General features: G+C 38.1%; 2 protein-coding genes and 1 pseudogene across 4 annotated transcripts; 2 read left to right on the forward strand and 1 right to left on the reverse strand.

Moving 5' to 3' along the window:
- Window positions 1-564: 564 nt before the first annotated feature.
- Window positions 565-103,327, forward strand: LOC134211579 (myotubularin-related protein 8). 3 transcript variants are annotated; one of them, XM_062688584.1, is made up of 10 exons: window positions 565-916; window positions 42,126-42,242; window positions 90,966-91,547; window positions 91,688-91,820; window positions 94,614-94,710; window positions 94,775-94,910; window positions 94,973-95,476; window positions 98,855-99,043; window positions 99,119-99,259; window positions 99,352-103,327. In XM_062688584.1, exons 1-10 carry the CDS (start codon window positions 893-895, stop codon window positions 99,493-99,495), a joined length of 2,067 nt encoding a protein of 688 aa, XP_062544568.1. In that variant the 5' UTR covers window positions 565-892; the 3' UTR covers window positions 99,496-103,327. The 3 variants fall into 3 exon arrangements, with proteins under 3 accessions (XP_062544568.1, XP_062544566.1, XP_062544567.1); XM_062688582.1 differs by lacking the exon at window positions 565-916 and adding an exon at window positions 25,669-26,199; XM_062688583.1 differs by lacking the exon at window positions 565-916 and adding an exon at window positions 25,670-26,199 and having other exon boundaries at window positions 99,355-103,327.
- On the reverse strand, window positions 80,841-82,139 carry LOC134215565 (uncharacterized; annotated as a pseudogene).
- Window positions 103,328-140,220: 36,893 nt separating the features above from the next.
- Window positions 140,221-141,108, forward strand: LOC134215835 (uncharacterized). Its single transcript, XM_062694941.1, has 2 exons — window positions 140,221-140,299; window positions 140,366-141,108. Exons 1-2 carry the CDS (start codon window positions 140,270-140,272, stop codon window positions 140,849-140,851), a joined length of 516 nt encoding a protein of 171 aa, XP_062550925.1. The 5' UTR covers window positions 140,221-140,269; the 3' UTR covers window positions 140,852-141,108.
- Window positions 141,109-144,179: the final 3,071 nt, after the last annotated feature.

The raw sequence follows: 144,179 nt of genomic DNA on the forward strand, positions 1-144,179 counted from the left end.
CTTGTGTCGTTCCCCTTGTGATTTAAGTCATTCTCTAACCCGGCTATGAGGAACTTGATATTCTCGGGATCGTCTCGTTTACTTCGGAACAACTCTGCACTCTGATCTCGTCCTTTTTATTTACTGCATCGGAGAAAATGATAAATATGAGTTGCATAGATAAATTACTATTATAATGCATACAAACCATTAATCCAGGATGTATAATATTATTTATTTGTTTGAGTTCTTTCTCGAATTATTTATCTTTATCCCAAATCACAAATCGGCGTGTCGGAGGAATTTTAAGCAACGAAAAAAAATAGTGTTCACAACACGATCACAACAGGCAATATGGCAGCCAGCAATAATTTTTTTTTTCTATTGCACCATGCTTAGTTTAACTATGCGTATAGTAAAAATAACTGCATTAGTACCGCAGTTTTGAATACCGTGCAGTTATTTCAATAACAAATACAATCAATCTAACAATAAAATGCAATAGTATTTTCAAGCACAGATGCATAGTTAAAAATACTGCAACATAATTTTCAGTGTAGAGGACCGATAGTTGTCAGCGAAGTTGAGTGAACATAAATTATCGTTTGACAGCACGACGCTTGCTCAGGTGAAAATAATTTTCGTTCGTGTTTGCGTCGATGTTTTCGTTGCATCGTGAAGAATAGATTCTTGTTTCATTAAAATATATATTGTTTAGGCCAATTTAAGAAGCTATTTAAATATTAGCCAAAGTGAATTAAGCAAAACAGTGATTGTCATCGTGATTCTTTCTCCAGTATTGAACAGTGAGGGAAAGTGTTTCCTAAACATCTATCAGAATTTGTAAAGGCTTATTACAGCTGTCTGCCCCTCCTTGTGTTATCAGTGCAAGCGATCGATATAAATATCAATCATGGAACATATAACTACCCCGAAGGTAAGTGGCGGTTCTAATTGAAATCATATCAAAATCCAATGGCATTAGTTCATTATTATTATATAGATGCAATCATAACTTTTTTCATGATAACTAAAGTATGTGATGCGGTTACTGTGCATTGTAAACACTTTTGATCGTTGTTTACCATATGTTCAGGCAGAATAGTTTTTATCATATAGAGAACAATTGTGTATCAATTGAATATCTTATTCCTTTCAATTTTAAAATCCTAATACAACTAAGTTTTTGTGCATTTAGCATATTTTGGGCTTAAGCACTAGAAAAAAAAACAGATTTATCTGCCAAATAATGATGATGTCTTCCTCATATAAAAAACCCGGAATAATCCTACTGTCAAATTTTGACCCAACATAGATATAAAAAAATATTTTTAGATTATATTCCAATATTCAGAGCGAAAAAAAAATTTCCACGGTGATTGAGTGTGCAAAATTAATTGCCTAACAAAAAGCGGATTTTATGAATTAAGTGACAATAAAACAAATGAAAACGCTTGTAAGTCAATGTTTCTTTCAATTGTACCTACCCGACTAGAAGGTCATATCAAAATTATATCAACATATGATATTATGTTACATAAAATTTCTATAGCAATATTTGATATAAACTTGGTGCACGATGTCTCATCACAAAAATAACATAATTTGTTATAAATTTTAGAGCAAACATAACTAATTTATTATAGAATCTGATACAAAGTAATTGTAATTTTTATTGGGTACGACAACTTTTTAGTTTACACTGTACATAGTCAAGGAAGTCTATACATGGACAATACATTGAAGCTAAACAAATATTAACTAAATTTGTGAAGTGGTTATACTACTCTTCTCGAAGCATTTTTGAATGCGTATACAAAGTATATTGTTGGCCATTATTAGAGGTCTTGATAGATCTTCATATTGTGGATAACAATCAGAAATTTTTCCCTGTCATAAGACGAGTATAGTACAATCTCTCTTCAACTTCGACGAAGTCGAGTGAAGTACGAGACACTGAAGACGACCTTACAGTTGAGGTTGAAATACGTATATGTAAAAGTAATACGAGGTGGTGCAATTAAATGGAATTGTACTATACTCAGAGCGTTAATGAATAAAGCTTCCAGTGAATGATTAAATTTGTTAAGATTAAATCATTCAACTTTATGATTAAATATTTTAACGGGTCGGCCAGTCGCGTTTCCGGTTAATAAATGGGCGGCTTATGCGCCCCTCCTGGTAGGAGACCGCCCAACAAGTTATCGTTGCCCGGCTTGAGACCTCCACTTTTCTTAGAAAGAAAGCTGACTGGCTAATCCGAATACGTCCGTCGTACTTCTCGTTTCCGAGCGGACACAACTGATCCCAAGAGATCTCTTAGATATATTTTTCCGATTTCCGGCCTGGAAACAAAATCATTCAGGCGGGGGTTTTCCTCATCGGACCAACCCAAAAAAGTTACCCGTTTCACCCCGTCCAAGACTAGAAAGCGGTCCAAAAGTCAAATCGGGCTGACTACCCAGTAAATACAACAACAAAAACCTAAATTCGAACACGAAGCGACATAAATTCTTTAAAGGACAGTAACTAAATACATTCAAATTACACGGATTTGGACCAGTCTAACGTCTCAACTCTGGGTTAAAGACACTATATACAAAGACGCGAAATCTGATCCCTGAGCAAATAATTCGACAGGCAACACTGAATGCGCAACACTGCTCATATTGCATAAAGTTTTCAAATTGGTGTAAGTGATTTTCTTAATTTCAAAAAAATGATTAGTAACGCTTATACCCACGCAAATCAGATAGCAAATACAATATAAACAAGTTGAGAGTCATTTTCTACCATTTGTAGGGGTTTATTAGGCTACATTGATCCAAAAATATTCCAACCATAATTTAAACATGTTTATTTGCGGAAGTTAAATTAGCCCTTACCAAATGTTCTGCGTGATTTTTTGGAATGACAGGTCTTCTGCTCGATTGGAATAGCACTGACAGTAAATTTGGAATTCCAATTGGAACATTTCCCGTCTTTGTTTATAGTGTCTTTACTCTGGGTTTTTATTTCGGCTCCGATTAATTGGGTCCTAAAGCCCTACCTCGTTTATGGTTGCAAACGATAGTGCATCGGTCAAGAATACTTATACCGTTGTAATAAAAATTCTGGTAAAATTCTAAATCAGTAAAAATAATATGTTTGTGTTTAAGACATTTTGAGGCAAATTTTGGGCTGTGCAACATTTCAGAACGAATGAACCATCAGCCCAAAACGTCAGCCCCATATATTAAGAGTCTGTCTCAATTGGATAATTAAACTGAAATTAAACTTAAAAGTGACATTTCAATAATTATCAAATAACCCTGCTCGCAGAGCAAGATTACTTTTGACAGATATCGAATCATTTTCCATCGATGTCCTATTGGAATTGCTGGGTAGCACTAGCCATTCTTATAACGGGGTGATTTTTTAATTTTCGAACTGTCACTTTTAAGTTTAATTCTCCAAATGAGACAGACCCTAACTGTCAAAGGTTGAGTCAAGTGCCCTGCGGTGTTTTGCTAGTGCGTTTGAATCCGTACGTCAAACAAGACCGAAAATGTCGAGGAAGCATTTTTCATCTATTTTTCAATTTCAAATTAAACAATGTTCTTTTCGATTTTTGAGTCTAAAGAAAAACTGACACGTTTAGAATGATTACCGTCATCGTTCCCTGAAAGAAAATCGAATATCGATTCTTCATTTTAGGACCCAATTCATACATGGAACACTCAATAAACATTTACATGGATTTTAATGCATTTATTTCATCTCCCTGCATTCGCCTAGGTCTAGCATTCCCACTGTTTCCCTCTAACTTCTATCTACGTGTGCGTGCAATCTAAACTTCTCTACTCTTTACGTGTGTACACTCTCTTTACATATCTTCTGCTTTCCCGTTCTCTTCACCGGCGGTATCTCCGGCTACGCGATTCTTCTCCTCTATCTGACTCCGACAACTTCTCCTGCGAGCTCACTCTCGCTTCACACGGGAGCCGTCCTCAATGGGCTACTGACGTACTCACAAAAACAAATTGTTGTGCCTCTAATCGAGTCACATGGCCATGGACGACACAAACAATTACGCATGCATATTACTCACGTTTTTTCGACTAGCTAGTCATGGAGGAGGACCTACGGATGGGGCCGGAGCTGCTTTGCGCACTACTCCGGGCCAGAAACTCTCGCCGACGGACGGCGTATTGCGTCGATGTGGTACGGTCACTCACTTCCTTCGGTGCGCGGGCTTACGCATGGGCGCGGTACAAGCGTCCGTCCTGGCGCGCAAAGCAAAGTGTTGAGGCGCCGTCGGCACTTGCTTGACGATGACGACGACGACAACGGCGATCTGCTGCTATGCGGTTGGATGTTGGAATTTGATTGATGTGGTTTCGGTGGTTTGGCTTCGCCTGCCAAAGGTGCGAAAATGACGGTACGCAACCTTCTCCGGCCAAGTGTACCCCGGGAACATTTGTAGCCGATGCGTGGGGTCAAAAACGGTCGTAATGGATTGGTGTAGTGTGTCGGCTTCGCCAATTTAATGCTGCCACGGACCTAATTGTACACACGCACGATGTTTGAGAATTATCTAATATTTTAAAAATGTCACAATTTACCTCACAATATACAATCAACTGACTGAATTGAGCTAACTAATTTATGCTCGACTAGAGGGAAACAAAGAACGTATATTAGCTAACAACCTACTAAAAAAACTATGTCACTTTTACCTTACAAAACACACTACGGCACGGAACAAAATTGACCGCTTTTGCCTCTTCCACGGAACGGAACAAAGTGAACGATTCTGAGTTGGGAAAATCCTCAGATACCGCGAAATTTTTAGACATTGTCTCCAGAGTTCGCGAAATTCAACGAAGTTGAAATTTGCGAACCCGAGCATCAAAAGAATTTATCCACGAAATCCCCCAAAATCGTGCATCTCATTCCCACAGACGATTCAAATTAGCCAGTAAGCTTGCTCGCTAAGAATCGTGCCAAGCGTGGAATGCCGGACAAGCCAAAGGTCAAAGCAACTTCAAAAGACCGGCGTGCTGGTCGTTGGCCGCAAGCCACGCGCTACTTTTGGCGTCATGATGCGCTATATGCTGGCTAAACCCCATGTGTTTCTTTGGTAGCTGACTGTAGGGAACTCAATTCAATTCTTAGCGTGGGTAACTCAATGGCGTACTTCTTCTAGACTATTCTTGCGGTGATCCAGGACAAAGATTTATTTCAAAAGACGCAACTTTACATGCAAAGTTTTATAATTTAAATAAATAACAAAATAAATATATTTGCAAAGATAAACTAAACATTAAAATAAATAAATAAATAAATATGGCGTACTTGCTACAATATTATGAATAATGATTTATTCGTTTTTGTCAATGATTAATGATTATGATTAACGATTAAATTAATTTTTGACAATGATTAACGATTATGATTAACGAATAAAACGTTTGGAGTGTGATTAACGATTGCCAATCATGAATAAATGTTGACACAATATGCGTGTATGATTAATGATTATGAATAATCAAATTGAATAATTTGCATAGTGATCAAAAAGCAAGTAACCTTTATTCCAAATAGGGTTATTAAAAGCTATAAAAATTATATGATTATGATTAAATATTAATGAATAAAAGCGGTGTATGCAATGATTAAAATTGATGATTAATGAATAAACTCAAAATATTTATGAATATGATTAGTGATTAATGATTAAATGTAAAATTCTATGATTAAAGATTAGTGATTAATGATTAAGCCGTATTTTTTGTATGATTATGATTAATGAATAATGATTAAAACACCCATTATTCATTAATCATGATTAAATCTATGATTAATCACTAATGCTCTGACTCGTCTTATGACAGGGAAAACATTCCGCTAAAAAGAGCTAGATAATTTTCTCCAGAAATTTTTGTTTTTGTCTGAACGAGATTATTTTTTAAGAGCATCGTTAACGGACTTGGTAGTCATATGGCTACTGCTTCTGCCTCATACGCAGGAGATCGTGGGTTCAATCCCAGGTCCGTTCCATTCTACTACTTTGCACCTTTCTCTGTATTTGCCAAAGCAGGCACCTAATGATATGTACAAGAAGAAACTTATGCATCGCATTAGTCACATACATTCCAAAACTTATACTTTTCATTAACTTATGAATGTTATTAGCTTTTTGATATGGGATCATTCATGTGGTGCCATAATGAAGAGTATAAGTATTTTCGAATGGTTTTTTGTTATAACATATAAGGTTATTTTTTTACGTGTAGCAATCGCTAGAACTGGAAATGGACTTCCATACCGTTTCCATTTCTATACTATACCTTCAACTTGACTATTCTAGTGGAAACTGCTAGAATTGGAAATGAACGAAAAAGCTCGTTTCTTACATCCAATAAGAAATTCTATCCTCTGCTTTCTCTTGTCTGTCACATTAGCAGCTCGTTAACCAAGACGAACCTCTGCTCCTCGATTCTAACCCAAAAATTCCAACAAATTCCACAGGAACTCGTGTCAAATGCAGAGGTATGTTCGGCTTGCAGTTGGCGAGTGATTGCATCATCATTTCCTTCCCCTTCCCTACATTGACTTGCATTCTGACGTGGCGGGCGCTATTGTGACCTAACAAATGAGATCACCAGTACTTGTATATTGAAGATGAGAGCTAGCCCCAAGTAAATTTCTAAATATAAGGGCCCGTGCACATACTACGTAAGTACTTATGGAGGGAGGGGGGTTTCGTTTTCTTACGCACCATATAAATAAAAAATCATTTGTATGAAAACAAACTTACATGGGGAAGGGGGATCGAAAAACCTAGAAAAAATGCTCACGTAATATGTGGACGACCCCTATGTTATAAATGTCACATTGTGGTAAAATTGTGTTCAGTTTCTGTTATACTCTTCTATTCGGGTATGCGCCGCCGAAAATTTACTAAGCAGCCGATTTTTATTTTCCACGCCGGTGGCTAACTTCAATTCGCTTTGCATTTCCGAAATTAATTCAGTATTTGACTTGAAATTTGCTTGGAAATTCAACAAGATTTATTTTTAAGTTACTTATACTTCTACTTCTGCAATTTCTTCTAGGAATTTTAATTTCTCATAAAATCTTTAAGGAATTCCTTTGGATATTTCCACAAAAAAATCCTTCGCGAATTCTTACCCAAAGAGGAATATGAGCAGTTCCAGGATGAATTTCTTGAGAACACCTTGAGGAATTTTTGAGGAAATATTAAAACGAATAAAAATAGAGAAAGTGAAAGTTTGTTTCTTGTCCGGTCGTGTTTCTCCAGTAAGCGGATCGGCCGGTCGTCAAGATTTGGTTTTGCTTTGTGCGGGTGAGTAAATGAATCAGAAAGTGAAAGTTTGTTCCTTGTCCAGTCGTGTTTTTCCAGTAAGCGGATTGGCCGGTCGTCGAAATTTGGTTTTGCTTTGTGCGAAAGGCAAAACGATCGGCCGGTCGTCGTCGTCGTAATTTTGTTCTGCTTTGCGCGGGTGAGTGAATAAATGAGAAAGTGAAAGTTTCAGACAGCGAGAGTGTTATTTCCCATCCCATAGATCGCATCACTTACCGAAGTGAATCCAGATATATTATCCTTTGTAACTAAAACGATATCCTATCCCAAGACAATCGTGGAGATGCAGAGGTATACTCGGTCTCTAGTAGCAACGAGAGTCAGACTAACAATCCTTCCCTTCCTATATGACCGTAAGGACGTGGCCGGCGTCGTTATTGACTTTAGATATTTGAGCTCCCTAAACGTGTACATTGAGAATGGGTAGCTAGTCCCAAGCCCCATTTATTGTGTTCTCTGTACAATTTCGCAAGTTCTAGTCAATCACGGAGTAGCAACTATGGCGACGTGCCCTTAATGAGGAAGTCGACAGGAATCTGACCGGGAGATTTTTTCAGGGAGAGAAGGCGGAGCACTGAGTCCCTAGCCCAACATGTGCGACATCTGGATTTGGTTCTAAACTGTAAACAACAGTGTTAATTCTCTACCACCTTTTTGTTATGGCGAGGCAATTTTTATGCACACTTTTGTTTTCGATATTATATCGAAATTAAACACTCAATCTTGCAGCAATATAACGATATGGTATGCTTGAGATACCTGCTTGATTATAGGGACTCGAAAAAGATTTTTTCTTAAGTAACTAACCGAATTTAAAAATGTTCGCATTAACGATTGCGCCCTAACACCGGTTCTAAGCTTCGATGCAGAGTACACGAGCTTTGTTCGCCAGTGACAGGCGTATGAGGCCCTTGGATTTTATACGTTGACCCTATGAGCAGTGAGACAAAAAACTCGACCTAAAGGCTGGTTTACAGTTCGGAAAACGTGTTCGCGGGATTTGATACGGGATTTTGCTCCGGGTTTTGTCAGGGAAAATTTTCCGTCGATAAGTCTCCACTGTCAAAACGTTTTCCGTGATTGGGTGATTGAGTGATTGCGTGAGAGTGAATAAGTGAGTGAGCCAGAGTTAGTGAATGTGAGTGAGTGAGTGAGATTGAGCGAGTTAGTGAGAATCTGTGTGTATGAGTGAGATTGAGTGAGTGAATGAGATAGTGAATGAGTGAGAGAATGTGAGTGAGAATGAGTTAGAGCGAGTCTTACTATGCACTATTTCTCAATTATCACTGCTCACTTTTCACTTCTCACTTCTTAGTACTAATTTCTCACTTTAATCTTCTTACTTCTCATTCTCAATTCCCACTTTTAAAAACTGATATATCAGCAAAAATGGCGTTTGTTAGCTGATTTTCTGCAAAATATTTGCTGATTTTCAGCAATTTTGACAGAAATCTCGGCAAAAACTATGTTTGCTAGGGCACAGCTGTGCGAATCTCGGTAAAAGTTCAACATTTTGCTGAGATCCCGATAAAAATAATTGTGTGTAGCAAATAAAGAATGGAATAAAATAAAAGTCCTCCTGAAATTTTTTCAAAATTTTTTTCTGGAGCTTTTTTTCATAAATTTTATTTCACTACAGAATCTCTCCCTAATTTTTTTTTCAAGAAATCACACTGAAAACACTCGAAATATTTTTATTCGTTTTAATATTTGAGCATGAGCATTATGACCGCACAATTCGTATGAGCCCCTGGGTTTGCCTACATGGAAGAAATAAACTACCCAATAGTGAGTTTAACGCACCCAACCTTGAACATCCGTACGGAAAGCCAAAATTGAGTAAGTAGGGTCGAAGTAGTTTGCCTTTACTTCCATGTTAAAAAAATACCCAACGGAAAATTTATTTACCCAAATGTAAGTTTAATTCACTCAATTTCGACTTCAGGTAATAAAACTCAAAATTGGCTTCCCGTATTGAACTGGCGACGTTGGATTGTTTGGCTCTTTTGTTTTTGACAACTGAAGAAAGAGTGGATGAAAGGGAAGAGAAAAAATAACTCAAAAATAAGTTTAAAAAAACTTAACGCTGGGTACTTTTTTCCTTCCGTGTATACTGCGATGAAAAATATGTCAGCGCTTGCTTGCAGATTTCGTCTCCGCTCTTTCGTAATATGTAGCCGACCAGCCTCCATTTACACGCTATAGGGCACTGCACTGACTGCTTTGTATCTTTCTCGCTGCAAAGAAATTAGAAAACAACAAGGCCAGTAAACGTCAAAATTTATGAGGAACGAAAGAGAAAGGGATGTTTCCGTGCAGTACCCTACACGCTCATTTTTTTCTACTTAATAGTGAGTAGTTTTATATTGCCGTCTCTTTTTTCCCACAGAAGTTTTACTCACTTTTTATCAAAAGTGGAACCACTCAAAATTTGAGTAGGATGTAAAAAATTGAGCTGGAGAATCAAATAAGCTCTACAAACACGTGTTAATATCTACAACTTGAAGCAGGTGAAAAATATTACTTTTATAAATGATGTTTTTACTCATGTAATAGGAACTTGGTCATATTTGAACGTGATGCAATAGACCAGTGCATGATGACGTAGGTTGACAGTTCACAGAGCTTTTTCTTCGGGACTTAGCCTCCGGCGCAGCTTCCGATAAAATTGTTTCGTCATTTTATTCGCATGTAGATGTCCTTGCAAAGAATAACACTAAAATATTCGGATCACAGTAATTTTAAACTAAAAATATGAATTTTAATTTTCCCTTCGTCGATTTTTCTTCTAACACCTTGTAAACAAGCTCTGTGAACTGTCAAAATAAGTGAGGTTAAGTTAGAGTTTGCATTGGTCTATAGCTGGGAGCTGCGGATAGAGGCGAAACGAGTGTCTAAAAATCTCCAAAGTAAACTGTCAAAAAGTATCCATCGCATTGAGAGAGGTTTTGAGCATATTGAGCGGAGTCGAGAGAGTACACGTATAAATCAACTCATACTAATTATAGATTATTTCGAACATATTTCAATTTTTTGGTGTTATTTTGAATTTATCGACGGATTTAACATAAGTAAACGGTATGAAATAATTAAACATTCGGCACTTTAATTTATACAATGCAGTAAATTGACGAAACCTTTGCTATTGATTTTATAGGGATAAACACTTTGATAATTCAATGTGAGAAAATCGTAACGTGTACATTGAACACTGAGAGGAAATTTACTGGTTTCAAGCAAAATATCTTGAAAATTTGATTCGATCGAGTCCGCAGCTCCCAGGTCTATAGTGTCCAGTAGTCGGGGACACTTTTCTGAACCGTGAAAATTTTCATCCAAAATTCATCATCGAAATACAACTCGAAAAACGAGTTCAAATGATCAAATATAGTTTGTATGAATCAGAGTCTATTATATAGAGTTGCGCAAAGAGGATCTTCTTACACTTATTCTGAATAATCTTCTTGTTATTGTGTTTGAAACTTTCATTTTTGTTCAACCCTTAAAGTGACTTCACGGGAATGTTCACTGCTAAAGCTTTTTAATTCGATAACCAAGTCACCCACAGAGTGCAAACACGTGAGTTTCTTGTTGCTACTTTATTGGGGGGCGTGTATTGAAGTTTTTGAAGCTGTTTCTAGAACAAATCTAATACATTTCAATTCATGCGTTTTAATTCGCCATAAAAACCATTAGGCGATAACAATACTTCCGTCTTACCAACAAGCATTTGTTTACTTTGCTCGATAGGTAGACGGTTTGACAGTTCAATAGGTAGATTTGGCTTCACTCTTTGCGTAACTCTATATATAATAGACTCTGGTATGAATCATTAATGATCGTATTTTGTGTATATGGTTTACAAGTAAACATAATCTGGATAATTAGAGAGTTCTTCGTTAAATGGCTTATGTGTCCGGCACTGGGGGACCTCCCCCTATATTGTATATTCATTGAAGAAAAATGTTATGCCATGCAATATAGTGAAAGAATACAACGTTCATCATCGAGTTTATCGAGAAGTTTATTGATTAATCTTAAATTTAATCCCAATCATTTCAATTGTATGGTGCTAAATACCATCTACATCTTTATCAGCGAAGAAAAATGCAGCACGCTTAATTAAAAATACTCGTGACTATAATTGTTATTACATAACGATGATAGTAGTGCACCCAAGTGCATCCATGCAACCCAAAGTGCAGCATTATCGTCATCTCGGGTTCTCGACCTTGACCTCGCTTCGGATGATTTGCTCATTTCAGTTCGGGAATACTCGACCGACGACGTATTTATGTAATTTATTTACCGATTTCTCTGTTGGCACTTGGCTGACATCCACAGCTAAGAAATGAGTTTTCCACACATTCTCTCTTGTCAGCGGTTGCAAGCACCGTCATCGTTGTTGCCAAGCATAATTGATGCGAGAGGAAAGCTTGAGAATATGTTTCCGGCTTTGGGCTGCCTCAGTGGAATGTAGGGCTATGTTTAATCTAATCGAATCAACATTAAGGATAGGTAGTAGAACTTTTTTGAATTCTCATGCACATACCAAGGTTAAAATTTAGCAAAGAAGCTCTTTTTAAAACTTTCACTAATAGTACTGTTGCGGCACCAGACAACACCATACGAACAGTGGGTGAAAAGTGCGGTGGATGAAGTTTGGTAGGTGAATTCAGCGCACTTCTCTTGGACTGCTGTCAACATTGATAAACGAAATTAATCAAAACAAAACATAATCGTTAGATGGTGAATGGTGATAAATTGATATTATTGTAGTTTAAAGTATGTTATTCGAGAAACGGAGAATCCTAAATTAATTAGTAGTGAAAAGTAAGTTGCAGACTAATGTGAACAGAGAGAAGTGTTAATTGAATATATATTTTACAGTAATTGAGCTAATACAGTTAGAGGCCAGAGTAGAAAGTGTCGGATAGCGGGAAAAGTAGTGAAAAACTATTCATGTAAGAAATTATTAACAAGTTTATATTTGAACTATAGATAATATAAATTATTTCAGTTTTGAGCTGCAATACCAAAAGCTGCTACAAAAACGTAGTTTTCTCGAGATCCGAACAAGTACAGTGTTGATATTCTTACTTATCTATTTTACGTTTTTCGTATAGTGCATGTGATTATCTTGCACAATAAATTGCAGCATTTTCGCCCAATTTTCACATCTGTTGATGAAAACCTGCAGCCGTTGAGTGTTCTCCACTCATACACACCATGTTTCGCTAGCGCATAACAGCACAGATTTCACGTTAGAGTTGAAAATTCGCATTTTAATGCGTTCACTTATCTGCCTGTTTTTCCAGATATTTCTTAAACTCGCTAAGGCATGGCCCTTGCTTTCTTGATCTGTGCACCTATGTCGATCTTGGTACCGCCGTCTGACGCCATTTGGCTACCAAGATATTGGAAGCTTTCAACATTCTCCACTAATTGCCCGGCTACTGTGAAACAGAAAGGGGTTACCGTGTTTGTATCCAACAAGTTGGTTTTGTTGACGTTGATGACTAAACCTTCCGAAAAGGAGCGCTCGTTGAGCTTACTCTGCATATCAGAGCGCCGTTGAGCGAGGAGTGCAACGTCATCAGCCAATTCGAAGTCGTTCAGGTGATCCATGATTATTGATTATATGCTGCCATAGCAGCCCGTGGTTTGGTTCACGGTCAATCGTACCTTACAGAATCTTGTCGATTACGATGAGGAACAGTAACGGTGATAGAATACATCCTTGCCTCACACCAGCTACGACCTGGATAGGGTCGGACAAGACCCCATTGTGCAGCACTTTACACGAGAAGGCCTCGTACTGTGCCTCGATCAGATCGATGATTTTCTCAGGAACCCCCTTCGCGTCTTAGGGCGTCCTATATATTCTCGTGATTGAGACGGTCGAAAGCTTTTTCATAGTCAATGAATACCAAGTAAAGGGACTCTTGGAATTCGGTGACAAGCTCCAGAACAATACGGTGCATGAAAATATAGTTCACACAAGAGCTTCCGGCGCGAATCCGGCCTGCTGCCACCGGAGTGTCGCATCGACCTTCTCCTGAATCTGGGCTAGGATAGCTTTGCATAGAACTTTGAAAACAGTACATAGCAACATAATGCCTCGCCAGTTATCGCATACAGTCAGGTCACCCTTTTTGATCACCTTCACTAAGATACCTTGTAGTCAATTGGGAAAGTTGCGGTGTCCCAGATATTACGAAATAACGATGCAGTAGTTGAGCGGATGTCATGGAGTCAGCTTTGAGCATCTTGGCTGATATGCGATCGACCTTTTGACCTTTCGGTCTTTATTCGATTTCATGCTTTGGATGGCTGTTTGAATCTCTAGCAGTGATGGAGCTTCGGTATTGACGCGTGTTATATGTAGGATCCTAGGCAGATCATGTCGAGGTGGTGGTGGCCTGGCTGGCACTTGAAAAAGTTGTTCGAAGAGCTCGAACCAGCGTTTCAGCTGGTCATTTGAGTCGGTCAGGTCTCATTTGCGATCCATTGTTTTCTCTGGGAGAGCAGTTCGCCCAGATTATTCTCGCTGGTGACGGTTAAGGCATTCTAGATGGCGGTCCACTGGTCTTCCACGCTGCCACCTTCCGGAATATCTGCAGCACGCGGCTCCAGTTCTTCAACGAAGGCCCGTTTCACCGTGGCATCTTCCAGTCGGCGTGTGTTGAACCGTCGTCCAACTCTTTCCTCTTTCCGACGAATCCGCACAATGCGCAGGCGTATTTCGCCGATGAGAAGGTGATGACCAGACGCGATATCGGCACTACGTTTATTCCGTACATCAAGAAGGCTCCGTTTCCATTTTCGGCTGATGCAGATGTGGTCGAATTTGATTTTCTGTAAAGCCGTCACGGGAAACCCACGTGACCTTGTGACCCTTTCGATGAGGGAAGAGCGATCTCCCGATCACCATGTCATTATTACCACCGAACAGCTCTCCGTTTTCGCTCATTTCTCAGAGACCATGGCGTCCCATAATGCGCTCATGGTTCGAACAAAACAAATCTGACAATTATTGTATACAATCTGGGCATATACAATTCTGTAAGCTTTTTATAGAAATATTGTATTAAAATAATACAAATCTGTATTATTTCAATGCAAAAATTGTATTAAAATCTTCCGAAATTGTATATGCCCAATTATTATACAGTTTCTGTAATGTTCTTATTCAGAACTGTATTAAAATCTGCCATCCGCTGGTTGGGTGTAGAGGAAATTCCTGGAGAAGCTCCCAAAATAATTTCTAGTGAATTTTGTAGAGGAATTCCTGTAGGAAATTCTAAAATAGTTAAAAAAAAAATCCGTGTTAATTCTTATAAAAAATCTGATTGAATTTATGAAAAGATTAAAAGAAACTGAATAAATTTTCGAAACTAATTCGTGAAGTAATTTTAAGAATATTTTAAAGAATGTAAAATGGTATTTTTGAAAGAATTCTTAAATAAATCTCCGAAGAAGTTTCCTGAATATATTTTCAAGCAATTCCTGAAGGAATTTAGGTAGGAACTCGAAATAGAATTTGCTAAGAAATTCCTAAATTTCTACAGCAATTCCTTCGGAAATTCCTTCAGGAACTCCGGCAATTCCCGGAGGGATTTCTTCAAAACATCATCCCGAAATGAATCCAGTAATTCCTTCGAAAATTCTTCCAGGAATTCTTTCGGAATTTCCCTTAGACATTAGTTCAATACTTTTTCATATTCTTTCGTATTCTTTCTTTAATTTTTTTCAATAAAATCCTAAGACCTCCTGACCCCCTTCGGCAACTCCTTGAGCAACACTTTTAGAAATCATCCCAGGAATTTCTCAAAAAATTCTAGAATAAAAGTGATGAGTGTTTTCGAGAAACTCTTGAAAATGTAGTCTAATGCGTTAATTGTTTGTGAACGGCAGGTAAGACTCGTCTCGTAAGTTATCCCAGTACTTTAGCAACTGCAGTAGAGCAGGGCATGATTAGCCTCCACCACCTGAAACTACCAGTGACGTCCCTACGCCTGGGTAGTGGACGTCCACACGTCCCAAACTAGCTCACCTTGGGGTTTTACTTCTCAGGGCCGGCTATGGGCCTGCTAGGAGGACACATAAAACAAATCGAAGCGGACGTAACAATGAAAAAATAGGGTCAACGAACTTACATGCGGAAGGACAGTTTTGCATAATTGAAAGAGTAGAGGTACATTTTACTTATTTATTATTTTTCATGTTAGTGTTAGGGTGAAGTTAGTAACCGGTGCGGCCGATCGATGCAGTTGGGGCCCATAGTTGATAGGCGAGAGGGAGAGTTTTTCGGAACATACCTAAGCTGGGCTTGCAGTCGCTGTAGACCTTGACGAGAACCAGGTCTGGGCATGTACAGCTGCGCAGATGGGTACCCCGCCGGCTTCCGGAGGTGGACGGCGATCAATTTTAGATGTCCTTGGGCAAAGATTACCGCATCCGAGTTGTAGGCCGGATGCCCGAACGACGAATCCAGGTCGGGGTGACTCGTAACACCGAAGGTGGCGTGGGTTGAACACGATGAGGGGGCTATGTACTTGACTAGTTCCCGTACTTGAAATGCTTCCTGCCAGCTTCCCAGAGAGGCCGGGTATCGAGGTCGGGTGGCAGCGGTCCTTGAGCACCGATTTCGCCTTAAAGCGGTCCTGTTGAAATTCTGATTCCCGATGGCACCCTGCACAGCAGTAGTGGGTGCGGGTTCGAACGCACACGGGTGCCGAGGAAGGATAAATCTTGAACGGACTTCTGGCCGCTTCCGCGAGGGGCAGGGGATCGAAAACGGGGCTAGCTGTCCCTGGGCACAGAGTTTAATGCGACCACGCTGGATTCCCGATGGCGACCAATGGAGCAAGAGTAAATGCGGGGTCGCTCACACACACACACACGGGTGCCGAGGAACGGCAGATCGACCAAAAATGCCACAATTGCTACCAGGCCTCTCGGCGAGCGCGGTTTGCTACCGCTTTCCGACTTTGGACACCGGCTACACCTTTTCCTCCAAATTTTCTAACACCGTTCTTCTGGTCTTTCACCATGCGTTGTTCACTTCTCCTTTTTTTTCCAGCTGCTCTTCGTAGATACGTCTGCTATCTTCCGAGTTATCACACTTTCTCCCCGAATTTTCTCCACTCCTTCTTCACCTTTTGCCATCTCGTTTTTCGCCCCGGATTTGGTGTTGCCAGCGAACCATTCGCCTTACCATCAGGGATGTACGTCATGTAGCGTTAGTATTTTTGCCTTTCTCGTATACTAAGTATACGTAAAGGCTATAATTTCACTCCAAAACCAAACTTTTGATAGAAGGCTCGGAGACCCATAGTGTTATATACCAATCGACTCAGCTCGACGAATTGAGGTGATGTCTGTTTGTGTGTATGTGTGTATGTGTACAAATTTTGTAGACACACTTTTTGGAACTTAGCATTACCCGATTTACTCGCAACAAGTTGCATTCGACGGGGAATGCGGTCCCATTGTTTGCTATTGAAAATTGGCCTGATCGGACATTGCATTTCGGAATTATTGAAAAATCATTGTTTTTTCCCAAGGGTCCCCCCTTGGAAAAAAAAATTTCAAAATCGAAAAAAAAATTTTTTTTCAAGGATGGTGGCATTAATGCAAAAACATGTATAATGATAGAAAATATGCGATCTACTCCCCTAAAGTGCTTTTTTGACCTTTCCAATGTGATTTTTTCAGTAGAGTAGAGTGGGGCAAGAGTGCGCGTGGGGTAAGAGTACGTTTTCGATTTTTTGAAGTAATAAAAAAAGATAAACTAGCAACACTGCATCAGTTTGACAGGTATTCTGGCCAACTATTATCATGTGTAATTGTAAACGATTTGAATAAACAACAAGGGAGATATGGAGTTAGATAGCTTTTTGGTCATTTTGCTAAAAATAATTGGGTTTCCGCAACTAGTATTTCATTACCATATATACGTTCAATCAGGTGAACATTATACCATTTCGATAACCTATTGTATAGAGTACTTTATGGTAAAGAACACCAATCCGGTTGGTTTTCTAAGAAGTCAAAACCATTACTTGAATAATTTTTGGGACTGTGGGGTAAAAGTACGCAGGAACCGGTGGGGCAAGAGTACGCATATGAATCTTCAAGTTATGATGTCAAACCCGTATCTCCGGCCGAAATAAGACTTCTTCCAAAGCGTAAAAATCCACAACTAAGAAAAAAGGGACATAATTCGAAATTATCACAAGTTTTTAGGATAAGTTGAAGCAATTCGGTGTTAGAAAGGACTTAGCGAACAAAGCACTGAAGTGAAATAATGAAATTGTATTAGGACTTGTTGTACACCTAAACATAGTACAAAAACACAGATTGATCTAAATGATAATTTCATTTAATCAAAAGAAACATTCATAAATTACGCAACGTTAAGCTGGGAGGGGTTGCGAGATGTGTGACGATCCATATAATTTTTAGAGGATTCATACAAATAGTGTAAGATAGGGGGTGATGAAAGAGCCAAATTTTACGTTACGTGATTGGTGGACTTTCTTTAAGGAAAATGCCTTTGTATATGCCACGCGAAACCTGATCTATATTTTTACCTCTGTAGTTTTTGTATATATAAAAAACAATGGTTTTTCGTATGAAAGTGCACATTTTAGGACCCTCCCCTTTAAGAGTTACGTAATCTTTTAACATTCCCTAATATATGCTTATAAAACATCAATTAAATGTTAGTAACTCTTATTTGTGTTAATATATACTTAAAGCACATGATTGGATAAATACGTACTCTTACCCCACCCGATGCGCACTTTTACCCCACCGGTGGGGTAAGAGTGCGTTTTTCACTTGTCTTGCAATAAGGGTTCTACTAAAACGAATTTCAATAATTTCAATATTTTTTCCACTGGGTAACATAAAGGAAGAGTATATAAATCATCGACACTGATTTGATATCCAGAAGCTTGTTTCATAAGGGCCACATGATCGATTGAAAACTAAGTGCGTACTCTTGCCCCACTCTACTCTACATTTTACGATGCACGAGAAAGGCATCATCGCCGCTAGGTGGATTAATCTGGGTTTTTTTATTACACATTTATTTCTGGTTCCCCATTTATTTCTTTTTATGGGGGGGGGGGTGGAATAGCTGGGTGTACTACATGCGAAGTTTCACAATTTTGTTTCTAATAGTATTAGTAATCAGGTTAACAAGACCACGACCGCGTAAGTGAGTTGGCTTGATTGTTATCGAGTACGGTAACACACCCTATAAGACCGCATCCAACCACTCACCATAGTCCTACAACCCAACACCAGAAAGCCAGAAGTACTTTCGTTAAGTAGCCATTAAGGGGTGGCGTAATTGGGTCGATACTATGAGACGAGGTCACTGACTTGAAAAAGAAGGTCATGACCCTGGGATGCGGTCACTATTCCAAAGTATTTTGAAGCGAACGGATATTACAAAGTTACAATGTTACCAAAGTTGGAAGTTGAAGAGTAGAGAGAAAGTACTTGGGACAAGAGAAGGCGTTGAGGACAACCCCACGGTCTTCACGTTGAAAACCCCAGCAAGAACCGCCGTAATTCCATGGTTCCGTAGTCGACCCAATCCAACATTGTTTCCGCTGATAGTCGATCGCCCTTCTTATTGGTCGAGTAGTAACGAAGCAAGAAGCGAGGAAGATCTGCAAGCCACCCGGTGACACCACCGGAAGGAGAAGGAAGGAAGGAAGAAGAGTAAGGAAAAAGTGGTGCAGTGCTGCGAGGAAGGCCAGGGCTCTAAAGACAGGTTAACTAGCTGGGATTTCTTTGAAAAATCATCCGGAAATAACTTCGGAAATAAATCTAAAAATCATTTTTAAATTCGTCCTCAATGTTTCTTCGAAAAAAAAAATGAATTTTAAGAATTACTTCAGAATCTACCTAATGAGTTCCTTCGGAATTCAAAACTTCTTCCTGGAATTCTTTAGGAAATTTCTAGAAATATATTCACAAATTCCTTTTAAATATTATCCGAAAAAACTTCCCGAAACTCCTTTAGAAAGATCTACGGAAAATATTTTGGTAATTCTTTCGGATATTCCTTCAAAAATTCCTTTGGAGATTCGTTCTGGAATTCATTTACAAATTCCTTCGAAATTTTAAATTATTAAGGTTTTGAAAGTTCGCTTAGGAATTTCTTCGGAAGTAGCTTTAGACTTATTTTTTAGGAATTCATTTAAGAGTTCCTTTAGGAATTCCACCGAAAATCTCTATGGAGATTCTTTTGCAAATACCTTAGGAAATTTCTGTTAGCGTCGAACTTAATTTCTAAACTACAAAAAGACAATAATAAAAATTTACAAAATTAAGAATTTTCTAAAAAGTCTTCCAGAAATTCGTTAAGAACTTTCTCCAGCAAGTATTTCAGATCTTTCTGCAGGAAGTTACTTTGCATATTCCTCAGTTTTTTTAGCAACTCTTTCAGAAATTTATTCGGAAATTCCTCTTCGGATTCTTCTTCAGAATTTCCAGAATTTCTTTAAACATTTCTCAGGAAATACCTTTAGAATGAAAAATATATTAAGCTCGTTTAGTGGAATGTATTAAACCGTCTAAGACGAATTAAGTACTGTCCATTTAATTCCACCAGTTAATTTTTGTTATCTTTGCAGATACGTATTTCGACCACAACTGTGTGGTCGTCTTGTATCTTTATGACTCGACTTGAAGAAAACAATCGCAACTTACACTATTTATACTACGCTAGGTACCTAATCTAATCTTATTTGCCTACTTTATTTATCTATACAGTAAATTACTTTATTGTGTAAAGTAATTTACTGTATAGGTAAATAAAGTAGGCAAATAAGATTAGATTAGGTACCTAGCGTAGTATAAATAGTGTAAGTTGCGATTGTTTTCTTCAAGTCGAGTCAAGTACAAGACACTGAAGACGACCACACAGTTGTGGTCGAAATACGTATCTGCAAAGATAACGAAAATTAACTGGTGGAATTAAATGGACAGTACTTAATTCGTCTTAGACGACCTTTAGAATGTTTTTTCGGTAATACCAGCAGATAATGCTTCGGAGAATTCTTTTGATTTTTTAGGCATTACTTTGGGAAATAGTTTGGAAATGCCGCTTGGAATTTCTTGGCATATCCCTTTAGGAAATCTTTTTCGTTGAAAATTCCATCAAAAATTCCTTCAAACATTTTGTTGAAAATTCCTTCAAGGAAGTATTAAAATTTCTGGAAGAATACATCCAACGAAATATCGGATAGAATTCATTAATTTTGTATGATTTAGAAGAAAAGAAAAAATTATCAAAGGAATTTCCGATGAAAAAAATCATAAAATTCTCCAGACTTTTATTCAGGAACTTCTCTAGAAATTCCATCGGAAATTTCGAATAAAATTGATAAAAATTACCGTGATATCAGCTTTTTTTTCAGAATAATGTTGGCGTATATAATTAAATATTTATGAAAATATTCAATTTGGCGAGTCACGTGCCCCATCGTGCCCTAGTTTAAATCCACTAAAGATCGCGGATACTCAATAAATAAAACAAACGGTGCAACGAAAAGCAAGCCTTGTGTTTCCAGTGCCTCTTAGCCTCTTATTTCCTGTACTTTATATAGAAATAAAATGACGAATACAATTCTTCGGGTCATTTTTCTTAGCAACGAACAAGTTTGTAGGAATTGTTCACAAGAAAAGCTGTTTCACACTGCTAGCTGAGCATTATATAAAAAAAAATCGCCCGTAAAGTACATGATAGTACAACATTTATGTAGTGTAAAATAAGGATGATTACTCATGCTTCGATATAACATACAATTCGATATAACGTACAAACTTGAAATCGATATGTACGTTATATCGAAGTTTACCTGTATTATGCAGCAGTTTGGAGCTCGGTCTACAAAAATAACTCTGAAAGATTAGAATCTGTGCAGCGCCGCTTCTTTCGTTTCCCGCTTCGGAAGCTTCCTTGGAGGAATCCATTCCAGTTGCTGAGCTACGAGATCAAATGTCGTTTTTATATTATTACTTTATCATTGGGGCTACTTTAAACCTGTTGATGGATAACAATAAAAAATAAATAAATATGTGGCTTTTAAGTCGATGAATAGTTAATGTGTGTGCGGGTTGTATTTGCAATATTTGTCGTGCCGCGAACATCTGGTCCGTGGTAGAGCGTTCGCCCATGAATCCCGCATGGTACTGCCCCATGAACTATCTTGTTATTGAGGCAGCCGACTGCATAAAATTTAGGAGAGTACCTTGTAGGTGGCGTTCAGCAATGTGATGGCAAATTTTGAATTCTTCCCCTCAAATAATAACATAAATAGCATAGCATAGCATATCTGACCGCACACTATCCTGGGTTGGCTGTCGATAGGGACGTTAGATGCGCCAGAAAAACAGCCTGGGGCTTGGCATGTTTTTCATTCAACGATCCCTTTGTTCAACACCTGGCCAGGTCCTTACGATCAGTGGGGATTTGGGTGGGAAGTGTTGATTAGATACCTACTTAAGAAGATGCGGAGAACTCGCGCGACCTTCATAGGTATCTGGAGTTGGAATTTGGATGGTTTATTAAGGGGTGCTTTTCTTGGCGAAAAAGCGTGATTATATTTTTATTGGTATTGATATTGTAAAAGGTGATGTTTTGTTCTTAAATGTAATATGAATGAATAGATTTTGGCAAAACAATTCCATTGATTTTGCATTCTGCAGCATATAACTGAAATAATAAATTGCAGTAATATTAGAGTGTGATGTAATGTTATGCGTCTTCAGAATCTACGTCAGCACCTAATGTTTCTGAAAGTGAAGATAATTGTCATTTGGTTAGGTAAATCAAGGTAAATTATGAAAAGAAGATTGTTTATAAATGTTTATGCGAGATTATTTAAAATATATGGAGCTCCATGGTAATTTGAGAAAATGTATGGGAATATTAAGAATAAGTGTATAAAAAACGTAGAAATTTATGAAAATCAAAGGAGAGCAAATTGATCCTTGGTGTGAAACAAACTTCACCAGCAACACTTGTTTCAGCTGAAAAGGAAATATAAATATTTAGATTAGGATTACAATATTTGAAAAATAGTTCACAGTGTCCCTGACCGAAGGACCTCAGCTTCAAGAAATCAGCGTCACTAGATCACCGTGTGTCAAAAATTATAAAAATACAAATGGTAAAAATTATTTAAATAAATATGTTTCTTCTATTGTAATGGAAATGTTACCTTTCCTTTGTATCTTGTCAGTTCCTCCCGTTTTTCTAAAGTTTGATCATCGAACGTATTAAAATTTTGTCAGATAATAACGTCTTAGGCAAATGATGCCCTCTCGATCTTCCCGTATTTTTTAGTAAATTTTTAATTAATATTTTAATGAGAATGGGGAAAATCAGATATTAGAAAATGTGACAATATGAAGGGATCAAAATATGTATATATGAAAATATGAGAATATGAAAATATTAAGAAAAATAAATATGAACATTTGATAATATAAATAATAATGAATATGATAGTAAATAGAAATATCAAAATATGACAATATGGATATATGAAAATATAATTCATGAATATATGGAAATATGTTATATAACTGAAATATGAAAATAAACATCGAAACAAGCAAAATTATGAGAATATAACACATGAAAGCATAAGAATAAAAAAGTGTGAAATATGAAAATAACTTCACACTTTCACACTATTATATTCACATGCTATAAAAATGAAAATATGAGAAAACGAAAGTTTGAAAATATAATTGTATATGAAAAAATTAATATATGAAAATAAAAATATATCAATATAAAGATATATGAGAATATAAATAAATGAAAACATAAACATATAAAAATATGAACGCACGAAGAAACGAAAATGTGAAAACAAGATAAAATGGAAATATAAAAATTTGAACATAGGAAAATATGAATAAATGATAAAATGAGAACGTTTTAGTATGAATACATATTTGAAAAATATATAAATACAAATATGAAAATATATCAGTCAGCAGTGTATGGCAGCATAAAAATACAACATAATGAAATTATGAAAGCATAAACATAAAAAAATATATGGAGATAAAAAAATAGCAAAATTTGAAAATATGGGTGTATAAAAATATGACATTATGAATTTAATTAAATATAGAGCATATAAATATGGAAAAGTGAGGAAATAATTATTCGAAAATAAGAAATTATTCAAATTCCAAATTAATGAAAAAATGAAAGTGGAGTAAAACTCATGTTTCTTTTGAAATTACTGTCCAGATTGCTATCAGAAATCAAGGTAGGTGTAGTCCTTGATTTCAATCTAGGACAAAAATTACAAAAGCGTGAGGATTACTATTCCGTACTACGCCCATCTGTACCGCAACTAGGGGAGGGAAAGGAAATGTTGATGTGATACTTAAAGAGAGGCTCTTCCCTCAGCACCCTCATAAGTACCACGGAGTTGGATATTGGGAAGGTATTCGTTTGGTCGGGATTTGCCTGTAGCTGGCAATGTGACCGTGGTAGATCTTACCCCGTAACACACCACGTAAAGTCGTCTACCCAGCGTTACGGGTATCCCCTCAAATAATAACATAAATCCACATAAAATCGAGGAAGTGGTAACAGAGAAAGAAAATAATATTTGTTCACCAAAGAATTCTCAGTTAACCCTTGCGACATCATCGATGCGTCACTTCGTCAATATCATACCAATCGATGCCATTTGCTTTGAAAATTTCAAAAGTAGTTGCTATTCCAAATTGACATTTTTTTTTATTTTTTATATATATTTTACATTGTCGGTTAAATTCGGTGGGGAAACATAACGTTATTCGTTGAAATTATCATTTAACAGTCTTACTCAATTTGCCCTCCTTGGGCTCCATAATAGGGAATTGGTTCCCTATAGTCGACACTCCATTTGATTTTCATATTCCGTTTCGAGATGTTCTTCTCTATATTCGATTTATTTTCAAAATTAAAAAAAAAACCTGATTAATCCACCTAGCGGTGTTGGTGCCTTTCACGTGCAAAAAAACTAAAAAATATGAGTGAATGTTTTTTAGTGTGTTTTGCACATAGAAAATAGTATTTTGGCCATAACTTTTGATCCCATAGTCCAATTTGGTCAATTTTCAATAGCAAACAATGGGACAGAATTCTCAGTCGAGTGGAACTTGTTACGAGTAATGCGGTCAATGCTAAGTTCCAAAAAGTGTGTCTACAAAATTTTGTACATACATACACACAAACAGACATCACCTCAATTCGTCGAGCTTAGTCGATTGGTATATAACACTATGGGTGTCCGAGACCCCTATCAAAAGTTTGGTTTTGGAGTGATCATATAGCCTTTACGTATACTTAGTATACTGCCCCTATTCGCATAAGCGTGCCATGTCCGTTTTCTTCAACTTGAGCAACATGCCGTTGAATTTTTCAAACTCGTTTTACATGGAGAAAAACAAAAAAATCAATAAATTGGTAAAACCTTCAATCTTTCTGAAAATTTGGCATAATATTCTTCATCTGAATACATTGCTATGAAACTATTGGATGGACCATAATTATATCTATTTTATATATAAAAATGTATCAAAATTTGGAATGTGACTGTTATGCGAATAAATAGCAAAATGGGACAAAACAAGTGAGTTTTGATTTTCAAATTTCTTGAACAAAGCCTATTATTTTATCAGTTTTTCTTAAAGATGAAGTCATTTTAAGCTTATATGTGGCAGAAAATCAAAATCGTCAAAAATCGACATGGGACTCTTATGCAAATCGAGTATACGAGAAAGACAAAACATGTTATATTTTTCATTCTATGGCATTTCCAATACATGTAATTAAAAAAATAGAACGTAAGTTAGGTTTTCCCGATAGAATTTTGTTGGTCTTTTGTTTATGACATTTTTTAATGAAATCACATTCAAGTCACGAGGATTGCTTACGAGCGCATATTAGTCGTATTTCCTCTACCATGGCAATGACGTCAAGATCGAAATATTTTTCATCAACCCCTATCGACCCTAGCATTGACTGTATACAAACAAGAATATCTTCAGAATACACAACTCCGCAACTGAAGTATGTATAACTACAACGCCGAAGAGCTTTTCTCTCTGTTATGCTGCAGCTCCTCTCCATATTTGAAATGGGAGATTTTCTTTCACATCTGCTGCTAGTAAAGCCAGAGAGGAAAACGCGCGGAAATCACAAGGACCTGCCATGTCTGTTCTGTGATTGGGGTGCGAGAAAAAGCTTTCAGTTCGAGTTTTCCGCCCGCATCGGTAAGACTAGTTTTCGGTTGGTCGTTCATTGAGGGTCAAATTGCATGCCTGTGCTTTGTGTTAGTGTATTTTTCTCATACATAAGAGATACCAGCTTTAAAAGGATATCTGAAGTGAGGTGGGATGGGTATGTTTTGAGTATGTACGCAAGAAAATTATAGTGCTGTTTACAAATTACCATCGATTTTTCGCATAGCGTAAAGTCTGCTCAATACTCTTCTGCACATTACAAATGAAGACAATGATTAGATGTAAGGCGCCGAAAAAAGTGCTACGTTTATAATTGTCCAATTTGATTTTGTTCTTCAACGGAAGCCGAATTCGACATGGCTGAACCATTATCGCCCTCCCAATCGACGTTTAAGCAAAACTTTGATCTCGTGACTCCTGAATTTGATGAAGATCCTAAAGTGTTATGGGGCGTTCCCGTGCCGCCGTTCGTCTCCGATAAAGTGGTCTCGTGGGTGGAAGAAAACTTTCCTGGTACGCCACAGCAGCGCATCGAGTTTCAAGGGCTAAATGTGTTGAGAAAGGTAAGTTCGAGACCTGGGGGAAATCAGCTGACTCGCACAGCATTTGGCTATTTCGAAATCAATTTATGGTCTTCTTGGAACAAGGGTAGAATGGGACGATTCGAGATGGAAATAGATGTGAATGTTAAATGGATGAAAATATTTTTACTTTGCAAAATTTAGTGCCGTGCTCCAATCAAGGTGGTAAGGAAAGCCTTTTTGTTTACCAATCACTAGTTTAAAAATGGCTCAAATACCCACATTGGATTAAAAACATTACACATTAAACAATTAATAGAATTTTTCAGCATAATACTCTTTTCCTAGCTCTACATTCCTACTGGAACTTGGTCTGCTTTTCAGCTTATTGGCATTTCCATAGTAATTAATTGAAGACTTTCTTTACTATATGCTATTGCATTTGTATTTTGTTTGATTAGCATAATGGATACAAAAAATGAAATGAAATTTTTGTCCAGAGCATCTGGGCATCAAATAGAACCGAATAAGAGGCCCTTAAAAAAATTTTAAAAAGTGTTTTTTGAGCCACACTAATGCTCCAGCATAACTTCTGAACCCATTATTGTATTGCTTAGTTATCGATCAATTCAATCCTTTATCGAAATCATGGTTTGCCCAGTGAAAAGCAATGATTAATGTGTTACCTTCTGGATGGTGAATGTGATCCCTTCTTTAAAAATAGACGTTTGCCCGGAATAAGACATCGGTGGATGTTTTTCCTTCCTTAGAAATAGACGTTTGCCCGGAGTATGGCGATTATGGGTTTGCTCCCTTCTTCGAAATCAGTCAATGTTTTCAAATGAAATCTGCCTTCTTTTGATCAAATGATAAAGTATCGATAAGAAAACACAATTATCCTGTTGACCAGTTGGTTTATTCATTTTCCGATTGTAAAAAAAATGCGAATCAAACTGGCAATTCCGAGCAAGGTCGGGTGCATAAAGCTAGTAACCAAATAAAACATTTGTGAAAGGATTTACTTCATCAATTTTTGTTCGGCAAACATTTGTCAATATCTGTTCAACACTTTAGGACAATAATATCAACAGTTATCTGTAAAAAAATACTATTTTTACAGAATACATTAAAATTGCACATAAAATGCACGTTGATGCTTATTTGACCACAAAATCCCTTAACCCTCTATAAGGCAGTGGCAACTATATTGCCACCAACAAATAATATGTTCTTCTATTTATTAACAAGAGCTCTACTTATTATTTCACATGTAGTGACTTTATTTGCTTCCTAGTAACACCCCAGATGAATTTGAGCCATAAAAAAATTGAAATGTCAATTTGAGAACAGTTTTTTTACGAACAGATCGTAAGTTTCGAGTGGAAGAAGGATTTTCAGTTATAATTCGTTAAAAAACGACAAAGATATATTTTTTCCCGTTGGTATCAATTATTTTGAATCTCCTGTGTTAGATTACTACGTGATTAGCGTGAAAAAAGCTTTGCTTTTCTGTGTATTTGGTTTTTGGATTTTTGACGAAATTGTGTTTTTTTCCCAAGGGTCCCCCCTTGGGAGAAAAAACGCGAATTTTTTTTTTAGATTCGTCTGCCTTATAAAGGGTTAAATTTCCAATTTTTACCAGCAAAATATATTTAGTGCCCTTCTGTGGATCCACAGTGAAGAGATAAACACAATTCTTCAACAATGTCTTAAAGATAAAATGTATGGGACATTGGGGAAAAACGAGCTCAATAACTACATACAGAAGCGTTCCACGTCCATGACACAGCACTTCCTGGATTCCTTGCAAAATTTCCTTTCGAATAAGTTCTTGATCCTTCTGTAAGTAGTTCGTGAAGTTGACGAGTAGTACAAAGTGATGCAATTTAAGTATGGACAGAACACGCTTTGACTTACTGTTCATTAAGTTCTTTCAAAGTTCTTCTTCTTATTAGCATTACATCCCTCACTGGGACATTGCCGCCTCGCAGCTTAGGCATTTCAATACCAAACGAATAATAATTTGTGATGCGTTTGGTATTGTAATAACAGAGTATGTTATGCCTGAAGTATTGTGCATATAAATTTTTGGTATTATTTTTTGGTATTTTACCTCTTATGCAAGGCTAGTTCATAACAGAGTAAGGTATCAATAACAGAATGAGGTATTATTATGGTAATTCCACCTGCTCGGTAACTAACCAATCACAAGTTAGTCATGCTTGTCGACTGCTGCTGCAGGCAATCTGAGTGGTTGCAGTCGAAACTGCGCTCCACTTCTCCACCGCTTGGCACATCCTCTGGTTAAGGGTATCCGGGGTTGTGTCCCGACCGGAAACGTTTAGCATTGCTCTTCTTCCCAAGCAGCACACTTGTCACATATCAGCAGGGTGACCACTCTAGTCGACAAAATAAATTCCCGGGTTTTTCCCGGTTTTCCCGGTAGGCTTTTAAAAATTTTCCCGGAAATTTTGAAAAGTGCATGAGAGGGTTTTTATTATGTACAACAATGTATTTTATTTGAACAAAGAGAATAGTTTCTTGGTATATAAAATGTACAACATTATGTTTAAGTATCAATTCAGTTATTTGATAATAAGCATTGAATTCTAACATTCTAACAGACTCATGACTCGCTGTAAAAGACTTCAAGTTCTAACTGCTGTTTTGTCCGAAAAGCTTTTGAGATATTGATTGCACTCTAGAAGCTATTTGGCAGGAAAATAATGAAAAGCGCACATATCGACGGTTTCGTCGTTTTACTGGCGCAACTCAAAATACTTCGTTTTTGACATATTGATTGCAAAGCACAGAAAACCAGGGGACCGAAGAGAAGGCTAATACGCCTACCCACCGTTTGTTCAATACGGCGTTCAATCTTTTAGTTTTAATTTCGTTGATTTCATGATAACAAAGCTTCGAAAGTATCGCCGGGTTTTTTTTTTCGACATAAGAAAGCCATACAAATACAAAAGGCTCGATATACCTCAACTAATTGCAAGTTTTCGCCAGGAAAAGTTAATTGCCGATAATTAGCACTAACTGCGTACGAACCAATCACCCAAAATAAGCAGGTTAATTCGGGAATACCACCCATAATCTGGGTTCCAAAAACGATGTTGGGTAGTGCCATTGTACCGCGGATGACAAGCGTTTCACCCTCCTGCAGAAAACAGTATAAAGTAACACTTGACAAAGACTCAGGTCGAAATTCACAATGCTTATTTTAAAATCTGACGATTTTTCGAAAAATTTGTATACCTTTATAGATTTTGTCAGTTTTTTTTACATTGAAAAAAATTTATTGAAATTTTTTAACGTTGTTTCTGAACATTTTCAGATTTCGAGTTGTGCCTGTATTGCACGAAACCGTTGATATAGGGAAAAAATATTTAAAAGATTACAAAATGGTTCATTGATGAGCCATTAAAAAATTTACCTAAAGAATGTTCATATGTCTAATGTTTTCTCTAATTTCTCGCATTGAAACTAACGATCTAACAGTCTTTTGCTGTAAAAGGCAAGATAAGACTTTATTTTCAGTAAACCTATCTTCTTAAAAGGGTCCTCTACTGTTCTGTACTCGGTAGATCTTATATTTTTGCAGTACCTTTGGTAAATCTTTCGAAGGCGTACCTTCTTAACTGAACTGTCCATTATTTAATTTCAAAAAGATTATGAAATAGAGGTAGAGGTTGAACAGTTTAGTGTGTCAAAAATGCATCAAATTGCAGTATTAAACGACAAGCAACCATAAACTGGTACCTAAAAATCTGCGTAAATTGCAAAAATTAAAGCTCCCAAAGAATTCCAAAAATTCAAATAGATTTCATAAAAGTTCCTGAAAATATGGAAAGTAAAGAAAATTATTTAAAACTCGTAAGACTTTTTTGAACAAACACTTGAAAACCAAGCAGGAATTTGAAAATAAAAGCCATAGAACTTTATTAAATATTGATTGAAGATCTAGCATTATTATAAAGTCATTATTAAAATCCAAAGAGGCTAAATGTTGGTGAAAACTTATAAGAAAGTACCTAATTAAAGGAATTAGTATGAAATTATACTACTAAAAATTCAATAAAATTAATATTTACTTAATCAAAGCATTGCTTCGGGACTGATTTGCGATTCTGTTCTGTAAAATGCAAAAAAAAATCCGTTTTATGATAGAGGAAAGCTTATTCTGTTGGATACATATCGTTATTTTCTCAGAAAATGCTCGCTTCAGAATGAAAATACTACAGTGTAATGCGGCTCTGGCGTGCATTTTTTTAGACAGATTGATATGACATTTTCAATGTTCAAATAACCCTCTATTAGTTGCACCTAATTAATTAAGAATATATGAACTGTGTTGAACTTAATCCTAGAATTAAAAAAAATACATTAATAAAGTTCAAAAAAAAATTAGGAATATATAATCGTTTAGATGGTACAAAATCGAAGAGCAGAACTGTTTGAACAAATGTAGTTACGCCCAAATCGCAAATCAGTCCTGGTTTGTAGATGCTTTTTTCGAGTAATTCTCATAATTCATTTCAAATATACAGCCTCGAATTCAAGTGTTTTAAAGTTATAATCAGATCTGCTATATTATAAAATTAACATATACTTTTGGATTATAAATTTTATATAAATTTGAAAAAAAATCCCGGTGGCTTCATCAAATTCCCGGGCTTTTCCCGGCTTTTTCCCGGTGATTTCAAATTCCCGGGTTTTTCCCGGTTTTCCCGGATTCCCGGGTGAGTGGCCACCCTGCACACTTAATATTTTTTACCGGGATCTCAGCAAAATGGTAAACTTTTACCGAGGTTCGCCCCAGCAAACATGTTTTTTGCCGAGATATCTGTCAAAATTGCTGAAAGTCGGCAAATAATTTGCCGAAAATCAGCTAACAAACATCATTTTTGCCGGAATATCAGTTTTTTATTTTGCTGGCGCACGGCTGTGCGGATTTTTGCCGAGCTGCAGAAATAAAAACTGAGTGTGTGCATATCAGTCACTGTGACTTATATGCGACCAAATCCAGTCACATTGGAGTTGCTGCAACCAAATCGATCTGAACTGTGTTACTAGGGTTTCGACGTCGAAACGAGAACATACGAACAGTATGTGCTCTGTACCTTCATCAACACCTGGGCAGTCAGGGCAGACGGGGCTCTCCGCGTGCCCAAACCTGTGGAGGTACTGCCGGAAGCAGCCATGGCTTGACAGGAATTGTGTCAGATGGAAGTGAACTTCCCCATGGGGTCTCCCCACCCAGCGCGATATGTTAGGTATCAGCCGGTGGGTCCCCAGTTAACACCCTGATGAGTTCGCAGCATTGGCGTAACTACAGGGGGGCTAGGGGGGGCTATAGCCCCACCTAGGATCCAAATAGCCCCTCCTAGAATTTTGGCTACTTTGCATGAGTATTGCACATATCTAGCTGTCTGAGCTTAAATACAGATAATGAATATTATTCATCTTCCCTCTTTTCAAATCTGTTGAATCTGTTTATCAGGTTTTTGGATTTCAAATAATTCAGGACCACTTTGCGATTTACAAATTCCGCAAAAAACATTTTTTTTTTTTGCGAAAACCACAGAGTTTGAATCCAAAGGAGAATGAAAAAATCTTTCATGTTTTTCATGTCTGTATACTCTCTAGATAGGTAGCATACCGTAAGAGATGTTTTTTTGGAATCTGTTACGATAATAATTAACTGATTCGGGGGCTATACCTCATGATAAAGACCATATCAAAATTTTATCAACATATGTTATTATGTTTTAAATTTCTTCAACAAAATGTGTTAGAAATTTGATGCCGGATGTTGTTAAAATACCTAAATTTATATAAAAAATAACACTACTTTAAACAAAAAGTTTTCAAATTATGTTACAATTTTGTCATAAAGATAACATATTCTGTTAGAAATTTAGAATCAGATACATAATATATTGTTTACTGCGTAGTTGGAAATTTTTACAGGTCATAATAGGTCTCAGGATTGTGATCATCATCAGAATTTTGTGTATTTGTATGAACATGATTATTTTTCAAGAACATGAAGCTAAGCCTTATAGCCAATTTGGCAATCTTTTCAAATTATATCAACGTATGATGATTTATTTGGCTTGGAGACTTCAGCATGTTTAGGTGACCGAAAAATTCCAAACAAATTTTGATTTTATCAATGAAATTTCTCAGCAAATGAGCAATATTTTAAAATTTTCAAGTTTTCTTGAAGTTTTGTGGAAAACAATTGTGATCTCACGCTTTCTAAAATAGACCTATAAGGCGCAGGATCAAAAATGTGATACAACCTTTCATATGCATGTATCGAATTCACCATTTCCGATTTATCTGGTAAAGTGTTTTAGGTAGGGATTTCGGAATGCTGCTATTTCTTGAAAATTTTAAATTTTCAGTAAACAAGCTAGGCTTCTTTATTTTCGACAAAGTTTTGACAAATCCCTCGGATTTTAAAGAGAGGTAATTAAAATTTAAATGAGAAAGAACTTGGAATGCTGTTGGATGGATTATAAAAATCCACAGACTCATTTTGCTTTGCTAAGGCTCCTATGATTTTCTCACGACATTTCTGAGACATAGGCTGACATAGGCTGAGTGTCGTGGACCATAATTTATATTGTTCAAGTCTTCAATGGATGTGTTATATGTAAATAGGTCAATGTTAGTTTGGTCGGCCAACTTGCGAACAATATATATTACAATGTACCCCGCTGATCCGTCAAATGTATGGCCGGACTATCGGGGTTTCTCTCCTTAATCCGACTGACAAATCCATACAAATGAACCAAAACAAAATCACAGCACAAATTTGAAAACTGACAGCATAATGGGTTTAAATGGGTGTTGATACTTTTTAATCCGGAAAATTCCGAATTAGCGAGATCCGGACTAACGAGTCGTTGGACTAGCGAGGTCCGGATAAGCGGGGGGATACTGTAGTTGTTTTGAGCATTGAGCGAAAATGATTACTTAATTGTTTTGAGTGGAAAAGTTGAAAAATTAAAAAAAAGTTAGCCCCCCCTTAGAATTTTTCATTAGTTACGCCAATGGTTCGCAGGCTCCTCGTCTTCTCGGATGACCAGCCCGACTGGCATCATGTTCGCAATCACGCAGGCTGCATCGTGTAATATCGTGCTTTAGGCAGATATCACTCTGAGACACATCAAGCAGTGCGTGCTCTCCAGCGTCCGCAGGTAACTGGTGACCTCCAGCAAATATACTATATTAACAATATGATTCACTCTCACGAAATTTTGGCGACACCACATGTGGCGCCAACTCGCGTCCGAAAGGATCGATACACACGTAAATTGAACTACCCAAAATATGACGATCGTTTTACACACACTTCAAAATGTCATCAGGAAAAAAATAGGGATGCATGATGTTTTTTTTTGCAAACTTAATCGATTATGTTTAATCGAATGCAAACGGAAAATCAAATGTTGTAGCAGAAGTGTGGTAGGCATATCTTTGTGGAAATGTATAATAAATTTGATATAGCTCGTTGAACTGTATCCGGCGGGACCATGCCGGTGCACCTACTCGCTCTCTGTTTCGCACACCATGTTTCTGTTTGCTCATTTGACTGCAACACTTTTATCAAATGTACTATTGTCGCGCTAATCTTTTCCTAGAATGCTGCGGCGGTCTTACACTCGCAGGCTCGGAAGCAGGAAGCCGCAGTACTCTATTTTATCTCGAGATGCATAATATATTAACAATATGATTCACTCTCACGAAATTCTGGCGACCTCACATGTGGCGCCACGATACACGATACACGTTATAATTAAACTACCCAACATATGACGATCGTTATACACACACACTTACGGAGCCAAATTTATTGAATTCAACATTTGGCTAGCAAACATTACCGCTAGGCAATGGTTAAACTCACTGGTGTTTTTTAACAGCAAGGAAGTGACCCTGATCAATTTACTTATGTTTTGTTACACTTTTTGAATTTAAATGTAAATTAACAAAATTCGTAGAGATTTAGAGATTTATAGATGGAATTCCGACATTCAAGACTTATGGATTTTTGAAAACGTAACGATTTTTATCACATTTTCAAGGATGATGTGATCAAAATATTTTACCTACTTGTGAAATGAGCATTAGGGTGGTTCAAAAAATTGATTTTGATCCACAGTGCTCATCTGATTCTTTACCATGTTCTGAGTTTCCCCTGAAAGTTTGAGCTCATTTGGATTAAAACTGATTTAGCACAAGCCGTTTCAAGTTTGCATGCAAATTAGTATGGAGAAAATTATTTTTTCGTTGTACTGTTAATGAAGTTTCCCCATCAAGCGCAGGTTAAAAGAAAACCTACAAAGCTAAAAGGAATACTCAACAGCTTTCACTCAGTGTAAACCGCATCTCAATTAATCGTTCCAATAATTTATGATTAGACAATGTTTTCACCACGTAAAACACTTTGTTGGTAGTTGATTTGCATTATAAATATATTAGGGAGAAATATCAATATATTCAAGGGAGATTATATATTGCTGTTACAATTATTTTAAATTGATATTTGAAAACCATCCCTAGAGCGGAATAAAACTTGTAATGTTGCTTGGGATATCACCGCACGACTAAGGAAGGCTTTTATATTACTATGGTAGATTATTGTTTAGCATGATCAATCGTTTTAAATAATTTTATGACACCAGTTAAACTTATTCATTCGCATAACAAGTTTCAGGTGGCAGGTGTTTAGAAAGAATTGGGTATATATGAAAAAACCCAGAATAATCCACCTAGCGTTGGTGATGCCTTTCTCGCATTTAGTTAAGACACCAACCTTACATGGTTTTTTTTTTTTTTTTTTTTTTTACAAGGGAGAATGCATTTACACACTAACCCAGTACACGTGCATTGTAGTTGCCAAACTACCACACGGAAGTGTACTGGAGTGTCGGACTCGACCATACCGGTAATACCGACTAAACTCCCTTGGGCTCCACTATCGTTTCCCCCAGGAACTACCTCGCAGTACTACTTCTGGGGGGACGGCAGTACTAAGCGTACTCACTCATTATCGCTCACACAGGCACTCGTCCCACGCGAGACTGACTTGGGTGCTCGCACCCCATTCACTCCATTTGAGTCTTACTTGGATGCTCTCCCGGACGCTCCCGCTGCCATGCCTCGAGGTGTCAATAGCGGTAACTGCCTGGGCCTGCAGATATTGCGCTACGACACTCTGCCTCAGCACGCGCAGATCAATCACACCACTGCCGAAGCAGACCATACGCTACGCTGCCGAAGCAGGGACACTCCCCATGCACCACATGTGCAATAACTGTATGTGTGTGGGTACAACCCCCTGCTTCTCTGCCGCCGAAGCAGCTTCTCCAAAGACCATTCGCTCCATGTGACCCTTTTTCGGGTGCTCACTCTAACACTCCACTGCAATGCCTCGAGGTGTCGATGGGATACCTCGACTCCTGCCTCAGCATGTGCAGTCCATACTCAGACTTCTGCTGCGCTTTGAGGTGACAATAGCGGCGGAGACACGCTATGACACTCCTGCCTCAGCACAACCAGATCACTCACTCCCTGCCGAAGCAGCTCACGCGCTACCCTACCGAAGTAGGTACACCGCACAACTTATGCGAACGCTCCACTGCCAGGCCTCGAGGTGTCGATAGCGGTATGGGGACTAATCAACGATACTACGCTACGACACTCTTACCTTAGCATGTGCAGTCCATACTCAGACTTCTGCTGCGCTTCGAGGTGGCCATAGCGGCGGCGACTCGCTATGACACTCCTGCCTCAGCACAACAGATCACTCACTCCCTGCCGAAGCAGCTCACGCACTATCCTACCGAAGTAGGGACACTCCACATGCCAGTTGGCACTCCCTCCCTGGGCTTGTGCTTTTGAAGCGGCACACAGTCGCTTTGATAGAGTCCGCTTACGGGCACTTGTGGTTTTTTGGGAGGGATTTTAGCAGAGCCCACTGCTAAATCCCACCACGCCCTAGGCAATTCTCCCTGACTCACAGACAGCTGGGGAGGGGTCGTCAAGCCCTTGGACATGGTCCATGCTGTCCCTGCTGCCCCAGGTATGGGGTTTATATGGTCCGATGTACCATTTTCTTCTTAACTTTTAAACGCAATGACCGATCGTTATAAAATTCAATAGTGATCAACAAGGTTTTGTCCCCTGTCGAATGAAACTTGTTGCGAGAAAATCGGTTAAGGATTACTATACGAAAAGTTGTCTAATGTTTTTTATAGCTTTTGTGCACACACATACAGACACACATACACACATACATACACACGGACAGACAGACATGTGCTCAGCTCGTCGAGCTGAGTCGATTGGTATATAATACTATGGGTCTCAAAGGCTTCTATAAAAAGTTCGTTTTCGGAGTGAAATGATAGCCTTTCGGTACAACTTAGTTGTACGAGAAAGGCAAAAAGATATCGAACCAGTGCATAATCTCCATCCAAGCGTTTCTCAGCTATTTTCAGAGGATTTCATACATTTATCGAGTTTGGCTTCGTTATGCTCTTTGACGCTTGAGCTTCAATAAACAAGTTATTTAGACTATAACTTGGTAATAATCGATTCCTCCTTAATTTTTTATATGATGATTGGAAGAAAAAAATCGAGGAAACTCATTTAGTAGTGACGTGGTAAATAATTGACTGTTTTACAACTAAAAGGTTCCGTTTAAGGGAGAAAAAAAAGTTGTTTGGAACCCTCGGTAGATTTTTTTCAAATAGTCACGAAATGAAAGCCTAAAGGGTCCAACCAGCCCGGTGGCATCCCTATCTCACACAATAGGTTTGTTTTGCAGCCAACATTACGCGACCGTATCCCACTGACAGTTCTGTATCCTAATGAGAATCAGATGTGATGCTTGTAAACAAAACACATACTATCATGAATTTTACACTGAGATGTTGGCTGCAAAAACATGGCGGCGTGCCACCCACCTGGGTCCAACACAATGGACACGTTTGCGTGCGTTTTGACAGTTTTCCCATGTGTTTAGCCCATAAGAGCTATATTTTCACGTAGTGAAAGTATTAGCGATGCTCATTTTTTTTGTCACACACCGCGTTGAATTATCTTGATTTTATAAAATCAATGATGATTTCTTTTCAAAATAACTCGCATGCATAATCCCATTTTTGAGAATTCCCAAATTGTTATCAATTTGTGAATATGATTTGACAGAGAGAAACGTACTTTTGTGAACAAACTGCCCGATATGAGAGTCTGATATAAATACAATTCGAACATAATTACGTTTGTGGTACAATCTCTATAAAAAAATGAGTTTGCATTTCCTTTGAGGCAATATAACTCACGAACGGGTTGACCGATTTGTACGGGTTTCTCATTAATCGATTCGTCTTGAGGACTGCTGTGTTATAAAATATCACTAAATTTTGAGGAGAAAGTTGAGAAATTGTGAAAATACAATTTTGATGCGAGTTGTAAGGAAACCCAATACGATCGCGCTAAAAATGATCCAGAGTGCGGCGCTGAATGAACTCAACAATTGACAGTAAGAATGCAAAATATAGTTGACTCTGTAAATCTCGATGTTCTATATCTCGATATCTCTCCCTATGTCGATGGTTTCCTCGATCCCTTCAATCTACATACATTTTGGCTTTCTACATCTCGATAACTTTCCTATCTTGAAATCTTTCTATCCCGATGTGTAGTAATCAACCCCGTGGCAAGAGATGCTTCTCAGCGTAGCGAACATCTTCATGAATATGTTCAGCATACCTTTTGAAAAGTTCTTCTTCCGAATCGTGCGTTTACAAGCAACTAGATTTTATTTAAAATATTGTTGATTACACATTTTCAATTTGTTCAAAAATAATACCAGCTATTATGGGCATGTAAATATAATCCTAAGACATCTTTCTGCACACCATTTATTTCATTTCAATTTCACTAATGAATGTTGTTCGATTTGCATCCCCGGACCATTTCAACTGTGAAGCTCACCACAGTATAAACAATAATAATATCTTTTGTTTGATTCGGAGCGGGAGAACAAGTTACGAAATATGATTTCTTGTAGCGTTTGATTTCACCTATCGATTCACTCCAATTCGTAAGTTTATTATATTTTATCATCAAAAAACATAATTCCCATGCTCAAAGATGTAAATCTTGTAAATTATTTCGAAAACAATTTTCAGATTTTACCAAAACAAATAGTAAACAAAACACATGATGTTTATTTTCGTACAATAACAACGGACGGTAATGAGCTACCGTCCGTGGACATGGTGGCTATTGTCAAACCCCTTGTGATAGTATAGGACGCCAGGGGGGTGGTAGTAATAGTATTTTGTTCTGGATTCACTCTCCCTATGTCGATATGTTCAAATTTTTAGGCTACTAGACCATATTTGGACGATAACAATACAGATCAACAATCAGCAATGATATTTGTTTTGTTGTCGTTTTTCATAGCAACAAGCTGTTTTGGATCTAGTACCCATTTAAATTTTCCTTCCATTCTTTGATCTCTCCCTATCTCGATGGTCCCTTCAATATCGAGATGTGGAGAGCGACTGTAGTATAATCCCTAGCAAGGTCGAGTACGTTCAACTAGTTTTTTCTTGCGAAAGTATCGAAAATAATCCCAAATCCCAAAAAATATCTGATATTGGATACGAAATCGAGAAAGCACAATAAAATAGGCGTAATTAAGTTTAGGAGAAATATCTCACCGTAATGCTACGTTTTGAAAGGGCAAGTGAATTGAACAGCTTAGTTTAATGCAATATACTTGCCAAGCGTTGAACATTACTGTCCGTTCAAGTGAGTTGAGCGAAGGTGTTTGGACGCGTTTAATCCAAGCGACTTGTTCAATTCACTTTCCATGTCTAAATGTAACCAAATAATCATACCCATTATGATAAGCGTAACATAACAAAACGCAATCGGATGAGTGTCATCTTCATGGCTTTCCACTCAAGATACATATTCATTCAATCAATGGTGGGCAGCAAAAAGTTTTCAATTCATAATAAGTTGAAACGCAGGTGTTAAGTTCCAGTAGGAATTTAGGACACCGAAGAGGAAGAAGAATGATGCATTGGAATAGTATCGATAATATTCAGAAAGAATTAATCAAATTTCTTGCTGAAGAAAATGATAGAAATGTTTACAGTGGAACAATCATTTTAATGTTTGCGGAACGGCTTTCACAGTTTGAACGATTGAAGCAAAGGTGTAGTTTGTCTGCTTTGCACTGCTTCATCGAAATATTTACAGTAGTGTTTGCATTTAACAAAGTCGATAATCGATTTATTGAAAAATGTATGGACATCCCCACACTGTAAAATGTCATCGAACAACTGTATGACTACTCACCGGATGATGGCAGGAGGGTTTTCCAGCACAAGCTAGAAAAAAACAAGTTTAGATTCCTCTTTGCTCGCTAGATGATGTTGTTACCACCGGCAAATTGTTCGCCATTTCGTTGTATGGAAAAACTCGAAGTGAACCATATTGTTAATATAATATATTTGCCTCCAGAGCTCTCGCCCAGGACGGACCGTCGTACCTAAGAATAGTTACGGCAACACCTGCCAGTAACCTACGTCTACAGGCACACACCTTGGAACTGTTGACATCATGCTCGATAATGCCACAACAGCAGTCGAAGCACTCTTGCACTCATAGTCAACATGGCTGGCGAAGGTCAGCTTGTTGCTTCAAACTCCGCTTTGGTTGGATCGCGACTTCACTCATGTGAATCACTGCATGATGAACCGACTTGCGGCTGTTGACGATAACCACCTCCGTCTTATGTTGAGCAAGCTCCAGGCCTCTAGCGCTCATCCAATCCTCCACCGTGCTGATCGCGTGTGCTGCGGTCAGTTCTACCTCGGGAATTGACTCTCCGTAGATCTGCAAGGTTACGTCATTGGCGAAGCCGATGATCTTAACACCAGGAGGGAACTTTAGCTTCAGAACCTCGTCATACATACACAGATTGAAAAAAATACTAAAAAATACGCTAAAAATCATGCGCATAAGTGGGACGCCATTATTAACGTAATTCTACACATGATATAGCCTAAATGTATACACTATTTGACGTGAATCGTCAATTTTGCATACAAGTTGTTAGCAATATTGTTAGGAAGGGGACCATTTCAGCGTAGAATAGCCTAAATTTCCGCATGTCAAGTTTTACGCGCTGTTTATTTTTCATCAAAAACACGCTCTCTTACTGCTCTTAATGGCCTTGTTAAAGGCCAGTTTTGCAGCTCGAAACACTTCACGGTGGTCGCTCTTTCATCCTCGGTGCGGGCACGTTGCATCCTTCGTCTAGCCTTGAGGCTGGTTGATCGAAGAGCTGCAATCTCGGGACTCCACCAGTATACCGAGCGTCTGCCATTTCTCGGCACGGGGGCGTCGCACGCACTTGTTAAGACAGCTATCAAACGCATCCCCGCTTAGACCTTCAGTTGGCTTCCAGTCCCAGGGCCGAGGGGAAAACTTCGCTGTCGAAGTCATTGGTTCTCCACCCACGGACTTGACAGGGATCCCCGGACCTCGGATGTTACACTCCATAGTTGATCTTAAAGCGAATTGCTAGATGATCACTATAGGCGTAACCCTCGTTCACCTTCCAGTCCAAGTCTGGTGCCGAGTGCAATATTGAATAATGAATTCGAAAGTACATCACCCTGCTTCAATCCATCTAAGGTCGCAAACGAGATTGACACTTCGTCTGCAATCCAAAAACTTGATTTCTATAGCCATCTAGCGTTGCACGTATCAGTCTATTCAGTTTCGCCGGAGAACCATGTTCGGACATTATCTGCCACAGCTCATTTCTTTTCACTGAATCGTACGCTGCTTTGAAATCATTGAACAGATGGTGTATTTGCAAGTTGTACTCCCGGAATTTATCAAGGACTGTCTGCAGGCTAAACATCTGATCCATCGCTGGTCGGCTCTCATGAAAACATGCTTGATGCTCATCAACGAAGGATTTCTCAAGCGGTGTCAGTCTGTTAAACAGAATACGCAACATAATGTTATATGTCGAGTTCAGAAGGGCGATCCCCCAGTGATTCAGCAACGTGTTAAAACAGTCCTCGTGGTAATATGTAGTTTGTTAATCCCAGGAACCGGCCAATTTCCTCCTGGATTTCCTGGAGATCCGGAGCTGGAAACGTATATCCTGCGCGCGTGCTCTCAGGCGCGTCACCATACCGCCATTGTTGTCACATTGCCGTTCAGGTGCTCTTTGTAATGCTTCCGCCACCTCGTTTGTAAGAAGGTTCCCGTTTATGTCCCTACACATTTTATTTTATTTTAGAACTCTGTATAATATCTTGACATGTACGGATTCTGCAGGGTTTAATGCAGGCTTTTTATATTGATGTTGTATTAAACCAATACAGAATTATAAAATTTAAACACAATAATTGTATTAAAAGTTTTCGAATTTTTATATGCCATAATTTAATAACATTTTACAAGGCTAATAATTGTAGGGGAACTGTTCCGTTTCCCATCTCAATGAACATATATTCATCTCATCGCGAAACAAAGAAATACGACACTAATTTCGCGCTTCTTTTTGCTAGAATGCGTGCTCACTGCTAAAAAATCACAAAAATAAAAAACAAATCAAATGTCCAGAAGCAGTAACCCTACCTAAATCTGTCATTCATTAATTGAGTGTTTCTCACAAATTTATTTTGTTAGATATCGAACAAGTGCACCCATTCCTCAAACAATATAATATGAACTACGGCCTTTGACGTGTGGCTCGAACAGCCTTTGGCGCGTGCCTGCTATATTACTGAGATGTTTGAATGGGACATTTTTTACTTAGATGCATATTATCGATACGGTGCTTGCGAAAAGGGTTTGATGGATATATTTATAACAATCATACCTTTGCCTTCCCGTTGCAGATTGAAAATGTGCGGATGATAGACCGGTATAACAGCAAAAATCCAACGGTTGGGGTGCTTTACCTCACCGCAACACACCTTATTTTCGTGGATCCGGATGTTAATAAGGAAACGTGGGTAAGTACAAAAATAGATTATATTAGATAAAGTTGCTTTGTTGTAATGTGGATGAATTTCAGACATAGTAGTTAATAACCACTCCGAGTGGCACCATACCGGGAAAAAAGGAAATTAACTTTGAATGAACATAATTAGTTGTTTTAGTTTATAAATTGCAGCATAACAGTAACAGTTGCTCGCAATATTTCTCAAAACCAACAGGTACTTTGTTTCTACACAGCATATACGTAGTATTGAAAATTCAACGACGTGTAAAATTGCAGCTAACCCCGAGATCAACCAAATGTGGCTGAATTTTACAAGCAGAATTCAATTCATTTCGATGTAAAAGAACAGTAAAATCGATTGAATGCTACGTTTATTTGCATGTTTCAAATATATGCATTAAAATACATTTGAAAAATCACAACAAATTTTTATCTGTGTACGATGCTGCGTGCTTGAATTATAATTTTCCTAAATTATTAGTGTCTTGGAAAAACTAAAAATTTACGCTGGAACTTTTTGGGAAAACTAGTGACCTAGATTTTTTTTTATAAACTTGTGTTTTACTCATTTATCCATAAAACCTGGCAAAACATGTTATGATAAACTGTATCTTCCATTGTGTATATGAAAATGTTCTAATACAGCACAAACATAACGTTTAATTAGCTTTAATTAGGATTTGATTTCGTCTTTGATTTAGTATTAAGTATGACACTGCTGTGCCGACAAAGAGAAAAGCACTTTCTTATCGTTCGATGTTGATCTTAATAAATATAGCTTTATTGGAAAAAACACACTCTTCCTTCTATAATGTCCAGAAAAAAAGGATTCATAGCTCAATAAATATAACGATAAAGGCACAATCCTTTGAATGCAATCCCCCAGATACTGTCTATGGCTGATACAGCTGTCTATGGCTGTGGATACTGAATAATGTATCTAACATCGTCGCTTTTATCATCGTTGGGCATATGTCCGTAGCGCACTCCAATCCACTCAATGGATTACGATACAAAATGGTGGGGATGAAGGAATATGTAAATAACTTGACCACCTCGAATAACGAATTATGTATCATTGGGTAATGGGTATCGAATGTGCCTGATCTTCTGAATCGGTGCTTTCACTTTTGAAGTAGTAATGCAAAGGAAATTAAATGGTTAGCTCGGTTGTTTTTAATGCATTTCAATATTCATCCCTTCCTTCAATGTATGCGTACATAAAATTGTTGAAATTTTTTCTCTAAAGTTCATTTATTTGAAAATAATCTCAAAATACGCCTATTAGATGTGACAAAATTGAGCGTACAGCGAATTTTACTTTATCAAATTTCTTATTATAAACACGATTAATGTATTTTAATATTGTTTTTTAATGATTATATTTATAATAATAAACATCCGCTACTTAAACATTCAATGTTTTGAAATTAAAGCATGTTTTGGTCAAAATGGCGAACAAGTGAGAGGTAAGAACATTCCTATTTAACAATTCAATGCCTGTGGGCAAAATAAATACTTTAATTTGTATCTTTCACCGGCATCGTATCTTATATATGATAGATATTCGAAATCGAGCGAGACATACGATTAATTTGGGAAAACTCAGTCGGTAAATGATGAAAACAGATGTAAACATACAGAGAAAACGACAAATGTTGGGAATGACATAATTCAAATTTAGTATGTCTTTAACTTAAATTTGTTTTAAAGCTCGATTATTGTCTCAGGTCTATCATTAAGAGCAATATTATTGAATCCAATCATTCACAGTCAAATTATAAAAGTACAAGGTGCATCTTAAGGTACCGAACATAAAAACAGCTTTTCAACCCCGTAAAGCGCTTCTGATTGAATATTGAAAAGATAGCCTAAAATCGTAATTTCATAATTAAGTTTGGTTTAAACTCCATGATCTGTTACCATAAGGGATACAATTGGATGATTTTCATGCGGCGAGTAAAAATAAACTTTTTTAAGAGTTCGGCAGCTTATTTAATGATATCTTGGTGAATTTAAATGATTCGACCAAATTTGTTCCTACGGTGACTGAGTCTTCAAATATAAAATGACATCTTATAATGAATCCATGCGCTGCTCTTTTAGTAATATTATTATTAATGAGTGTCCTGAGCTTATAAGCTACCTATACATCGACTTTTAAATAAAGTTATACTTAATTTGAAATATGCCGTTCCCAACATTTGTCGTTTTCTTTGTATGTTTACATCTGTTTTCATCATTTACCGACTGAATTTTCCCAAATTTATCGTATGTCTCGCTCGATTTCGATTATCTATCATATATGAGACACGATGCCGGTGAAATCCATATCTTAAAGCATCTATTTTGCCCAGCAGCATTGAATTGTTAAATAGCATTGTTTATACATCTCACTTGTTCGCCATTTTGATTAAAACATGGTTTAATTTCAAAACACTGAATGTTTAAGTAGCGGATGTTTATTATTATAAATATAATCATGAAAAAACAATATTAAAATACATTAATCGTGTTTATAATAAGAAATTTTATAGAAAAACATTAGCTGTACGCTCAATTTTGTCACATCCAATAGGCGTATTTTGAGATTATTTCTAAATATACTTTAATAATGAATAAACTTTAAATGAACTTTAGAGAAAAAATTTCAACCATTTTATGTACGTATACATTGAAGGAAGGGATGAATATTGAAATGCAATAAAAACAACCGAGCCAACAATTAAATTTCCTTTGGAATTTTCGAATATATTCATCTAATCCATGCTGTACGCTCAATTTTTAGAGTGACTGTAGGCCGCTGTCATCATTGAAAAGTAGTATGAAAAAAAATGTGCCCGGGACATCCTGGCTACGATTTGGCGATGGGCTAAACAATAGCATGACAGTAGCCTGGAATTTCTAATTGGATGTAGGAAACGAGCTCTATAGTTCATTTCCAATTCTAACAGATTACTGTTAGAATACTCAAGATGAAGGTATAGGAATAGTAATGGAAACGGTGTGGAAGTCCATTTCCAGTTCTAGCGATTGCTAGAAAGATACAAAGTAGAAGAATGGAACGGACCTGGGATCGAACCCATGACCTCCTGCGTATGAGGCAGAAGCAGTAGCCATATGACTATCAAGCCCGCTTATGAGGCTGTGAACTCAAATTGTGGGTAAAAACGGAAATTACAATGAAATTCGATGGATTGATTTCAACACCACCGTGTTACGCTGATCGACAAACAGTGTTCTGCAAATGGAGAACGGAGCTATAGCGCTACCGTGGGGCATCGAAATCCGTACACTTAAGCACCTTAGTATATGAAAAAATCATTAGAAAATAGAAATTGAATGTAAATTAAACGTTTTTTATTGACACAGGAGCATAAAGGCTTCTATTTTTTAAGTGTTTATCATTTACTCATTAAAAACTACGAAAAACATGAAAAAATAATGAATGAAATCTACTACTCCTGACTCGAAATCCGTCCACCGTGGACGGATTTCGAATCAAAGGATCAAAATCCGTACAACTATTTTTTTAATTAAATATTTAAATTGAAGCAATCTGATTGACTAAACTACCACTGTAAATAGTTCGATACGGACCTTGAGAAGCGATCCCTTCGTTTTGTATTCCGCTCATCTTATGTAATGATTCGCAATTAGCAATTAAAACACAGTTACTTTTGGTGCAATTATGCCCTGTCCGAAAACAAAATGGCGGCAAAAACTCCGCGTTTGGTGGGTGGCGATTTGTTTTTGATTTTTCTTGTTTTAATTTCAAAGCCTTCTTTCCATTTCTATGTCCTAATAGCTTACTGCCAAGTATCTGGACAGGGTAAGATAAATTATTTCTACATTAATTACCTTTAACCCCCTTTAACTTATTTATACCTCATGAAGTGGACGGATTTCGGTCCCGCACGGTAGTTGCAGTAACTTAAACTAATTGATTGGAATATTGTTATCATTTAGTCTAAGTTACTGAAACTATAGCTATAACTCCGTTACTAGTGGAATTCAAACAACGAACCATTAGGTAGAGTTGTAGAAAAACCTTCGCACTAGAAGTCCACCAAACAACATATTTTGAAACTCAGCTTCTGGAATGTGTTATTGACAAACTACTAAATGATCGAACGCAAATTACTGAATGATCGTTAACATCCTTGTTGTTACATTATCTATCTTTGAATGTTGTTCGAGTTGGTGGCCACGATCTGGTGTTTCGACTATTAAGATTTTAGGGACTAACCGGCCATCCAAACAAACAACCAAAACCATTCAGGTCACATATCAATGGTCACGAAATCAATGGTAATAGGTTTTCTGATATTTATATTAGTCACACCCAGGTACGATCCGGATCTGTTTGAAGTACGTGGTCAGATGGTTGATCTCCCTAGAAGTGATTTGTTTTTTTAGATGAAAAGTTCTGTGTTACCTTTTTCTTTTTGTTAACCGTTTTAAAAGGTGATGATGGCCCAAGAAGCTCAGACATGTTGAAGATGTATTTTTCTGTTGTTTTTAGTCTTCTTTTCTACTGGAACGTGGTATGTTTTTAACTTTTTGTTCATACATGTCTGAATACATTGGTGTATGTCTCATGTCGCAAGCAATATTTACCACATGAGCGGACGCGTCGTGCACTGAGTTGCTTACGTGCATTTTAAACCCTTACGCCCTTACGCTCTTGAGTTAATATTTTAAGAATAGTGTTGATGTCCTGATGTAAAATAAAACACAAAAACCGAATATAATAATAATTTAATTAATGATTTTGTGACGCTCGCTTTCAAATCGACTTCTATAAAAAAACATTCTTCATGCCTGCCGTATCCTAACGGAACTATCAATTCTATACTTTCGCCTCTAATTCTATCATGAACATGTACGTCTAAGTTTGGAAGATGATATTAGCATTTCCATATCATCGAATATAATATGTCCTTAATAACGAGATTTTAGCCCTAAACAGGTTCATCTCGATTAACATAACTGGGAAATCAATAAATTTCCAATGTTTCACACAGAAGCCCCCTGTTTGCCTTTTTTGATAGACCCTTATTCTTGCAATGGTTGCTGAAGTTTATTTTCCTGATGCTATCCATGATATTTTCGACTGCCGGTGACCAACGCTCTAGGCTGTGTAAACCTCGGTGGTGAAATTCCATAAGCCTTAATATCGGCTAAATTGACGCATGGTTACGGCGCCTCCTTTAAGGTCACTCCTGATGGAATCCAAGTTTCAAAGTGCTCGCGTTTTCGGGGGCACACCACTCGATACTGATGGGGTGCACAGCTGTCGTTTTTGTTGATTTAGCTTTGCTGCGTCGCAGCATGCGTGAAATAATAAAAATGACAGCTTTGCTTCCGTATCGAGTGGTGTGCCCCCGAAAACGCGAGCACTTTCAAACTTGGATTCCATCAGGAGTGATCTTAAGTGTTGCAATTAACTAACATTTGTTTTCAACTGGGATATTAGTAGAAATTCATGAACTAAGCATTGTGCCGTGTGGATCTCGGTTGAAAAAATAAAAAAATATTGCAGATCTACTGATCGTAAGGAAAATAAATTAAAATACTAAAAATCATCAAATAAAAAAAAGCACGAGTCTTTCTGCTCTCCAAAGCCAAAAATATGTATAAGAATCAAGATCAAACTAGTATCGAAAAGCATTTTTGCGGCTCCGTAACGCTTCACGACAAATGAGCTTTTCAAATAAACAATTGAAGCAAACAAAACGCCCTACATGGCATTCGCAAAGAGTCTGAAAGTCCGTGAAAGGGTAGAAGGAAGCCGTGTTCGAGAGCAAACTGTTCGCTACGTTTACTCATATGAGTACATGGTGATATCAAGTGCGAAGAGAGAGGTTTAAAAAAGCCTCACAATCTATTCGAAAATGAGCTCAAATTTCTCGTGAGCTATTTATGGATGACCCCTACGAGTTCTACGAAACACCAAAATTTGCTAATTTCCCACCACTTTGTAACATTTTTTGCATAGGAACTCATTTTTAGTATGGACAGTTATCAAATGAAACACCCCAATTTTGTTACGTTATTCACGTACAAACCCTAATATACTAAAAAGATTTTTTTTCTCTATATCTGGGCATACAACGAAAGCCGGCTTTTATCCCTCATTTCAGAAAATTTGGTGTCGCAATGGGTTATTTTAGTGTGCCGACAACCGACCACCTTTTTCGAAACGGCATAAAATCAACGCCTAAAAAAAATGTAATCATTTTTTTCCAATAGATGAAATTAATAAAACAAATCTCTCCACTAGTTATTAACTTATGCCTATATGCTTCCTTTGGTATGCAAATATCACCACGTTGTGCAATTGGACGAAAATTATGGGCCAAAAACAAAAGGGTGCCGACAATCGACCACTTCTCCCTACATATTCACATCTGAGATTTAAGAACATTGAACAATTAACATAAGAACAAATAACCCTAATTGAACTATTTTTTCACATATTTAATCTATGTCAACAAACTTTTGTTCTGGCATTTTTCTCAAAAACGATTCCTTACTATTAAATTCATTGAAACAAGTCGTGGACGGGAGAAGATTAACCTTCTGTCTGTGCTCAAAAATACTTACGTTGTCTGTGCTCTGGGGTCAAATTGACCCCAAATTGAAATTGCCATAACTTTTTTATTGTTTGACCGATTTTGGATTTTTGGGGCTATTTCAATAGATAACCTAATCATCTTTCAGGTCGTAACCAAAGATTTACTATAGGAGGGCGGGTACATCGCGGGAGGGGTTTTAGTGAACAAGGATTCAAAACAGTGATTTTTCATGATTGTTTTACTTATATCCGAAAATCTTACTCATTTTGAACTGCACCTTTTTTAAAAAAGTTATGCAGGAAGGCGTGTGCTTCGGCATGAGGCGTTGATAAGTTAAGAACTTGGCCGCCAGGTAGTGATAAATTTGAATTCATTATTTTAGACTACTCAAGATATTCCGATATATAGAAATCTCCTCAGTGTAAATATTCTTATCGTACAAATTTAAAATTTGTTAAAATGGCGTCTTGATCAAAGGTCGTCTAGTGGGAATGGACTGTCTAGTGACGGAAGTAATAATTGGGAATTTTACAAATAGGCGGCAAATTGGCTAATCTTTGGTTACGCATGTAGACCCAAAGGCCTTAGTTCCAGGGTTTTCTTGAATGACCTAAACCATATTCTGTGAACACATTCTATTATTTGCAGCATCGCTGGATCAGGTTGAATGCAACGAAAACTTTTGATGAACTCTACCACAACATTCATGATTGCCAAAAATGCTACAAACGAAAATACATCAGATCTCTGGCAACAAAATATTCAAATATAACAGCTCATTAGCGCCGCATCTTGGATGAAGTGCTCATTATATTGAGCACTGCTTTGTAGTCCTGGACATCCTGACCAATGTTGCTGAATACAACTTGGTTGTAGGTATGAGGATCTCAAGCTAAAGCAATATTTCAAATATGCAAGAATATTGCAAGTACACTAGCGCCGCCTATTTATAAATTTTCTAATTATTTATTCCGTCACATGACAGTCCATTCTACCACCAGACGAACTTTGTTAAAGACGTCATCTTTACACATTTCAAATTTGTGCGATAAGAATATTTACACTGAGGAGAATTCCATATATCGGAAATACTTGAGTAGTCTAAAAATAACGAATTCAAATATACCGACACCTAGCGACCAAGTTCTAAACTAATCAATGCCTCATGTCGAAGGACACGCCTTGCTGCATAACCTTTTGAAAAAGTGCAGTTCAAAATGGTAGGATTTTCAGATATAAGTAAAATAAGCATGAAAAATCACTGTTTTTGTACCCTTTTTACGAAAAATCGTCCCCGCGATGTACCCGCCTACCTATAGTCAATGTTTGGTAACGACCTGAAAGATGATTAAATTATCTTCGAAACAGCCCCAAAATCCAGTAAATGCAAAGGAAATTAAATGGTTAGCTCGGTTGTTTTTAATGCATTTCAATATTCATCCTTCCTTCAATGTATGCGTACATAAATTGTTGAAATTTTTTCTAAAGTTCATTTATTTGAAAATAATCTCAAAATACGTCATTAGATGTGACAAAATTGAGCGTACAGCGAATTTTACTTTATCAAATTTCTTATTATAAACATGATTAATGTTTATTATTGTTTTAATGATTATATTTATAATAATAAACATCCGCTATTAAACATTCAATGTTTTGAAATTAAAGCATGTTTTGGTCAAAATGGCGAACAAGTGAGAGGTAGAATACTGTTATTTAACAATTCAATGCCTGTGGGCAAAATAAATACTTTAATTTGTATCTTTCACCGGCATCGTATCTTATATATGATAGATATTCGAAATCGAGCGAGACATACGATTAATTTGAAAACTCAGTCAGTAAATGATGAAAACAGATGTAAACATACAGAGAAAACGACAAACGTTAGGAATGACATAATTCAAATTTAGTATGTCTTAACTTAAATTTGTTTTAAAGCTCGATTATTGTCTCAGGTCTATCATTAAGAGCAATATTATTGAATCCAATCATTACAGTCAAATTATAAAAGTATAAGAATTAAGGTACCGAACATAAAAACAGCTTTTCAATCCGTAGAGCGCTTCTGATTTAATATTGAATAGATAGCCTAAAATCGTAATTTCATAATTAAGTTGGATTAAACTCCATGATCTGTTACCATAAGGGATACAATTGGATAATTTCCATGCGGAGTAAAAATAAACTTTTTAAGAGTTCGGCAGCTTATTTAATGATATCTTGGTGAATTTAAATGATTCAACCAAATTATTCCTACGGTGACTGAGTCTTCGAATATAAAATGACATCTTATAATGAATCCGTGCGTCTTTTTAGTAATATTATTAATGAGTGTCCTGAGCTTATAAGCTACCTATACATCGACTTTTAAATAAAGTTATACTTAATTTGAAATATGCCGTTCCCAACATTTGTCGTTTTGTATGTTTACAACTGTTTTCATCATTTACCGACTGAATTTTCCCAAATTTATCGTATGTTCTGCTCGATTTCGATTATTTATCATATAGAGACACGATGCGGTGAAATCCATATCTAAAGCATCTATTTTGCCCAGCATACAGAATTGTTAAATAGCATATATATCTCATTTCGCCATTTTAATTAAAACATGGTTTAATTTCAAAACACTGAAGTTTAAGTAGCGGATGTTTATTATTATAAATATCATCATGAAAAACAATATTAAAATACATTAATCGTGTTTATAATAAGAAATTAGAAAAACATTAGCTGTACGCTCAATTTTTCACATCCAATAGGCGTATTTTGAGATTATTTCAAATACTTTAATAATGAATAAACTTTAAATGAATTTAAGAAAAATTTCAACCAGCATATGTACTACATGAAGGAAGGGATGAATATTGAAATGCAATAAAACAACGAGCCAACAATTAAATTTCCTTTGAATTTTCGAATATATTCATCTAATCCATGCTGTACGCTCAATTTTAGAGTGACTGTAGGCCGCTGTCATCATTGAAAAGTAAAAGAAAAAAAATGCCGGACATCTCGGCTGATTTTCGATGTAAACAATAGCATGACAGTATGAATTTCTAATTGATGAAGAGCTCTATAGTTCATTTCCAATTCTAACAGATTACGTTAGAATACTCAAGATGAAGGTATAGGAATAGTAATGGAAACGGTGGAAGTCTTCCAGTTCTAGCGATTGCTAGAAAGATGCAAAGTAGAAGAATGGAACGGACCTGGATGAACCCAGACCTCCTGCGTATGAGGCAGAAGCAGAGCCATATGACTATCAAGCCGCTTATGAGGCTGTGAACTCAAATTGTGGTAAAACGGAAATTACAATGAAATTCGATGGATTGATTTCAACACCACCGTGTTACGCTGATCGACAAACAGTGTTCTGCAAATGGAGAAGAGGTAGCGCGCTACCGTGATCGAACATCACACTTAAGCAACTTAGTATATGAAAAATCATTAGAAAATAGAAATTGAATGTAAACGTTTTTTATTGACACAGGAGCATAAAGTTCTATTTTGGAAATGTTTATCATTTACTCATTAAAACTACGAAAAACATGAAAAATTATGAATGAAATCTACTACTCCTGACTCGAAATCCGTCCACCGTGGAGATTTCGAATCGGATCAAAATCCGTCAACTATTTTTTAATTAAATATTTAAATTGAAGCAATCTGATTGACAAACACTATGTAAATAGTTCGATACGGACCTTGAGAAGCGATCCTTCTGTTTTGTATTCCGCTCATCTTATGTAATGATTCGCATAGCAATTAAAACACAGTCTTTTGGTATTATGCCCTGCCCGAAAAAAATGGCGTCAAAAACTCCGCGTTTGGTGGTGGCGAATTGTTTTGATTTTCTTGTTTTAATTTCAAGCCTTCTTTCCATTTCTATGTCCTAATAGCTTACTGCCAAGTATCTGGACAGGGTAAGATAAATTATTTCTACATTAATTACCTTTAACCCCTTTAACTTATTTATACCTCATGAAGTGGACGGATTTGGTCCCGCATGTAGTTGCAGTAACTTAAACTAATTGATTGGAATATTGTTATCATTTAGACTAAGTTACTGAAACTATAGCTATAACCTGTTACTAGTGGTATACACAACGAACCATTAGGTAGAGTTGTAGAAAACCACACGAAGTCCACCAAACAACATATTTTGAAACTCAGCTTCTGGAATGTGTTATTGACAAACTACTAAATGATCGAACGCAAAACATGAATGATCGTTAACATCCTTGTTGTTACATTATCTATCTTTGAATGTTGTTCGAGTTGGTGGCACGATCTGGTGTTTCGACTATTAAGATTTTAGGGACAACCGGCCATCCAAACAAATAACCAAAATCAGTCAGGTCACATATCAATGGTCACGAAATCAATGGTGATAGGTTTTGATATTTAAATTAGTCACACCAGGTACAACTGGATCTGTTTGAAGCTGGGTCAGATGGTTGATCTCCCTAAGTGATTTGTTTTTTTTTAGATGAAAAGTTCTGTGTTGCCCTTTTTCTATGTTATCTGTTTTAAAAAGTGATGATGGCCCAAGAAGCTCAGACATGTTGAAGATGATTTTTCTGTTGTTTTTAGTCTTCTTGTCTACTGGAACGTGGTATGTTTAACTTTTGTTCATACATGTCTGAATACATTGGTGTATGTCTCATGTCGCAAGCAATATTTACACATGAGTGGACGCGTCGTGCACTGAGTTGCTTACGTGCATTTTAAACCCTTACACCCTTACGCTCTTGTGCTAATATTTAAGAATAGTGTTGATGTCCTGATGTAAAATAAAACAAAACCGAATATAAATTTAATTAATGATTTTGTGACGCTCGCTTTCAAATCGACTTATAAAAAACATTCTTCATGCTCGCGTATCCCAACGGAACTATCAATTTTTACTTTCGCCTCTAATTCTCATCATGAACATGTACGTCTAAGTTTGGAAGATGATATTAGCATTTCCATATCATCGAATATAATATGCCCTTAATAACGAGATTTTAGCCCTAAACAGGTTCATCTCGATTAACATAACTGGAAATCAATAAATTTCAATGTTTCCACAGAAGCCCCTGTTTGCCTTTTCGATAGACCCTTATTCTTGCAATGAAGTTCTTCTATATCCATGATATTTTCGATCGCCGGTGACCAACGCTCTAGGCTGTGTAAACCTCGGTGGTGAAATTCCAGCGTTAATATCGGCTAAATTGACGCATGGTTACGGCGCCTTCCTTAGAACATTCGATGGAATTCAGCAGCAGAGCGACACCACTCGATGCGAGGGGCATGTCGTTTTGTTGATTTAGCTTTGCTGCGTCGCAGCATGCGTGAAATAATAAAGATGACAGCTTTGCTTCCATATCGAGTGGTGTGCTCGAAAACGCGAGCATTTCAAACTTGATTCCATCAGAGGATCTTATGTTGCAATTAACTAACATTTGTTTTCATAACGAATTATGTATCATTGGGTAATGGACTAATGGGTATCGGATGTGCCTGATCTTCACTGAATCGGTGTGCTTTCACTTTTGAAGTAGTAATGCGTAAACCCCAGATAAGCGTAAAAATAGTATGGAAAATGTTTCAGTAAAAAGTAATATTTAATCACTGCCTTTCAGAAAGATATCTTTAGGAAATGTAAGGTACACAGATAAAAATATGTTGTGATTTTAAATGTATTTTCATGCACATATTTGGAGCATGCAAATAAACGTAACATTCAATCAATCTCACTATTCTTTTAAATCGAAATAAATTTAAACGGTGCTTGCTTGTAAAATTCAATCAAATTTAATTGAATATCGAATGTTAATTCGTTTGATGGGGTAACCTGCAGTTTTACACGTCGTTGAATTTTCAAAATTATTTGCTGTGTATGCACACAGTGTGTGCGATTAAAACGAAAATATGGGTTGTTGAACTCAATAATCTGTATCTAAAAGATTTTATTGTTATAGGGGAACTGTGCCGTTTACCATCTAATCTATCATCTCATCGCAAAACAAAGAAATACAGCACCAATCTCGTCGCTTCTATTTGCTAACATGCATGCTCACTGGGGAAAAAACACAAAAATAAGCAACAAACCAAATTCGTTTTAATTGCTTTGTTTTTGATGGGATGGAAATAGGAGCTATGGAATGAAGTGCCGAACCGTTCCACTACCTTATATTGATTTACTTGATAGAGAAATGTCGGCATATGATCCATTTTCTTCGTTCTATCTCCGGAACATGGTGGGTTGCTCACTCGGAAGATCTTATCGAACTGTAGGGAAGACTGGGGAAACTTGATCCCCTTTTCTGATTTTCGATGTATCTCAGCTAAAAATAAATAAACATACGCGATTTCCACACAGACTCTCTAAGAAATATAGTATTTGACCTTACTGATGTATGACAGTCCTTAAATTATTGTTGTTATTTAAACACAATTGATTTTTTAGAGTGCTGTCCAAAATCAACTTTAAAAATATTCGGGGGAAATTAATCCCTCTCCAAGAACTTGCTTTGATAATTAGAAAGGTGCTCTCAGATTTTTAAAATGTTTTTCCTTCAAAATACGCGGCATTTTCGAATTGCTGTGCGTATACATGAAAGATTTGTGTTATTGAATTCGACAGCAAATGCAATTTTGAAATTTGGGGAGACTTGATCCCCTTTCTATGATATCTACGCAATAAATATTTTTTCCTGCCAACCTTTTAGCAAATCTTTCAAATCTACAAAAAAATTAGAAGCCTGAGAAAAGATTTATATTTTTTTTAATTATATCGCCAAATTTTTGTATGGGTGACTAATGGGGGATCAAGTGTCCCCATATTGAGGCAATAATTTCAAATCCAAATATCCTTAAACTTTGATGGAATGTTGACATTTTCATCAATACAAATTATTAAGCATATGTATGGCTTTGTGCTGTGAAAAAACGAATACATTTGGTCATTGTTATGAAAAGTTGTTCAAATCTTGCGTGGCCAATGAAAAAATCTTCAGGAAGGTCAAAACGCACACCGCCCTGCAGAATAAATAAGGTTGTCAATACAAAAAATAACTCACCATATAAAGGTCATTTGTCTAGAGGATCTATACTAAAAAATACGCTAGAACAAAACTACTTTAGTTCTCGATAAAACAGGGGGTGATCAAGTCTCCCCGGGGATCAAGTCTCCCCAACTTCCCCTATACACTGCTAAAAAAGTTTACACACAAAAGACTTTGAAGTATGCTCTTTTGACTATAAAGTATTCAATTATGACTTCAAAGTACGCTCTTTCGTGGGAGAATGGAACTACACCCAAAAAGGAATAAATATTATGCACAATTATGACTATCTTTTATTCACAAATGAATAACATTTATACATAAAAACAGGGAAAGTGTGTAAAACTTATTCTCTATATGCGTCAAATTTTACTCCTTTTGTGGGTAGTCCCATTCTCCAGGAAAAGAGTGTATTTCTGCCCAAAAGAGCATACTTTCAGCTGTGCGTGTAGAACGATTATTCTCTTGTTTTCAAAGTACGTCTTTTTTCTGCTTCCTCTTGGCAGCTGAGTGCCACCTCAAATTGGATCGAATTCAATATCGTTGTTTGCGTATTGCTCTTGGTTGCATACGCTTCAACGCATAACAGGAGTCTGGAAGTGCTTGCAGGAGTTACCCATTTAAAGCACCGTTACTGGGAGCTCTCATTTAGCGCCCTATCCTCACCAGCAAAATATGTTCCGGTCGATGACGACAGCGACAATCTTCTTGTAACTAAAATATTTTTGGGGCCCTCCTTAGCCGTGCGGTAAGACGCGCGGCTACAAAGCAAGACCATGCTGAGGGTGGCTGGGTTCGATTCCCGGTGCCGGTCTAGGCAATTTTCGGATTGGAAATTGTCTCGACTTCCCAGGGCATAAAAGTATCATCGTGTTAGCCTCATGATATACGAATGCAAAAATGGTAACTTGGCTTAGAAACCTCGCAGTTAATAACTGTGGAAGTGCTTAATTAACACTAAGCTGCGAGGCGGCTCTGTCCCAGTGTGGGGATGTAATGCCAATAAGAAGAGAAAATATTTTTTGTCTATGTCTGCGTTTTCTATACCGAGGTACACGCCAGAGTCACAGGAAAGCGCGCGTAGTAAAAATACACTGGAGTGCACGTTGTGCGCGCTGATCCTCCGCGAGGACTGCAATAAGCGTTTTATAGATAGTCAGTCAGTCCGCTTCGCGGAGTCCAAAGTAGGTACGATTTCATCGCCTTCACCAAACGCATCAGTTTATCCGGAAATCGGTGTCCGTACATAAGGCTACCATAGCTGATCTCGATCGATTGTAGCATATGCGGCTTTGAAGTTGAGTGTGGGCATGTTGTAATCGCGGCATTCCTGCAATACCTGGCGGTCGGCGAACACCTGGTCCGTGGTATGTGATTGCATGGTAGTTGCAACAACTCAGCTTATCGCCTTTTTTGTAAGTGGGACATACAACACCTTCCATTCACACCTGTGGCAGAACCTCCCAAATCTTAGCACCAGCCAGTGCCTCACAAACGTATTCAAACAGCTCTCCTGGGGCCTGTAGCATAATCGAAATTTTACTAATAATATTAGTAGAGTAGCTTGTAACTTGAATTTTTCCGTTGCATAAAGAATCTACAAGTATCAATTTACAAGTCTAATATTACAAGTAAAGCGCACTAATAATATTAGCAGAATTTACAAGTAACTGTTGCATAAAGAAAATACAAGCACAAATTATTATAATAGCGCTGGCTTGTAGTTTCTTTTACAAGTATGAATGGTGTTTTAATTTAATTTACAAGTAACTTTTATTTTATTATTTCAGCTGTGCAAAGTAAATATATATCGTTTTATTGTTTCAACGGCCTAACAGAGAAAGCAACTATTATTCAAAGTGCTTCAAATTACCATATAGTGAAATACTTCTTCTTCTTCTTATTGGCATTACATCCCCACACTGGGACAGATCCGCCTCGCAGCTTAGTTTCATTAAGCACTTCCACAGTTATTAACTGCGAGGTTTCTAAGCCAGGTTACCATTTTTGCATTCGTATATCATGAGGTTAGCACGATGATACTTTTATGCCCAGGGAAGTCGAGACAATTTCCAATCCGAAAATTGCCTAGACCGGCACCGGGAATCGAACCCAGCCACCCTCAGCATGGTCTTGCTTTGTAGCCGCGCTCTTACCGCGTCTTACCGCACGGCTAAGGAGGGCCCTCAATATACTATGCATTAGTAAAAAATATCTCGATCCAATACAAAACTGAGAATTATGTAATTTTTTAAATAACTCTGGAGAAAGCAGAAATACCTTAAGTGCTGACATCAAATATTCAAATGGTGTGGACGCTAAACTTTGGCCCAATAACATAATTTTGCGTAAATTTACTCTTCTAACACTATGTAGTTTACCTTAAACCACGTAAGAACATATTACTCAAAACAAAGTTTAGTAGCTTTAGTTTACCTAAAGTTGACTTTATTCAACTCAAATGTGGGTTGTTGTACTGAACAATCTCGGGTGGAACCATGCATCCTATTTTTGACAATATCATGGAAAATAAAATTAAAACTGTTTAAACTTTTAATAAAATTTGCTGCGATTTTATCATCAGTAAGTATTTTTAACTTAAACTTTGAGATGATTTATCTGTCAAGAAATCGCCTAAATTTCATTATTTAAATTAAAAACTAAATTCAAACTCGCATAAGTTCCGCAATACACGTAAATTGAAACCCACTTCAAAAACAAGCGTCAAATTAGTTTAGCGAAATTAGATTTTTCATGGAAGATACGTGAACCTGACAGACTTGTCATTTCAACCTTACTAATAGTACAAGTACTAATATTATTAGTTGGCGAGTCACTTTTATGCAACACAAATTACAAGTACTTGTAATTTTTTGACTTGTAACTTGTAACTTGTAGTTAATATTATTAGTCTGATTATGCTACAGGGCCCTGGTAGCTGAGCAAACCCAAACTCCGGGCCTTCTTCCAAAAGTTGTTTTTTGGAGTAATCCTATAGCCCTTCTGTAGAACTTTGTTGTACGAGAAAGGCAAAAATAGTGTACGTCCATATATTGTCATTAGACGAGTTAGTAATATTGCATTTAAAGGCGTCTTTTGACAAGTAAAAACAGGCTCTAAAACAATTTTCTAGCCGATCGGCTACCATTTGGATCGGTTTCACTTATATCAAATTCTCATGGGCTATGAGGTGATTTGATAACAAAGAATGTTGAGAGAGACCAAATTTGAGCAAGATTTGTGCAACCTCTTCTAATAAAAGAACAACACCTGCCTTTGCCCCTACACATTCACATTTTACAACCTGTGTCAATTATCCGTCTTTTGTTTGCGATGCTTTAAAAACGAACAAAGGCGTAGTCTCTTAGGCACGTACAATTTCACCCGGGCGCGAGGGAGTTGTCAGTCTCGCTCAAAAAAGCATTGCTATTTGGGGTTGAAGCTTGGGGATTACAATGGTTAAGGGCTGTTAAGGGTAGGGGAGAACAGTGCATAAAGCACCCACGGGGGGAAATGGCATAACTCATAAAATCACTCATGTAATCTTTGGCAGGACATTTATGAACGTAAATATATTACCATTGCAATTCAATATTAGTTATTCATTATTAAGCTTATTTTTTTTTTATGTAACCCGTTGGCAGTCTCTCGACTCAAACTCTACTCCGGGTCCATCCCTGTTATTCCCCACGGTAATAAAATTTGCTTCTATGAGCCTCTATTTTAGATCAATAACAGACGTTCCTAAGCCACGTTGCTCAAATGGTCACTGTTTTAGGCCTGATCCAAATAGTTTCATTAAATAGTCCCCTTCAATAACATGATCACCGTTTTCACCATTATAACTATCACTCATCACTCCAACTTAACACTAGGTCTATTCCCTGTTGATCCGGTGATTAAATTTGCCTCTACGAGCCTCTATTTTTGATCATTAACAGACGTTTCTAAGGTACGTTGCTCAAATGGTCACTGTTAAGGCCTGATTCAAATAGTTTTCTACAAAATAATCCCGGTAGCATCACTTATTATCGTTTTCACCACCATCACTATCATAATTACTATTGTCCCTGTCATCACAAATATCTTATTTACAGTCATGAACACATACACAATGAATCAAAACAGTGCTGTTATATATAATATAAGAACCGACACTTCTACTAGCTTTCATTGGACATGTACCGAATATTTTACATTATTTCTAGTATAATTATAAAATAATTCCCACTTCTAGCACCTCAACTCAATATTGCATTTCATTCTTCATACTCACTGCGAACATGTTCCCATCCCAAATCAACTCTATCTTTTACCTAGCTTCTTCTGTCACTATGTCTACACCAACAATACCAACTTGTGTATTAACCTTTTCACTAAAACTTGCATAACCACACAACATCACCATTTTTATATCAACAACCATTTTTTCACAATTTCATCGAGATCAGCAATTATCACTACTATCCCTACTACAATGTTAACGCAAAAAAACTAGTCAATCATTTTTTTCTAAATTTGCAGTTTCCATCAAACAAATGAAGCTCAAAAAATAATAAGCTTAAAATCTATCGCGAGAGTCAGAGAAAACTCGAATAGAAGTGCATTTTGAAACAATAATAACGCACTAGATTTTGATAAATATGACTCGTTTAAAATTTATTTTGGAATCTATTTAGTCTATTTACCAGGCCACACTTCAGAACCGTGCGCCCAGCAATTATCAAAAATTCTCAACTTAACAACACCGAATACTGTTGCTATGGGCCTGTTGGTCTTCAAAAGCTTCGAAATCGCCTCCAAATAAAATTCAACAGGTAATAATTTTACAGACATTTCTTGAGCTTCGAATTTTTGATAGGGTTAGGAAGTCTTATGGTAGATCTTTATGCCTATGGATCTACTGTTAATCTAGTCATAATTATGTCGAATGTTTCGCACTGTGTCATTATTACTCTGTCTGTCTTAGTTATCTTATGTTTCCTACGTTATTCAGTTCAATTCTATACTCATTGTAGATTATGTTACGTTTTGATGTCAGTTCATTGTCTCTATTGCTAAAGGTCATCCCTCTCAGGCGAGTATCCTAGTTCAAGCGTATAAGTAAGTACCGCTTAAGAGTTGAGCAAACGTGAAAAAATGCAGAATGTCTTGATGATATTTTCTACTGGTTAATTCCTACCTAGCTATGTTTAAGCGTGGCTACAACTTATCATCATCAGGAAACGCCTCTGAAAAGTATTGCCGCAGAGAAGAGATCTCACATCATTATCACTGATGAAAAAGACCTCTGCCAGTCTGCACCACCATTCAAGGTTCCAAGATACGATGTCCGTTGATTCACATGCACATGCGTAAAATCAGTGCATCAATGCCAGATTATATGTGACGCGGCACTAAAAAAAAATAGTCAACATGTGATACCACCACGACAGGATATGTCTGTTGCCATATCAGTGCTAATGGCGTAAGCCCACCTATCGCGGCAAGATAACATATCCGAGGGGAGGGAGAAATAATATAAGAAAAATGCTTGAGAATATCTTTTCAAGACCAAAGTCTCAAAACTACCCATACGCTGCTGCAAACAAAGACCCAAACGACGACCCGACGAATCTAACAGCTCTCCCATGCAAACCAACACTATCAACACGCACGCGAGGGTCTCTGCTGTTGACAGTGCTGGTCCGCGCGAGAGCGCCAGCAGACTCCCGAAATCGACACTCGAGCTCGAGTCCCCGCCCACAAAGACAAGTCACTGTTCAAACGAATGTTGCCTTAATTGACTCCCCCATCACGGGCACAGATTCTTTCCGAAGGATATTCAATATAAGTTCCACCGGGAAGCCAAGCACCAGAGATTGAGGAAAATCAGATAATCCAGCATCAGGCGTCTCGCGTCTGTTATTTAAGCAGAGAAGATGTTATAGGTGATATTCTCAATACGGCCGTTCAGAATGGTTCAGCGGATGTAAATTATGGATCATTATTAGGTCTTGTAATTTTAAACAAAACATTCTGAATACACGCGATAAACTATGAATATTATTATATCGGAGTTTTTAATTAGGATCGCGAATCAAGTAAAAATACCGATAAATATAAGTTTGTAATTACTACCGACATTGTATTTGTGATCAAAACTGACATTGTGTTTTTAGTTAAAACTCAAGTATACTAAATACGTAACGGAATAAAGTAGTGTTATTAAAAAAAATATAATAATTTACATTATAAATTCTGATTAATATCAAGATACTGATCCAACATCACATCTTCAAGGGCTCCTCACAAGCTACACATTTCATTCAGGCACTTTAGAACGTCCATGTAGTAACTTGTTCACACTTGAAATCTGCCTCGACCAAGTTGGCAGAACGCGCCCTTACCCTTTCTGAACCAAAGGGCAGGGAGTTATTCATTATTAAGCTTATTAAGCATTAATAGAAAAAACATTCAGTTTCACTTCAATTTGAAGATTTGCGATTCTTTCACTTCACCCGTAAGGGGTGATGCAAAAATGATGTCCGAAGTTTGGGGAGTGGGATCCGAGATTTTGTGACAGTTTATACGCTATGTATCTAAAAAAGCGTGACAGAGGGGGGGGGAGCGTGGGTTGAACAAGTAGTGAACATCATATTTGAATGGCTAAGATTGTCGTTCAATCCGTGAAGACAAAACAAATAACCCTGTGTTCGCCATTATTTTACTTACAATTGAGACAATTTAAACCACCATTTGGGCGTTTTTCCCCAAGCCCATTTATTGTTGTTGTTTATTGTTTATTCATATTTATTTCAACTGACATGCTATTGTCCTATTAAAAAAAATACATAATATCATATAGTACATGAATATCGGCATGAACATTACAATAATTAACAAAAACGAACAGATATTAAAGGAAGTATTTTTAAACATATTTTAAACGCGTTAGAAAGTCATAAAATCTTTATTTTTTTTTAAAATAGGAGATCTTTGTAATATGTAGCTATTTTTTGTTAATTTCACATCTACACGTTGGAATGGTTCAAAAAAGCTTGAAGGTTGCATTGCATTTTGGATTGTTCTCCCTTACAATAAAAGGATACCATGTTTTCATTTTTTTAATGTGGGCCTCGTGGCCGTGCGGTTAGCGACATCAATCGTCTGTGGGTTCGATTTCCGCCCGGTAGGGAGGAAACTTTCCGTGATCGGAAAAATCTCCACTGTTCCACTTGGTGTTATATGTCTTGTCCGTTGACCTGTGGTCGAAGACGGTATCCCTGCCTTTATGTCAATAAACACTACGAGCTTCGGTAATTTCGAATGAAGTGAGATGAAACAGAGATAATAGAAACCATATTTTAAATAAAACATTGATTCGCAATGCTTTGTATCTATTAACCTTACGGATCCTGTACACCTCCGGTGGTGCAAAGGGCCGACTTGAAAGATCTCCATCCTGAGCGTTGCCCGGCTATCGCTTTAACCTGTTGCCAGGTTAGATTACGGTCGACTTCTTTTATTTCTTTATTGAGGCTTCGCCGCCATGAGCCTCTGGGTCTGCCTCTGCTGCGATGTCCCGCTGGGTTCCAGTCTAATGCTTGTTTACAGATTTCGTTTCCGCCCCTACGTAGAGTGTGGCCGACCCAGCCCCACTTCCGATCCCGAATTTCTGTTGCTATCGGCCTCTGGTGACAACGACGATGGAGCTCATTGTTTGAGATCCAGTTGTGAGGCCACCAGGCCCGAATTATATACCGCAGGCATCTGTTAATGAACACCTGCAGCCGTTGAGTGTTCTCCACTGATACACACCATGTTTCGCTAGCGTATAACAGCACAGATTTCACGTTAGAGTTGAAAATTCGTATTTTGGTGCGTTCACTTATCTGCCTGTTTTTCCAGATATTTCTTAAACTCGCAAAGGCAGCCCTTGCTTTCTTGATCCGTGCGCCTATGTCGATCTTGGTACCGCCGTCCGACGCCATTTGGCTACCAAGATATTGGAAGCTTTCAACATTCTCCACTGGTTGCCCGGCTACTGTGAAACTGGAAGGAGTCGCCGTGTTTACATCCAACGATTTGGTTTTGTTGACGTTGATGACTAAACCTGCCGAAGAGGAGCGCTCGGCAAGGTCGTTGAGCTTACTCTGCATATCAGAGCGCCGTTGCGCGAGGAGTGCAACGTCATCAGCCAATTCGAAGTCGTTTAGATGCTCCATGGTTATAGGCTGCCATAACAGCCCGCGGTTTGGTTCACGGTCAATCGCACCTACCAGAATCGATTACGATGAGGAACAGTAACGGTGATAGGATACATCCTTGCCTCACACCAGCTACGACCCGGATAGGGTCGGACAGGACCCCATTGTGCAGCACTCTACACGAAAAGGCCTCGTACTTAGAGGTGTGCGCCGCCGCGCCACGCCGCCGCCGCCGACAATTTTTGACACGCCGCCGCCGCCAACATTTTTGCATCGGCGCGCCGCCGTTTAATATTTTCCACGCCGCTGATCTATAATTTTTCACGCTGATTTAAATTTGGAGAAATCCCCAAAATTTTCTGTGGGAACTCCAAAGATTCAGAAGAAGTTCCGTATAACTTACTGATAGATCTCTACAACATCACGTTGAAACTCCAGACAATTCAGATATCAATGATTTTCATGAAAATTCCATACAATTTCATGATAAATGTACACATAAATTGATATGAAACGATTTCCGTTGTCCTTTTACGAACACAATATCACAAGTCAGTCAAAAAGTCGCTTGGTGCGGTTTGGCTGAATTCCGACCATTTGAAAACATATTATAAATCAATTTGATGTCAAAATCAAAATATGTTTTCTATATACGCTCATTATGTTTGCAGACTTTGCTAAGGTATCTAGCATAAGGTTATTTGGCCGAGAAGGCCATTCGGTTGAACAGTATTTTGACCGAAAAAACAGTTAGCCGAATATGATCTTTGATCGAAATAGTGGTTTGGTCGAAAGGGCCATTTGTCCGAAACGGATATTCGGTCGAAAGTGTCGTTCGGCTGAATTGGTCATTTTGGATATTTTCAAAACATTAACGGGAAAATTTTTTTTACCTCTAAAATTTTATGAACTTCCCCAGAAAATTCTTCAAGTTTTTCCAGAATATTTATTTGGAAACTAGTCGACCTGGCAGACGTTGTCCTGCATAGTAGGCGCAAATGCCCATGCGAAATTCCCATACGAATCTTTGTGTTAGTTTCTCACAATTTACTCAACCTTATTCGTGATTTTCTAATGAGGAAATATCATATAAACCAGTCGGGAACGATAAGCATCATACCTGCTGAAGGAATGAAGAGAATCCATCGATCCGCTTTCAAGTTATGCGGATACGACCACAGACCACCTCATTTTAGTTATATAGAAATAGATTAAGGTACCCCGGGGCAAGTGAAAATACGGGGTAAGTGGGTACTATGGCTGCCGATTAATCGGTGAACATTTTTAATGGTAACAATGTTCTAGAAAGATGAAGCAGAATTATCAACGAATTCGCCTGACACAACAAAATTTGGAATCAAAACCATTTGCGGCACCATACTAATGTTATTATTTAATAATGACTTTCAACTACCGGCAAAATCCATCACTTTTATTTTAATTCAATGGATTTCCAACAAAATAGTCGTTCCTGAATTCATCATTGATGTGGAAAGTGAATATTTTGAGCAATTGAATAATTGTGTGACATCAAAAACGATTTAAAAGTTTTGATTAAAGGCAAAATCTGCAATTTTCACTTTCCCTCGATTTTTAACATACATGGGGCAAGTGGGACATATTTGAACAACATTTTTGATAGAGCCATTTTACCTGTTTTTAGATTGTTGTCTAGTGAAAAATAATTTCGACACTCATATATCATATGGATCTGAATCAAATGCAGTTGATATCGTTGGTTTAGTTGTTAAGAAGTAGTGTACAGTTGATTTACCAAATGTGTATTATACTTTCTGAAAATTATCTCCCTCGTGGAAAAGAGCAATGGTAATAACTATGCAAAATTTTCCGTTTACAGTGCAAACAATCTACTTATTCTACAATAGATCAACAGGTTTTGTCTTGTGTTTTGTTATTTTTAAACTTCGCATCAGATTAACAGATTTTAAGATAAATTAGGTGCTTAAGACATAAATTGGCCATTTCGTTCTATTACAAATTTACAACACCGCCTGAATAAAAACGTTCCTTTTGAGGTTCTAATTTATGTAATAATTTGTATTAAGCAGAGAAACAATCATTCGAAAAGTGAACAAAGATTTGCTTATCTCTTCCATCTAACACATTCGGTAAGAAAGTAAGCTAATTTAAAGTCAGACAACAGACAATTAAACGGTAAACCGGCTGTTGTCTTGATTTAACATCTGCTAACATTGTAATCCCTTTCTTTTGCCAAAAACAAAAGTCTGACAAGCAATGAACCTCCATCCAGGATCTGAAATACTACAACTCAGAAATTACATGAGCATTATACCTACATTTTTCAAATTAGTTTCGTTCGACAGTATAGAGCAGAATAGGTCCCACTTGCCCCGTTTGAAGGGGTAAGTGGGTCCCACAGGTAAAAGCGGGCTTGGTAGTCATATGGCTACTGCTTCTGCCTCATACGCAGGAGGTCGTGGGTTAAATCCCAGGTCCGTTCCATTCTCCTACTTTGTATCTTTCTCTTTATTCCTCATGTTCTAGCAATCGCTAGAACTGGAAATGGACTTCCATACCGTTTCCATTACTATTCCTATACCTCCAACTTGAGTATTCTATCAGTAATCTGCTAGAATTGGAAATGAACTATAGAGCTCGTTTCCTACATTCAATTAGAAATTCCATCAGTTACCTTCTCCTATCTATCACATTGGCAGCTCGTTAACCAAGACGGACCCCTGCCTCTCCAACCTAACCTATAAATTCCAACAAATTCCGCATGAACTCGTGGCAAGTGCAGAGGTATATTCGGCTTGCAGTGGGCGAGTGATTGCATCATCATTTCCTCCCCCTTCCCTACATTGACTTGCATTCTAACGTGGCAGGCGCCAGTATGACCTAACAAATGAGATCACCAGTACTTGTACATTGAAGATGTGTGCTAGTCCCAACAAACATCTGTTGGTTCCCTGTGCAAGAACAGCTGATCTGGTCATAATGGAGTAGCAACTACGAGCAGTCAATCAAGCTCAAGCTCAGCTCAAGTAAGTGGGTCCCACAGGTAAATTTATTTATGTCACTACCGATATTTTTGAAACTGAATAAATGGCTTACAACACGTCTACACTTCAACAACGGAAGCATATAATGATGTATCCGTTGTTAATGTCCTGAAATACCCTGTTTTCTAAGTATGCTTTAGCGATTCTGCTGAACTAGCGTTTTTTTAGGTCCCACTTGCCCCGGGGTACCTTATTTTCAGATTTTCCACAGGAATTACAATTTTCGATATCTCTTTGGAACTACCAAGAGGAGCTCCTTGGATTTACCAAGTAAAATTGTTTGGAATTTACATGAGAATCTCTTTAGAGTTTTCACGGGAAGCTGTTCCAAATTTCTACAGGAAAATATTCTGAATATACACGGATAGTTCCTATTGAGTTTCTGTGAAGTATTCTTTGAATGCTTGAGACGGCTAGTTTTTTATCCTTTATTAGAGTGATTTTTTGCAGGGATAAGTTCATCACTAGACTACTAGTTTGGCATAGTCAACTTTAAAACAACGGAAAAATGCTCGGAATTTTTAAGGTTATTTTTTTATTTCTGCAAAAAACTTTCGATAAGATATTCTTGGGAAATTCCATTGACCGAAAGCGACAAGCGGGCAAACTGGTAATTTGGCCGAAAAAGCCGTTTGCCCTAACAGGTCGTTTGGCCGAAACGATTGTTGGTCGAAAATGCCGTTTAGCAGAAAAGGATTTTTATAGAATGAGCCATTACTGGCTCGATACTGGTCGATACTGGCTTTTAGACCAAAAGACATCCAGCCAAGTACCATTTAGCAAACTAAACGTTTATCGTATGCTGTTATCAGGTAGAAACTGCTTTGACCGAAAATGTAGTTTGACCGAAAACGACGTACAGCGAAAAAAAAACATTTGGCCGGGCTTGTAAAAAGTTGTTCGCTCTAACAGGTAATTTGGCTAAAAATGCCGTTCGGCCGAAAAAGCCATTTGACCGAATAGATCATTTAACCAAACACGTCTTTCGGTAAGAATTCCCAGATAACAAGAATGCTTGCATAATAGAATTGTTTTTCTGTTATGCGATGCCTTTACGCACAAATTCATTTGTATACTAGTCGCGAAAACGCTTTTTACGTACAAAAGTGGAGGCGATATATGTATATTTCTTATCCGACGTTGCACGGTAATGTATGCGATGTGCACGATTTTTAAGCGAGTTTGTTTGTTATACATTGCGATATAGTTTGTGATAATAAGCTCTGTTTGACAGACTAGGCAACTCGATTTTATTTGAGTTTGTTTCCAGGAATATGCGATGTCAACAAATGAAACTGGAATAAACTCGTAAAATAGCCTACTGTGCAGGAAAATTTATAAATAAACAGATGATCTTTGCACTACAATGCGATTTTGATTAAATTTGGATCGGTAAACGATTTTAAACGTGCATTCTTATGCGATGTGGGGTCGTCTGGGTTGTCAATTGGCAGAAAGAGCCATTTGGCCCAAAAATGTCCTTTCTGCAACCTCCTTTGAAAAGTGTCGTATCATTTTGTTATCATTTTGCCAAAATGGCATTTAGCCGATTAGGTAATTTGACAGAAAATGCCGCTTGGACGTGTGGGGTTGTTTTGCAGAAAGGACATTTCCGGGCCAAATGACCATTCCTATCAAACGGATGTCAGATGCAATAGAAGTGCAACTGATTGTGCAGTGCTATGCAGCTATCATCGACTTTGAAATCGTTTTGAAGTTCAGCTGTTCGATAACTGCAAAACTGGTGTAACTATCGGATTGCAGTTAAAAGCAGTGTAGTCAAATGACCTCCAGTTATCGAACGTCTACTGTACAAAGAAGTTCCTGAAGAAATAGAAAAAAAAAATGCGAACTATTTTCCGTTGAAATCTAAAGATTTTTCCCTTAAACGTTCCGGAGATCCTTTCGTGAATATTCCAGAGAATTTTCCTTGAAAGCTTCTTAAAGTCTCCCATGAAAATTCTTAAGAATTTACTGTTTTATCGTTGGCCATGCCAAAATAGCCGTCATTATTATTCTAGACTGAGAAAGTCAATATTAAAACACACATTCTACCAGCCGCACTCTTCTACAATGATGAAAAATTGTCTGTGTAAAGTTCGAAGAATGCTCAACAGGAACTTTCCTTGAATTTCCGAAAATTTTCCTGTAGAAGTTAAGAACATTTTTTCGTGGAAATTCTGAAGTTTCTCATGTAAAATGCGACGAATTTTATGCTGAAATTCCAAACAGTTTTATTTGGAAATTCTAAGCAACTTCTCTTGGTAATTCCAAAGATTTCTCGAAACTTCAAAAAAAAATTCCCGCGGAAAATTCGAAAACAATTTCCAAATTTAGGAAAAAATTATAAAACTTTTTCTTTAAAATTGAAAGTCTTGAAAGTACCCCGAAAAAATGCAAAAAAAAAACTTTAAGAAACGTAATAAAAAAATCGCCACGCCGATTCACGCCGCCGCCGCCGCCGGTTAAAAAGGCTTTCGGCGTGACGCCGAAAACGCCGCCGCCGCCGACCAAAATTCTGACAAACGCCGCCGCCGACGAATATCGGACCGGCGCACACCTCTACTCGTACTGTGCTTCGATGAGGCCGATGATTTTCTCAGGAACTCCCTTGCGTCTCAGGGCGCCCCACATATTCTCGTGATTGAGACGGTCGAAAGCTTTTTCGTAGTCAATGAATACCAAGTAAAGGGACTCTTGGAATTCGTTGACCTGCTCCAGAATGATGCGGAGCGTGACAATATGGTCCACACAGGATCTTCCGGCACGGAATCCGGCTTGCTGCCGCCGGAGAGTCGCATCGATCTTCTCCTGAATCCGGGCTAGGATAATTTTGCACAGAACTTTGAGAACGGTACACAGCAACATAATGCCTCGCCAGTTATCGCATACAGTCAGGTCACCCTTTTTGGGCACCTTTACTAAGATACCTTGCATCAAGTCCACCGGGAAAGTTGCGGTGTCCCAGATATTATGAAATAAACGATGCAGTAATTGAGCGGATGTCATGGGGTCAGCTTTGAGCATCTCGGCTGATATGCGGTCGACCCCTGGGGCTTTATTCGATTTCATGCTTTGGATGGCTGTTTGAATCTCTAGCAGTGATGGAGCTTCGGTATTGACGCGTGTTATACGTCGGATCCTAGGCAGATCATGCCGAGGTGGTGATGGCCTGGCTGGCACTTGAAAAAAGTTGTTCGAAGTGCTCAAACCAGCGTTTCAGCTGGTCAGTTGGGTCGGTCAATAACTGATCATTCGCGTCTTTCACAGGCATCGTTGCATTCATCTTCGCCCGCTTAAGCGTCGTGAGATATCGTAAAGGAGGCGAATGTCCCCGGTTGCAGCGGCTCTCTCTCCTTCGTCGGCCAGAGAGTCTGCCCACGCTCGCTTGTCCCGTCGACATGAGCGTTTTACTTCCTTCTCAAGAGCCGCGTATCGTTGGCGGGCTAGAACTTTGGCTCCTCTGGTTTTTGATCGCTCTATCGCGGCTTTGGCTTCTCTTCGCTCCTCTATCTTCCTCCAGGTCTCCTCGGTGATCCATTGTTTTCTCTGGGTGCGTAGTTCGCCCAGATTGTTCTCGCTGGTGGCGATGAAGGCATTCTTGATGGCGGTCCATTGGTCTTCCACGCTGCCACCTTCAGGAATATCTGCAGCACGCGTCTCCAGTTCTTCAACGAAGGACCGTTTCACCGTGGCATCTTCCAGTCGGCGTGTGTTGAATCGTCGTCCAACTCTTTCCTCCTGCCGACGAATCCGCGCAATGCGCAGGCGTATTTCGCCGATGAGGAGGTGATGATCAGACGCGATATCGGCACTACGTTTATTCCTTACATCAAGAAGGCTCCGTTTCCATTTTCGGCTGATGCAGATGTGGTCGATTTGATTTTCTGTAAAGCCGTCACGGGAGACCCACGTGACCTTGTGAACCGGTCGATGAGGGAAGAGCGATCCCCCGATCACCATGTCATTATTACCACAAAATTCTGCGAACAGCTCTCCGTTTTCGCTCATTTCTCCGAGACCATGGCGTCCCATAATGCGCTCATGGTTCGAGTTGTCGGATCCGATCTTCGCATTGAAGTCGCCCAAACAGATCTTGATATCACCGTTCGAAATTCTATCTACGACGGCATTGAGTTGACTGTAAAAGTTCTCTTTGTCTTGCAGATCGGCAGCATCGGTTGGCGCATAACATTGGATTATAGTAAGGTTTCGGACCCGTGTTCTAAATCTGGCAACGATTATCCTTTCACTTATAGGTTCCCACTTCATAAGCGCAGAGTGTGCCTGAGCGCTTAGTAGGAAGCCAACTCCGCGTTGCCGGGGAGCGTGTTCACCTCGTAAACCAGAGTATAGCAGAACTTGTCCCGACGGCGTTCTGTGTTCTCCAAAGTTTGGCCAACGGACTTCATCCAGTCCCAGGATCTCAAGCTTCATGCGGCGTGCCTCATTGGCAAGTTGTGCCAATTTACCCTGCTGGGCTAGGGTTAAAACGTTCCATGTTCCTATTCGTGTCCGTTGTTTCGCGCTAAGAGTCGTCGCCGTAAAATCAGTCCGTATTCTTTCATTATCGGATTCTCGAACAAATTGATGTTTCGGGAACAGTAGGTTGTTGGCCCAAGGTTCCCTATCCACCGGGATGGGGCTGCCTTCTTAGGTATAGCTTCCGGGGAATAGCATTTCATACTCAGCCGCTGGATGCCAGAACAGACGCTGTTGGAGCCGCACCTCCTTGGTGGACAGACGCTCGATCAGTCGGGTCAAATTTGTTTAAAGTCCTACCCAACACCAGGACTAGGCTAGTGCGCTTTGAGCGGCACACGGTCGCTTTCTATTAACCACCTGTATGAATTTTCATTTCATTTTTATTATATAGATAGATAGCTATGTACTGTATATAAGCGCAGCCGTTCTGAACTGCTCTTTGTTAACCTTTGTGTTTCCAATCCCTTTTTCGCAGCAAAATTTCGATGATGTTTTGCCGTAACTAGTTTTAGAGGGTCGATAGGATGGATATATCGGCTCAATGGTTCCGAATTTATACGAAATCCCAGTATGTCTGTCGGGTTACCATTTAAGACATTTTGGACAAAAATATCGTGGAAAAAACTTATTTGCAATGCCTCTGAACGAATTGAGAAGCATGCTAGCCAATTTTGGGCACACTGGAACCGGTTCTGGGACTCTAGCTGAGGACATAACATATCAGAGTTGCTTAACCTTCTCCCGTCCACGACTTGTTTCAATGAATTTAATAGTAAGGAATCGTTTTTGAGAAAAATGCCAGAACAAAAGTTTGTTGACATAGATTAAATATGTGAAAAACGAAAAAATAGTTCAATTAGGGTTATTTGTTCTTATGTTAATTGTTCAATGTTCTTAAATCTCAGATGTGAATATGTAGGGAAAGGTGGTCGATGGTCGGCATCCTTTTGTTTTTGGTCCATAATTTTCGTCCAATTGCACAATGTGGTGATATTTGCATACCAAAGGAAGCATATAGGCACAAGTTAATAACTAGTGGAGAGATTTGTTTTATTAATTTCATCTATTGGAAAAAAATTATTACATTTTTTTAGGCGTTGATTTTATGCCGTTTCGAAAAAGGTGGTCGGTTGTCGGCACACTAAAATAACCCACTCAAAATGAAAAACAAAGAAATACAGCACCAATTTCGTTGCTTCTTTTTGCTAACATGCGTGCTTATGCTGAAAAATTCACAGAAACAAGTCAATGAGCAGTAACCCTACTAAAATAGAGGAGGTACTCTAATACGTCAACGAAAAATTATTTAAAATTTTGATTCCAAACTCCGAGTCTACGAAAAGTTTAATAATATGATTTCTCATAAAATAAAAAACAAATAATAAGATAATGTTCATTTAAATATTCCTCTGGAAATTATTTTTTGCGGACCTTTTTGAAACATTTACATGTAAAACAGCGCAATGTTCTAATCTAAAATGAATATTAACACTTTTGCTGATTGTGCCTCTTCAATTGCTAATGCCTTCTGCGAATAAATGAAAGTAATTATTTTAATCAAATTTTTAATTTTCATCAGTGTAGTTGATTGTACACGGCAGGCACTGCTTCTTTTATACACAAAGAAAATCTTGCGGTGGACCCGAAGGCTCGTGACATACCGTTTTCAGATGTTCGTGTTAGGAATGCACGGGATTGGTAACATATGAAATTTTTGCTGGCTTTGACAAGAATTGAAATTTTCAATAGCTTATCGTTAATAATCTTAGGTTGCAATGAAATAGGCAAATTGCTGGAGAGTGTCCGAGTCGTTTTATATATAAATCTTCAAAATCCATCGAAAGATAAAGGCGCTAGCAACGTTAGAAATCTTCCCTTCCAGCGTAACGCACTCGATTTCTAAAAATCTAAATGACACCCAGTATAGTAAAGAAAGACGTAAGTCCTACGTCAAAACTATGGAGTGAAGCCGTTATGGCTGGAAAGATCAAGATTTATTGTGTCAATAGCAATGAAATTTATAACATTTAAGTATGTACACATTTTATAAAGATTTCAAAAATTGTTAGTTTTGCTAACAACTTGGCTAATAGCCTGAAATTAGGCAATAAACTGATGATTTCCCTTGATAATCACCTGGGTGCCGACAACCAAAATAAGTAACCCTTTTGAAAAATGAAAATAATAGTTAAATTGTGACCGCTACGGTGGCATTCAATATTGAATCATAAAATATAGTAAATTTGCTTTGTAAATACGTAATGCGCTCACCATTTCGACCGTATTGCTTCGGTTAATAGCACTAAGCAAATGACAAAAAAAAAACTTTCGAGTATGTTTTCACTTGACAAAAAAGTGTTTTCTCTGTAAAACGAAACAAAAGCTTCTATATGCTTCGGAAATGACACAACAAGATCGTGCTAACATAGCACACGTATGGCAAATGTCAAAATGACCAAATCTCGCTTAACTTTTCAAAAGGACGTAAGTAACACTTTTTTCATGAATTAATTTGAATAGCGCAATCAACAGAACAACATGAAAGCTTTTGATTGCAGTACCACTCAAATTAATTCATGAAAAATGTTACTTAGGTCCTTTTGAAAAGTTAAGCGAGAAATCTGTTTTTGTCAAATGTTACTACGGGGTGCCGACAACCGACTACCCTCCCCTACATTATGTGGAAGATTAAGATTGATTTGAGATTCATCACCTCAGAGCGATAGAAAACAATGCGAACTTGCATTCTGAGGTGATAAACTGCAAAGAAATCCTTTGCTTGTCACTTTTATTCAACGAAGAGAATTCTCTCTTGCCCTTTTACCAGATAGTGGCTTAATTTATTCTCTCCACGTAAAGAAAAATAATAACAAATTTAATTAAAAACTTTCAGCAAGAAATAACTCTCGAACAACATTCAAAAGCTATACAGATGAAGATCCTTTTTTATTCGATTTAAGTCATTTTCCAGCGTGCTATCGAATACCCATAATGCCAAAAAAATCTCGATATTCTTGTACCTTCTCAAACATACTCGAACGATAAGTCGTTTTCGTGATCGAATCAAGAAGCCTAATACCACCATAGGCCAGGCTGCAGGTGTGTGCCGCTTCAGAAACCGTCGCACAGTGGTACGGATTGAAAAAAAGACGGTAAAAAGTACAAATATGGTTTAAAATGAGAATAACTGGGTTTATCATACTTGCTGTGATGCAATTTTATCGTTTTCAACTACATTCATAACGATTTTTTTTATGTTTATTAAAGACTCTTTAAATATTATTCGAGTCTTGGTTGTTCAATTCACAGAGTTTGAGTAACTTAGGATCTAGATAATGTATATTTCATTCACTGGTCTCATCCGGTCCGCTGTCAGAACATCCATCCTATTATGATAAGATTTGACGCCTTGGGGACTGGTACCTAGTTCTCGATTACGGTGGCCAGCCGATCGTCAATGTGCTTAACGCTGTCTTCCTTTGATTAGAAGTATCCTATTTTCAGTGAGGTGGTTACTGGTAAAACTGGTGGAACTTGATGAACTGAATTTTTCAACACTTCTACTGTTTTATATTAGGTTTTCCGTTGGGTAGTTGTGTGTCATATTTCATCTATCAGCACGATTTCTTTGAGGAACGAAAGCACTTTTTTTGCTTGGCGGCTGTCGTTGGCCAATGCCTCTCTCATGTTTGGTTGGAGTCCATTTTTTTCCCGAGCATCATCATATCCTGGACAGTTGACTATAATGTGTTTGACAGTAAGAATTTGTTTACATTTTGTGCAATTGGGTGGATCTGTTTTTTCTAGTAGATAGGCATGCGTTAATTGCGTATGGCCAATTCGTAGTCTGGTTAGTATAACGTCCTCTCTGCGATTTCCTGTTGCCTCTCTAAATGGTGTAGTGGTATTTTTGCATTCTCTTAATTTGTTATTTCTGGTTGATTCCCATTCCAATTGCCATTTGTTAATCATATTTCTTTTAATGATGGTTTTAATTTCCTTGTGATCAACTATTTTTTGCATAATGGTGTTAAGCTCGAGGGCTCGTTTGGCTTCAGTATCGGCCTTTTCATTCCCAGGAATGCCGATGTGGCTTGGGATCCAACAGAAGGTAATGGATGTTCCCTTATCGGATATGTCATTGTACAGTGTGGTTATTTCATCTTTGAAGGAAGATTTTATCTTTCTCTTTTCGATAGTTGTTATCACACTCAGAGAGTCGGTGCATATAATAAAAGCACCTACTCTATCTTGGTTTGATATCCACTTCAGAGCTTCAATTACCGCCATGGTTTCGACGCTGTAGATGCTAATTAAGTTATGGGTTCTTTTACGTATTACGTTTCCTTCCACAATTACACTAAAGCCGGTTCTGGAGTCTGTTTTGGATCCGTCAGTGTATAAAACTGTATGGAATCTGTATTTAGTACGCATTCGTTGAGCAAATAGTTGTCTTAAATCCAGATGATTGTTTCCGGTCTGGCTCGCGTGTAGAACTGTATTATCGACAAGTATTTGTTTTCTTTTCCATGGTGGAGTAGATAGTATGTAGAAAGGTTTACTTGCTGGGATGTTAGTTGCTAGTTCTTCAATGATTCGGCTACTTCTAGTTTTTATGGTGTTTGGTTCAGTAGTTGGTCCTTGATTCCAAAGTTCCCCTGAACTGTTGCTGCTGAGTTCTTCTGTTTCGCTGTTTGATGGTTGACGAGCATTGTTGGCTACCTTTGCTGCAAATATCGCTAGTTTTTGGTTCAAAAGAAATCTGATGTTTGGGATGCCTGCTTCGGCCTGGTATGGAATGCTCCTATGATAATTCGTAGAGCGCTGTTGTGCAAACTTTCGAACCGTTTGATTACCGTGTTGCTAATTGAAGATATGATCGGGGCTGCATATAGTTTTTTTTTCAAGTACGGTTGCTTTATAGATTTTTATCAGGGATTGGCGGTCTCCACCCCATGATCTGGATGCGATGGATCTTATAAACTGGACTCTCTGGGAGCATACTGCTCTTGTTTCCTCGATATGTGTTTTGTAGGTGAGGTGTTGATCTAATGTTACTCCTAGGCATTTGTGGCATGATTTTTCTGGTATAGGGACATTGTTCAATATAAGTCTTTGACTTGTTTGTTTTCTAGATCTCGGGTGTTTGAACGCTATAGTTACACATTTTTCGGTAGAGATTTTGAAGCCGGTGCGTTGTTCCCATGATTCAACCGATTTAAGCGCTGATTGTAATTTTTTGTGAGATTTTTCCTGTTACCATCGGAGGCGAAAAGAACTACATCGTCGGCAAAGAGGAGTGCATTAACTTCGGCAGGAAGCTCTGCGCATATGGTGTCGATTGCAATTAGGAATAGCGTAACACTTATCACTGATCCTTGACATAGGCCATTTTCCATTATTGTTTCCTGTGACAGAGTATTGTTGGCTTTAACTTTGAAGGTCCTTCGTTCCAGGATTTTTTGGATGTATTTAACAAGATTGCCTCCTATTTTCCACTCACAGATTTTGTTTAGTACCAGCCTACGCCAAGTGGTGTCGTAAGCCTTTCTAATGTCGAGAAAGATTGCTTGTGTAAAGATCTTTTTGTGCATAGCTTCTCTAACTGCGGTGTCAAAGTGTGCTAGATAGTCCGATGTAGATTTCCCTTTACGGAATGCAAATTGGTGGTCGTTAAGTAGCCTACGTTCTTCAATTAGGTGCATTAGACGGTTATTCACCATTCTCTCGAGGATCTTACCAAGGCAACTATTTAGGTAGATTGGTCTGTAGTTTCCTGGACAACTTCTTTCTCCTTTTCCCTTGTATATAGGAACCACTATGGATTTGGCCCAGCTTTCTGGGTATACGGAGCCTTCCCACAATCGGTTATATGTGTTAAGGAGCAGATGTTTGTACTCTATTGGCAGTTTGGTGATCATGGCATAGTGGATGCCATCTGGGCCTGGAGAAGATCCTTTAAGTCCTTCCATTGCTTCTTCAAGCTCGTTTCGGGAAAATACTGAGTTATATCCGGCTTCTTCTTCCTGGTTTATAAGTATCGGGGATTGTTCGATGTTATTTTTATATGCCAGAAATGCTGGAGAGTATTCCCTATCACTGGATATTTGTCCGAAGTGTGCAGCAAGACTATCAGCAACAGTCTTCCCAAACGAACATCAAACACGCTAAGTACAGCTGTTCGTATACTCCATCTGTACCCTTGCTTCGTGTTTGTACGCATACGCACGAAAAGTATACTTGTACCCGAACTTGCGTTCGAGTTTCATTTTGTACATATGTACTGTACATCTGTACAGCACACATGTAAAATCTGGCTGTAAAATTGGCTGTTGAATAGAATTCCAGAAGCTTCTCGAACAAAACAAATGTAGACAGTGAACAAAATCATAGATGTGCGGATACAAGAATATTTGGGTTCTCAATATTTGCATGAGGATTGCTACTGTAGAACGCTCAGTGAAGTGTTCATGCAAAAATTAAGTTTATATCTATCAAGTGTCGCCCTCTTCACTTTGGGTAAATTCATGCCTTGAAAATGCCCCCTCTCCCTAAATATGGTATTTGTTGCGAACTTATCAAACTGCGATTATTTGTATATCTCAAAAGCAAAACAGATGGCTATTTTTTGTCAACATTTTGACAACCATTAAATTCTTGACCGAAAACACCGTCAAAAATCGGTCATCATGTTGTCCTATTTTGTTGCACTTTCTTGGTTATGGCATGTGCAGATTACGAATATAGTCATCTTTCTTCTTCTATATTTAAAATGAGTTTTCATTTCCTTTGAGGCAATAAAACTCACGAACGAATGGACCGATTGGCAAAATTTTCTCACTACTAGATTCGTTTTGGGATCATCTGTGTTTGTATATAATAAGAGTTGATTAATTAGAGGGGGAAGATGAAAAATTGTCAAAATGCAACGGTTTCAAAAGTTCCGAAGAAAACCATCAAACTTGAACTGAAACCGATCTAGAGTACGGCGCTGCAATCAATTAAATGATTGACAGTTATGGATGTTTCCCGAGCAAGATCGGGCAAGTTCGACTAGGTTCATATAATTTTAAAAGGAAATGAGGTGTGTGACCTTTGATATCAACCTATACTCTTTATTGAGTAATAGAGCGCTATTACGTGCCTAATATGTTATGTATGGTAGTTTCTAACACGATGCCGGTTTTTGACAATATAATGCGATGCATCCATGAGGGGTGTTCATGAATTACGTGACGCTATAGAGGGTGGAAGGGCTTAGCGTCAAGCGTTATGACTCAGACAAAATATTTAAATTATCCATACGCAATGTGCTACAAAGGAGGGCCTGCATGCGCCCGATTTTTTGTTACGTAATTTGTGAGCGGCACCATACGGCAACGAGAAATGCTCTCTTCCGATAGACAATAGACAATTTAGTTTTATTACGAAAACTTTAGCGGAGAATCGAGAAATTGTTCCGCTGATCTATGAGTATACATAGTATTTATAATTATGCGCTTTCTATTCCTTCTCTATGGAATGTACACGCTCAAAAAAAATGTTGTATAGTGGGATGTGAATCGAGGTCAAATTTATCAACATCTTCTGTTCTCTTTATTATTCTTACGTAATGTTGAAAACCCATATCAATTGGTCATTAACGCCATGAAAAAGTTTTGCTCCATTAGAAAAATATTCGAATAAAAAACCTTTCAGATCCACCCATCACTGCGCATCTTCATATCAGCGTGTACAGTTTCCGAATTCCATTTTGTCCTTTCTCTTCGTCTCTTACTCGATCGACTCACGGACCGCTCGGACCTGAAAGCAAGTTTGTACATGTGTTTTGTACTTAAGTACAAGTTTGCTTAGGCAGGTACTGGGTATCGCGTTGTACTCGAGTACGGCAATAATTCACGTTCAGTGTTCAACACGAGTTGATGAAAATGTACTTGAGTTGAACTTCATACATGTTCGTGGGAAGACTGATCAGCAATTCCTTTGTTGTTAGTTGTTTTTTCATTATTGAATTTGATTTCTCGGATACGTGGGCTTTTAAATTTTCCTTGAATTTTGCTGAAGTTTTTCCACATCTCCTTGACAGGCGTGTGGACGTTGAATTTTTGGGCAAAGTCTTCCCAAGATTTCTTCTTGGCTTTTACGATGGTCTCTTGTGCTTTGATATTTGCATCTCGGAATTCTTGGGTATGTTGTGGATGTAGAGTTCCCTTTTGTTTCTTTGCAAGCTTCTAAGAGCCTTTCTTCTTGCTTTAATGGCTGCTGCAACTTCTTTATTCCACCATGGCACCTGTTTACCTGTGATGGTTCCTTTTGTTTTTGGGATCGATTGCTCAGCAGCTCTGTTTATCTGCCTTGTTATTTCTTCGACTTGGTCAACAACGTTATCTATGTAGATAAGTGATTTCAATCGTATTTTGGTATTTTTCCCAATCTGCTTCATCAATTTTCCACTTAGGGAGACGTTGTGTTTCCTGTAGTATTTGCGGCATCAATATAATTAGGGGTATGTGGTCACTTCCATAGGAGTCATCTGAGACGGTAAGTTCCAGAGTACCAGCTAGTACATCTGAACAACAACATATATCGATGCAGGATCCAATTGCTGTAGCACTATTCACATATGTGTTTTCACCATTGTTGAGCACTACAAGGTTTTCTTCGTCAATGATTGACTCTATAATTTTTCCTCGGCAACTGATTTCGTCTGAACCCCATAGTGGGTGATGTGCATTAAAATCACCCATCACTATCATAGGTTTAGGAATTTGAGCGAGTAATTCAGAAATATCATCCTTTTGGATTTGGGTTCCGGGAGGGAGGTATACGTTTAGTATGTTAGCATTTATTGGTGCACCTACTTTTACGGCTACTGCTTCCAAATTTGTATTTAGGTCAATACTCTTGCTGTCTATGTCCTCTTTTACTGCCGTTATCACTCCACCAGCTGATCTGGCTCCACCAGGTCTTTGACGGTGGTATATTTTATACTTACTGATGTTAGCTTGCTGTTCTTTTTGGCACATTGTTTCCTGTAGACATACTACCAATGGGTTGATGGAAGCCATTAATAGTTTTAAGTCGGTTCTTCTTTTCCTTAATCCTCTGACATTCCATGAGACCGCAAAATTTTCGTTGTTTGCTGGACTGTTATTATTTTGTGCTATTTTTATATTATTTGGGATTGTTTTGACTACTTGTTCATCTTGGGTATGGTGTTGTGGTCTCGTTTAAGCTGTTAAATATTCTTACTACATATTGTCGTCGTGGTGGGTAGATCCTATGGATTGTTCTGAATCCGATTCAACAAACTCCATCTGTTCACATGGTTGCATTGATGTGTTTCCTTTTTTCTTCCTAGGTGGTGAGAGCAAGGTGTTATCCAGACTCCTTGTGTGTTTGGGGGCTGTTTTTTGTTGGTATGATTTCAATAGGTTTTCGAGCTTGTTGCAATCTTCTTTGAGTTTTTCCGCCTCTTTTTCTGCAATTTTTCTTCTATATTTTTCTTCCTTGTATGCTTTGTGAACTGAGTCTAACGTCTCCTGCATTTCCTCAATTTTTGTTTGCATTTCCGTCACTTTTTTTTCATTTTCCTGGCAACATTTGATCAATTCTTCTTTGTATTGCATGAGCTTTGTCTCGAATTGTACTTCCATTTTAGCTTTCAAGGTGTCAGCATACATTTTCTTCTCTTCATTTAGCTCGTTGATTTTAGCTACGTAGGCTTTGTTTTCATTAGTAAGTTTTTAACATCTTCTTCAACTGATGATATCACTGTATCTGAGTCAGCTGTTTTGCTCTCTGATTCAACAATGTTTCTGGCTTCCCAAAACGAAATGTTTCTGTCCACTTTCACTTTTGTAATAGATTTTTCTTTTTGCAGAACTGGGCACTATTTGGAAAATGCACCATGCATACCACCACAATTAATACATTTTGCTACGTTGCCACATTCATCATGGTAGACTTCACTGCACCTACTGCACTTTTTTATCTTTGACCGGGCAGCTAATGCTAGTATGTCCAAACTTGAGACACTTGAAACACCTTAGCGGGTTAGGGTACCAAGGTCTTGTCTGCAAGAGGAGGTAACCCAATTTGAATTCTTTAGGTGGCCTGGTTCCTTTCACGGTTATCACGAAAATGCCGGTAGGAATTTTATTGTCCTCCGCGCCCTTCGTAATTTGCTTTACATTTAACACGCCTTGATCTAACAACATGTCTCGAATTGCGTCGTCCGTATCGTTTTTCACATCTCGGCAGAACACTACCACTTTGCAGGAGTTCAATGATTTATGTTCATAAATCTTCACCGTAATTCCGTCCACTAGTTTTTCAATTTTAGCCAGGTTTTTGGCCTGACTTTCATTCCTCACTGTTACAAATATTTTTCCTTCTCTCGTTTTTTTAGCCGCAATTATTGTCCCACAGTGGCTCTGGATTGTTTTCTCCACTAATACTGGGGACACTCCATGGAAGCTTTTCCCCTCCTCCATCCTTTCCATTACCATAATTTTTTCCCCGGCTACACCGCCGGGGTTTTCCCCCATACGCACAGAGGGACGAATCCTTAGAAAGAGGGTCAAAAGGTCATTTTTTAAAATGATGTATTCTATTTTTTAAATATTTTTCTCGCTTTATACAGGTTATAAAAGATTGTAAATTACTTTGGTTTAGTCAATTTGACGATATTGTGCCCATTGGGGCACCTTTGAAGTTGGCATGAAAACTGTTTTTAACACCATTGATAATATATAAATATGAAGTATGATATCTTTGCAATATTTTTCAAATTTGTTATTCAATCATTTCAAACTCAATACATCTTAAAAGATAACATAATCAACTATCAATTGCATACATTGTATCACAAATTTATGAAATATTCACCCTTAGCTTATGAGTTGAATTTGGGCTTATTTCGAAATTTACTTATTTCGTGGTGTTTTCATCTGGTCAGAAAACAATTTACCCATCATTACCCAGCGCTGAAAATCGCATGGCTACTACTTTACATTATATATTTTCAAACTAAACCAAATTTAGGGCCCGCCAGGGCCCGCAGGTTTTTTCCGAGGCATTTGAAAATGACGTAAAATACATGAAAATTTATGTATGTGTACTGAATGCTACAATCACAACAACGTTATGAATTGTAGTTAAAAATTATGAAATTTCATCACAGTAAGTATAATAAACCCATTTGTTCTCATTTTAAGCCATATTTGTACTTTTGACCGTCTTTTTTTTAATCCGTCCCACTGTGATACGGGGGAAATTAGAACTGTTCATCAAATAAGCTCTGCTCGTTGGTTGGTTTTTAATTTGCACTCTTGGTAGACACTTGGCGTTGCTTATTCGCGTTACCGATTTAGTGAGTAATCACTTTTACCCGAAAGACCAAGGGCGTAATTGGACACCTCTCAATGAATTAACTGCGATCGACCGATTGCGCCGATGCGACTTAACTCGACCGTAGTCAAACACGTAATGTCATAACAATTGTTGTGATTGTAGCATTAAGTACAGATACATACATTTTCATGTATTTTATGTTATTTTCAAATGCCTCGTAAAAAACCTGCGGGCCCTGGCGGGCCCTAAATTTGGTTTAGTTTGAAAATATATAATGTAATCTAGTAGCCATGTGATTTTCAGCGCTGGGTAATGATGGATAAAATGTTTTTTGCAATTCCTGATCATAAAACCTGGTTTACAGTTGTTATTTGAGTGATAAAACGGCCTACTTTTCCATACCAACAGAATGGGTGCTTTAATGACCATTATGCAACTCAAATGGGTTGCATAATATTCATTATAGCACTCATTTGGGTGCTATAATGAAAAACCTACATTGGGACAGTAGTTACATGACAACATTTAGCTGAATTAGTTTGGGTGAGTGTTTAAATAGTGTACTCTAAGCGTCTCGTAATAAATGAAATGATTTGTTGGACATAACATCACAATTTTCCAAAGGCAATTGCATCCATCGCTCCATAGCTTTTCAAGCTATGCAATTTGGCAAGATAAGATGGAATCTTATTGTTCTCTGCCGCAACATAATTTATTGGCATGAATGATCATGTGGAGTAAATTCGATTGTACAATTTTGGTAAAGATTTATCATATTAAAGCCCATTTTTCGTCATTGCAAAAAATAGCGTGTGCAACTCGTTGCAAAACTCGATTTTTTCAGCACTCGTAGTATTTATCCAACTCGGCAAGCCTCGTTGGATAAACGTACAACTCGTGCTGAAAAAATCATCTTTTTGCAACTAGTTGCACAAACTACTATTCTGACCACATGAAAACACCACGAAATGAGTAAATTTCGAAATAAGCCCAAATTCAACTCCATAAGCCAAGGGTGAACATTTCATGAATTTGTGATACAATGTATGCAATTGATAGTTGATTATGTTATCTTTGAAGATGTATTGAGTTTGAAATGATTCAATAACAAATTAGAAAAATATTGCAAAGATATCATACTTCATATTTATATATTATCAATGGTGTAAAAAACAGTTTTCATGCCAACTTCAAAGGTACCCCAATGGGCACAATATCGTCAAATTGACTCAACCAAACTCATACTCAACTCATACGATGATAAAGTGGTGACCGGAGTAGTTCAGTTCTGCCGTGCAGTGATTAAAATAAATTAATTGAGTGTGAAAGTGATATAGTGCCGCAGGAAAAAGCTTTTCTTTGCGCGCCCATTAGTGCAGTGTAACGAAATAATCAAAAGACAAGTTTCGTCTGCTGGTTATTTTCGTTCAATTTTGGTTTTTACAGCCCCAGCCGCTGCTGGCGGCAGGTAACATTTTGATCGTTTTTATTGTTTCTTTGTGTTTAGTGCTGTCTGCATGGTACCGTTTGTTTGCTGCGTAAGGCACAAGCGAGATGGTTGAGTGTAGTGAGTGTGGTATGGGGGTTCTGCCCAGTGATTTACCAATGAGTTGTTCTGGTTGTGGTTGCGCTAAAGTGTACCACTACAAGTGCACGTCCATATCCAAATCATTGGCAAAGCTGGTCACAGAGAACGTGAATGTTGTTTTCAAGTGTGATCATTGTTTGTCAAGCCAGTGTTGTGGCGAGCAGAATGTTTTGCTCTCGAATGTCCATAACCTCGAAGAGGAGATGAAGAAAATATCTTCGCTTTCTGATTCGATCAGTGGCATTTCGAGATCACATTACTGCTCAGATGAACATCGCGTTGAAAGACGGATGGATCAATTGGGGAAAAGGGTACAAAACGCCCTCGATGATGCAATTGGTGGATTTCAGGATTTAATTGGAAATGAGTTGGATAATATGAAAGGTTCATTTTCAATTTAATGCGAACAATAAATTAGCTGCAATTAATGTTATGCAAGGTTCATCAAGCTCGACTTCGGAGTCGACAAAAAATCCCAGAGGCAAGAAGCGTAAAGTTCAGGAATATGCCGACGAGGCATCTGATGATGTAGTTGAAGAAAAAATTAGTTTCGCGGAGGTTTTGAAGAAAAACACTGGGAATAAAAACAAAAATAGTAAGATCAGAAAAGAAAGTACAACCAATAATGAAGTAAAGGTTGCTCGTAAGACTCGCCCTGTCATAGTGATTAAGCCGAAAGAGTCCAATCAGGATAGCGATGTTACTCGCAGCTTTTTGAATTCTAAACTGGATCCTAAAACACACAAAATCAGTAACTTTAGGAACGAGAAAGACGGCTCTATAATTGCTGAGTGTGCAACAGGCTACAATATTGAAGTTGTGAAAAATGACATTCAAAGCAAGTTGGGAGAAAGCTATATGCTGTTGTTCCATCATCGGTGCCTAGATTGAAAGTGATGGGTATGAGTGATAAATTTTCTTCGGATGACTTCATCCAGATCTTGAAAGATCAGAATAAAGACATCGCTATTAATGATGTCAAGGTCGTTAGGATGTATGAAAATCCACGTTTCAAGTACAACAAGTACAACGTGATAATTGAAGTCGATAAAGAAACTCACAGTTGTTTGTTGACCGCGAAAAAGGTAAATATAAGGTTTGATCGGTGCCTTGTAGTTCCGGAAATTAGTATCTTGAGATGTTTTCAATGTGGAGAATTTGGGCACATGAGCACGGATTGCAAAAATAGCACTGCGTGCTCCAAGTGCAGCGAAAGTCACAAAACGTCCGATTGCACGTCAACTGTATTGAAATGTATTAATTGTGTAAAAATAAATAAAGAACGTAAAACTAACTTGGACGTTAACCATGGTGCATTTAGTACTGATTGTAAAGTTTTCAAACGGTTATTTGATCGAAAAAAGAGCAGCCTACGTTTCAATGAATAGCAACCAAGTTCCAGTAGTAATGTGAACCAATTCGATAGTTTGTACTTGAATATTGCTGGGTTATCCACAAACTACGTTGCTTTACGTAAGATTGTGGAAGATAAACGTCCATTTATAGTATTCTTATCTGAAACGCATATTGTTGACATGGAAGCTTTTGATCAGTATAGTATTCCGGGATACAGTGTGGCTGCTTGCTTATCACATTCGAGACACACTGGCGGTGTTGCTATTTATGTCAAAGAATCAGTTCAGTTTAAGCTTCAATTAAATGAAGTCTGTGACGGAAACTGGTTTTTGGGCATTACAGTTGTTCGTGGCATGAAGACTGGTAATTATGCTGTTATATACCATTCTCCCAGTTCAAGTGACCAGCGTTTTATTGAAATTTTAGAGAACTGGTTGGAGATGTTCATTGACCCTAGTAAATTAAATATACTCGCTGGTGATTTTAATATCAATTGGTGTGACATCCATGATTCGAATCATTTGAAACGATTAGCAGATTTTTTCAATTTAAAGCAAAAAGTTGTTGAACATACGCGTATTTCCCGGCACAGTAGGACATTAATTGACCATGTTTATTCTAATTTTGATTCTATTAGTGTAGAAAAAAATTGTGAATTGAAAATAACCGATCATGAAACACTAGTGATTAACGTTGATGACAATAGTAGTAATTATAGTAATGTAATAAAATTGAAGTGCTGGAGGAAATATTCGAAACAAGCTGTTTCGGGCCTTGTCGAAAGAAGCGTGGATTTTCATTCAAATACCGGTTCTTTAGATCAGAAATCAGCTGTTCTTACTGATGTTTTAAAAACCTGTACCAATCAATTAGTTAAACACAAGTATGTATCTTTAAATAACTCGAACAGCTGGTACAATTTAAATCTATTGCGTCTGAGGCGTAAAAGAGATAAATTGTACAAAAAGTTTTGTAGAAGTAATAGTGATAATCATTGGAATAGGTATCAGGTGGCGCGGAACAAATATTCTCAAACTTTGAAAAGCACACGTTGCGAATACATTCAGAGGAAAATTGATCAACATCAAATCAACAGCAAAGAGTTATGGAAAATTTTAAAATCTTTAATGAAACCTAGTTCTTGTAAACCGCGGTCCATAACCTTTAATGGCACATTAGAGCAATCAGAAGACGTAATTGCAGATAGTTTTAATAAATATTTCGTAGAAAGTGTTTCATCAATTAACCAATCTATCGCATTAGTTGATGAACCCGACGAAATAAAGCAGCCGATTAATGTTAATTGCAGATTTGAAGGCTTTCACCCAATAACAATGGAAGAACTTAGGGAAATTTGTTTTAATATGGGAAAAACGGCTGGAGTAGATAATGTAAACGCAAATGTTATACAAGATTGCTTTGAAGTCATCGGACACAACTTGCTGGACCTTATTAATGAATCATTGCAAACTGGGCACGTGCCACAAGTTTGGAAGGAATCTCTTGTGATTCCTATACAAAAAGTTGCTGGAACGATTAAAGCCGAAGAGTTTCGTCCCATCAACATGTTGCACACATTAGAGAAAATTTTAGAACTAGTTGTTAAAGGCCAGCTATTAACTTATTTGAATACTAATAGCTTGCTGATACCGGAGCAATCGGGATATCGAGAAGGTCATTCTTGTGAAACCGCATTGAATTTGGTATTGGCAAAATGGAAAGAACAAATGGAGCGTAAAGATACGATTGTTGCTGTGTTTTTGGATCTGAAACGCGCTTTTGAGACAATTTCTCGGCCCTTGTTGTTGAAAACAATCAAGCGCTTTGGAATTTCGGGTTCTGCATACAAATGGTTTGAAAGCTATTTGGCTGACAGAACTCAACGGACTGCCTTTAATGATTTTGTTTCGAGTCTCGTGGAGAACACTCTCGGCGTGCCACAGGGAAGTGTATTAGGGCCCATTTTATTTATTATGTACATCAATGACATGCGGCGAGTTTTACGATTTTGTGACATAAATCTTTTTGCTGATGATACCGTTATATTCATTGCAGCTAAGAATTTAGATGACGCCGTCCAACACTTGAATGAAGATTTACGTTCTCTAAGTAGATGGTTGAAATACAAACAGTTGAAATTAAATATTAGTAAAACCAAGTTCATGGTAATTTCACGGAATCGATTAAATGCAGACGTCTCTGTTGTAATGGATGATGATACAATTGATCGCGTGCGGGAAATTAAATATCTTGGCGTGATTATTGATGACAAGCTAAAATTTGGTACCCATATTGACAATGTCATCAAGAAAATTGCCAAGAAGTACGGAATATTATGCCGATTGAAAAAAGATTTAACGATTGCTAGTAAAATATATTTGTATAAATCAATCATCTCCCCTCATCTCGACTTTTGCCTTTCCATCCTTTTTCTGGCTAGTGAAACACAAATATCGAGATTACAGCGTTTGCAAAATAAAATAATGCGTTTGATTTTTGAGATGCAATAGGTTCACTTCCTCAACATTTTGGTTGCACGCCTTGCAGATGCTGTCGGAGAAGCAAAGAATTGTATATTTAACTATGGTGTTCATTTTAAAGTAATTAATGGTTTGCTGCCTCGATATTTGTGTGATCGAATTGAAAGAGGAAGTGACATACATAGGTATAATACAAGACACGCGGATGAAGTAAGAACGCCTTTCTTTTTACATGGTGCTTCACAAAATTCATTGTTTTTCAAGGGTATAAATGTATTCAATTCGATGCCTACACAGATCAAACGTGCAGCAACACTAACACAGTTTAAGAGACAATGTATTTCACACATCAAAGCTGCTTTTTGAACGGCTGCTCGACAAGTTTTTATAATTGACTAACTTTAAATCTTGATGAAGTTGTGACCAACGGATGTTTAGCTGAAATCTGAATTATTTCTTATTTATTGAGGCATTAATTGACTACAACGATCGCCTCGATGATGATGATGGATTTTATATTGTTGACGTAATTTTAAATTGAATCTTTTTTTGTGTAGTCTACAAAAGTTTGAGCCTCGCGCGCGCAATACAGATATAAGTTTATAATTTATTCCAATCATTGACATTTTTGAGCTGTTTGCGTGATGGATGAAAGTGAATTTTGAATGTCTAGTAATGTGTGGAAATAGATGATTGGCCTTGGCTACCTGGTAGATTGTCTTTGTACGCGATAGAAGACGAGCTTTTGATATCGACGGAGAGGTATCACAAGTTTAGGCGTTTTGTTGTCGAAAATCAAAATAAATGCTGAAAGATACTTCCTAGATGTAAAATGCGGTTTTGTTGATAAGACGTAAAGCGGTTCCTGGCAAAGCTTTTGAAATCTGTGCGAGAGGTATCACAAGTTTTGCATTTCTGTAGACCTCGAGGTATCACTACCGGTGTTTGCTAAGTGATGAATCAAATCTGCAGTTCATTTTTTTTTAATTTAGTTTTTTGCTGTATAGCGATGGACAGTATTAGAATTTATATCTGTAAAATAATCGGATCGTTTTTTTTGTTATTGGCAAATCTGATTAAATTGATCTTAATTAATTATCTAAAAGATAACTCGTCTTGCTCAAACCTTTGTAGGGGTATGTGGCGGGACCATCATCATCATCATCATCATCAAAGTAATTTACAATGTTTTATTACCTGTATAATGCGAGAAAAATATTTAAAAAATAGAATACATCATTTTGAAAAATGATCTTTTGACCCTCTTTCTAAGGATTCGTCCCTCTGTGCGTCGGCGGCGGAATTTGTCGTGATTTTGTTTGGCGGCGTGATTCGGCGTGCATTTGATTGTCGGGAATGTTTTAAAAAGATTTTTCCAAAATTTTATTTTCTGCAATTCGTTGGAAGGTGTAAAATATCTTTTTTTTCCCCGGGAAAATACTTCCTTGGTATAATTCTTCGGAATTTCTCTGGGAGATTTTTCAGAAGTTCCTTGGCAAAATCTTGTAATTTCTTCGACGTACTCTTCGGGATTTTATCGGGTAATTCTTCGGAGTTTCCTCGAAATATTCTCCGGAAGTTGCTTAGAAACTACCAAAAATAAAAAAAAAGACAGGAACACCGTATTCAACCATAGGTCGTACAGACTGAACACTTAACACCTAGTATGGGATAACGGACAGGACACAACACCCAATGGACGAGTTGAGAATTTTGACGTAGAATTAGGTCCTCCGGTAAGATAGAGGGGTCATTCTAAAGTTTCAGATCTGGGACCGTCACGAAAAGAGGTCAGGAAGTACGAGCCAATAACTCAGCCGTTTTACAACGGATTTTAGTTGATCACGACCTTAAGCGTTAATAAAACTATGAGTTAGCCCCATGAAAAAAATCACGAAAAATCAAAGAAAATTCAGATAGTATTTAAAAACCTGTGAAAAATCAGGTTGATCGGGAAATTAAAGAATACAATGTTTCCTGCTTGCCGGAGCGTCTAGACAATTGACGTCGCTAACCGCACGGCCACTAAGCCACAATCTTCGGAATTCATTCGTCAAATTCTTTAGAATTTCCATAACAAATTCTTTTGTAAAAAATTCTTTAAACTCGGTAAACTCTTCGGGAACTCTTGGAAATTTTCTCGGCAAAGGCTACCCTAAAATTTTTTTCGGCTAATTCTTCAGAATTTACTCAGCATTTTTTCGTCAAAATTTATTTATTGCTTTTTGCCTTTCTCGTACAACAAAGTTGTACCGAAAGGCTATCATTTCACTCCGAAAGCGAACAAAAATACACACGACATTTACATTTAACTCTCTCTCGCTATGTGAGCGCCATAAACATAAGCGCCAAAACCATAAACAATGAAAGGAATTTCAGATGAATTAGAAAATTAGAAATTGACGGATGAAATTAGTTACAAAAAGATGAAAAATTCTAGCGCGATGCATTCAACTAATACTTCTAAAAGTCTACATAGGTCAAAGTACATAAATACTAATTCATAATCATTGAAAGAAGAATAGTGTCATCATCGCCGGGTGATTTATTTATTTTCTTCTATGCATTAAGCATATTGTTTTTCTCCATCGTTTTAGATTTTGTACATGCACATTGGCGGTGTTGAGAAGCTGCCGCTGAGCACAACTGGCTCGCCACTGCTGATACGATGCAAGACCTTTTTGTCTATCACGTTTGTCATTCCTAAGGAACGTGAGTGTCACGATGTGTACACAACGCTGATGAAACTTTACCAACCGGTGAACATCAAGAATCTCTACTGCTTCCAATACACATCCCATGCCAAAGAGTTGCCAAAGACAGTTGGGTGGGACTATTTCAAACTGGAAAATGAATTCAAACGTATGCGGGCCCCCAACGACCACTGGAGCCTATGTACGTTGAACCAGAACTACGAGCTGTGCGACACCTACCCTCAACGGCTGTACGTGCCTGCCGATGCGAGCACTGCAATGCTGCTCGGCAGTTCTCGTTTCCGGTCTAAGGGGCGCCTTCCGGCGTTGACCTACTTACACACCAACAGGGCATCGATTTGCCGCTGCAGTCAGCCGCTGTCCGGTTTCAGTGCCCGTTGCTTGGAGGACGAACAAATGTTGGAAGCGATAAGGAAAACCAATCCCAACTGTGGCTTCATGTACGTGGTGGACACTAGACCAAGGGTAAGTTTGTTTCCACATTATTTCTGGTTTGTTCGTAGCTTCGCTAGCAATCGCGCGAAGTTGGAGGTTTAATCAAATACATTCATTATCATGTCGGTTTGATATTTGTTTGACACTTTTCCCTTTTCTGAATCATTTAGATTAATGCTATGGCGAATCGTGCAGCCGGGAAGGGATATGAAAATGAAGCGAACTACGAGAATATCAAGTTCCAGTTTCTCGGCATTGAAAACATTCACACAATGCGAACCAGCCTGCAAAAAGTCATCGAGTGTATGTATTCCTACTGGTTTGCAATATAATATATGTCCCATAAAATAACTGCAACATTTCAACTAGTTATTCAGAGTATTAAGTTCTCCAAGGCCAGAATCACTAACACTAAATGTAGAATATATAAAATAAAAATAGGTGGGATAAACCAGTTGCAGCAAAAACATCACAACTATTGCGTTGAAGAACTCAATACCTTTCCGGAGAGGAGCCAGCCTTGAACTGAAAGTCACCTCAATAAAGATTTAAAAAAACCTTACTTTAAAAATAGATTCTAAAATTCCTATCGACTATTAAATGCTCGATTTGATTCTATAAAACTGACCATTCGTTCAAATCCAGTTAGGGTAACGGTACCAATAGTGGAGGTATTAGTAGATCCACAAAAGAAAATATTTTTTTTAAATTGATAATTACGGGAAATTTACAACTTTAATATTTTAGCCAATAGATAAACTAATAAATTTGCTAACAAAAATGAGATTGATGTCATTTAACATCAACAACTACCAAATATTGCTTGCACCACTAATGGGTACACTGTTCCTTTAGCGGCGGTAAAAAATAATTTGGGTTCCCATAGTGGTACTATCCATTGATTTTTTATGAGACTCGCCTCTATTGGGACAGTTGCACCACTATAGGTGCGAAAGGAGTCAATTTTTTTAAGAAAAATCATTGTTTTCAATAGTTTTTCAAGCGAAATCTTAGGATAAGTTGCATTTGACAGGATATTTAAAGCACGATACATCAACTGATACCATTGTAAAGTACCTCCACTATTGGTGCTACCTCCACTAAGCGTACAGTTACCCTATTCAGTCTGCTAAACTACAATAATATAGTTTTCAAACTTTCTTTTTTGAAGATGACCGTGAGAGCTTTTGTTCAGCTTAGTTAATTCCTTTGTCTTGCTAGAAGTAGATACACTCAAGTTTTCTTTCAAAACAAATTCAATTCGATACCTAGGTTTTTGACTGACCTATTCATATGGGACAAATCTAGACCAATATTTGAAAAGGGCGTAACAGCCAAAATTTATTTCTTATGATTCTTTATCTGCATATAAAGCTATATATAAGCCCTTTTCAAATGTTGGTCTAGAAATATGCGATTACAGGTAGCTTACTATAAAATCTAGTATTTATGCATACAGGAGTTAGACAAAAAGCTTGAGATAGGCAAAATGTTGTCGAAGTTCAAATCTGCATAACTAAGCGTAGAATAATCCGATTTTGATGAAACTGGGACCTTCGGACGCGGAAACTCTTCAAGTATACTATCCACATGCAAAACATTAGATTGGCCTTTGGCCACCGGAGATGTTCCGGGTTTTCCGAGGACATGTTAAAAATGCATTTTTTCATCTGCTTGTCATTTTATCTGACGTTTACTGCCACCGTTTTTTATACTCTCCATGGAAACTAGAACTAATATGCTGATCAATGCTGGCTGCAGACCGAAAATCCGTTAGGTATACGCAAATGACCATTTTCGTAAAATCGGTACAGGATTGGCCATACAACGTGAACAAATGTCACTTTCGCAGAACACCCGGAACCTGTTACAAATTGGTAAACAGTAAACGTAAACATAAAATGACAAGCAGTGGAAAAAATGCATCTTGAACATACTTTCGGAAAACGCGGAACATCTGCGGTGGCCAAGGACCAATCTTAGGATTTGCAGGGGGACAGTATACTAGAAAAGCGTCCGGTTTCGGTGATTTTTTTTTTATCAAAATCGGATTATTGTACGCAAAGTTATGATGATTTGAATTTCGACGTAATATTACCTATCTCAACCTTTTTGTCTAACCCCTGTACTGCCGTGAATCGCATATTTGTCCCATATGAATAGGAAACCCAGCAAAGATGGGACAGATATTTGCGATGCACGGCAGTGTAAGAGGCCGTACACTTATTATATGAACCGGTGCCAGCGAAAGTGGTACATAAACCATTTTTGTCAATTTTGAGTTTTTTACACCAACGGCTTCTATTTGCAAAGATCTAGCAAGGACATAACGAAAAAGTGATTTTTGGCAACTAAATCTGGAGATATGCATATTTTATTTTCTGGTATATATCACAATGGCCATTTCGTTGCCCGAAAAAGTGGTACATGTACAGTTCCACCCACTAAAATCAGCTTATTTAAAAGAAAATTCAGCAACATGACTGTTTTCACAACAGATTTCAATTCTATTTTGAATTTCAAGATAGTTTACTGCCGTTTATAATGATTTCAAAAATGTACATGTACCACTTTTACTGTCAACGTTTTTCGGTTTCTGTTTCCTTTTGTTCCCATTAATAGTGGTACATGTGCAATTTGTTCTAATAAACTTGAAATTTGTCATAAAATTCGCTTATTTTTCACTACTATCTTTAGGCAAATCAGTCATAACATGTTGGTACAACTTAGTTGCAAAAAATTGCAAATATGAATTTATTATTCGATGTTTTTTAGAAAATGCGTCTCCTGAAAAATTTACTCAATGTAACATGTACCACTTTCGCTGGCACCGGTTCATATAAGGGCTTATGAAGGGGTCTATCTTACGCTTCATATACATTAAAAAATGTATTAAAATCTAACATGGGGAGGAGTAACAAAACCCAGAAAATAAAACCCTTACGTAATTAGTGTATGGCCACTAGATATGTTTGCTGCTTTTATTTAAATAATCATTCATTTTGTCAACCAAACATTTATGGGACATATTATGGGAATTTCAAGAAACTGCCATTACTACTGTTGTATAAAAACGAATCTTATTGCTTGTTCAAGGTTGCGAACAGAAGTCACCAACAATGAATAGTTTTTTGAGCGCGCTCGAATCTTCCGGTTGGCTCAAACACATACGATCAATATTGGACACATCTAGGTATGTTATTTCATTGCACAGATGTATTATAGTGGAGACTCAAACGAATAACTTTTCATTCCAGCTTTATTGCCAATGCTGTCGACAAAGGGATTTCCGTTGTTGTACATTGTTCCGATGGCTGGGATCGCACGGCACAAGTTTGCTCGTTGGCAGCGCTTATGTTGGATCCATATTACCGCACTATCAAAGGATTTCAAGTAATATTCCCTCTTTTAAGGTTTTAGCTTTGATTTGACAGTTTCATTCTATAACAATTCAGGCACTTATCGAGAAAGACTGGTTAGCATTTGGACACAAGTTTAGTGATCGGTGCGGACATATACAAAACGATCCAAAAGAGGTGTCTCCCGTTTTCACCCAACTATTGGATTGCGCTTGGCAGTTGATGCAACAACGCAACGATGCGTTTGAGTTCAACGAGCGCTTTTTGCTCGTATTGCATGACCATGTTATGTCCTGTCAATTCGGCACGTTTGTCGGAAACTGCGAAAAGGATCGCCTGGATCTTCGACTGTCGGAGAAAACGTTTTCCCTGTGGGGCTACATGTCTAATCATTTGAATGAGTATATTAACCCACTTTACCGACCGGAAATGGACGAAACCATTCGGCCAAATTTGGCTCCACAATGTATAAAGTTCTGGCGTGGGATGTACAGCCGATTCGAGAGTGGAATCCATCCACGGGAACCTCTGGAGGATATGCTGATTGCCAGTAAGGACCATTCAACATCACTGGATGATCATGTACAGTTATTAACAAAGGTAAGTTGATTCTTCAATTCTGAACCTATCGTTTATGTTTGGCCTTTTTACTCAAATGAACTGCTACTAGGTTCTGCAGCGTCTGAATGTAAACACAATCTGGTGACAGATTAGTAGTACTTTTTGTTGGACTCAGGGGCGGCCAACCAGTCACGAACTCGAAGCTTGTTGGAGTCAGTAGAAAGTTCATTCGACGAATTTATTCATGACGTCGTGCTGTAGAATCTATTTTTTATCTTCCATTTATTTGGAAGGCTCATGTGCCGTGAAGCGTTACGGAGCAGAAATCAAGTTTAACAAAACATTTCTTGATTCTTATAGGCATAGTGTTAGTTTTTGGGAACCGAAAAACTCGCGGTTTGGTCGAGGTTAGAGAATACAATAATACAGTAGGAAAGGAAAGGATTTTAGGGTACTTAAGTAATTACGGGCTGCAAAATGGTGGGTTGACAGCAAGGAAGGAGCGCCCGACAGAGCTCTGGTCCCCACAAGTCCCTATCTCACGCTTCCACGGGTCGTCCGATGACAAAAGACCGCCAGCTAAGGGCTGTGTACTTAGCTGGTAGTGCAGCCTGGGCACTGTTGTCCTTCTTCAGCTAGAGTGAGTAGGTACGCCTCGAGCGTCTGTTCACCAGGAGGTGCGGCTCGAACAGCGTCTCCCTGGTACCCAGCGGCTGATTAACGAAATGCTGTATCGCGTCAGCTATACCTAAGGTGGCAGCCCCATCATCGCGATGTAGGTAACGCGACCCCGGTAAGGTAGCTTACTGAAGCCTCTCAAATACCACGAAAAATGGAGATATGTAGAAGAAAAAGAGAACGTTATTTTTGGCAACCGACCCGGCAACGAAATAAGGACTATATGATTGCAAACTCGGTACCCGGAAATGTCAGGACCCTAAATGAACCTGGACGAGTAAGCCGAAGGTTGAAGTGAACGTGGCTGGTATTCAAGAAGTGCGATTGCCTAGATCCGGAGAACGTGAATTCCGAGCCATGGACCCCACGACCAACACTGCATTCAAGTATAACATCTATCACAGTGGCGGCGAAAAAGCAGAGCATGGAGTTGGTTTCGTAGTGATGGGCAAGCAGATGAAGCGAGTGATGCGGTGGAAGCCCATTAGCGAACGAATCTGTGTGTTGAGGATACGGGGCAAATTCTTCAATTACAGCCTAATCAACGTTTACGCACCGACAAACGATAAAACCGACGACGTGAAGGACACGTTTTATGAATGTCTTGATAAAGCCTATGGAGAGTGCCCAAAGCATGACGTGAAAATTGTTATCGGAGACGCTAACGCTCAGGTCGGTAGAGAGGATTTTTTTTTCTTGAATTACTTTGTTTGCCTAAGTTATTGGTTCATCCTATGTCAGTACTATCAAACACAATGTAAGTTATGTCTTGTAAAAAGTGGAAACTGTTCGTGCATTTAGTCTATTTTATTGTTATTCCTTTGTCAAGGTATTACTATTATTATGTTCTAATAAGTAGCTTGATCGTTTCCAAACTAACTGTCATTATCTATCATGTACTAATGATTAGTTATGAGTCAGCTATCTTCTCCTTCTCCTTATTGGCATTACATCCCCATATTGGGACAAAGCCGCCTCGCAGCTTAGTGTTCATTAAGCACTTCCACAGTTATTAACTGCGAGGTTTCTAAGCCAAGTTACCATTTTTGCATTCGTATATCATGAGGCTAACACGATGATACTTTTATGCCCAGGGAAGTCGAGACAATTTCCAATCCGAAAATTGCCTAGACCGGCACCGGGAATCGAACCCAGCCACCCTCAGCATGGTCTTGCTTTGTAGCCGCGCGTCTTACCGCACGGCTAAGGAGGGCACCACGTTCCTAGTTTTGAAAAAACTACTACTCAGTGAATCCAGCAGTCGATTCCCTACGAATGTCTTGAATACTTTGTTTTTCAATAAATGCCTAGCTAGCTAAATGTAAGCGTGGCTACGACTCATCGTCACAGGGAACGCATCAGAAAAGTATTGCTGAAAAGAAGAGAACTCACATCATTATCACTGATGAAAAAGGCCTCTGCTTGACTGCACTACCATTCAAGGCTCCAAGATACGAGATCTGTTGGATCACATGCAAATGCCGTAAATTAGTGCGTCAATGCCAGATATGTAACGCGGCACCAAACAAAAATAGTCAACATGTGATACCACCACGACAGGATATGTCTTTGGTTGCCATATCAGTGCTAATGGCGTAAGCCGACCCACCGCGGCAAGGTAACATATCCGAGGGGAAAGGATAATTAAACTTAAAAGTGACATTTCAATAATTTATTATCGAATAACCTTGCTCGCATGGATATTTGATTCGGTACGTTTTGTAATCAATCACATAAATCTGCTAAACGAAAGGCAGAAAAATGGGTATTTTTTGTAGGCGCTTGGTGTGATTTGGCAGTACCCTGAACATTAAAGTGACCAGACGTCCCGCGTTTCGCGGGACAGTCCCGCATTTTCACTATTTGTCCCGCGCTGAAAAGTGTCCCGCGTTACACTTATTTCAAGATAATGTCCCTCGAAAAAAAGATTTCTTTTTTTAATAGCAGTTATTCAGTAAACATTCTTAAAGAACTTATTGGAATTTGAATATTATTATTTGATTATTTTGATTCATGGCATGTGTTTTGTAGCCTATATTTTGAATTAGAAGCTGATACGTTGAAATAATAAGCAATATAAACACTTTAAAAAAGTGCGCCTCGGTTATTTTTTGACCCCTAGCGATGCGATTCTGCCCGAAAAGGTCAAGCGTGATGTTTTCTCTGCAAAATTGCAACCAAGTTGAGCGTAGTTGAATTTTGTGGAAAAAAAAATCCGGTATAAGTTAAAAGAATGTTAAATAGATTCTACTTAAGTGCATAAAACGAAAAATACTTTGAAAGTAAGAAAAGTGAATAGTGTAACCAATACAATTCCTAGTTTAAGAAAGAATTTAAATTTTTGCCTTAAGCACATTTTTGAATACAGTGGATTTTGTTTTTTACACGATTTACATTTTCTCAATATTGCACTCAACCTAAATGTTTAACGCATAATAATTACCATGTGATTTTTCTTTGAATTATTTAGGATTTTTTGAAACATGACTTTGGTGGCAAATTGAAGTCACACGATCAAAATTAGGAGCGAAAAAAATTGCGTTAAAACAGAACCCTGTGTACCAGCAAAGATTTATTTTTTTATCCCGCGCTGACACAAAACATATCTGGTCACTTTGAACATAAAAACTATGACATGTAAAATCGGGTAATATTCCCGAAGAAAACAGAAAAAAGAACAGTTTTAAATCTTATCTATTATGTTAACAACAAATCGAGTTATTGTTTTATCGATTGCAGCGTATCAACAGCTTCAAGAACATGATTTCCAAATCAGCCAAGCGAATACAGGGAAGTAAATACGTTGACAACCGTAGTATCGAGGTAAACGATAATCGCTATAATTACGATAAGAGACTGAGCGAGCTGTCCTCTGCCGATGACGATCACCCACTCAAGACTTCAAACTTTTCTTTCTCCAATCTCTCTGTAAGTACAAAGCAAACATTTAACCGACAAATTCGATAAGATCCATTACAATTCGTGTTCCAACATCATTCACAGTCGACCGAGTACAATGTAAACGGTCTAGACGCAAATAAAGTCACGGAAGAAATGAACTCAGTTGCCGTTGAATGGAAACCGCTGCGCAGTGTGTCCAACTGCCCTTCCTGTTCGGTTCCATTTGACCAGATTACCAGAAAGGTAGGTAACGCTGTGTGCTCCTGTCGAGGGCCGCTCCCAATCGCTGACAATGGCGAGTCAAGCAAATCTCAATAATGGCTACCTTACTAAAGCAGCACCACTGTTGGAGATGCGGCGAGGTCTACTGCAGTCGCTGCATCGATAAGTCACTCGCCCTGGCTGGCCATGACAGTGGCAATGTGGTTCCGGTTTGTAAGAATTGTTATCGCGTCGCAACGCAGGTTAGTCCTACTTAAGTATTTCAATGGCACCCTTGTACCTTCCCCCCTCTAGACGCCTATAGTTTATTATCAGTGTTTTGTAAATGGATAAGAATATGTATTAGTGTATAGCTCTCCAAAAATTATTTTCCGTTATTATTTATTTTTCATATTGGCAAATCTAAGATATTAGGATAACAAAAAATAGAGAAAAAGCAACAGAATGCAACGAGTAGGAATTTAATTTAATCCATCTCTGATGACTGGATGTCGATTTCAAGTTAAGCCCTTAATCTATGGATCATCTACAAATTATGTAAGGATGTCGGGACGTCTATATGCATTGAAAATACTATGTTGGAAGATAGTTGTACAACATGGTGGCAGTCTGTACGTAGTTTGTGGACGACCCCTACATTTAAATTTAATTGCCTATTGTTTTTCGTTCATCCATTCATTTCTATTTATTCCTAAAGCTCAATCGATTTCGTTGAAATTTTTTGAATCCGGAAACATTATTTCTCCAGGAATGCGTCTAGTGGTAAAAGATCTACATTTAGTCTTGCAAGCAAATCCATTGGATTATTACAAATTAGTCTGTCACTATTGATCGGTTTCGTGACAGTTTTTGTTGTTTTCTCAACAGCATTATGGCAAGGTTGCGCTATTTAGACTAATCAGAGAACAACCCAAGCAACCAGAAGTTCAGATTTTACTTAAATTTACTCTTAACCGAACTAATTCACTGTGGTTCACATCAAGTTCCAAGCATCCTTAACGAAACTTTAAAGTTCACTATGGTTCACATCAAGTTCCAAGCATCTTTAACGAAACTTTAAAGTTCACTTTTACGCTCCCACCATACTAAAAATTACTTAAAATGAGAGCTGATTAAGCCAAAATAGCCCTTCTTATCCGAACTTCTGGTTGCTTGGGAATGTCATTGATAGCACGCCCCTCATCAATAAAAAATCAATCCTTGAGAAAATATAACAGTAATACTTATTTTATCACTAGTAAAGAACAAAACCCGGATTTTAGCTCTATCTATAAAACCATTTCTAGCTAAGGAATTTGTTCAGTAACAAGATTTTCCGTGTGGTCCTCTCACTACCGTTGTTCATCAGTTCATGAAGAGTTAGTTCATATTGAAATCCCTGACAAGTTTTTTTCTTCTACCAATCACTTCAGCCTATAGAACTGAAACTGAAAGAAAAGTGTATGTTTTGACTCGATAGAAATACGAAAAAAAAGTCAAAAAGTTTACAAACATAACTACTATCAACTCAAGTCAATTGAATACAGGTGTACACATAAATTATCTTAATTTACATGAATGTCTGTTTGTCTATAGTATAATGTTACCTTTGGGTTATTGCTCGATGCTTGCTCCACTTTCTCTGAAACAACCTCTGATAATCCGCTGCCTTGTCCGCTGCAACCTGCTTCAACAGACAAAGTGCTTGTGTCTTCAAGAAAAATGTCTAATTTTACTTTATTCGGTTGCAGTTCTTCGTTATCCTTGACTTGCTCGCATACTTCAATCTCTGTAGTAGGTGCTTCCACTGGACTTAATATTCCTTCGATGTTTGTCTCCTGCGGGTACAACAATGGTATCCAGGTGCTGCAAAACGAAACTTGTTATAAAAATTGATGGTGTATGAAATCTTTACTCACATTTCTTTGACGCCATTGGTGTATCCAAATCCAAATTTGTTCTGCACCCCACGAATTTGAGAACTGACTCAAGGTCGCGCAAAAGTGATCTTCGGCGATGGTCAAAAGGGAAAAGGGTGTTAAACCCGATGGCTGGAAATTTTGAAATTTATCATTAACTTTTTTTAAAACACATTTTTCTTGCTAAGTTTCAGTTGTGTTTTAATGACCCTTAACGTTTTCCCACTTTTTTATGATAAAAACTTACCTTTGAGGAAATCGAAGCAATCTGCTGGTGCATGCGCAACAAAATCGGCTATCAAATCCTTCTCTTCGATGATGAACGCGTCCGCCATTTTTAAGCGTCGTTGAACTTTCCATTCACTTTGACTTGGAAAAATACCATAAAGAACCTTATGAATTTGAATCATGTGGTGCACAGATAACATACGTCACAAGTATGGAAATTCATAATGTCAATTATTGTAAGCATAAATGACTTATTAAACTGTGAATTTATTTTTGTTTTGCCTTTCATAAGCTTCACCTTATGAATATCAAATGTTCATTTATCTGAGTGTAGGACTACAAACACCGAGGTTTTTTAACTAATTGCTTGAAAAGTTTCTTCCGCTCCATACAGTTTAGCTTTAAGGTCACTCCTGACAGAATCCATGTTTCAAAGTGCTCGCGTTTTCGGAGGCACACCACTCGATACGGAAGCAACGCACAACTGTCATTTTTATTTTTTCACGCATGCTGCGACGCAGCAAAGCTGAATCAACAAAAATGACAGTTGCCCGCCGCCTCCATATCGAGTGGTGTGCCCTCGAAAACGCGAGTACTTTGAAACTTGGATTCTGTCAGGAGTGACCTTAAACGGATGGAATTCAAGTCTTTCAACCGGCTGCAGGCTAAAGTTAATTTAATTAGGGTTTCTTACCCCATTCCCGGCATAACATGCGTAAAACTGCATTACTTTATTGTTTATGATAGGAAGAATCTTTTCCTGCATTTTGTGGGTCGTGTAATACTCCAATGGGGTTTACTTCTGCTTCAAAAAATAGGTGTCCTTGTTAGCAGCTTTTATAACCAAATTGAATGAACGAAAGGTGTTGGAATATGGTTTTATGGCACAATATTGCGTCGAATTGTGCATTTAATTTTGCTTGCAAGATAGATCGTAGACACGCGCGATATACGCGATATACTGAAGAACTTTATGTTTGAGCAACAATTTTGATGAAATACTTTACAGTCCATTTTTTTCAAAAGTAATTTTTTGTTGATTATACACTCCTTTGTTTTAGACCCCTCATATAATGAAATTTACATTTGTTATTTTCGCCAAAGCTATTTTATTATTTTCATCATATTTTTAAGCATCATAAATCATTTGCCGTTAAATTGTATATATTAGTTAGTATAATAAGTTTTTTCAATACGGATAGATAATGCAAATCCTTAGTTAGACGTAAGAAAGAAGACAACCCAAAGGCTGTTAGGAACGTTACATTAAACCCCTTCCCAAGCTTTTAAATTGTGATATTCTTGTAATCGATTATATTTTCCGACAATGTAAACAAACTATGTAGGTACTGAAATCAATGAGTAAAAGTTACTCTCTTATGGATGTAAATTTCATGACGAAAAATCATGAGCTAAAATAGCTTTAACTTTGTAATGCAACATTAATTACCTGTAGAGAACAGTATATAGTTCCATTGCTTGCGTAAAGCCTGCTTATATTCTTCAATAAAGGCTATAAATTAAAAAAAATATCAAGTCATCTAAAGGCATACAATTTCTTTTCTTTTTCTACTGCTGAAGTTTAGACTACGACTATAGAGGGTCCTTCGCGACGAGTTTTGATATTTTAACTTCTCTCTCTCATTTGAATCAATAAAACGGTAGCACTTGACGAACATAACTCCTGCACAAGCAAGGTTAAAATAAGCACTACGCATGATTAGCAATCGGATAAATCTCTTCTATTTCTAGAAAGAATTGAAAACTACGGGGAACAGATATTCAACTCGATTCAGAAAATAAGACTAAGAACTGTAACGTATTTTTCCTTTCAAAAATATTTTTTGTAGATGGATTTCTGTTCTCTGTCGTCAAACTTGTTGCTAAAATGTGTTTAAATTTAATATGTATAAAGATATACCACTGTATTGGAAATAAAGTATTGTCTATGGTTGAAGAATGAGTACAATTGGTTTTAACCCGAAAGAAAGACCTATTTATTTAATTTACAAGCATTCATTAGTAAATGAAGTCTCCTGACGTAGTTGGTAACACGTTCTCCTTGTAAGCGGATGGTCGTGGGTTCGATTATCAGTTCCCCTTCCAACAAATTTTCTCCATGCCACCGGAAGGTACTCGGTGGAGGTTGCTTTGGGAAATACCGTTTTGACTCAAATTCCGAACACGGCCATTTTGACTTTATTCTTGTAATCTTCACCATAGGAGCTTGAATTCTTTTGTAATCTTGATCCTCAGTGCGGAAGTTGAAGTTTCAGGGCGCTAAAACGCCAGCGTTCGGAATATGAGTCATGTTCGGGATTTGAGCCAAAACGGTACTCGGACGGACTAGATGAACAACCAAGCACAATACAACAACATACTACATCATGATATGCTCATCGCGGCTACATCGATAATGTAGAAGTGAAAGCAGAAAATCTAATACCAACAGGGGCAACGATTAATGGTAATAAAATTTGAGATAAAAATGTACTTTGCACTATAGGTGTTTTACTAATTAAAATAATAATCTAGGGGGAATGACGGCTTTGGCAGGTTTTGTTCTATTATTGTCAGGGGTTTTTTTTATGACTGATTATACTCAAATTTGGCCTAAACATTCTTTGCATATCAAAGAATATTGTGGCCAAATTTCATAAAATTCGGTCGACAAAAACCCCCCTGCCAATAATAGAACAAAACCTGCCAAAGCCGTCTTTTCCGTCACTTCAAGAACGATTTTTATCATAGGAAATTTGAAGATTAAGAAAAACAAATCAGGCTGGAAGCAATTAATAAAGTCAAAGTTCACTCATCTTATTTTCATTTGATACTAGTTGACCCGGCAGACGTTGTCCTGCATAGTAGGCGTAATTGCGTGTTGTGAACTGCCTATGCGAAATTCTTATACGAATCTTTGTTTTAGTTTTTTACGATTTACTCAACTCACATTGGGAAATATCATATAAACTCGTCGGAAGCGATAACGAACATATCTGCTGAAGGAATGAAAAAAATCCATCCAGCCGTTTTCGAGTTATGCGGATACGAACACAGACCATTTCATTTTTATTATATAGAAGATGATGTTACGTAAGAAACCTCGTGAAAGCCGCCATTTTTGAAGGACTTCCCTACTTTTTTTGCTTGATCCTTACTTTGACCAGCTTCCCGAATATGAGGACCGATGTAGACTACTAGGTATCTTCTCTCTTGAAATGAGAGGGGAATATATCGCAAGCTGCTTATTCGGACAAGCTTATGACTGGTGAAATTGACTCTCCGGAACTTCTCATGAATCTGAATCTTTATGTTCCGGAACAAACAATTTTCTGCACATTTCACCACGTAATCGATTTACTGTATGTCATAAGTGATAAACTTTGTGTATTGAATCACTTTAATTAAGTAGGTATTCAAAAACAAGACTGTATGGCACGAATAAACCTGTTCGTGCTGCTGCGGCTGCGTTTAATAACCTTTTAAGGTGAAGGTGGGTTGAGTACCAAAACAAAGCTTTGAAAGTATTGGTACAATAAAAACTGTCATATACTGTAGTAGTATTGGTGTCGTATTTATAAAAAAAACAAAGAATAGTAGTAGGGTGGTTCAAAAAACGATCCAGCTCCACCACGCTCGCTCGATTCCGTCCCATGCTCCGAGTGTCCTCCAAAAACCGATTTGAACAAAAACTGGTTGAACACTAGCCGGTTCAAGTTTGTATGAAAACTAGTATGAGAAACTAAACTTTTCATTACACTGGCTACAGCGCCTTCCCTCCAAACGCTGGCGAAAAGAGAATCCACATAGCTTAAAGCAATATTCCGGAGACTTCACTGAACGAAAACCGCACCGCAGGAAAGATCCATTAATCAATGTAACGCAAAAAATAAGCCTAATTATCATGCTAAAGATTCGCAACTTCGATTAAAATCGACTCCCAACCATTGAAATCACCATTTAATATCCACTGTCTTTGGAATTAAAGCTCTTGAATATTTCATCCAGTCATATGGTCTCCCCCCTCGCCAGCGCCAGCGCCCAATGACGGAGTGCCACAATCAAAATAATGTTAAATTCAACCTCGCCATATCAACTGTCATACAAACCTGAAACGACCTGTGCACGGTAAGCCTCTATTCAAACCAACCCAAACCATCGGATGACACCCAAATTATGAATCATAATCGACTGAGCGCGCCGGAGCAAAATCATTTTTTGAACCACCCTATGCATTAGTTTGCTGCTGCCGCTGCCGGTGTTTACATTCGCTCCGCGGTCAGTTTTTCATCGTTTTTTCGGGCAAAAATAGCAGTTTATATTAGGTTTTCGGTTCAAACTAGTGACTTATATCAAAAAGTGATGTTTAATTTGCATTCTATCAACATTTCGGGCTGCTCATGTGCGGTGAAGTGAGTAAAAACTTGATTTTTCTATGTCCTTTGAGAAGAAGTGAAGTCCCAGTGAATCGCGAACGACTATTAAATTGGCACGAAACTGCTGATTTACGATAAAATTCGAGCCGAAATTCAAAGGACTCTTTGAAGAAACATGTTAATTATCACGGGAAGTGAATAAATATGCTGTGGACAGGTTAGTAATTTGAATATTATACTTTTGTTCGATGCTGTTCGATGCATTCGAATGTTGGAGGGAGAGGAGTGCGGGAGGTGCGGGGTTGACCCGTGGAAGGTCCGGTGCCATATTGACTGCCATCGTGGAACTCCTCCAACTATGTCCTTAAATAAGAATTAAATCGTCCAATGTGCTTATTTTAATAGTAACTATATTCATTGAGATCGCCAAATGTCAGATGAATCTATAAATAAACATAAACAGTGTATATCAATAAACTTTTGTAATAATTGTTCAAAATTACATCTGCGTGCCTTTCATACAACCGACAAAAATTCTACAAAAAATGACATGATTTTAACCTCAAAATGTTGAAGCCCCTTGTTACGTACAGATTTAGAATGGTCCATTCCAATATGCACCTCACTAGGCAATCAGATAGGCAGCAGCAAGACAGACAATACGAGTGTGTTTCATCGTCGTATGTACATATGTACAGGGGTTGGACAGAATGATCGGGACAGGCAAAACTTTATCGAAATTCAAATGACCTTAACTATGTGAAAAATCAATCGATTTCTTAGATCGCTACCACAAATCCTGCGCAGGTACGTGGAAAATTATATAGGGTAAAACGTCCTATCGTTGTGGTATGCCCTAATGTTACGGTAGTGTTAAAGTAGTCCATTCTTAATATAATACCATTGAAAACAATTGTGGGTACGCTAAAACCAGTCTTGCAAAATGTCGTGACCATCACCAGATGATCAGATATGAAAACAAAAACCACCACGCTTCTGAACGATGTTCTTTACTGACAATCACTGCAAGCGCATCGTGACATGTAGAAGCTGACACGTGAGTACCTTCGGTAAGCGTGACACCCAGATTGACAACCACAAGCTGAGAGCCATAAAGAGCATCAGGTCGGTCAGCTGTCAAAAGTGCAGGTGAGCACCGTTATTGATTGATTTTGTTGTCGTTTGATTGGACTGACGTCGTTTTTTGATAAATTGGATAAATCAATAGTTAAATTAAGGGTTCATTCACAAATTACATAACGCTAAAATGGACCTGGGGGCTGAAAGCCCCCACCCACCCTCTCGTAACGTATTTTGTATGGGAGGGTTGTGAAATTTGTATGAGCCGTATTTGTGAATGGCTCTAACTAAGTTTTTACCAATTTGATCCAGACTATCTTTTGAAAAAGGCCAAATTTTTTTTATTGGTTTTTTCAAATGGATACAATCAAAAAACGACGCATCCTACAAAAAAATGTTATATGGGTGACTATCGCAAAATCAGTCAAAGTTTCTAATAAAGATATCGGAAACAATTCAAATTGAGCCCTACACTGAAAAAAAATCAGTTTTAACAGTTTCAAAAATTAAAACCCGAATTGCGAAAAAACGCTTTTTTTGATTTGTATGAAATTGTGTCTCAAGATAGGTGATTATGTTCCCTACCAACCGTCCATACATCGCAAGCTGGGCACTTTGAAGGAAAAAAAGTTTTTCTAACAAAAACTTTTTCTTGTCGAAATTATTTTCAGTGTATTTTTATCCGTTGCGATTAGTTACGACCTAAATATTGTACTCTGCTTGACTGTACAGGAATATTTAAATATATGTACACTCAGAAATAAAGAAAATTTATGTTAGAGTAAAATTTAATCTATGTTGACATTTCAGCAATTTATACTATCAATAGATTAAAATCTATACTACCTAACGATAAAACTAAACCTATGGATGATCTGTATCCAAATATATTGTGAATGTATTCTTTGTGATTGGCAATCATAATTTTTGCAAAAATGTAAAGTGTTCCGAGAGATATCGCTGAAAATTTTAAATTGTTCTTTCGTAACTTTAAAGTTTACCGGATACATAAAATAAATGGTTTAAGAGAGCTGGAAATCTCAAGTTCACCTTTTGAAAAATATTCCAATACGAAAATTGCGTTAAAGTGCTGAGATGTACACATTTCCTGATTTCACCGCTCCATTTGCCGAAGATGGCGACCAGAAGTTGACTGCTTTACGGACATGGACAAATCCTTCTTAAAGTGGTAAGTTACCATACTTCTGACATGGTATGACGTATACCGTATAAAAATGCATAAAATTAAGATATTATTTTAATTTGTAAAATTCGATTACGGTTGCAGGAAGATTACAGTGAAGGAAATTCAAGACATGCTTGCTGAAGGAATGACGATGATTTTCAAATTATGGCCCGCGGAATTTACCACAAAAAAAACCAAACAAGTCATCAGCTGCTGGGATGGATAGGATATGCGGTGTTAAAACTTCGTACCCACTAACTGGAGTCAAAAATGATTTTTTGGCAACTTAACCATAAATGTAATCGCGAATTAATCACGATAATCACCCAAGTAGTCTCCGGAATGCTGACAATAATAATTAATAACTAATTACCAAGCTAATTACGTCACATTTTCTTATGATAAGGATAATAAAAATATATGTGTATTTTATTTACCTCCATCATTCTCTTTTTCTTCGAAGCAAAACAACACATTTCACTGCAGAATCCATCTACATTAAGAAAAAAAGTATGGCCTCAAAGTATACTTTGTCATAATAACTCAAAGTTATACTAAGCTAGTTTATGTGACACTTATACGAAACCGGGGTCAACCAGGCGAATAGCCAGTTAGAATGACTTTTAATCTATTTAGTATAGATTTTTCTCAGAGTGTATGTATATGTTAAATCCACTGGCACTCCTTGACACTGAGAAAAAAAATCAATTCCGACAAGAAAAATTTTTTGTTAGAAAAACTTTTTTCCCTTAAAAGTGTCAAGCTTGCGATGTATGGACGGTTGGTAGGGAACATAATCACCTATCTTGAGACACAATTTCATACAAATCAAAAAAAGCGTTTTTTCGCAAATCGAGTTTTAATTTTTGAAACTGTTGAAACTGATTTTTTTTCAGTGTAGGGCTCAATTTGAATTGTTTCCGATATCTTTATTAGAAACTTTGACTGATTTTGCGATAGTCACCCATACAACATTTTTTTGTAGGATGCGTCGTTTTTTAATTGTATCCATTTGAAAAAATCAATAAAAAATTTGGCCTTTTTCAAAAGATAGTCTGGATCAAATTTGGAAAAACTATGTATGTACTTTTCTTTTAATAGCACCTCTTAAAATATTGCACAACCAGTCAATATAAACAATAAGAACACTTAAATGTTCCCAAAAATTCTATTTTGGCTTCATGCCAAAGATCATAAGATTACATGCAATACCGCAACAATAGGACTGACCTTCAAAAAATATCGCAACGATAGGCAACAGCGTCCTATTATTGCGGTAGTTTGTTTTCATTGTGATAAAAACAAAACAACATAAGTTAAGCACAATTGACGTAATATTTACGAAACTATAGTTAACGAGCATCCTATTCAACTACTACAATGTGAAAATCGACCAACAGGTAATTTTTGAAGAATTTTTGTAATCAATTTTGTTTTGACACGGTGCTTAACCCCTCCATAATAGGTCGTTTTACCCTAATCATGGCCGTGAAATAGTTTCCCCCTGGCTAGTACAGAAATTCCGTCCAACCCGAATGAAGTGGTAGAATAATAAATTTGTTGAATTTGAAGCTCTGAGAGTCAATTGATTTTGTTTCGGCAGTTCCGTGGGAACCTGCAGTTCTCTTTTACGTTTCCGTTATTCCATTGGTAGATTGCACCTCAGACTTCTATTCCTCTCTTGCTTTCGCGTTTATTGTTGAGCGAGCTTAAGTGATTACGAGGGTAACCAGGGCAAAGGATTTTAGGGTGGTTTTCCAGGTTTCAGCGGGTGATTTTGAAAATTTAGGCGGCAAACCGAAAAACTGGACGGACTTAGTGAAAATCGTACCACTCGTGTCAATCTCTGCCCTTCGTATTACTCCATCCAAAGCGATGGTAAATAACAGACACGAAAGACCTTCACCTTGCCGTAACCCTCTGTACCTTTAGAAGGGACTCGAGAATGCCTCTGAAACTCAAACTACACACATCACACGATCCATCATCGCCTTGATTAACCATGCCAGTTTATCCAGAAAGCCGTTCTCGTGCATTAGCTGTCATAGCTGGTCCCGATCGATTGTATCATATACGGCTTTGAAGTCGATGAATGAATAATGTGCATGTTGCATTCGCTGCATTTCTGCAATACCTGACGTACGGTGAACACCTGGTATGTGGTAGAGCGTTCAGCCATAAATCCCGCCTGGTTTTTGGCCCACGAACTCTCTTGCGACTGGTGTTAGTCGGCGGCATAAAATTTGGGAGAGTACCTTGAAGGCGGCGTTCAGCAATGTGGTTGCGATGTAGTTGCTACAATCCAGCTTATCGTCCTTTTGATAGATGAGGCATTCCACGGGGGCATGTCAGTCGATCCTGAGCGACCATTTCGAAAATATTTGAAACTCTGCACAGTTTTTCAATTTCATCTAAATCGTCATTTTTCGATATCAAATCTTCATATTGAGTCACGACTAACTTTTCAAAAGGGTGTATGTGAAAATGGTTCAAAAATATTTAAAAAGCTGCACAGCAAAAACGGAATGTTCGATTGTTATGATTTTTTCAGCAAAGTTAGACAACTAAATGGTGATTCTTAAGAAAATGTGCACAGTAAAAAAAAAATTTTTTTGCCTTTAAAAATATCATTTTTGTCACAAAAACTCAAATATCTCAAAACCCTATCTTTTTTCGAACGTAATTTTTTTTAGGGAAAACGGTCCATTATATTAGCTATCTACCATAAAAATTTGGTGATGGTAAACTAATAAACAAAAAAGTTATGACATTTCAAACATTTCACAATTTTCACATTTAGTAAAAAAAAATTTTTTTCTGTGTAAGTTATTTCGAGAATTGCAGTTTGATGCAGATTTTATTGTTAAGGGACGTGATTTAAACAAGTTGTTTTCATGATATTTTGATTTAATTATTCATAGCATCTATAAGAAACTTAGACACGATCCAGTGTTGTGATCAAAAGTATTGATAGTGTCATAATTTTCATTGCACGTGACTGGCGAAAAATTCTTTTAATAGTGTTGAAACCTGTTGATAATAACGTTGATAGAAACATATCAGAAATGTTATTTTTAAGACAAAAGCTGCAAAATCAAAGATTTATATACACGTGTACGTCTATAGTTTACCTGCAAAAAATATACCTCTTAGAGAATAGACTTTATGATCGGGAGGAAACGGGTATCTTCAACAACAACAAATGCATGATAGGTACATACCATGACAATGGTATGCAAAAGCAAAAAAATTACTACTACTAAGGTTGTTAAAGATCTTATAGTAATTTTTTTCTTCAGTCAAGCAAATGACAGCAAACTAGTCAGTAAAAACTTAAAAGTGATTTTGTTTATTGAAATATTACGAACAACATGAGTAGCCGCTTTCGCAACTGTTGTAGGCCGTTTGATGGAAAAAAGTGTTCAAAAGAGTTACGAAATCTCACCGAAAGCACCATAGATAAACTGAAAGCGACTGGTTATGCTCCAATGTCCACATTGAATACAAATTTACGCATTTGCACGTCCTGCCGTCTAAACGTTGACAAAAGAGCAATCTGTATATCATCGGTTGAGCAGAGCGCAGGAAGTTCGAAAACGACAGCAACTGAGGAATTGCCAGATGTATCGACAACAACTGAGGAATTACCAGAAGTATTAAGTGCTGAGAGCCTTGCCACCGTACCATCAGCGAAATCTGTTTCAACAAATCAATCGGAAGATGAGTGTATCCAAAAGGTCAACATCGAACGCTTTAACGAGGGCATAGCTGGGATAAAAGTGACTCCGATTAAATGGAGTAAGATGGACTACGTTTATTACCCGGAGAAAAAATACCGTGAAATAAACGAAGCTGTACGAATAAACCTCTTCAAATTAGGACCTGATGATGTGGAAAATACAGACTACGATGAGGTAATTATAAATATGAAGGAAAGGTTCTCGAATGCAGCCACGACAAGGAAAGAAAAATTATTGATTTTGTCGATGCTGCCAAGTTCGTGGTCTATTCAGGATGCCATTGATGAGTTCAAAACCAATAGAAATACAGTAAAAGAGGCAAAACAATTGAAGATTAACTGTCTTTCAACCAAAAATACTAGGTCTAGTACTGCATTAACAGATGAGACAAAAGAAATAGTAGTTCAATATTTTGAAGATGATGAAGTAAGTCGAGCTATGCCTGGTCAAAAAGATTATGTATCAGTAAAAAAAGATGGAAAGCGTCAATACATACATATAATATAATCAATTATACATATAATATTTATACATATAATATACATAATATCGATGAATACATAAATATGGAATATCATACAAACAACTTGTTTAACTCACGCAAGGCCCTTAACAATAAAATCAGCATCAAACTGCGATTCTTGAAAAAAAAAAGCCGCGGAAATTTTTTTTTGTTTACTATATGTGAAAATTGTGCAATGTTTGAAATGTCATAACTTTTTGTTTATTAGTTTACCATCACCAAATTTTATGGTAGATAGCTAATATAATGGACCGTTTTCCCTAAAAATTACGTTCGAAAAAGATAGGGTTTTGAGATATTTGAGTTTTGTGACAAAATGATATTTTTAAAGGCAACATTTTTTTTTTACTTTGCACATTTTCTTAAGAATCACCATTTAGTTGTCTAACTTTGCTGAAAAAATCATAACAATCGAACATTCCGTTTTTGCTGTGCAGCTTTTTAAATATTTTTGAACCATTTTCACATACACCCTTTTGAAAAGTTAGTCGTGACTCAATATGAAGATTTGATATCGAAAAATGACGATTTAGATGAAATTGAAAAACTGTGCAAAGTTTCAACTCAATAGAAAATCATGAATTGAAAATTTTCTTAAATTTTGATGCTGTTGCTTGGAATCGCTCGTGACACATGACACCTTCCATCCACTCCCAACTTAATTCACCGACTAGTTATACAGCCTTTCTAGCGTTTAGCCAAGGCAACAATCTGCAACCAGACACCTGGGAATTGGATCACCATGCGCCTTAACTCTCCTGCTGCTTTAACACTCACCTGCAGCTCGATAGACAGCAAGAATCTTGCAGGTAACCTGCAGGAGGTACCCCATGCTGCCATTTCACAACACAGACAGTCCTCATTCAGTATGGTGCCGCAGAGGTATCTGCCCCCTGACACTCCTGCTAGGCCTCACCAGACTTTAGTCATTCTAACACTACCAACCATGCGAGGCTTACTTTTGTGCTCGCCCATACATTCGGTCCCCCACTCTATGGGGGTATTGCGGGTAATACCCCCAGCATCCATTCGCTTGCACCACATGTACACCACTTGGGGGTGTGCCACTCGCTTGCCGCCGAAGCAGCTCTCACTCTGTGGAACCTCCAAAGGCTGACCTGGTTAATTGTTTCACACCCCAGGTCATTCATTCCCTCGGCACGGATCACCTGACACTTTGGGATTCAGAGTTAGGGACGCCATACTGTCAGCTTCAATGTTGTACCGAGCCTGACGATATGGCCGAATTTACATCGTTACGAACTACTTCCGAGTATCAATATCCCAACGTAAATAGAAGACACCATAGTATGGCTAAATTTCAAAACGTGTTGTATGGTGGACTTCTAGTGCAAAGATTTATTTACAACTTTGCCTAACAGTTCATTGTTTGAATTTCACTAACAACGGAGCTATAGCGCTAGTAGCAGTAACTTAGACTAAATGATTGCATGTTTGGTTATCATTTAGTATAAGTATAGCAACTAGCACCGTAACTCCTTTAGCAGTGGAATTCGAACATCGACCTGTTAAGGAGAGTTGTAGTAAAACCTTCGCTCTAAAAGTCGACCATACAACACATTTTGAAATTCAGCCTCTGGAATGAGTTATTGACAAACTACTAAATGATCGAATGCAGATTACTAAATGATCGATAACATCCGACCATACTTGTATGGGTTAATATGGTTAATAGTTATTTGAACAACTTCACACATGGCCAAGCAAAATAGCGTTGGTCCAACGTACGCTACATAACACCCACCCAGGAACGGATTAGATAGTAGCATGGTGACTACTCTTACTTACCAAGGCATCGATTACAGCGATGTCAATCTGCTATTATGCTATTTGGCGTTTAAGAACAGTTCCTTAACTCCCACTTTGATTTAAGCTTAAGCTAAATTTAGATGTTGTATTTACCGATAAATGCCAATAAATCAATAATGAGTATCTTAGTAAGAATGTCGGAAAAAAGAGTTGCGAAATTGGAATCAAACCTGCGGTCAAGTGACTGACGGTTTTGCGCCTTATAATCATGGGGCCCTCCTTAGCCTAGCGGTAAGATTCGCGGCTATAAAGCAAGACCATGCTGAGGGTGGCTGGGTTCGATTCCCGGTGACGGTCTAGACAATTTTCGGCTTGGAAATTGTCTCGACTTCCCTGGGCATAAAAGTATCATCGTGTTCGCCTCATGATATACGAATCCAAAAATGGTAACTTGGCCTATAAACCTCGCGGTTAAGAACTGTGGAAGTGCTAAATGAACACTAAGCAGCGAGGCGGCAATGTCCCAGTGGGGGATGTAATGCCAATAAGAAGAAGAAGAAGAATCATAAATTCGTGTACTTCATCCCAAACAAGCTTGTCCATTTCGGTGCACATGATTGGCATGGAGAGTGGAATCCGCCGGCAGCGAACGATTGACCGTCCATAAGCTGTCGAGTGAGGATGTCAACCTGTAGCGAAATCCACCAAACTTCACATAATTTGTGTGTTTTTCTTCAACCTGGTGTTTGCAAATTCCCAGTGCTATTTACAAAAAAAAAAAAAATACGCTGGTAGGTATGTAAGTAAGGTTTCTATTCAAATAGGCTTAGGTAGATAGCACATAAAAAGATTTTTCAATAGGTAAGCGATGTAAATTGATCATTATGGATTTCAACAACCTTTTCAATTATGTATACTAATTATAAAGTCGCAAATCTAATCCTGATACCTATATTGGCCGCATCTATCAATCAGTTCTGTACGTGTGACTAGTTATGTGATAGTTATTAGCGCAAACAGTTTCCAAGTTATCCCAACCTCCACCAACCACCGTCACGAGGGGTAAAGACGTCAATGCAGAGCCAATCATACTGACGGATTCACGCGGTTTACATTTGATTAGGAGGTACAGTCAGATTTGCGTCTTTGAAAAAGCATACAATCTATTTTCCCTGCAATTTTCGCAACCAACTGTGACGTCTGGTCAGTTATCGCTGGTTCAAAGCGGAAAATGTGCTTTCCCATTGCCGGGTAATTTGCAACAAGAGTGGCAGCTGATTCAATCTTCTTTACTGAGAACAATGTAAATAAATACATCGTTGTTCACTGACGATTCCATCGAGCCCACCTTCGTCACTGGTTGTACGAAAGATTTGCAATGACTATCTTATTATTCATAATATAGGCAAACTGTTTGTACATTGCCTATATACCGGGTATTAGCCACTCGGAGTCACTATGTCTGAAACTCGAATTGTGCATATGTACAACATATGAAAAATTTAGTTCAAAATATGTGTTGGAGGTAACGACACGACCCCAGTACATTTTCATTACTTTCCCAGTGCTTGCCACACACTTAAAATAAATCGCAGATTTCTGTGAAATTTCACCGAAATCTTCACAGCAGAACTGGTCGGTGAATAATTTTATTTTCGGTGGTTTTGAGAGTTGAATAAAGGAAAAATCGCCAAAAAATAATTTCCGAACAAATTTGCTGTTGAGATTTCGGTGAATTGAAGCAAAATTCACCGAAATCTGTGAAATGATTTAAGTGTGTACCAAGGACCTTCGTCGTCCTTAGCAGCTCAGCGAGTACTGATGAGACCAAATTCCCATTGCCAGGCACATGCTGGAATCTCGCACTCTATTAGAACCAACTCTCTCACACGTGTTATTTTTGGAATTATTATCGTCTCTAAGAGGCTTTGTTGAAATTTCTGCGAAAATCTATTCAAAACAAAATCAAAATGATATGGAAATGCTAATATCATCTTCCAAACTTAGACGTAGGTACATGTTCATGATAGAATTAGAGGCGAAAGTATAGAATTGATAGTTCCGTTAGGATACGGCAGGCATGAAGAATGTTTTTATAGAAGTCGATTTGAAAGCGAGCGGAGGGCAATATTTGTGATAGCACATATCACACGACCTTCCTTCTGCCAAGCTCCCGTATGAAGGGGGAGGAAAGAATATCAGTGTGGAAGCTGATATATCTCCACTGGCAAAAGGAAGGTGGTACATAAATTAAACGGCATGGAGATTGGTTTCCTTCTCAGCACCCATGCACATGTGGCATTCATCACACACTCACTCTTGGATTATGAGCACTCTTGGGGGTACATAGGGCCAACATAAAAGATCTCCATCCTGGGCGGTTGCTCGTTGGGCCCAGGTCAGATTCCTGCCGACTTCCTTTACTTCTTCGTTTAGACTACGTAGCCACCCGAACAGTAAAAGTCAGACAAAAATTGTTGCAGCAACTTGATTGTAAATCTGGCCTATCGCCTTCTATTTTTTGTTAGGGTTTCTTCGGCAAGAGATCCTGGATCTGTCTCTGCTGTGTTTCTGTCGGATTCCACTTCAGCCCTTGCGCGATTTGGAGTATTCGAAGTATGGTACATTACCTGGACCGATTGGATTTCCATGTTCTATGTTGATTCCTGCCAGATGTCAATATGTACATTATGTGGAAGAATTTGATTTAAAAATGTATTGGAGGTAAACACTTTCAGCTGATCAGTCCGATCGGTGAGCGACTGTCATGCTTTTCTTTCTCTGGCATCCACGGATTTGTCCTTGCTCCAATCAGGCATCGTAAAATACCAATAAATTGTTGCATTTTACACTCTGATATCATCAGATGGCGTAATTCGGATCGACATGGATGCATGAGTCAGAAAGGCTGGAGCTACTTTCGCGAGTCTCCGAAATATTTGGATGCCCAATCGGATTGATCAATGCACCAAAACTCGAATATACTACTACGTGTTGTTTAGAGTAGAGTGGGGCAAGAGTGCGCGTGGGGTAAGAGTACGTTTTCGATTTTTTGGAATTATAAAAAGATAAATTAGCAGCACTGCATCAGTTTGATAGGTATTCTGACCAACTATTGTCATGTGTAATAACGATTTGAATAAACAACAAGGGGGATACGAAGATAGTGTGGTCATTTAGCTAAAAATAATTGTGTTTTCGCAACTGGTATTCCAATACCATCTATACTAGGGTGGTCTAACCGGTAGTACCGAAACCGGTAATACCGGTATTACCGGTCAATTTTGGATACCGAAAATACCGGTTTTAGAGACGGAAAATACCGGTATTTTAGGTATTTCAAATTTTGCTGTCAGAATAAAAAATCTCGAATAGTTTCCACCTATACTGCCGCTAACCGCAAGTCGAGCACATCTGTATATGGGCCTCCATATACAGATGTCCTCGACTTGCGGTTAGCGGCAGTATATATATCAGCTAAACTGCATTAATCGCATATCTGTCCCATATAAATAGGACATCCAGCATAGATAGGAGAGATATTAGGTTACAAGCAGTAAAGACTCATCGTGCAAAAAATATAACAATTGAATGTGCGCATTGATGAACCTTTCCTAAGTAAGCATCATCGACGAAATTCACATACAGCAAAAATCGATCATTATCGACATTCTCTTAGCCATCTGTTAAACTGCCAATGACTTTTTTCTTCAATGAACATTGTTGACATCGTCAAGAATTTTATCCCAATAAATGAAATTGTGAAAAAGGTACGTGCCATAGCAGTTTTTTTTTAATCTTTATTAAAGTTATTTTTTCTATTACAAGAGTTCATCACTAAGCCATAGTAGTGTTTCTCAGAAAAAACGTAAAACATTTGTTGCAAAAATATGTCCGTTCTGAATTCGGAAATTTTTTTGAATAAGTGGCTGACCCCAAAGCACGCTGAAATAGTATGTTATCTATGCTCAAACGGATCTATGAGTTGAAGCTTTAACCCGAATTAAACTTCGGTGATAATTTTTTAACGTTTTTGAAAATAATTTAAGCCCTCGAACCTGTTCAAGCTGCTGTGGAACTACTCTGCCGTGAGTTCTGCACGATCTTTTTGATTTTTTGAATAATTCTGCCGTAAATCAATTGATCACAAACATTTTCTTCAAGGCATCTAAAGCTACTTTGATTAAGAAAGTGGACAATATATAGCGTCTAATCATTCCTGATGCGATCGTTGAAACTGAGACAATGACCATTTCTGAGGATCGGTACGAAGAAAATGCCTTTGAAAGGATTAAGGGAAAGTACTTCACACTGATTTTTGACAAAGTCGTCCAACTTCGGTTGAACCAAAAAAGGGATTCTCAGTAGTTGGCAAAAATTAAAGACAGGGACACCGTCTTCGACCACAGGTCGAACTGACTGAACACTTAACACCTAGCATGAGACAACGGACAGAACACAACACACAGTGGACACGTGGAGAATTTTTCGATCTCGAAAAGTTTTCTCTTTACCGGGCGGGAATCGAACCCACACTCCAAAGCACATGCGTCAAGACGATTAACGTCGCTATCCGTACGGCCACGAAACCCACATTGCCAACAAAATCAAATGCGGATTGGGAGATGAGTCACTCAGTATGTTAGTTACTAAACCAATTAATTACTTAAGTTTCGCTTTTCCCAGCTCAACAAACAATGATTTTAACATTCGAAGTTTTTCAACAAATATTGTTTTTCATCCAAAAGTCCAAATAAAAAGTTTTACATTTAATACCTTAAAGTTTCACAAAAACCGGTATTTTACCGGTATTACCGGTATTGACTCCACCAAATACCGAAAACCGGTATTTGTCAATAATGACCAATACCGACCACCCTAATCTATACGTTCAATCAGGTGAACATTGTACCATTTCGATAACCTTTTGTATAGAGTACTTTGTGGTGCAGTACATTAATTCGGTTGGTTTTCCAAGAAGTCAAAACCATTAACTGAATAAATTTTGGAGCTGTGGGGAAAAAGTACGCAGTAACGGATGGGGCAAGAGTACGCATGTAAACCTTTAAGTTCTGTTGTCAAATCCGTATCTCCGGCCGAAATAAGACTAGTTCCACAGCGTGAAGGTCCACAACAAAGAAAAAAGGGACAGAAATCGAAAATTATCACAAATTCTCCTTTTAAAGATAAGTAATTTAGTGTTAGAAAGGACTTAGGAAAGGACTTAGATATCGGGGAGAGGTGATGAAATGGTCAAATTTTCCGTTACGTAATTAGTGATCTTTCTTTAAAGAAAATTCCTTTCTTCAAGCTACGGTAAACCTCGTATATTTTTACCTCTGTAGTTTTTTTGTATACAATAAAAAATAAAGTTTTTTCGTATGAAAGTTCATATATCTAGGACCTCCCCCTTTCAGAGTTACGTAATCTTTAAACATTCTATAATATACTTTCAATAAACATCAATTAAATGTTATTTACTCTTATTTTTGCCTTTCTCGTATACTAAGTATACGTAAAGGCTATATGATCGCTCCAAAAACAAACTTTTTATAGAAGGCCCGGAGACCCATAGTGTTATATACCAATCGACTCAGTTCGACGAATTGAGGTGATGTCTGTGTGTATGTGTGTGTGTGTGTGTGTGTGTGTGTGTGTGTGTGTGTGTGTGTATGTGTGTGCGTCTGTGCGCACCCACCCAAAAAAAATGTCACTCATTTTTCAGGTACTTATCCTCATCCTATTTACTCGCAACAAGTTGCATTCGACGCAGGACATTCTGCCATTGTTTCCTATTGAAAATTGGTCAGATCGGACTATGGGCTCGGAAGTTATGGCCAAAATACCATTTTTTTTACAGAAAAAAATGTCACTCATTTTTCAGGTACTTATCCTTAACCGATTTACTCGCAACAAGTTGCATTCGACGCAGGATATTCTGCCATTGTTTCCTATTGAAAATTGGTCAGATCGGACTATGGGCTCGGAAGTTATGGGTAAAATACCACATTTTTATAGAAAAATTGAGTAAAAAAATGTCACTCATTTTTCAGGCACTTATCCTTAACCGATTTACTCGCAACAAGTTGCATTCGACGCAGAATACTCTCCCATTGTTTCCTATTGAAAATTGGCCAGATCGGACTATGGGCTCAAGAGTAATGGCCAAAATACTATTTTTATAATGCACGAGAAAGGCACCATCACCGCTAGGTGGATTAATCAGGGTTTGTTAATATATACTTAAAATACATGATTGGAAAATGCGTACACTTACCCCACCCGATGCGCACTCTCACCCCACCGGTGGGTGTATCCAATAGAATAAGCTTTCCTCTATCAGAAAAGGAAACTAGTTTTAGGGGAAACGTTTGAATCCTACAGAATCGAATAGCAAATCAGTCCCGCGAAACAATGCTTTGATTAAGTAAATATTGATTTGATTAAATTTTCAGTAGTATAATTCATTTAATTACTTTCTTATAAGTTTTCACCGACATTTAGCTTCTTTGGATTTTGATAATGACTTACAGTAATGCTAGATATTTAATAAAGTTTTAACGCTTTGTTTTTAAATTCCTGCTTAAAGTCTTACGAGGTTACCTACGAATACCTACACACCATATTTAAAGTTAACGAGCAATGTTTTTCTTCAGTCGATAACAAACACTGAAGAAGTTTCCAAGTAGGAAACGAAATACGTATCTGGTTGTTGATACATAAAAAGTGAATAGTGGAAGTAAATGGAAGAATAATAGTCTTTTAACCTTGAATTACTGGTACATTGTTTCAATAGTCGCGATATGTGTTCCTGTAGTTGCGAATTCCGTTGATTTTATATGAGACTCGCAACTATAGGAACACTACTGCAATTATTGGTGCAAAGAGCAGAAAAATTTAAGGAAATTGGGGGATATGACTAGGGTGACCATATGGTATCCTAAAGGAGGACATGTCCTCCTTTTTCATTAAAAATGTTGATGTCCTCCTTTCGCGCTAAAATGTCCTCCTTTTTGGATATTTAAAAACAGTTGAATAATTACCTTTTTAATTTAAATTATGCTAAGGCTTGTTCGCGACAAAATCTGGACACATAACTTTAAGAATAAGAATAAACTGCTGTTGGTTTGATTCGGTACGTTTTTCACTTCAAATGGCTTCATTCCTTATCGATGCTTCGATGTATGCACGAAACTTAGTGACATTTGAATTTTCTAAGAAATAATACGTGCCGAATGATCTGGCATCCTCAGTAGAATTTGTTTCGAGCTCGTATCCTTCTAGTGGCTCATAAAATCCGTTTTTGTTCCACTCTCTGACGTTTTAGATATTGTCGAACAAGCATCGACAAATTTTAAAACGCTTTGAGCAGTGTTCACATGAAAACAAAATGTTTTTAGTCATTTTCTGGATCGAGAGACCCGAATTTCAATTGCGACTGCACACAATTCTTTCCGAACCTGCAATTCCTTCGACGCAATTATTCACTACGTACTTGTACCACTCATAAGAAATATATTTTCAGAAAGTACAGACATAGATTCATCAATCTACGAAATATTTCACTCGTTGATGAGCTATTTCAAAAGTTATACGTGTTTAAAGGTGTCCAGATTTTGTCGCGTACAAGCCTTAGTTGTACCAGTTGTGGCTATACCACCAGTTGTCGCACTAGTGCTTTATATACCAAATGGCCAATCAAATCACTGCAAACCAAGTTCATACCGAGAAAGCATATTCATATGATACGATAAAACCTTTGATCTCCTCCAAAACAAGCAAATCATAATTGAAAAAAAATGAGTTTGTTTAATTTTTGACGTTCTTTGCACCAGTTGTCGCACTACTGGTCCCTATTTGGCCAGCCCCATAAGAAAACAATGGGATTTGCCAAATAAGGAATCAAAATTAAGAATTTTGCCAAAACTGGTGCATGCGTTCCTATTATGGATTAATGATTTTTGATGATTATAACAAATTTTATTGTGGTTTTCACAGCTGTTCTAAGGAGCAGGAAGTAAAACCTTTCGCTTGATAGCCATATTGAATTTGGTCACTATCTTAGATTTCTTTTTGAAAACTATATTTACGTCAGATTCGCAACCACCGATTTTGAATTTTAATATGAATCGATGGAAAGCTTAGCTTATATTGGACATTGTGTCCAAAAATCTCAGGTGTATGTTTTTTCTATCTACACCCGACGAACTTCGTTTTGTTTTGAAGTTTTGAAGTTTTGATTTTGAGTTTTGAAGAAATTTGTGTTTTGTTTGTATGGGAGCTCCCCTTTCGAAAGGGTGAGGGGTCCCGAACCATCTTAAGAACCTTCCCCGGCCCCAAAAACCCCTGCATACAAATTTTCACGCCGATCGGTAGTAGTAGTTTCCGATTCTTTAAGGGTCAGACAGACAGAAATTCATTTTTATGTATATAAGATGTTATTTTTATGTATATAGAGATATATTATGTTTGTTCACTGTTGATTTTAAAATTGGTTGAAGCTTACAGTTTATAACTGAAAAGTGCTTAATATAGACTACGTTGACAGTTGGAAATATTCATCTGGAAATATTATCTGGTAATATTAAAAAGGAGATGTCGTATTTCCAGTCAAAGTTGCATATGCTAGCGAATAAGTGCACAAGATGGAGGCGATAGGCACTTGTCTCAATTTGACTTCATGCCAAGTGTCCACTAACAAAAACATCTAGCAATAAATTTTAGTAAAACTCTAACAAATATAATATTCCTAATCATATTAAAAACTAAAAATCGATGGATATTCTTTATGTCCTCCTTTTAAACCAAATGTCCTCCTTTTTCGCTACGATTCGGCTGATTTGTCCTCCTTTGGAAAAAAAAAATCATATGGTCACCCTATATGCTATGACCAGTTTTGAATGAATTTCGTTGGCGTTTTTCTCTAAATTATGTTATGATTTATTAACTTTGTTGGTTGCTTCGATTTATTCATAGATTTCGCAACAATGACACTACCGCGACTATACTGCCTATGGTCGCATATCAGTCCCATATGAATTTTCGTCATTTTCGAGTTAGTACCTGTAATGATCATTTTCATCATAGTATTATCGAATGCTTATTATAATTATAATATATTGTTTGTTCAGTAAAAGTCGGAAAAAATATCGAGCCACTTTGTCCCAGACATTTTCTTTGATAATGGGACTCATATGCGGTCATTTTCAAGATGGAACAAGTAGGCTTGATGACTGTTCCTTATTTTCTCCATATGATGTTTTGCCTTTCTCGTACACCAAGGTGTAACGAAAAGGCTATATATTCACTTCCAAGACGATTTTGTGATAGAAGGTCCGGAGACCCATAGTGTTATATACCAATCGACTCAGCTCGACGAATTGAGATGATGTCTGTCTGTGTGTATGTGTGTGCGTGTGTGTATGTATGTGCGCAAAATAAAACTCACTCATCTTTTAGGCACTTATCTTAATCCGATTTGTTTGCAATAAGTTGCATTCTTCGGGGAATCCAGTTCCATTGTTTTCTATTGAAAATTTGCTAGACCAGACTATGGGATTAAAAGTTATGGCCAAAATACGATTTATATACAAAAAAACACGCTAAGAAATTCTCATTCAATTTTTTTTAGTATATCTACTTAATGTACGAGAAATGCACAAACACCGCTAGGTGGATCAATCAGGGTTTTGTGTGGCGCAATGTGATTGCGCGGTAGTTGCTACAATCCAGCTTATCGCCCTATAGTTGAAGAAACTGCCTTTTATCCTCAGCTTGCACATCCTTGATTTGATTGGCTGCCACCCAATCATGCGTTGGCGCATCTTGCTCGTTGGTGGTGCCATAGCTTTGGTAGATGGTAGCCGCACGATGCCCACCTTTCCACACTTTCTGTCCTATCCAGCAAATCTCCTGCAGCGCCACGACGTCGAAGTTGCGGGGTTGTAATTCATCGTAGATCATCCTATCGCAACCTGCGAAACCTAGCGACTTGCAGTTCCATGTTCCAAGCATCCAATCGTGATCCTTTATTCGTCGCCTAGGTCTTTGCTGGTTATTTAGAGTCGTATTATCTCTATTCTATAGTCGTATTATTAACTATTGGTTTTATAGGCGGATTATTGGGCCTGCGCAAATCTCTTGTCTCGTCGCAGGGTCGCCGTGTCAGGTCTGTTTAGCGTCCCACATAACGCCAGGGCTTGGGCTTGTGCGCTTAGAGCGGCACACGGTCGCTTTGGCGGAGCCTCCACATCCTAGACAGGTACCACAGCTCGCAGATGGCTTGGGGAGTGATCGTCAAGCCCTTGGACATAGTCCCTGCTGCCCGCTGGGTATTCCCTTATATTAACCGTTTTTGGCATGGCCGTAACAAAATTAGACCAAAAATTATGTAGGTTAGGCTAAAAATTGTCAAAATAAAAGATAGAAAGGTTGTAAAAACCGAAGTTTTCCACATTTTGTTGAAATATCTAACATTTCGGCAAGGCGAAACGCCCAAGGTGGACTAACCTACAATATACTACGCGCCTCCACGCACTGTTCATACCAGAATGCTGATTCGCCGACGCGTGGTGCTTTGTTCCCAAAAAGCTGCCATCTAGAAGACATTTTGCCTTATGAGTTTCCCGGCAACGAAATATCACCTCTTTTTTGAAATTCGAATATTATCAATATAATTAAGATTTTCTACAATTTTTAAATGGCATCAGCTAGCTATATTGTTTAACTGTTGCCTAAGGTAAAAATACCCATGGAAATCGGTACAGTTAAGACACTAATAAAGCAGTATTTGCTTAGCTAGGACATATTGCCCCTCCTTCCCCTACTTTCCCTCACGTCATGAGTCAATGAAAATTAGGCAAATGAAACGTTGATTTACCCAGATATTTAAGGTTAGGTTAAGTTTTCTCTAATTGAAAAAAAAAATCATTTTGTTCTACAAAGACAAAGACAAACAAAGACTTCTGTATGCTGTAAAAATCAGCACAACAAAAACGTGCTTAAATATACAGCATATGTGATAATGTCACTATCTGTTTTCAATCAAAAATTACCGGAAATCGACCACTTTCCCCTACATTTACCCTATAAGTAACCTGAAACCTGTTTTATAGATTAACACATAATTTATTCAGGTGTCAAAATGATTATATTCTCCAGAAAATGTATGATGTAAAATTGGTATAAATACTAAGTAATGTGTAAAGAATCAAACATTTTGGCGCTCATTAGGAAGACAAAAATAAGGTTAGCTATTTTCTGAAAAAGCAGTGCTTGTAAACATATTGTTTATTTTATCATTTCACACATTAACGCACGATCTCATTGATCAACAGGAAAAAAATATGGGAATTACTCTCAGACGAAGCAGTGGTCGAGAGAAAAAACGACTGCGCGTGGTACGAAAACAACCATTTGATACCTTTCAGCGTCATTGATCTTTGTTGCCATATTTGTCAATCAAATGTATTTGATGAATCAGTAATATTCGTTATCTTCTTTAAAATGGACTACGACCGTGCTATAAAGTAGCCTTTCTCAATATTGGATCACTTCCACAATTAATTTTATTGATTACATTAATGTGGAGAAATTAGAATACTGAGAACCTGGGCTCAGTCAAACGTTTAACTGATTTCTAAACAGCTAAGCACTTGATCATATTTGCACTCGAATTGAGCTTCCGAGTATCGGTATTATGGATTCTATATTTAGAAATGGCCGAACACTTTTCCAAACGGTTCAGTTATAGCTTCTAGGGGTTATCCAAAAACACCCTGCATATTTGAAAGAGGTGGTTAAATTTAAAAGCATTATTCATTCAAAAAAATACACTAGAGCCTTAGATAATTAATACTGTAATAATAATGTATTATTAATCTAAGCTAGAGCCTATAGAGGATAAGAATCTTTAAAGCGTAGATTCTGAATGGACCCTAGGTTTTGTAAACAACCGCTGCTTGTTGGATATTATACATTTATTTGCATTTGGTGACGCTATGAAATGAAATCATGTATAACGATGTTGTCAGAGTTCATTGAAATAAGGATGACATATCTCACATTTCGGCTTATTCAGATGAAGAGCATTCGCATATTTCATGCATTCTTAGTAATCAACTCTACGTAATTTGGAAAATCGATTCATTTAAAAAATCATGCATAGAAGAATACTTTTAACCTTACATAATTGCAACCTGGATATCCAGATATTAATAATTATTAATATTTTTTCAGCGGTGATAGTGGGTACAGCCTGTCGGTGATGTTGTACTTGACGCAAGCCTCCCTCTAACTGTTAAGGGCATCTTTAGTAATGTATCATTTCTAGTTATATTTCTCACTGATAGTTACAAATTTTATTATGCTTGCGCTTATGTTTTATGTTGGAAATAATAAAATCTTCATAGATCAATTGAAGTATAAAACTCCTATGAAGTCATTGAAAAAAAGTTATATTTAAATCACAGAGAATGATTGTCGACTTGGTTTCCTTTACGTTGACATTTTATTCCGAACCGAACCGACAATCTGTTTCTGTTTATAACCTCATGTAGTCAATGAAACTGTGTTATTAAAGCTATATATAAGAAACGCTCTGAAGGAGTTCAATAAAAAAAATATTTCACCAATTATAAGTTACAACAAGTATCATTCACTTCTCACTCGAAAACTGATTGAATTTTCCTACCGCTAAACCTTTTATTAACTAAACCTATCAACTCAGCAAAACGGTCCCGGTCAAAATTTGCATCGATGTCGCCCGATCCGTTGTCGCTCACGTTGGTTTGCGCACGTTGCCACCTCAGCTGGATAATTTCCTGGGTCATCACTTTTACGTTGCATCGATCGATGGCTCGTTCTGATGGGATGGGACGTGAGCAATGTCAACAAAATCATCAAGAAGATCAGAAAGAAACACCCTTTCAATGATTTGTCGATATCTAGAAACAGTAGAGCCTGTGGCAGCCCGAAAACGGGATATAAACAGTTGAAGCTGTTGAAAATCCAACAAATTTAGATTGTTATGAATATCCCAAATTTCTGAGTTAGAATTGTTTCGTTGATAATCGGATTTCATTTCTAGAAGGCCAGACAATACATTCAATGCAAAGGAAACAGATTTCGAAAAAGATTGATGGTTTAAAAGCATCGACAATACAAAGTGTCCTCTTTATAAACTGAACAGTCCTTAGATGGCATTTTTATAGTTTCAGTTTTTAATTTTAACTTCCATATAATTTATAACACTACTAGAGATGCCCTAAAAGAACCATCTGATTCCGACTGGTAAGAGAGTCGTTCTCGAATAACGTAACGTGTCAGGGGTAGGCGAACTTGATAACATTTGTGATAGGCCAAAAGCTACCAGAATTTAAATTAGGCACATCAGAGTACGAAATCGGGGCGCCCAAAATGTTACGTCATATAAGGACCGTCCAAATAAAAAATGCAACAACTTCGCATAACAATTTATTAACACATTTACACTAGAATGCCGTTGGTCACGTTTTCCTCGTTTGAAACCACAGTGAAGTGATAAGAAAATAAAAAGAATTTTAGAGTTCAATATCGAGGGAGCTGTCAACACAGCTAATGATCGTCGTGTGAAGATGTGCTAATCGGTTAAAAAATGTAACAATTCGGTGGGTCAAATCATATGTTGTAGCTGGAGAATGACTTACACATATCTCGTGTGGGATCTGGCCTACATTAAAAAATTCAAACATTCTTTTATCAGTTGTACTTATAGATGAATTTTATATAATTGTTAAAATGGTGGTCCAACCGGTTGGACCACGTCCAGTAGATGGGAAACATCGAGCCCGAAACCGGTCGACAAAAAGGTAAATTTAAAAAAATCCTTTTTCGTTTGTAAGAACCATAAGTGTTGTGTCCAGTATAGCGTCGCGTTTTGTGTGTGTGATACAGTTCTTACGTTAGCACAAATCTCAAAAAATGAGTACAAAGTAAAGAGTTAAGATTTTTTTATGTGCCTTAATATTACAAAACTATAAACACTACATTTTTCCCACTTCTAAACATTGCCCACTGATTGATTTGATGTGCTTCACTTATTTTAACATACTCGGACGATCTACCCCAGCCCTGGGGTTGGTTGGCCGATTTTTTTGGCCGCATTTGTTTTGTTATAACTTTTTTTTCTCAATTTGTGTTCATCGATGAAAATATGTCACAAATGTGCTCAAGACTTTTATATTGAATACAGTTAAAACCATTCTTTGAAAAGTCGAGTCAGAATTAGTACACACATTGCGAAAGCAAAACTCGGCCAATCTGCCCCGGTCTCCCCTTGCCATTCAGCGCTATACAAAACAAAAATTCTCCCAGATTGGGGGAATTGTCTGGTTGCTGTTAGTGGTTTCGAAGGCTCATCAAGAAACATTAATCGGTTGTTTTCGGGACCACAATTTTAATCGAAATATAGGAGAAATGACGACTTTGGCAGGTTTTATTCTATTATTGTCGGGGGGTTTTTGTTGACCAAATTTTATGAAATTTGGCCACAATATTCTTTGATATGCAAAGAATGTTTAGGCCAAATTTGAACATAATTAGTTATAAAGAAAACCCTGAAAACAAAACCTGCCAAAGCCGTATTTTCCCCAAGTTGATTTGAGACGAATTTTCTTCTCAGTGAAAGTGACGATGATGCATCAGCATCAGCGATGGCCATCGGCAGTGGTTGCTGCAAACTTTTCGCCACAGTAGCGTGTGTAGCCAAAGAAATATTCTCTCCAGATTCAGACATTTGGTTGTTGTTAATTTGTTAATTTTTGGAAAGACGCATTAAATAAAAACAAATTGTAATGTAAATTTTGTTATGTACGTTGTTCATTGGATCACAACAACAAACTTGGGGAAAGCGCCAAAAAACGAAATAAAGATATATATATATATATATATATATATATATATATATATATATATATATATATATATATATATATATATATTAGGGTGGCTCAAATTAGTATGGGAAAAACTTTTTCCAATTTTTTTGATGGGCCGCCCTCTTATTCGGTTCTATTTGATGCCCTGATGCTCTGGACAAATTTTCAGCCAAATCGGTTAACGTTTGGGCGGTGCTAAACTCGTTGGAAGTTTATATGCAAAAATGTATGCAGAAACATCCAAAAACAGTGAATTACAGTTTGATGGCATAACTCACGATGAAGAATTATGATACTCATTCAGATCTTGAAGAATTTAATACAGAATGTTATGCAGAAAACCGCGAGAAGATTAGAGCTTGCCCGGCTAAGTTATTAGCATTTCTCTGAAGTGGGATTTGAGAAAATTTCGTTTCTTTTACCTTTGAAAAGAAATAAATTCACCCCTACAACACTCCAGTAAAATGCTAATATCTTTGCCTAATAATGGATGTTTCTGCATACATATTTCCATATTAACGTTTTGACTCAAATTTCGAAATTTCGAACATGGCTCATATTTCGAACACTCGCTTTTAGATGCCTATTTTGGGCTTATTCGTGAAATTGTCCCCATAGGATCTTCAATTCGTTTGTAACCTGCATCCTCAATACGGAAGACCGATGAAAAAATAGTTTTGGGGCGATAAAACAATAGTGTTCGGAATATGAGTCATGTTCGGAATTTCAGCCAAAACGGTATTCTGAATTAAAATATTTTCCAGCTATTTTGGTTTTTGTTCAAATCAAGATTTTTCAATAATACGCATTTCTACTATTAGTGATTGAAATCCAACAAATATAAAATGCGAATCAAGCAAGACAATTTTACTTATTTGCTACTGACGCTACTCAATGATTTGCCGCTGAAACGCTGCAGATGCCATCCATTTATTTATTTATTACCAGACTAAGGCCGGAGTGGCCTGTGCAATACATAAAAGTCTTCTACACACTTAGATTCAGAATTGCAGCTCGGTAATATTTTTTACAGATTCTATCCAGTAAAAGTAATTTTGAACTGAGTGGTCAGTAAAGTATGAAAAATTAACCGATTTCCGTATTAGTTTTTGCCGAGCTTTCAGCAATATAAAATTAATTACTGTTCCTCAGTAATATAATTTACCGATCTACTCCGTATTATGGAAATCTATCAGACTTGTCAAAAAATATACCGATCACTCAGTAAAAATATACGATTTACTGAGTACACGGTAAGCTTTTTACCAAGCCCTCAGTTTCCGTTCAACAAGCGTGATGCTTGATATGACGCCATGTTTTTTCAGTCGATTGAATTAAAAGCGGTTCTGACTATGGTTCGTGTACAAGTGCGGTTGAAATTTGGACGTGCGTGTAAGTAAATGCAACAATTATTGTATATTTTAGCAATGTTTAATTCTTTTATAATTATAGTTTCAGGTCATTGCATGATTACCGAATTTCCCCATCACTTGTTCCATTTTGTGGCAGAGCGGTAGTGAATTTATCGTGCCGGAAGAAGTGAAATAAATGGAACGACCAAAAAAGTGGCAAATATTGTTAAAATAAAAGATGTCTGAATTATGCTCGGTATAGAGCTGCATGGCGCCACTCAACTCATCATTTTGAACCCATCTGATCACTTTCTAGAATCGTTATCAACGGGTTATTGTCCACCCGCAGTCGTCTAAATTATGTTTTTTCAACAACAGCCAATGTAATGGTTCATTCGTCTCCTCCATTTGCATTCCACCATAAAAGCTTTGCAGCTCTTTTTTCAATGACTCCAAGAATATTACTTAAAATAAACGGAAATAAATGATTGATTGAAATGAAATTATTTGTGTATTCTTTTTCTTCGAGAAATTCTATTACAAATTTTGTTTTATTCGGTAGTTTGGAATACAAAGGTTTGCTCTATTTTTACAGATCCATCCGTATTTTGTTTTACCGAGTGCTCAGTTATTTTTACAGTGCTACTCGGTAGTTATTGACATTTTACTAGCGTGCGAAGTGAGCCGAGAGCTCGGTAATCAAACTTAATTACCGAGGTGACTACCGAGAGCTCAGCTGTTGAGAAATCGGTAATTCATTAACCGAGCCCGGTAAAAAAAATTAAGTGTGTACATTCAGCGCGTTCCATGGCTGCACTTCGCCAACCACGCAGTCTGCGGAGGGTCCGCAAATCGTCCTCCACCTGATCGATCCACCTTGCCCGCTGTACACCTCACCTTTTTGTTCCCGTCGAATCGTTGTCGAGAACCATTTTCATCGGACTACTGTCCGACATTCTGGCCACTTGCCCTGCCCAGCGCAGTCGTCCGATTTTCGCGGTGTGAACGATGGATGATTCTCCTAACAGCTGATGTAACTCGTGGTTCATTCGCCTCCTCCACGTACCGTCCGCCATCTGCACCCCACCATAGATGGTACGCAGCACTTTCCTTTCGAAAACTCACAGTGCGCATTGGTCCTCCACGAGCATCGTCCAGGTCTCGTGTCCGTAGAGAACTATCGGTCTAATAAGCGTTTTGTAGATAGTCAGTTTGGTACTGCGGCGAACTCTATTCGAACGAGGCGTTTTGCGGAGTCTAAAGTACGTACGATTTCCTGCCATTATGCGTCTCCGAATTTCTCTGCTGGTATCGTTCTCGGAGGTCACCAGTGAGCCCAAGTACACGAATTCTTCAACCACCTCGATTTTGTCACCACCGATAGAAACTTGTGGTGGGTGGTTTACATTAACCTCTCTTGAGCCTCTTCCTATCATGTACTTCGTCTTCGACGTGTTGATGACTAGTCCAATCCGTTTAGCTTCGCTTTTCAATCTGATGTAGGCTTCCTCCATCATCTCAAAGTTACGTGCCATGATATCAATCTCGTCGGCTAAACCAAATAACTGGACGGACTTCGTGAAAATCGTACCACTCGTGTCAATCCCTGCCCTTCGTATTACTCCCTCCAAAGCGATGTTGAATAGCAGACACGAAGGATCACCTTGCCGTAACCCTCTGCGGGTTTCTAAGGGACTCGAGAAAGCCCCTGAAACTCGAACTACGCACATCACCCGATGCATCGTCGCCTTGATAAACCGTATCAGTTTGGCCGGAAATCCGTTTTCGCGCATTAGCTGCCATAGCTGGTCCCAATCGATTGTATCATATGCGGCTTTGAAGTCGATGAATAGATGATGTGTGGGCACGTTGTATTCGCGGCATTTCTGCAATACCTGACGTACGGCGAACGTGTATCGAGTCTGTAGAGATGTGGTAGCTGGTAGGGCCATTCCACATGTTACTCTAGGTTTTTATATTGATTATGAAATGATGCAAGTTGGTGAAATAGCGTTAAGCGTGTAGCTGGAGAGTTTGGGAGAATCGGTGCACGAATGAACGAATGAACTGCGCGGGAATTGCTGGTTGGCTGGTTGCCAACCAGAGTGTTCCACCGAAGCTGATCTCCTATTTGAGGGTCCCTGTGGCTATGGAGCAAAAAGTTGACGCCAAAATATTGGAACTACTACGCACCGATGTTATAGAGAAGGTTGAAGGCCCACCGGAATGGATATCCCCAATGGTAGTTGTTCCTAAAGGCAAAGACGACGTTCGCCTTTGCATTGACATGAGGTATCCAAATGAAGCTATTCAGCGTGAACACTACCCGCTACCAGTAATTGATACATTCCTTAATAAGCTAAGAGGATCGAAGATTTTCTCAAGGCTGGACATAACATCAGCTTTCCACTATGTGGAACTACATCCGGATTCTAGAGGAGTTACTACGTTTATGACAGCGAAAGGGTTAATGCGATTTAAGAGGTTTGATGTCTAATGCACTATGTAATTCATTTACTCAGTTTTATCAATATTTTTGACTCATGTTTGGGATAACGAGCGCACCCGAGATCTTTCAGCGGATCATGACAGAAATGCTAGCTGGCATTGAGGGAGTTATTATATATATCGATGATATCGTAGTAGCTGGCAGGAATTTGGAAGAGCAAGACATACGATTGCAAGAGGTGCTGTCGGTGTTTAACTCGAACAATGCTATGCTGAATCAGCACAAGTGTGTTTACCGGGTAGAGGAACTCGAAGTATTAGGCTTCAAGGTCAGTGCGGCAGATATTTGTCCCTCGGATGAAAAGATCCATGCGATCAAAAACTTTCGGAAGCCTGAAACGAAGGAAGAGGTTCGCAGCTTCCTTGGCCTGAATAATTTCGTCGGGCATTTCATTCCACGGCTATCGGCAAGAACGAAACCATTGAGACAATTTATTCGAGGCGAGGTCGAGTCATTGGGAGCAGACCAGGAAAATGCTTTCGATGACCTGCGGACTGAGCTATCCAACAATGTACGGAAGCTTGGATTCTTTGACCCTGAAGACAGTACCGAACTCTATGTGGACGCCTCTCCTGTCGGATTAGGTGCTGTGCTGGTTCAAAGGGATGGAAAAGGTACGACACGAATTGTTAGTTTCGCCTCAAAAGGGTTAACCGCGTCGGAGAGAATCTACCCTCAAACCCAGCGTGAAGCTGTTGCGGTCGTATGGGCAGTTGAAAAACTGTATTTCTATTTGTTTGGTTTGCACTTTACGATCTTTACCGATCACAAGACTTTAGAGTACATATACGGAGGGAAACATCGGACAGGACGTTGAGCCTGTTCGAGAGCAGAAGGCCGTACGATTTCGAGATAAAGTATGTCCCAGGATCCGCGAACATTTCTGACATTCTATCGCGTCTTGTTACTCAGGAAGGCCCAGCATTTGACAAAAGTGCTGAACATTTTTTGTTTTCTGTGGGAGAAAACTTGTCATCAATAACATTGGCTGAGATCAAATGTGAAACCGAAAACGATGAGATCCTGACGGCGGTCATCAAAGCACTAGAATCCGATAAATGGCCTGCTGAGTTGTTCTGCTATCAGGCCTTCAGTAAGGAATTAGGAGTTCTTGGCGGTATTGTGGTTCGACACGAACGGATTGTTCTACCGAGGAAACTAAGGGCGAGAGCCTTAGACATTGCTCATCGAGGTCATCCAGGCGTAGTTTCTATGCGCCGAAATCTCAGAGAGAGCTTATGGTTGCCTTGTATGGATCGTGACGTAACAGGTAACATAGACGAATGTTATGGATGCGCAGTAGTTCGCAGAGAAAACCCACCAGAACCTATGATACGAACGGAAATGCCGGAAAGAGCCTGGAAGAGAATCGTTATTGATTTCTTTTCAGCAAAAGGGTTTGCAACATTCTACTATTTTAGTCGTTTCGTTAAAGTAATTGAAATGAAAGGGACAAATGCTTCGAAGACGATTGAGGCATTCGAGGGCGTATTTATGGAACAAACCTATCCAGAAACGATTCGTTGCGACAATGGGCCGCCATTTGCGAGCGAAGAATTATCTGAATATTGCTTGAGCAAGAACATCCAGCTCATCCACACCATCCCCTACTGGCCGCAGATGAACGGGATGGTGGAGGGCCAAAATAGAGGGATTTTGAGAGCATTAAGGATTACCAAGGCAACTGGCACAGACTGGCAAAACTCCGTCCAGGATTACGTCCATATGCACAACACTACACCACATTCTGTGACAGAAAGGCGTCCGATAGAGCTATTGATGGGTCGTCCAATAAAGTACCTACTTCCATCACTGAGAACGGAACCGGGATTGCATCGTGATGAAAGCATACGCGATATCGATGCAATAAAGAAATTCAAAGGAAAGCTCTACGCGGATGAGCGTAGGCATGCAAAGCCATCTTCCATAGAGGTAGGGGACTCCGTCATGTTGAAGAAATACGATTGCGGAAAGTAAGAACTAAACTTCTTACTCGAGCGTTTCACAGTTGTCCAACGGACTGGTAATGATGTGATTGCCGAGAATGCTGAGGGTGTGCAGTATCGTCGATGCGTGACTCATTTAAGAAAATGGCCAAAGGCAGTGCAGGCATCCCTAGAGGTTCCAGATTCTGAGGAGATGAAGCCCGACGATGTACCAGAATGTGTGCCGGCTGAATCAACAACAGTTGCAAAACCAAAGAAGCGGGTGGTAAAAGCTACAGAAGCAGAAGAGCCTACAACAAAAACGCCCTTCCAGAGTGATCAAACTACCGGCTCGGTACGACTCATAATATATTTCCAAACTTTTAAAATATTTTTTGTGAAATTTACTTAAAATAAACATTTGAAAGTTGAACTAAAAAATTTTTTCCTCTTTTTTATTTGGACTAAGAGAGGGATGTAGAGATGTGGTAGGGCCATTCCACATGTTACTCTAGGACCTAGAGTCTAGGTTTCTATATTGATTATGAAATTATGCGAGTTGGTGAAATAGCGTTAGGCGTGTAAGTGGAGAGTTTGGGAGAATCGGTGCACGAATGAGCGAATGAACTGCGCGGGAATTGCTTGCTGGTTGGCAGTTGAGTGGAGGTGCCGACGGCAATCGGACGTAACTACTCGCTCGTCTAAGTAGACTGAAGTTTAAGAGGTGTGTTCGGAAGGTTATACCTGATTGTTCGGATCGTACAGAGTCGTATAATCTTCTATGTCCTTCGTAATGGTTGTTTTAAAAGGCGGCTTATTAGCAGGGATTGAACTTATCATTTCATTATCATTGAGTATCATTGAGCCAATAACTCATTCCAGAGACGGAATTCCGAAAAGTGTTGTACAGGGGACTTTTTTATTCCTCTACAACTTTGTCTACGGGTACATTGCTCTATGTCTAATATTTACAGCATGAAACGCTAGTATCACTTAATATACTAAATGATAATAAGTGTAATCCACATAAAGGTTATTAGTTAATAAGGGTTATGTGTGTTTCCACATATATGCTATGCGAATTCACATAGCCGTTATGTGGGAAATGTATGTGTGCCACACATAATGAATATGAATGGATTTTTGTCAGTGTATATATTTTGACTGAAATCTCCATACAAACTTCAAATCAAATGCGCCAGTTTATGTGCCATGTTTATTTATTATTTTATTTTTTATTTATTCAAACTAAGGCCGAAGTGGCCTGTGCGGTATATAAGAGTCTTCTCCATTCGGCTCGGTCCATGGCTACACGTCGCCAACCACGCAGTCTACGGAGGGTCCGCAAGTCATCTTCCACCTGATCGATCCACCTTGCCCGCTGCGCACCTCGCCTTCTTGTGCCCGTAGGATCGTTGTCGAAGAACCATTTTTACCGGGTTACTGTACGACATTCTGGCTACGTGGCCGGCCCACCGCAGTCGTCCGATTTTCGCGGTGTGAACGATGGATGGTTCTCCCAACAGCTGATGCAACTCGTGGTTCATTCGCCTCCTCCATATACCGTCCGCCATCTGCACCCCACCATAGATGGTACGCAGCACTTTCCTTTCGAACACTCCAAGTGCGCGTTGGTCCTCCACGAGCATCGTCCAGGTCTCGTGTCCGTAGAGGACTTCCGGTCTAATGAGCGTTTTGTAGATTGTCAGTTTGGTACGGCGGTGAAATCTATTCGATCGGAGCGACTTGCGGAGTCCAAATTATGTACGATTTCCAGTCACTATGCGTCTCCGAATTTCTCTGCTGGTATCATTTTCGGCAGTCACTAGTGAGCCCAAGTACACGAATTCTTCTACCACCTCGATTTCGTCACCACCGATGCCAACTCGCGGTGGATGGCTCACATTGTCTTCTCTTGAACCTCTTCCTATCATGTACTTCGTCTTCCACGTGTTGATGACTAGTCCGATCCGCTTGGCTTCCCTCTTCAGTCTGATGTAGGCTTCCTCCATCTTCTCAAAGTTACGTGCCATAATATCTATGTCGTCGGCGAAGCCAAATAGCTGGACGGACTTATTGAAAATTGTACCACTCGTGTTAATCCCTGCTCTTCGTATTACCCCTTCCAAAGCAATGTTGAATAGCAGACACGAAAGACCATCACCTTGCCGTAACCCTCTGCGGGTTTCGAAGGGACTCGAGAATGCCCCTGAAACTCGAACTACGCACATCACCCGATTCATCGTCGCTTTGATCAACCGTGTCAGTTTATCCGGAAATCCGTTTTCGTGCATTAGCTGCCATAGCTGGTCCCGATCGATTGTATCATATGCGGCTTTGAAGTCGATGAAGCCCAAGTCTTGGTGTTAGGTGGGACGCTAAACAGCCCTGACACGACGACCCTCCGGCGAGACAGGAGGTTTGCGCAGGCCCAATAAGCCGCCTGGAAAACCTATCATTACGAACAATATAAGAGATAATGTGCCATGTTTATGAGCTGAAATTTTGAGAGATTGATTTTCTCATAAAAAGACACAATCCTTGTCCCATGGAATTCGACAACATGTTTTTCTCCCCATACTAAGCTGGGCCAGTCTAATGCCCATGGCGAAAACCAAATTGTTCATCAGCAAAAATAGAATTGTCATTAATATGAACCAAAATTCTATTTAAAATAATCTTTTCAAACAGTTTGCTTATTGAAGAAAGCAAACTGATTGGGCGATAACTAGAAGTCTCAGCTGAATTTTTATCCGGCTTCAAAATTGGAACAACTTTGGCGTTTTTCCATTTATCTGAGAAGTATGCCATTTGAAAACATTTGTTCAATAAATAAACCAAAAAAGATAAAGCGCTCTAAGGAAGTTTTTTGAAGAGTATGTAGAAAATACCATCATCACCTTTCATATTTTTCATATTTTCATACTTTCATACTTCATCCAAATTAGTTCCCAAAGAAGGGTCAAACACATTCTCTTGATTGAGAATGTCTTCGAAGCTCCGTGTAACATGATCCTCAATTGGACTAGTGAGACCTAGACTAAAATTAGGACACTCTCGAACTGCTGATCAAGCTTTTGAGCCTTTTGTAGCAGTCAGGAATATTGTAAATAATTTTGTATATAGTTTTTATAAATAAGGGAAATTGTAAGAAATCCCGTCTTTCAATCGCCAATTAATGCACATAATTCATTAAGAAGCAATTACCGGCGTTCTGTTTGATCTCCAGTTACATATATTTGCTCGGCTACCGTAAAGTCGTAGAGATTGTTCGTGTTGACATCCAAAGAAATCGTTCAGTAAGCTTCATAGTAATAAGTTGCTGCTATGTAATCCTGCCTGGTGCAGTGTATTATGGTTCCAGTTGAAAATCGAATTTCGAAGTCGCGAAACCAGAGTTTATTCACGTTCGACTTATAGCGCATCATTGCGCAACTAGTGCACATTGTTCGCAACCAGATGCGCAGTAATGAAACCTGCGACTAATAGTTAAAATTCGGGTTTGAGCTGATATGCGTTCGACACCGATTGAGCCTTAAAGGATATCATGATTTGATGGCTGCTGTAGCGGTTCTGGTCGGCGGGTGATATATTTGACTCGTCAAACGTTGATACTAGAATTTTTTTTAAGTTCTTTACTTAACCTGAGCTTACATTTGGAGGTACCTAAAGTAATTATGTATAAACTAGCCAATCAGTGATCGATTCACTGATCGGGAGAGAGATGGTAAAATAGATGCGATTTGATGGAATTGAACGTGGGTCGATGACATGTGTGATACGCATGCTACACTGCTTCAATCTCCAGCAGATATGGGGCTTTGGATTTGACACGAGTAATGCGTCCAACCTTTAGCGGCTCATGCCGAGAGATAATAGTTTGTTTGGTGTCGAAACTAGAAAAAGTTATTGGAAGAGCTCGAAACTATATTTAAACTGATTAACTGAATCGTAACTGTCGCGTCTTTCATTGGCATTCTCGGGTTCATTCTTGCTTGCCTGGCATCGTACGACAATTGGTGCCATAACTACGACAGATATAGGGGAACTGTTCCGTTTTCCATCTCATTGTACATTAGAGTGGGGCGCAGTTGTATGAAAAAACGCAAACTTCGTCCGATCAAGTGAGATCAAGATTTTTCTGAAGCGTTTTGATACCCCAATCAACTGTGCAAAATATGGGCTCAATTGGTTGCAACCTCGAATGCCGCATCGCGTTTTAATTTTACATGGAGATTAGTATGGGAAAACGTACTTTTTTACATTTTTGCTCTTAGCGGCTTCAATTTATCATCAATCACGTGACTCAATACGTTAGCATATAGTCTGGAAGATGCTGAAAGACTTTGTCGAAGAAGGTACGTAGCTGGAAGGTCTACAAAAAATGTTATTACGTTTGGAAAATTGATTGTTCAAACTACACGCAAGAAATCAATGTTTCTGCCAACACTACCGGACAACCTCTGGTTATCGAAGGGCAAAATCCATCTTCCTTCCTGTCGGATTTTTTTCTCTGTGAAATAATTCCGGATAGCTCCCATTAGCTCTAAAGCCCTATAAGATCAATAATTTTGAAATATCACACAGTTAAATTATTGGTCTACGTAGTACAACAGTGCTGGCAGAATAAACGATTTTTGCATATGGTTTGAACACTCAATGATCGAAGCGTTATAACTTTTTTCGCAAACGTTCCAGCAGCGTGCCTTCTTCAACATAGTTTTTCGTCATCCTTTGTGTTATACTTTAATGCAATGTGCCACTTGGTTTACGATAAACTAAAACCTCTAGTAGTAGAAATGCAAAAATATACGTTCTCCCATACTAATTTCCATACAAACTTCAAAAGCGATGCGGAAAGCGAGGAAGCAACCAATCGGTCCCAAATTCTGCAGAGTTGTTCAGGCCCCAGAATGGCTTCGAAAAACCATTGATTTGAAAAAATGACCATGACGCCCCACTCTATTGTACATATATTCATCTCATCGCGAAACAAAGAAATTCCGCACCAATTTCGTCGCTTCTTTTTGCTAACATGCATGCTCACTGCTGAAAAAAATTCCAAAAATAATAAACAAACAAAATGCCTCTTCATTGCTTTGTTTTTCGTGAGACCAATAGCAATATCCGAACTATGAGATAAAGTCCAGGAGCAGTAACCCTACTAGCCATAACAGAGCCGTAGGACATTTAGCCAAATGTTAAACGGCTTAAATTATCGTCTATTGTTGAGTTCCTCGTGCTTTCACTATGGGTTTATTTGTTCAACACTAAGCAAAGATGGTCGATGTTAGAGATTACAATTTGAAAAAATTAGACGGGAGTGTATTATAAACAGAAGGTAGCAGCAGGAATTGCGCCAAACCTAAATAGATGACAATACTTCCCATACGAAAACTGGCAAAAAATCGTAATACGATAGATTTTGAAAGCGTATAAAACGTTTGATCGTGGCATGGTTTCGCAGTAATGAAATTGATTCTGAATCATAAGGATTAGATCCACTTTCAAACCATTTTTAAGTGATTTATGGGAATGATTTCCAAAAAAACAGTTTGTGTAAGCATAGAATTGTGTTGATTGGGAAAAATGAATGGGGTTTAATGAATAAAATGTTTTCTCCAGATTTTTCTGTGTTCAACTATGTTCATACAATACCAAAGCTGCTCCCCAGTGCCAACAAATACGAAGATTCGTAATGATGGGCGTCGAAAGTCTGTAGAATCAACCACTGACGCATCGCTTAGTTCAACTGAGTCTACTAAAACAACGACATCTATAAGCTCATCGTCCTCGGCCAGTTCTACAATACCAACGAAAGATGCAACCGAGTACACACCCATTGCGCCAGACGACGCAAAACATGTGAAACTTGAGGACAGTTACAAAGATGTTGAATCAGAACACGATAAAGTGAAACGTGAAATAGTGCCCAAGAGCATGGCAGTTCCGGGTCGTCGTTTTTTCAAACCGGAGTCCAGAGAGGAAGAAGAAATGGAACTCGCTGAGACGCATCTGTTCAGGCCGTTGTTCAAGTACCAATCGGTGGATGCCCAAAGGCGACACATAAGGCGGCAGTCCTCAAGCACTACCACGCAAAGAACGCGATGATAGATCTAACGTTACTTTTGGTTTATGTGACTATATGTGAAAATTTGTGTATATATTTTTATTATATATTTAAAAGCATTCATCCACATTATTTCATTCATCCACTGCATTATTTATTAACATATTTCCATGTCGTTAAAACAGGCATAAAACCAAATACGCAAAGTTTCTAAACATAACGAGAAAGTTGCTCATGTTTTGTAAATTTGTTAGACAAGTATGAATTGTAAAATATAAGTCTTAATTCCTTGAATCAATAAAACAGCGTTTGACGATACAGAAATGATACATAATTTTTCTTATTATTACTGCCTTGACACAGTTCGGCGAAACATAACAGACATGGTATTCAGACCGTTCATTAAAAGAATTCTTTTCGGATTACATACATGAAAAACATAGGGGGATATCCCCCACCGCCGGACACTTCCCAATGCCGGGTACTTGTTAAGTCGACTCTTATAAAAGTTTTACCAACGTCTTATGTAACACAAAAGAAAGCTATTTGAAAACCCTTTGCCTTTATGGAATTTCAGATTCCCATGTTTTAAACTTTTTTTTTTCAAAATCGAAGGTTGAGAAAATATTTCCAATATTGCACTATTTTAGCTTACTTTAGAATGTTGTAGAAGACAATATTAAAATTAATGAGATCCTTTCTGATCATGTGTGATCATATTTTGAAAAAAACAATCATGATTTGTTGGATATATTATGTGAATATAGTTTTGGGTTTACTGTATACAGTTTATCTCTACTAATACTTATCAACGGCTACAACCCAACAAACAATTTTAGCTAAATAAGCTACTTTAGTTTTAGGCAAAATGCGTTAACTCGTATAATGGTAAATGGAAACTATAGTTTTATTATAACCATTCCTGAAGACATCAGAACAAAATGTCTATTTCTGCATCTTAAAATTCGTGGAAAGATATCTGCAAAGAAAAAGAAACATTCTACTACCAGCTGGAGATATACGACGTCTGTTTGACGCAAGGTGTGAACAACGTCATTGGTGATAAGCAAGCAAGAGTAAAGAATGTTGTTTACAAAATGGCAATCAGACCGTAACCAATAACAAAGGTTAGGTTGGAAAAGAATTAACACTTGAAAGTTGGATGAATTGTTAACCTCTTCGTGCTAACCACAGAAGTAATTACCGCACTTCGCAAACCTCCTGACCAGACTGGCAACCGATAATACCATGCAAAGCACGCTATTGAGATTGCTGACGTCTAATCACCTTTCTCTTTTCGTTTCCCGATGAAAAGAAACCCTATCCTTCCTTTGTGATTGAAAGAGAAAGATGATTAGACGTTAGCAAACTCTATAGGGTGTCCTAGAAAGGTGTCCTGACAGGTCAGCAGTCCTCTCTACTGTGTGTTTACAGTTAGGCTATCGCGCAAGTAAGTACAGTGAGTGTTTAAGTTGTCGAGAATGGTTAAGATACCGAATCAGTCTTCAGTGAAATACGTTAGAAACACATTGCTTTTTGTCTTTGTATCATCATGAATTTGGCGTCGTTCAAAAGAAATAATTAGTCGCTAACCAATTTTCAATAGATATCCTTCCCAACTAACATACTATTCCTTTCCAGTGCGCTCACGGAGAAGCAGAGGATTCCTCGGTCTCTTGTAGCAATGTGTGTCAAACTATTTCCCCTTATACTAATTCAAGACAAAATTTTCAAAACGACTTATCTGCTTTTGTAAACATAGATTCAAACGACGATTTGACGAATCCAATGGCTCTCCTACGCAAACCAACACCACCAACAGGTAGCGGAAACCTTCACCAACCTATTGGTGGTGTTGGTTTGCGTGGGAGAGCTACCAGATTCGTCAAATCGTCGTTTTAATCTTTGTTTACAAAAGCAGATAAGTCGTTTTGAAAATTTTGTCTTGAATTGACTGTGAGAACGTGGCCGACATCGTTTTCTGGTCTTGAAATAGAGAAGCTCCGAAGCATGTACATACTAATAGCTTTTTAGTCCCAAGAAGGCTATTCAATTTGTGAGCTGTGCATATTTGTTGTGCCTCGGCCAATCAAGACTAGCAACTACGATGTGTACCGTGAATCAAGCTAAGCTAAGTTCAGTAGTCCACTCCACTGACGCCGACAAGGCTTAAGGGTTTAAGGTCGTGTTTGGTGGACCGTTTCTGAGCATAGCATAGTTACGGAGTACTTCGTAGATTGAACACTAATATGACTCATGTTCTTCTTTCGAAATCTCTATTCAGATTACTATCAGAAATCAAGATGGGTTTGGTCATTGATTTCAATCTAGGACAATAATCACAAAAGCATGAGGATAACTACTCCTGACTACACCCATCTTCACCGTAGCTTGAGAGGGGAAGGAAGTGTTGATTTAGTACTTACTTGAGGTGATAATACAACAAAGCCAGAAATCGGCCATCTTGGAAACCACGTGATTTTTCTTATGATTTTTCAGGAGCACGAGCTGACATTTACTTACTAATGATGAGCAATCAACTTTAATTTCAGCAAGGTATACATATTATAACGTTAGATTCGTGCTTATGGAAATGGGAGTAAAAGAGTATGTGGTGAATATGAAATTCACCACGGGATTGATTTTATAATCACCATCCTTAATACACCTTCACTTTTCACCGTTCAAAAAAAGTGCTTCTTCCACCTGGCTGCCACCACAGTCTTGTCTGTCAGCAAATTCCCCTCTCGATCATTGCACATGACGGGCACTGGCGCAGTCCTATGCCACGCGTCATTGACAGTTGCGTAAGCCTCCGCATATTGTTTCTTTTCGTGTTCTGCTGTGGATTCGTTTCTCTTCTGCTTTTGCTACACTGTACCACTCTCTGTTTGAACGGGTACAAGCCACTAGCATTCGACTCCTAGCTACATTTTTCCCGTCCGTCACTCCCTGGCACTCCTCATCAAACCAACTACTACAAGGCAGTGATCCGAGTCAATGTTTGGACTTCTGAAGACCTTACATCCATAACATCCGAGAAATTTCGTACTTTGATCAGCATGTGGTCTATCTGTGAGCAAGTGTCTCCACTCGGATGTTCCCAGATGTGTTTGCGGATATTCTTACGTGCGAAATAGGTATTGCTGATTACAATCCCTCTAGCAGCAGCAAAGGTTACAAGTCACAGGCCATTATCGTTGGTAGCGGAATGAAGGCTTTCCGTACCAATGACAGGACAAAAGAAACTTTCTCTGCCGATCTGCGCATTTGCATCCCCGATGGCAATCTTTACATCGTGTGTTGGACACTCTCCGTAGGCCTTATCGAGGCTCTCATAGAACTCATCCTCCACGTCATCAGGCTTAT

This window comes from Armigeres subalbatus, chromosome 2 (assembly GCF_024139115.2).
Source record: "Armigeres subalbatus isolate Guangzhou_Male chromosome 2, GZ_Asu_2, whole genome shotgun sequence".
NCBI classification, from domain to species: domain Eukaryota; kingdom Metazoa; phylum Arthropoda; class Insecta; order Diptera; family Culicidae; genus Armigeres; species Armigeres subalbatus.

Excerpts from the sequence above, each read along its gene's own strand:
- LOC134211579 (XM_062688582.1), top strand. The coding sequence starts at position 25,993 with ATGGCTGAACCATTATCGCCCTCCCAATCGACGTTTAAGCAAAACTTT. Across the intron at positions 91,548-91,687 it reads TGGTGGACACTAGACCAAGG|ATTAATGCTATGGCGAATCG; the intron begins GTAAGTTTGTTT and ends TGAATCATTTAG. Across the intron at positions 91,821-94,613 it reads CCTGCAAAAAGTCATCGAGT|GTTGCGAACAGAAGTCACCA; the intron begins GTATGTATTCCT and ends TGCTTGTTCAAG.
- LOC134215835 (XM_062694941.1), top strand. The coding sequence starts at position 140,270 with ATGGGAATGATTTCCAAAAAAACAGTTTGT. Across the intron at positions 140,300-140,365 it reads TTTCCAAAAAAACAGTTTGT|ATTTTTCTGTGTTCAACTAT; the intron begins GTAAGCATAGAA and ends TGTTTTCTCCAG.